We start from the raw sequence: 144179 nt of genomic DNA, 5'->3' as shown, positions 1-144179 counted from the left end.
GCTGATTTGGGTGGCAAGATGTATTGTTAATTATGAATCTGATGTGGTAGGTTTTCTGTGTATTCGGAATATATGTTCGTTGTTGTGATGTGTTATGTTTAGGTCGAGAAAGTTGGTTGCAGACTGAGTTTGATGTTCTACTGTAATTTTTTTTTTGTTTGGGATGAACATTATCAAGTTTATTAGCTAAGGTGTCAATATCAGTTGTTGTCCCATAATATAGCTGTTAAAAGTTATTCCAACACAAGTACTCTTAACTATTATACAAATATCATATTAAGATCTAGTTTCACACACCTTGTAAATTGCATACATTATGTTGTAGGTCAATTTTTACTAATTTATGTTCCCTGTAAGTAAGATACGACTTTCATCAATGTGAGTGTTAACCAACAACGTGTTTGGTTAAAGCCTGTCGTTTAATCACACTCTTTGGTTTGTTTACAATTTATAAAACGAGGAAGTTGGTGTCTGTGGTAAAGTCTGTTCGTTGTGATGTGTGAATGCAATTCGAAAATACGAATAATGATTACCAAAGTACTACACATGTGAAATACACATCTGCAGAATCTATTAACTGAGTTACACCTTTAAGTACATCTTATATTGTAAATATTCCGTAAAACTGTAACACATGTAGTGCTTACTCGCTGTGGTTTTCTATCTTGCCACAGATATGCAACAAGCCTCACGAAGCTACAAAAAAAAAGTTTTGGATGTATGTATGTACCATCTGATGAGCTGATAGGCAGCTCGAAACCGGTCATGGTTTACTGAAATACATGTCAACAATATGGCAATTGTGAGTTGGCCTTGATGCAAAATACTTTTTGTTATTTGTTTACTTACTTATTCCTCAAACTAGTTTCAGTGACAAATATCACTGTCATTGTGGCTGAAACTAGTTGAGGAATAAATAAGTAAACAAATAACAGAAAGCGTTTTGCGTCAAAGCGAACTCACAATTCCCATATTGTTGTTTTTCTATGCAAACACGGACCAAATGGAAGAGTTCAAAGATAAAGTTATTGAAATACATCTATTTACAAAGACGACTGGTTGCGGTAATTTCTGATAACCTTTTCATCTTACAATCACAGTTTTCCACAGCCATAATGGATAAAAGTGTATTTGTAATTGTCAGGGCAAGGTTTCATGGAGGGAAAATCTTCGAAAGTACACTGGAAAAGTCGGCAAATAAAATCATTGTGAAAGATCATCACTTGAGAATAGCTTGGCCGAGTTGGTCTTTTTTTTTTGTAATTGTAGATGGTAATGGAATTTTTATACCAAAAAAATAAGAAAATACGTATTTGCGTTCAGTTTGATATTTCTGCTGTATAAAGGGGAAACATTGACATCGTGAATGTCGAAAAATAGGAAGGGGTCTGCTTTATTTAAAATTCCTCCTTTCTCTCAGGTTAGTTTTATTGATAGTTTGATATTATTTTTGTGTCATTTATGGCTGTGTATCTCGTTTTAGGTAACTGACAGTCGGTTGTTACTGTGATTTGAGTCAACAGTTGTATCACAAGATTAACTTTATTTGGAAGCATTCAATGGATTTGCTAGAGAAGGCTTCATTCTACATACCGAAGTGGTTTCCGGGTGCGATTGGAAGCGGTGACCAGCCACTAACACTATGACTGTTCGCGGGCTGCACTGCTGCTGTAAAACCCAGAGGGGGAGGAGGTGCAGGCAGCTTGCGAGGAATTCTGGACCTTAGGGCGACTGTGGGCAATACCCGACGCACGGACTCGCCAGGGCTAGTGCCCAGCCGACGCGGTAGAGGCCGGCTGATTTGAAACGGACGCTCTCGTCGCGAACCATTTCCTGCGGCCCACTTGCTAAGTAGCAGCGGTTACAGCTGCGGAAGAGGAACGATGGCGCTAGAAGCTTCTGAATTTGACCGGTCCACGACTCTGTGGCACAGCATGCAGGCGCCTAGTCTCGACCGTGTTACATTATTGTGCCAGGTGAGGCTTCGGGCTAGTTTTGGTGGAGTGTATTTTTCGACTGGACGGACGCCTTGTGACGTCAGTGACACTGAGGGTGCTTTCCTGCTGCTGGAGCGGACAGTGTTGTTGGCTCCAGTGTATTAGAGACATGTCGGTAGGAGGGTGCGACTTGAATTCTGTCATTGGTGTCGCCTTAGACTTCCAGTTTTTTTTTTGGTTGTGACGCTAACATAGATGTGTCGGCCGGAGAGAGGCGGACTGCTCTCTGACGGCTGCTCGGGCAACGAACACCGTAGAGAGGAGTCTGATTCGAGGGACACCCGCCGTAGTGAGATGTTCGACTTGGAAGATTCGGTCCGAGTGCCGCCTGGCTGTGCGGCAGCCGGGCATGCCGTTGCAGATCCGCCTCGCGGAGCTCACACAGTACTTCGAAGCAGCCGTGGTGCTGCTTCAGCCTGCCGCCTCTAGGCGACAGTTTTTGGAGAGATAACTTGGCGCTTCTGCTGTTAGTCACTCTGGAGTACTAACTTGCTGCAGGTTTTCCACAGTATTCCGTTTCATTCAGATTGGTCAGCATAGTGCAACGTTTCGTTTGTCTTAGATGGTGTGTAACTTTCTGTGATAGCAGCCATATTTATTTGTACAGCAACCGCGGTATGTCTCTGTTATCCCAGTGGGTAATTCGAGGACAGGAATAGGTAACTGGTACACGTCAGGGGGCAATTGTGACACTGCACTTTTCACGAGAGGAGCTGTTGACCAGCTCGCACCTTACTCTGCAGAAATAATCGCAGGTGTCGCTGTTGAGCCGACTGACTGCTTTGTTTTGTCAGTGAGCTCTGTTTAATTACGCTACTGCTACTACTATCACCACTACTATTACTACAACCTTATGTTTCTGATAAAAAGACGGACCGCTTTCAAAGTTCTCCACCGATGTTCTACAGATTTTTACACGACATTCTAATGAACATTCGGACGGACATAGGCTTTATATTTCTGTAATATATGTGATATACAGGGTGATTCACGAAGATATGAAAATATTCACGAAGATATGAAAATATTTTAATAAGGTATTCTGCAAGTAAAACCAAAGAAACAAGTTCATGTAAACATAAATGTTTAGTTACGGAGTAACGGCTAATAAAAGATTTTGCCTGAAATTTAACTAATATGAAGACATCGCAAAACTGCACGAGGTTAAAGTAAAGCACGATTTCTGTTTATTTTGTTTTATTGATCTCATGAATCTAGTAAAACATGTCCCCGACGTGTATCTGCAGTAGATTTACAGAACATCCAGAGAAGCAAAGAAGTAATTTCGTAAAATTTTTAATTTATTAAGTACTTGGCCCAATTTTTTTTTCATATTCCAGACAATTACACCAAGTTTTTTACAGAAGTTGTAGCGAATTTAATTTTGGAAAACTAAAGGAAACACCTTTAGTGTTAGATAATCTGCTCTTATTAGAAACATAGCACACGTGAATTCGTGTTAAACCGGAAAAAACAAAGCTCAGTGTCAAGGAAGTTGTACAGTGTACATACTATTTCGCAATACATTCACAATAAATGTGTCTGAACAGATTTTGTTGCTCGTTTCAGTTTCACAGGGTTATTCTTAATTTCGTGTTTTGCATTCAAAATGCGAGCATATAATGCCTCACTTGGCCCGCCTGGTTAGCCTTTCGGTTTAACGCACGGCTTTCCAGACTGGGAAGGAGCCCCTGGTCCCCGGCACGAATCCGCCCTGTGGACTTGTGTCGAGGTCCGGTGAGCCGGCCAGTTTGTGGGTGGGTTTTAGGCGGTTTTCCATCTGCCGCGGCGAATGCAGGCTGGTTCCCCTTATTCCGCCTCAGCTACACTATGTCGGAGATTGCTGCGCAAACAAGTTCTCCACGTACGCGTACACCACCATTACTCTACCACGCAAACATAGGGGCTACACTCGTCTGGTATGAGATGTTCCCTGGAGAGGGGGGGGGGGGGGGGGAGGGGGTCCACCGGGGGCTGAACCGTACAATAACGATGAAATAATGGTTCGGTGTGGGGCGGTGGAGGCCTGAAGTGGACTGCGGTGGTCGTCATGGAATTGTGGACCACTACGGCTGCGGTGGGGACAGAGCCTCTCCGTCGTTTCTATGTCCCCGGTTAACGTACAATACAATACAATAAAATGCCTCACTTGTATTGACTTTGTCCTAATAAACTATGTCTTTCATCCATCCTCATACACTAAAATCCATTGTTGTTAAACTGGGCAGTCTGGGCGGCCACAGACATGTAGCACCTCGACAGTCCATTTCTGGGGGAAACATTGATTTAAATGTGTAATAGCGGCGTTGGTGAAATGGGGAGGCGTGCCGTCATGTTGAAAATATATTTACAATCGCGTAGCATGTGGAACATCTCTGAGCACGCGGGGCATTTCTTCTTGAAGGAACTGTAGGTACGTCTCGCCAGTTACACGTCCTGGGAAAGTGGTCCAGTAAAGTGTGTGTTGATTATACAACACCATACATTTACGCTAAATCGCTGCTGGAAATTGCGTTGCACTGTTCCACGTGGGTTTGCTTCAGACGATACGCGGTCGTTATGTTATTTGTTTGTACCATCTCGAGTAAACTGTGCCTCATCAGTAAATAAAATGTATTTGTGAAACTACTGATTAGTATTTAACCAGCTGCAAAACTCCAAGCGAAGGGCAGGATCTCCTGGTTGAAAATGATGCACTTTTTGTATATGGCAAGGATACAGATTACTGTACTTCAGTGTCGCCATACCTTAGATTGTGAAATTCTTAATTGTTGAGAGATACGTCCTGCAATGGTACCCGGGCTACGTTGAACAGCATCCATAATATCCACATCATCGTCTTCACATATCAAGCGGTGGTACTGATTATGAACGCTGGGTAGAGAACCTGTATCCTGCAACATTCGAAATGCTCCAGTAATGGTTCATGCATTCGGAACCCTCCGTGGTGGATAATGTACGCGATATCCGTTAACTGCAGCCGTAGCATTACCATCACATTTGCCTTAAATGAACACCATACCGCCGTATTCCTCTGTCATAAATTTGAAAGGCATTCCTATTTCATAAATAATCTACAAAATAACAACAGTTACTATGGGGTTTCACTTAAATGCGCTGCTGTTACTATGTTCTTTCACTGAGCAATGCAGAAAACTAATTCGTTTCAAGGTTAGGAAACGACTGAATCAACTAACGGTTGCCAACAATGACATAAGCGTTTCCACATTCTTAATGGAAAGTAAACAAATTTACTTGTATAACAATCTTTGCTTCTCTGGATGTTCTGGAAAACTACTGCAGACGCAGGTCTGGGATATGTTTTACTAGATGCACCAGGCCAATAGCAACAAAATAAATGGAAATCGTGCTTTACTTTAACCTTGTACAGTTTTGCGATGGCTTCATATTAGCGAATTTGCTTAGTTTCAGGCAAAATTTTTTATTAGCCATAACTGTATAACTAAACATTAGCGGACCTATCCCTACGTGAACTTTTTCTTTAGTTTTACTTGTAGAATATCATATTAAACCCTGTAGAATATTTTGTCCAGTATGTAAATAGTGAAGATGTAAAGCTCAAATGTATAGTTCTCCAGGAAAATACATGTACAGGACAGCAAACATTTCGACATCGTTGCTTTCTTGATTGAGTGCTGTTGATCTAAACATAAGAACAGTTACCTTATGGTAGAAAAAAGCCTTCTAAAGACATCATAACAGAAAAATTAAAGACTGGCTATTAGTTAATTCTGTGTATTTATTTTAGCTTAAACACTCAGTGGATATCTACTTAAAGCAGTGGTAAAAAAGAAAATCTGTTTGAAGATAGTGTCGCGAGGAAAGTAAAATTACAAATTATAGAAGTTAATGATATATTGATAGTAATTTCCAAAAAAAATGACATGATCAGCCGAGAAAATTACTGTAGTCTTGCATGTGCCTCAAAATGGTTGAGTTTCTGTATTGGACACAAGTGACTTTTTGCTCATATCGCATTCGGAAAGAAGAGTGACAGAAGTCGGAAAATGGAAGTTTTAGTCTATGTCACCGGAAAATACGTGTGAAGTGCCCCAGTGTGTACGAAAAATATTATGGATTTTACCGTCAACAATACTTACCTGAAACTTAAAGGAAGCTTCTACCATTCCAGTTTTATAGAATTAATTCTTTAAGTCGAGTTTTCTGAAGTATTGTTTTGAGTTGAGTCACAGTTCTTTCCTGGGTGCTATATGTTCGCGTGCTATATGTTCCATTTGGCTCCTCTGCGAATGGAGGACCCCAATGAGGCCAGAAATAAGCATACATTCTGACTTTTACCATCCACTGAACACAACTCAGGGAAGGCACAGGATACAAAATATGTACACGGATGAGATGAGTTCATACGATTTCTGTACACAAAGATGTTGACTTCAGGACTCGAATCGCGATTCAGCAGAGAATTTTAAACTTTCAGGAAATATTATTACAGTCCATACCTCATCGGAAACTAAAAGATGTATTCAGAAGTCCCAAAATCTCGGTGCGTTTAACCGCAGCCAAATCAGTGGCGTCACTGATACGGCACAGTCCATTCGGGAATTTGCCAGTGAGCTTCTCACATAATACTGTGTTAGTGTTTAGCGTGAATAAATAAATTCGCGCTAAGCCGCAACAATTAATTTTATCTGCCATAACCATCAATGTGTAGTTCCGTTCAACTAGCTTACTGTTGCTGCAGAAAGAGAGATTACAGTATCATGAAGAACTTCAGTGTTATATAACAACAATATGTCTGCTAGCTTATGTTCTCCACAGTGGTCCCTAGAACCACTTTCAATACGACTAATTCAGTTAATCGCATCTTTCAGCATATAATTTACATAACTAAACCGCTAAAACGGTGCACGATCTCAGTGCAAGTTGCCGATCCGCTAGCTTCCAGGGAAACCAAAAATTTTATTTTAAGTATTTGAACTAATATGTGAATATTTTGCTTGCATGTCAGTCCTTCTGCTTCCTTAGGGTAGGGCGTATATATGTGTGATTGTGCTTTATCTTTTGAACTCCGTGACAAGGGTGTTTTTTTGTCCAATAACACCGTTTGGTGATTCTGAAGGAGGCCGTAAACATCTCTTGCATGGCTAGCCATTTTTAACTTAATTCAGATGAGTTTTTGTATATTTGTAGTTAAATAAATTATGCACTTCTCCACTTCGTGATACTGAGTAAGAGCTTGATACTTCCTGCCCTCACACTGCGACTTTCAACGAATTATTAATTCACTTTTTGTGATACATTGTTTTTACAATTTGGCCATTATGTGTTGCTGCCTATTTGATACCCTTTTATAAGTTCAGTTTGTTTTATACAGTTATATGTATTGTAGTTTCTTCTGTGGGCCCAGTCCCTTTAACTTAATTTATATTACTTCACTTGTTGTATGTTTGTAGTTCCTCAAAGTTATATAGAATTCATTATCATTGTTTTTCTTGTGTATTATTGATCAGTACTTGAGCGCAAAGTGCTTCTCCAATTTTCTCGCATGCACGTTCAATCTCCTTTGTACATTAGCTGCAGTACAGATGTATATGCTTGACACTTCTTTTCCTCACACTGTGATGTTTAATGTGTTATTGTTATTTCATTTTTGTTGCATACACTGTTAATTTTCATTAGTCATTATGATGTTGCCTATTTAACAAACTGTCTGTGAATTCAGTTTCTTTAATATGATTGAATGCATTGCGATTTGCTTTTTGTAGCAATCTTGAGTGAGTTCCTTTTTGTTACCAGTAAGCCATTTCGAGGCCATTTCAACATTCTAATTGTGCAAGACTATGTATAAGGATTTCAAATCTATTGTAATCCGTGTTTAAAGATGTTCATTTGCTCATGTAACTGATATACAGTTGTTATATATGTACTGTGGATTCTTCCCAACTTTCACACCTCAAGCTGATTCACTGTAAAGACGCATTTGTTAAAATTCACTATGATTTTGAGTGCACTTTGAAAAAAGGAGGAATAATATTTTCTGAAATAATACTTGGACCTAACTGACCACTGCAAAGATAGTTCCAGCGTATTATTTATTTATTTTTTTTCAGAATACTGGCGTGATGAGAGCACCTGTCAGAGCCCTTTCACTTTTCTAGTCTGTTCATTTGCACGTTCAATAATTGATAATCTAGGTCTGCACTTGCCACTTTATTCGTAACCCAACTAATATGAAAATCCAGTCTGGCAATAAACGACAAAGCGGTAGATTAATAAAAGGAATATGGAAGATGTTGGTGTATCTACATCTACATCTACGAGATTACTCTGCTATTCACAATAAAGTGCCTGGCAGAGGGTTCAAGGAATCACCTTCAAGCTGTCTCTCTACCGTTCCACTCTCGAACGGCACGCGGGAAAAACGAGCACTTAAATTTTTCTGTGCAAGCCCTGATTTCTCTTATTTTATCGTGATGATCATTTCTCCCTATGTATGTGGGTGCCAACAGAATGTTTTTGCAATCGGAGGAGAAAACTGGTGATTGAAATTTCACGAAAAGATCCCGTCACAATGAAAAACGCCTTTGTTTTAATGATTGCCACTTCAATTGACGTATCGCGTCTGTGACACCATCTCCTCTATTTCGCGTTAATACAAAACGAGCTGCCCTTCTTTGTACTTTTCCGATGTCATACAACAGTCCCTCGTGATGCGGATCCCACACCGCACAGCAACACTCCAGAAAAGGGAGGACAAGCGTGGTGTTAACAGTCTATTTAGTAGACGTGTTGCACCTTCTAAGTGTTCTGCCAATGAGTCGCAGTCTTTGGTTAGCTTTACACACAATATTATCTATGTGATCGTTCCAATTTAGGTTATTTGTAATTTTAATCCGTAAGTATTTAGTTGAATTTACAGCCTTCAGATTTGTGTGACTTATCGCGTAATCGAAATTTAGCTGATTCCTTTTAGTACTCATGTGAATAACTTCACACTTTTCCTTATTCAGGATCGATTGCCACTTTTCGCACCATACAGATATCTTATCTAAATTATTTTACAAGTCGTTTTGATCCTCTGATGACTTTACAAGACGGTAAATGACAGCATCTTCTGCAAACAATCTAAGACGGTTACTCAGATTGTCTCCTATGTCGTTAATACAGATAAGGAACAATAGAGGGCCTATAACACTTCCTTGGGGAACGCCGGATATTACTTCTGTTTTAATCGATGACTTTCCGTCTATTACTACGAACTGTGACCTTTCTGACAGGAAATCACGAAGCCAGTCGCACAACTGTGGCGATATTCCATAGGCACCCATTTTGGTTACAACACGCTTGTGAGGAACGGTGACGAAAGCCTTCTCTAAATCTAAAAATATGGAATCAATTAGACATCCCCTGTCGATAGCGCTTATTACTACACGAGTATAAAGAGCTAGTTGTGTTTCACAAGAACGATATTTTCTGAAGCCGTGCTGACTGTGTGTCAATAAATCGTTTTCTCCGAGGTACTTCATAATGTTCGAATACAGTATATGTTCCAAACCCCTACTGCAAATCGACGTTAGTGATATAGGCCTGTAATTCAGCGAATTACTCCTACTCCCCGTTTTGGGTATTGGTGTAACTTGAGCAATTTTCCAGTCTTTAGGTACGGATATTTCTGTGAGCGAGTGGTTGTATATAATTGTTAAATATGGAGCTATTTTATCAGCGTACTCTGATGTCTCACCACTCTCACTTTGAGCGAGACAGCTTTCTGATGCGAATAAAAGTTCGTTAAAGTCGGTTTCAACCAGTAATTACAGTGTGATCAAGGCACAAAGTCTTACAGTCGTCCTTGTAGTTAGTTCCTTTTAATGGAATATACACTCCTGGAAATTGAAATAAGAACACAGTGAATTCATTGTCCCAGGAAGGGGAATCTTTATTGACACATTCCTGGGGTCAGATACATCACATGATCACACTGACAGAACCACAGGCACATAGACACAGGCAACAGAGCATGCACAATGTCGGCACTAGTACAGTGTATATCTACCTTTCGCAGCAATGCAGGCTGCTATTCTCCCATGGAGACGATCGTAGAGATGCTGGATGTAGTCCTGTGGAACGGCTTGCCATGCCATTTCCACCTGGCGCCTCAGTTGGACCAGCGTTCGTGCTGGACGTGCAGACCGCGTGAAACGACGCTTCATGCAGTCCCAAACATGCTCAATGGGAGACAGATCCGGAGATCTTGCTGGCTAGGGTAGTTGACTTACACCTTCTAGAGCACGTTGGGTGGCACGGGATACATGCGGACGTGCATTGTCCTGTTGGAACAGCAAGTTCCCTTGCCGGTCTAGGAATGGTAGAACGATGGGTTCGATGACGGTTTGGATGTACCGTGCACTATTCAGTGTCCTCTCGACGATCACCAGTGGTGTACGGCCAGTGTAGGAGATCGCTCCCCACACCATGATGCCGGGTGTTGGCCCTGTGTGCCTCGGTCGTATGCAGTCCTGATTGTGGCGCTCACCTGCACGGCGCCAAACACGCATACGACCATCATTGGCACCAAGGCAGAAGCGACTCTCATCGCTGAAGACGACACGTCTCCATTCGTCACTCCATTCACGCCTGTCGCGACACCACTGGAGGCGGGCTGCACGATGTTGGGGCGTGAGCGGAAGACGGCCTAACGGTGTGCGGGACCGTAGCCCAGCTTCATGGAGACGGTTGCGAATGGTCCTCGCCGATACCCCAGGAGCAACAGTGTCCCTAATTTGCTGGGAAGTGGCGGTGCGGTCCCCTACGGCACTGCGTAGGATCCTACGGTCTTGGCGTGCATCCGTGCGTCGCTGCGGTCCGGTCCCAGGTCGACGGGCACGTGCACCTTCCGCCGACCACTGGCGACAACATCGATGTACTGTGGAGACCTCACGCCCCACGTGTTGAGCAATTCGGCGGTACGTCCACCCGGCCTTCCGCATGCCCACTATACGCCCTCGCTCAAAGTCCGTCAACTGCACATACGGTTCACGTCCACGCTGTCGCGGCATGCTACCAGTGTTAAAGACTGCGATGGAGCTCCGTATGCCACGGCAAACTGGCTGACACTGACGGCGGCGGTGCACAAATGCTGCGCAGGTAGCGCCATTCGACGGCCAACACCGCGGATCCTGGTGTGTCCGCTGTGCCGTGCGTGTGATCATTGCTTGTACAGCCCTCTCGCAGTGTCCGGAGCAAGTATGGTGGGTCTGACACACCGGTGTCAATGTGTTCTTTTTTCCATTTCCAGGAGTGTAGATTACTGCTCTTAACAGGCGAAGAAACAAGTAAGTCGGCTCTTATTGAAGTAATTGTTTTTAATTCGTAAGAGTCAATGTTCGGATGGCCTAGTTCCACACGCAAGTCGCGCGCACCCCTGCTGCCAAGCGGGTCCTTTCTGCCCAGTGGACAATCGGGAGCTCAATCAATGTTTACAGTGGAGCTGCGCCCAGGGTGGTAGCTTGCCAAGGACGGTAGGTGTTCGTCATGGTCTGTTCTCGGTGGTGTGCGACTATTAACAGTTGAGACACGTCTCTTGCAGACGTGATGGATCCTGTCCAGAAAATACAGCTCAGAAATTCACGATCGCTGGCGCCCTCAGGTGACATACTGGCGCTAGTAGAAAATTGACAGCCTGATGATTAGCAGGGACGTACACCCCAGGTAGACGTACAGACGCCAAAGGTGTTTACCAAAACTGTGGGAAGATTTAAGACGCATTCGAAAAGTATTCAGGATGGTTGGTGGGAGAGACAAGCATTTGCTCACGGCGTGTAGGCTGACAACACGAGTAGATCTCTCATTAACCACTAATATGTAGCCTAGATATTTCTTAGGCTTATAAGACGAAAGGAAGAGAGTCATGTGGAAAATCTTCTCTGTTTCGATAATTGAAACAAATAAGCAGGAGCCCTATTTGGTTGAAGCGAGTTTCTAGTGAAATTATTATTGTTGAGACTCTAAGAGTTAGCGAAACGAAAAACAGACAGAAGATTCGGTTTCAGAGAACGGCACAGGGAACATTCTGTTCCGTAGAAACGTAGAGGGAAGATTCTGTACCGGAGATCAGTGGAGGACAGCCGCTTCCTGGTTTCGAAGTCGATGGAGAGCTGCTGGTGATTATTCGAAATCCAAGGTCGCAGCCTGAATGGTGAGTATTCGCGCTGCAGTGTTATGATTTAACTGAGGACGGGATCGTGTGAAGTAACGTCTGACCAAATTAGGGTCGTTTCACAGCTCTAGCCATGATTCGTAATTGTTTTATTTCAGTACCTTAGCGACTCTGGATGCATAGTTTGTTATAGTGAATGTTGAGTTACCATGAGTTGCTTGTTAAATTGCCTGTTGCATATATTAACCTTGGTTCGTGTCTGTCCTTTGCTTAACATCGTGGGAACACAATAATTTTTCCCACATCATGTAAAGTCGATTCAGTCACGATCTCTAGTAGCAACACCTCTTTTAACTGTTTCTCCCAGTATCTTCCGAACCTGGCATAAGTACATAACTTGTGGCTGAGACAGTTTAATTCTTCTAGTACTTCCAGTTATTTTAAACGACAGCGTTATCTGTATTTAGCTTTTCCCATACGTATGATAGACCTTTACAAAATAAATGCAGCAGTAATCGAATTCTTCTCGATAACATTTTCGTAGATTATTAATGCTATGTTACTTTCATATAAGTTATCCATGGCCGTCGCCATACAGATATGTGAGGTATATTGTTTCCTATGACAGTCCCGTGGTGCAACTCGTCTTTTAAATAACAGATAGATTCCGATCAGCCCACATGCCATTCGATATCTTCCTTTCTTCTATATTAATCATTGATGGTCAGACACTTGGTGACTTTTGTATTGCCTCATTAGTACAAATAAACAGCAACAACCTACTTAGTTCTTACAGGCATATTCTTCAGTAACAGATTTCTTTTATTTAGCTCACCCTGTCAGGATGTTATTCCTTACCCACATAACAATAGACCTCTTTCGTTTAGCACGCCCTGCAAAGGCTATAAGAGATCTCTTTCATCTATATTTACTCAGTGATTATATAGCGTAGAAACAATTAAAATCACCCTAGCCTTCCTGCAGTAAAAAGTAAGTTTAAAAATTATCGCATCGTCTTATATACTGTACCATCAATTTCCTTATATATTGTGCCGGCAGATTTTAAAACAGAATTGACACGTTTTGACAACTGAATTTATATAATAATTGATATAACAGTAGTACTGCTATATGTGTTGCCTGCTGTAACCTAAGCTAGAAATAGCGGTACACTCATGCTTTTCCTAACTTGATACGTCACTCACTCATAGGCTACAGCCACTATAGGTTGCATCGTTTATGGCGCTAGCGGTTTAGTACAATAGAGCAGCTGAGAAATAGCTTTGCAAAAACAATGACAGCAATATTAGTCAGATAAGCATTGCTCAGCTGTTACGAGAGTAATTTGGAAGGGCTGAGTCTCAAAAAATGCTGTCACTGACCTTTCTAAAACTGCAATCTCGCCTTTGCATATGCACAGTTTTTGAGATTCTGAGTCTGTGGCGATGAAATCCAATCTGAAGTCAGAAACCTGAAACTGGAGACAAGAAAAGAGTGAACAGACAGGTTAAGAACGCCGAACAAAATCAAGACAAACTAATGGAAACTATGCACTCCAGAATCCTTCGACTTCCACAAAACAAACCTGTAGTAGGAGAGGGTCAGTAGACCCACAAGATATTTTCCCTATACGAACTATACAACAAGGAGCAAGAAGCAGAGCAGCAGCATCTGCTGTTGACATCGCCAGTAGACCTTACAAGAGGCTTCTCCTTGACAGACCACAAGAGAAAAAAACTGACCTAAACAGACTTACAACTGGCAAAACCAAACATGGCAATGCGATATCTAGGTGGTCCTGCGGAATCTGAAAAATCGACCAGCAGGAATAAATGATTAAGTAAGGTTCTGTCTCCTGTGTGTGAAAGTAATTGGGAATAAAACTTATTTCTTCGTGGTAGTGCACTCCCAATGAGTAGCTAATGTTGAAAATGTTGAGTGTAAATCGAAAAGTAGCCTAATAGTTTATATAACGAATATGCTTTTGTTATGACATCCTTTGCATGCGATGTGGTTCTTTAGTGGACACAGGAACAAGGAACAGATGCCGTTCATGAAAAGAGATTTCATATATTAATTTATTCAATATCTAATATCGAATAATGAAAATAATATATAACTATGTTGCTGAAGTTGCAGCGTCAGTTGCTACTAGTAGATCTGGTTGTAGAATTATATACGGATACAAAAGATTTACAAATCTGTCACTTTTCAGTACAATATCTATTCAGAAGGTGTCAGCCCTGTCCACTACGAAATCCTGTAAATGTTATTCAACTGGCAAATACACAAAATAGGCTGTATGCATGAATGTTCGAAATGGAGAGGATATGCTTGCATCTCGTTGGCAGCGACGTAATCGTTCATGGCTGCTGTGGAGGCTGTAGGAAACGGGGCGGCGTAACTGGCGGTGCGCGTAGTTTAAAATACAGCCGACCGGATAGCGACCGATACCGCAGTTTTCAGTGTTCAGATTGGTTTACTAATGTCTTAAAAATAAAAAAATTATTAATCATACTCATCAGTTTCCTGTTTACTTATTAATTTAGTGGTACAGTATCATATTAACAGTGATACAATTTACAAGACCTCCTTATGTATTGTACCGCTTGGCATTTCTCCAGCAGCTGTTACATATCTTTTCAATCGTCGAAAATTTATTTTAGAAACTTTCCTGATATGTATCTGAGAGAATTGGAAACACATTATTAGTACTGCATTTAGATAGCATACATTAGATTTCAATAAGATCATGGACTGGCTCAAAGTGGAACAATTTATGAGACTTTGTCCCACCATTGCAAGTGATCTTCGGCTGGGCTTGCTGCCCAGATATACACGTCCGGATAGCTTTATTATGACAGGAAAGCCCCACCTAACAAGAGATGCCCCAGGTGTTGTATGAGGAGCGTAATGGTCCGTCGCAACGCAGCCTACAGACTGCAGGACACTCAGGTAGCAGCGCTCCAGTGCCTAACAATTACTTTCGTCGCTGGCCGCCCACATGTCACCCGCTCGAATCGATGCTCCAACGGTTTTGTACTTTAAATGTGGAGAATTTAGTTGCATGTGTTAGAAAGTAACTAGTCAATAATCCTCTTACTCATATCCTTCACAGTTCCCTCTTCAGCGATGTGTCTGTTGAGATACTTCAGTCACAAGTAGAAGAACAATTTTGCTTTAAATGGCAGGTCATTTTCGTAAATGAGGAAGACAATGGACCTCGTCTGTAAAATAAGTGATTGTATCTCGTGATCCCTCTCAATGTGATGAACTAATATAAACATCTTGGTTTTCCAGGCCATTGATTTCGTCGAAATAGAGCAACGTTTCGATCATTGTGTAGTACCGTCCGGTCCCTGCCCCCCTCCACCCCCGCGGTCATCTTCTTGGTGAAATTACATGATTGGGAAGCAACATGAAGGACATCTGGCCATCTTCTACCACTAACATTGCCAAATCCAGATAAACAAAGCGACCTTGTGAGGACGCGGAGGCCAAGAAAAAGAGGTCTTTTAGCGAAAAAAGTATTGATTCTGTATCTGTAGCTAAAATGACAAGTTACTTAATTTCAGTTTTTTAATATGAAGATATGAAGTACAATATACAATGTGAGAAGTAAAATCTTTGGCAAATTCACCAAAAACTGATTCAAAACAAAGCTCGACTATGCATAAAATTGTGTCTTCTTCAGAGGCATGAATAAACAACTCCTTCAGTGAATCTATGCTTTGTAAATAACATGAACTGCTTTCTTAAAAGCTGGCGCAGTGATAAGGCATGTGACTCGATTATGTAAGAATGGCAGATTCAGGCTCCGTCCTTTCATCCGTAGCGAATGGTCGACTTGGGTGTATTGGGAGAATTTTGGGAAAGTATGGTCCTTCTGCAAAGAAGACCGAATATAGTGATGCGACTTATTCTTTACTGTTGTTGGAATGTTTGGGATCCGCACCAGACTGGATAAAAGAAAGACATCGAAGCAACTAGATTTGTTACCGGTAAGTTCTAACAACTCGGAAGTGTTGTGAAGATCCAATGGGACCTCAAATGCGGATCCCTGCAGGAAAGGTGACGTTCTTTTTGAGAAAAATTACTGACAAAGTGCCCCTTGAGTGCAAGATCGGAAGTTCAATCTTTAGTAAGGCTCATTCTAAAGTGTTGTGTTAACAATTATGGCAGGAAAAATATTAACTGCTAAAGATCCAACATGTGCATCTGTAGGGCGACAGAAAATGAGTGTCTGGCAATGCAGACATTGGGATGTACGTACTACAATTCACAAAATGGACATCGTTTACATTCAAGAAATGTTTAAAATAAACCATTAACTTGCACCATTAACATCAAATGAAAAATGGCGTGCCACAGTGATCACAAAAGTTCGCACCATCAACATTGAGGGTGAACTCTTTGGTAGTTACAAACAGCGCGGGACGTTGCGCTAGATATCTATCCACTCTTAAAGAATGCATATAGCATCATGTTGATGTAACGGGGTGACGAGAACTGATGGAATGTGATGGAATGCAACCGAATGCGAAACAGTTTGTCGTCGAGCGTATAGTGAAACTAGCTTTCCTTTAAGGCGTATCTGATGATAGTGTAATAGTGTGTTTGATAGGCACAGACTTGCAGGTGGTATGAACTGCAATGTCACACAGTTTTGAGAAGGGATAGGTTGGCCTAATGGAGGATGATTTTTATATGCAGACCAGGAATCAACAAATACAAGTTGTTTTGAACTTCTATACTGCCCTTGCAATATGAGGAATAAGAGATAGGTTGGCCTAATGGAGGATGATTTTTATATGCAGACCAGGAATCAACAAATACAAGTTGTTTTGAACTTCTATACTGCCCTTGCAATATGAGGAATAAGAGAAACGATCATAGGTTGCAAAGCACCTCCAACTTCTCGCTGCACAATAAATATCTTCCAGCCAACTTACCATCCAGATTAACAGTTGGTATAAATCGTTATTATATAAGCATTCGTTAAGGCGCTGATGGCAGCTGATCTTGATACAACACCTTTGGTACCATTTTCTCCACCTGGGGACTGGGTGTTTCTGTCGTCCTCACCATTTCATCATCATTCGGAAAATGGCGAGAACGGACAGTGCGAGGATTGGGGGTTTGTTCGGGGGCTGATAACCATGCCGTTGTGTGTCCCAATAACCAAAACTATCATCATCATCATCATCTCTCGATACCTCTAATTTCCTGGGTTACTTTCATATGCTTTTCCTCTTCAAATCGCGGTTGGTCGGCGTTGAAAACATTTTCCTTACTGAACACTGTGGGACTTAACTGCTGAGGTCATCAGTCCCCTAGAATTTAGGATTACCTAAACCTAACTAACTTAAGGACATCACACACATCCATGCCCGAGGCAGGATTCGAACCTGCTACCGTAGCGGTCGCGCGGTTCCAGACTGTAGCGCCTAGAACCGCTCGGCCACCCCGTCCGGCACTGAACGTTGGCATAAGTTTGTTTATCTCGTCCACAGGTTTTCTGGTCGATTTCGCAGTTTGCTGTACATCGTAAAATTGACACGTTATTTGAAATTTCGTTATCTTGATTCTTCCAAATCTACTGCACTGTTTGAATTATGTAACCATGCAGTGCTTCCCTTGTAATCACTGTAATCTACGTCGCGCGCAGTTTGATGTGCATGGCGTAGTAGGTCGCTATCATGTACAGCCTGTAAACTGTATCGGGCATTCTTGAAAAGCGCAAAAAACAGTTTTTGTAAGAAGTGCACCTTGTCCTCTCCTGAATATCCGTAGTTCTTCTTATGCGCTACACGGTAGGAAATTTGTGGTAAGTTCCTATGGGAGCAAACAGCTGATGTCATCGGTCCCTAGGCTTACACACTACTTAATATAACTTACACTAACTTGCACTAAGGACAACACACACACACCCATGTCCGTGGGAGGACTCGAACTCCTGCCGGGGTGAGCCGCGCCAGTCATGGCAAGGATCCTGAGACCGCGGGCCTAACCCGCGCGGCTACTACACGGTTCTCTTTTTTTTTTTTTACGATGCTGTGGATGATCTTCCATGTACGTAATTATGTCCGACACCCGCTCGTTGGACAACGACTGGCCTTTAGTACGTTCCACTGGCGACTGCAATCGTGCCTCTCCGGCAGGGATGATGAACTACATGTCTCGACACCTGTTTCAGTATCACTTTAGCTTGTTAAGCACGTATCGTCATCATTGTACCCCTTGTGGTATCAACGTTCGATACCACACTTGTTAGGGGTTGCAGTTACCGACCGCGGTCCGTATTAGTATCGTTGGACCCGCAAGTCGCGACCAGCGCCACTAGCGCCGCTCCGCGGCTTGTATCAAGTTTCTAGCGAGCTCTCGTCCACTCTCGCTCGGGACGTCAGGTAGTAAAGTAGCATAGCCTTCAGGTAACAGGAAGCAACATCTAATAGGGTGCTTATGAACAAATAGCCTAAGTGAGGCCTCAATATCTATCTGTTTATAATTATATGTGTGCAGCCAGGAAGAATCCTGTACAGCTATTTGAGTGCAATTTATATTTTTTACCAACGGCTTCTAATTATTTTGTCGTTGCAGATCCAGACCACGCACCCAGCACCTTATCGACGTTACTGAGAAACCTGCTGTGATTTACATGTTTCTATTTAGCGTTGACCACCAATCAATATTGGCGACGACTCGTTCGTCGTCATCATAACACCCCTCATGTACTTTTCCACACAGTTGAGCGTAAACGACATCACACATTCCACTACTCATATTGAAGAAATGTTATTTCTTCTGCCACTCCTTTCTCACTTTGCGAAATTCCTTGGGTCCCTTTCTGATGAAATGTCAGCTTCGGCATCTGGTGTTGTAAATATAATGCAATGTTTGCATTGTTTATCTTTGCCATTGCGTCAACACCACTAGCGCGGAAGCACTCTTGCGAGTTACTCGTCGATTGAGCAGTTCACCTACGCTTCGTCGCCTCAAGCTGAGCTCACTATTGGGTACCTCCAGTCCCGCCCCCTGTTGCTATTAGCAACCAGTATTGTGGTTGCGTGGTAGACAATATGTGGGGCGTCGAATGCCGTAGACATCACTGACCTTTTGCAACCTCGCACTCAAGGCGTTCCTTGTGAGAAAATTTAGAGAATCAGAATTTTAAGCTGATTGCAAAATCGTTGTGCTGCCGCCAATGTACTTTTCGCGTAAGGATCACGAAGATACGAGAAATTAGAGCTCGCACGCAGGCGTATAGACGATCATTTCTCCCTCTCTCTGTTTGCGAGTAGAACAGGAAAAAAAAAGTAGTAGTGGTACATCCAACTTGAACCGTACGGCCCCCTCCGGAGTATGTATGTAGAAGTAGAAAAAATCTGGCAGTCTCAAACCTACTGCGTAGAGCTTAGTACGACGCTGTTTTTACTTGTCGATCGTGATCGACAAAGCAAACTGAGCGAGGTAGCCTGGTGATAAGACAGGGGCTCGTTTACAAGAGGAGTGAGGTTTAAAACTTTGTTCTTTCACCCGTATTTAGGTTATCCGTGACCTTCGTAAACTATTCAGTTCGAATGCCGTAACGTTTGATTTGAATGTGCACAGCCTCTTTCCTTCTCCGTATTTCTTCATTTCGATACTGTACTTCGTTTCTAATGACCTCGTCGTTGACAAAACATTAAACCACATTCCTTCTTTTCTTCGCGAACGCAGATCTTCAGTGAATGTTGCAGCCTCTTAAAGTTGAAAGCGAGATCCAGCAGAAAAAGCGATATCGACGAAATTTCTTAATTTTACAAGTGACGACCGAATTTTAATTTGAAATTTATACCGCAGTTGCTTAGAAACTAACCGCCACGAATATAATCATAGATACAGGCCTAAACAGTTTAATCCTCCTAATTTCCTATTAAAAATAGTCATTTCAGTTACATTGCCATGCTTGCTGTTAGAGGTATCCTTATTTTGTTGCAAAATCCTGGCTGGCCAGGCTCCATACTAAAAAGTCAGAGGTGACACGATAAGCAAAAGAGGGTGTGATTGCATTTTAGTCGGACCGTGCACATTTAATTCCTTCCAGAAGTCTCTACACAGTTCTGTTCCATTAAACTAGGACTTAAATGCGAGCGGTATTATAACCAGTTAGCACATCTAAATCCGAAACCTATGAATTCGATACGAATATTGGTCTGTTTCGATTATTTTACACGTTACCTTTTTTCTACTACGATCTCCACCACTAATGGTGCTAGGGATGTTCTGCTCCAGTCCTTCAAGAGCTACGCAGCGGTACACACACTAATTTATTTTTTCATTATGTATATCGATTGAATATATGGAATCAGTTTTAAACTGGTGATTTGAAATTCTAGATTTCCATGCTCGATTATAGCATTATTTTTGTTGGCCTTTCCCGAAGTATTTTTAAGAGTTTACCTAGAAAAAGCATAGTTACATGTAACATGAAATATCTACTTAAAATTCGAGACTCGCGCTATTTTTAGATTAGACGAATTTGTGAATTTCCTTTGTAATATTACTAGAAAGTGCTGAAAAGTGATGCCTCCGAACTTTTTATGTGAAAATTCTTAAAGCTTTTTAAACAAAATATGCGGTATTAACATTCTACGTCTTTATGCTTCATGTCTCGAAATTTATTTCTCAACATTGGTATCCTGACGAGGAACACATTTCTCCCAACGAGAGAGCACTTTTGTTGATACCGTCACTGCAGAATGTTTGACCTCTTTGACGGAGCCACAATCTCATCTCTCCTTCCACCGCTTCTTCACCGTCAAAGAGAAGTACTCGGAGGTGTTCTTAAAGTTTAGGAAACACAGAAAATCGGATGGGGCCAAGTCAGGGCTGTATGGACGATGACCGATGAGACTGAAACCAAGCCGTCGGATTGTTGCAGATGTCGCAGAACTCGTGTGCGTTCTGGCATTGTCATGCCGAAGGAAACGGTCATTCATGAGTGGACGAACTTTTCAAATTTGAAACTCGATTACAGCACACACGCCGACATAGTTACATTACACCCTGCTATCTTAAACGCTACAATTTGGAGTCTTCTAGCGCCAGAAGGTTGCAAATTGGGAGCGTACAAGCTGTGGCGGTAGCTTAAAGTGGAGTTTCCCGCCGCAGGGTAAGTGGCTGGTGGTTGCTAGGGGGCCGTTGGTGAGCGGCTAGCGTTACGTGGCATTGGAAAAACCCAAGCAGACGCTAGGCAGGGCGCATATGGCCATATTTGTCCGCATGGAGAAATTTATATTGCAGAGAAAAACTGATAAAAACAAAACGAATTGTTACACAAAGATTTGAGATGGCAATCATGGACAGAAAAATGTGTAAAGCTAAATTACCTAGACAAGCCACAAAAATATATAATGGTTTAAAAGTTACTGTCGTCTTAAAAATTGTAAATTTATGTACGTTGAGAAGCTAATATCTCGGCAATGCTTTGGCCGATTAATATAAATGAAGTGTCTACGGATGTGGCTAGTAGAGCTGCATCGATCAGTCATAGCCGATTTTGCACAGTGTGTACCATTTTTGAATGAGAGGTCGGAATACGGGATTCGACTGAGAGAAGCTGTGTTTTTGGTAACAAATAAATTTTAAGAGACGAAATTAGCGGCGGAATTATAAAGTTTAAAGAGGTAAATGAGTAATTAAGTTTGTATTTTATTTGTTTATTTATGTTTAGTATCAAAAAATCTGGGAAAAGCTAAATCACACCACAAGAACGTTATTTGTGATTAGAAAATGGTGGCAAATACAGACTTTAAATTGTTACTGACCGGAAATTTTTCATATTTTTCAGTGTATCATAAATGTTTTTGTGTTTAGTTTTAGAATATTCGTTATGTTTGTCAAACATTGTTTTCAGTTAGGCAGTCGTTTCGAGGGTTGGATAGGCGGCCATCTTTGAACACAGTTGGTTTTGAGAGAGGATAAGAGCCGGACGTGCCGCGCATCTGGGGGTAGTAGTGGGTTGGTAGCCACGTTCGGGGACAAGTATGTATGTAGCGAGGTTCGAAAGCGAGCAAGTGGAGCGTAATATAGTCTTATAGGATAGCAGACAAGAGTGTATTATGTGAATTGTGAACAGAATGTCAAGTGTCGAGACCGCGACGTATGAATTTTATAGTGAAGTGTTGTAGCATCAGTTATTAACGGCCACCCTTACGTAACAGCCCCTCAGACTGCATTTTATGTATTTAGTGAATATATTGAAGAAAAGTAAATTACTTGTTAAAAATATAAATCAACGTTGAGTGACTCAATATTTTAAATTTCGCCGTAATACCTGCCTGCGTTGTTTTGTTGTATTTTATTTCAGCTTAAAAATTGGGTTTACCACAGGTGTGAGCTGGCACCCTATGAAGAAAAACGTAGCCAGACATTGAGACCAGCCACATCTCTGGGCCTCTCAATTAAGCTGAGTGTAACAAATATATATTTTTTCGTGCCATAGCCCATGGGGGCTCGAGCCAAACTGTTCAAACTGCTTGGTGTAATGCCCAGTACCGTCGTAAAATACATAAGTATAAAGAACAATGATGTAGAATGTTAATATCAATTGTTTTCATGGAGGCATTGAAACACTAAATAACACCAAACGGTAATTTAATCTGACGAAATTTGTGCTACAGAAGTTGCCGCGCGGGATCAGCCGAGCGGTCTGGAGCGCTGCAATAATGGACTGTGCGGCTGGTCCCGGCGGAGGTTCGAGTCCTCTCCCGGGCATGGGTGCGTGTGTTTGTCCTTAGGATAATTTAGGTTAAGTAGTGTGTAAGCTTAGGGACTGATGTCCTTAGCAGTTAAGTCCCATAAAATTTCACACACATTTGAACACTTTTTCGGTACAAAAGTTGTTTTAGGAAACAAGAGAAAAACATGACAAAATATAAAATAGTAACATTAGAAATTATTACATAATACATTTTTATTTTTATAAAAACGTGTATTACAGGCCACTGAAGAAGCGAAACGCTTATGGCAAAAAAAAAAAAAGAAAAAAAAACTACCTTTCGTTTAGTTCCGTAGATTGCATGGACGGAACATACCTCCTTGAAATTTGAAGCAACTCTTGGAGAAAGTTAAACAGAAAAAATTTATTGTTTTATTTAAATGGCTTGGTTTTCAAATGAAGAAATTCGAGGTTTTAACTTTCAGCACATCATAGTATTTCTAAATCGACTGTTTTTTACTGAAGCACTAACAACTGTTGTGACAGCTATTATTAGTTATAGTCATTTTTTCATCTACTTCTGCATGGATACGCTACAAATCACATTTAAGTGCGTGGCAGAGCATTCATCGAAACACCTTCATAATAACTCTCTATTATTTTTGTTTTTATAATCATTACGAATTCACTTTAGCTTTCAATAGGTGATGGATTATACTGTATGTGATTTTCTGTACTCAAATCAGGTCATCCTACATTAATCAGAATAACTAATGACAGAATGTCATACGAACGTATGTGATCGCTCAGAGCTCTGGCATCATAATTTGATACGCTCACAAAACGTGACATCTGTTTGCTCTTTTACCTCATCAAACAATCTGCGCGCGTTTCTCTGACTGTACATGCAAAGGGGGAATTTTGTAACGGAGAGTTGATTGATGTCGAGTGAATGTTAATTCTCACGTTTTCGCTCACCATTATAAATTGAATTACTTTCTGAGTGGTCATCAAAGCAGAGTCACCCGACGCTATATTTTAATTAACAAATTTCATCATATAATATTCTGCTGGCACCAAAGGCCATGCCCCTTCAGCAAGCTGCCCACATATTACGCCGCAGTAGTATCCTACATTATGATGTTCCCTGTCATTGGCATATAGTATGGCAATACAAACACGGTCTTATATATTGTGACATTTACCAACTTCACTTGTCAAAAAATTTATAGTTGAGTTGTCATTAAGATCGATAGTCATCCTTACAAAGTGATTATTTGTTAGAAGTTAAAACTGTGTGTATGAGTGGAACTCAAATTCAGACAATTATCCCTCACAGCTAATTTAATTTTATAAACACAACGCACAGGTCGACTTACACTTGCAGTTTCATACACGAAAACCATAACTTATGCTTAGCAAAGAAATAGAATAGTGCTATCTTACTAACAAGCCTGTGGGTTTGAAGAAGCGAAAATTCCCTATTACCTGCTTCTCCATGTAAATTCATTGTAAGAAGACTTCGGTCAAGAGTAGAAAGTAAGTGGAGAGGCATACAGCAAAATGAAATTGTCATTCGACTCTTATCGTGTTATCGCAATATCCGCTAAAAGGAGAGGCCAGGAGCTAGTTAAACCCTAATCGTCCTTTCTTTTCCAAAGTTACAAGACAGGCAGTTTAACTTACTATAAACACTGGACACAGCTTACATATACAAATAAGGGCAAAGGTCCTATTTCATGCAGTCACCACTCTTTTGGTTGTCTTAGTTAAAACGTAATCAAAGTTCACTTGACTGCAGCACTTGGCTGTTAAGTGACTAATGGGCACATACATCCTTCAGAGCCCATATGTTTATTGTCCAATTTGCACACGAGGTGCCGTATAATCTTACGAAGTCTTATTTGCTCATTCATTTCTTCTTATACTTTGAGCTTTTGGCTGCAAAGGGAACACCTAATAATGATCCATGTGAATCAGATTTTGGATTAAACGAACGATGCAAGACCTTTTGTAAGGAAGTATTTGATCATGATTGTTGTTCCTAGAGGCACTTAGAAAGTAGCCTCGATGCAGTAGCAGGTTTCAAATGTTCAAATGTGTGTGAAATCTTATGGGACTTAACTGCTAAGGTCATCAGTCCGCCGACCGCGGTGGGCGTGCGGTTCTAGGCGCTACAGTCCGGAACCGCAGGACTGCTACGGTCGCAGGTTCCAATCCTGCCTCGGGCATGGATGTGTGTGATGTCCTTAGGTTGGTTATGTTCAAGTAGTTCTAAGTTCTATGGGACTGATGACCTAAGATGTTAAGTCTCATAGTGCTCAGAGCCTTTTTTCATCAGTCCCTAAACTTACACCCTACTTAACCTAAATTATCCTAAGGACAAACACACACATCCATGCCCGAGGGAGGACTCGAACCTCCGCCGGGACCAGCAGGTTTACTGCCAAAAATTTACAACAAAAAGAACATCCATATACATCTTCATTCAATTAGCTTCTCTGTAAAATTGACCAGGTTGACTGATAAAGCGGCAGCTTCCCAGCTGTTATGGTTCTGGTGTTCCAGTCCGATGCCAAGGTGACAGAGACATTCGGCATCCACCAAGTGCTAGATAAGCACTGACGAGGACAGTCGTATCGATTATATACGGTGCCGTAAACTTCGTCAAGACTGTTTCAACCGTGAAAGTGTATTGCCATCTATAGGCGTACGTATGGTTTCTATAGGAATTTGCAAATTGTAGTCGGCTATGAGTACTACAACATCAGTTTACAGAGGTTTGTATACTAACGCAAATCATCTGTTCGACATTTGGAGATGTTCATCAGTTAAGGGCTATTAAATGATTTAAAAGTTCATTACATTCGGTACTGAAATTCAATGTCTGCATCAGTGTCACACGTGACATCTATAAAGGCGAGTACACTCTTGTATTCGTGACGGCATGGAAGCAAACAACCTCCACATGTCATCTGAATGCGTTGGATAAAACACGTGTTACATAAGTGCAAGAAATCTGTTGATGGAGGACGATATGATAGCATACGTATTGCATGCACGTCCCAGACACTATAGTGGTCATGGCCATGCAGGTCTACACGTGGCGTTTATGCTTGCTCGAACCGCTCGGTGCTTGTAGCTCCCAGAAAGTCCGACAGATGTCAGCAGAGGCGCTTTGGATGTGGGGACCAGCCGCACTCTACTGCCTCGAGGCTCGTTCGAGCATCTCGTTCTCGAATAATCAAACTCTCTACTCTAGTTGCCCGACCGCCTCAGTCGCCCGCTCCTGGACTATGGTGTGTGAACGTGAAGCGAAGGATATAGCAAAAGCGGAACTTGGTTCAAAAGAATATGTAATCCGAGTGCGATAGACGGTGGTTGTAGCAGTGTTTCGGAGAGATTTTCATTACAAACTTGAAGCAAGAGACGGAGGTTAGGTGGAACAGATTGCTTACAGTGCTACAGTCTGTCGTTAGACTTTACGGTAAACTCGTGGATGTTCTTGCAGAGAAGGATGTCTCTGAAAAATTTATTGGTTACGATAATAATATTGCAGAAGCACCCGTGACACTTCCAGAGCTATTTAAAACTGCAACAGGAGTGTTCGAAAGCGGGACGTATCCTACAATTCAGTTGTTTTGTTATGGATACATATACTGAAAATTCAAACTAGCAAAGTGCCTGAAGATTCAGAGGCACGATTAAATTACTGTACATCTAGTTTTCTTGTTTAATACACGCTGCGTGTGTGGCAAATGAAAATTGTTCGTAATTACAGAACACGAGATTCCGTGTCACTGGCATTTTAGCAGTACACTGCAGCCGACGTATTGGCGTCTATTAATTAGGTACTACGAGCGCTGAAGATGTGTTGTCTCCGTCTGATGTAGGAGGCAGTCAAAATTCTGACGTCTGCACAGAATAGTAATACTTCCGTGGCCGCCCTTCATATTATTGCAGACAATGTCCGTCTCTGACAGAAACTGTATGCTAAATACTATGCGTCAAATTTGTGACATCAATTCCTGGTAAGACAGAACGAAATTGTAGCGTGATAGCAGAAACTGTATGCTAAATACTATGCGTCAAATTTGTGACATCAATTCCTGGTAAGACAGAACGAAATTGTAGCGTGATAGCAGAAACTGTATGCTAAATACTATGCGTCAAATTTGTGACATCAATTCCTGGTAAGACAGAACGAAATTGTAGCGTGATAACAGAATCTTACTCTGGTTTTGTGATATCTGTAAATATTTATTTAGCGCCACTGAGAGAACGTCAGCCGCACTCACCAGCTAAAACACTGTAGTGTCTGTTTTCAGCGTTACTTCACTGTGGACAACGTCATACTCAAATGTACCGATGTACTTGTATCAGCTCAAATGGATGGTGATACACACACACTCGAACTCATGTGGGAATCAGCGAATGCTTCGATTATAGAGGCTTAATAGGTGGGGACAATCCGCCAGTAGTGTGAGGATACGTAGGAAATTTACGTCGGTCAGGGACTGTGTCCAGATGGCCAAAGTTCTTAAGGTAATCACTCGTAAGAAACAGTAAATCTGAATTCGAGTCCCTGCCGGGCATAAATTTTCAACTTTCCCCACCGATTTATTTTACTGCTCACTAGCGGACGTCGTCTGTGTTTCCTACATGAAATGAACTGAAGAAGATAAAAAAAGTATATGTTGATGACCTGTAAAGTAGCATATGATTCTTGTTATTTTTTATTAAACAATACTGATAAAAATGGAGAGCACAGAGCAAAAGTTAATGAAGTTTGGAGTGATGTATTCATCGTTGGCAATGGTATTAAAACATTTTAGTGGGTATACATCAAACATATATCTGTTAAATCAATATTCTGTTTTCCAGAATGTACCTTGTATGACAGAGGTTCGATGACATATTTTGAATCACTATTTATCATGTCATCATTTTACCGATTTTTCTGATTTTTATAACGATACTCTAACGCATTTTTGATGTCAAGTGCTTACAGTGGTTTTCATATATGCACCTTAATCTATTTGCTTTACATGTTTCTTGTGTTTCGTAAATTTGCCTTAGATCGGTCTTGCACACCACCCGAAAACCTTTTGCCGTACTATATATGGTGTTAGCATCCTGGCCTGTCATAATAATATTTGTGTGTGCGCCGAATGGGCATTGTGCTGCTCCGGGCTCACACCGCGTTTATTATGTGAGCGTGGGCCTCTTGTGTGCTACATGGCGGTGTCTGCTACTGCGCTCAAGGTAGCATGCGACAGTTTTTGAAATTTTTTCTACACCTTCTTGTAACTTCTTGATGATATACTGAGGGTTCTCTATTCTTCTAACTATCTATTTTATATGTTTTTGTGACGGATAGGTTACATATACAGTCATTTTTGCGTAATTTTCCATCACTTTCAATTTATTTTACTTGCATAGTTGTACAAGACATTATCATGCACCTTCCTCTACTTGTTTGTAATTGAGTGTTTACTTGTTTGGCAGACAATCCGATGAAGCCCCAAAAAAGTGAAATGTGTGGTGTCACAGCCAGACACCACACTTGCTAGGTGGTAGCTTAAATCGGCCGCGGTCCATTTAGTACATGTCGGACCCGCGTGTCGCCACTGTGTGATCGCAGACAGAGCGCCACCACAAGGCAGGTCTCGAGATACGGACTAGCTCTCGCCCCAGTTGTACGACGACTTTGCTAGCGACTACACTGACGAAGCCTTTCTCTCATTTGCCGAGAGACCGTTAGAATAGCCTTCAGCTAAGTCCATGGCTACGACCTAGCAAGGCGCCATTAGCCTTACGGAGTTTGATAGTTATCATATGAAATGTCTCAACAAGAAGAACGATGTGCAAAAGAATAAAAGATAAGTATTCGAGGAGCTGCATACTTTTCTTATTAGCATTCAATACTTATCCTGTTCCAGAATTCACGCCCGTCTGCGTTAGATTTCGGCCTCCTCTATCTACAAGGTGTTGGCACATTTGCCAACACATCATTGGCGACGAGACAACGGAAAGGGTCTTGTTCTTTCTAATTGCTTACATTTATTTGTGTCATGGCTTCGCCACAATCTCCACATGTACTGTCCGAATTTTATCGCTTGCAGACTCGGCAGACGCAGGCGTTATTGGATGCCCTTGGACAGCTCGTCCAGGGTCAACGTGCCATTCAAACCGATGCGGCAGCCGCAGCTTCGCCGCTACCGCAGCCACAACATGCAGTTGCACCGCCTTTTAGGCACTACGATCCAGCGCACGAATCATGGACTGAGTGGTCACGCCAGTTTGGATTTCATCTCGCCGCCTACAGAATTCAAGGTAATGACCGGCAGCCGTTTTTGCTTTCATGTGTAGGTGTGTCCACCTACCGTGCGATAGTGAAATTGTTTCCCCGACGCGACATAGCAACTCTGTCCTACGATGAAATTTTGTCGGCATTGGACGCCTATTTCAAAGAAACAGTTAATGTAGTTGCAAAAAGGTATACGTTCTTTCGTACAAAACGTACGGCTGGTCAAACTAATAGGGAGGGGGTTGCAACTTTGCAAGGCCTTAAAAGGGACTGTGCTTTTGAATGTGACTGTGGCCTTCCTTATTCTGATACTATGGTGCTTGACGCAATTGCACAGAGCGTTTCTGATGTTCGCATACGGGAACAGATTTTGAAACTCGTCAATCCCTCCCTTCAACAAGTGATAGACATATTGGATCGACAAGACACACTTGACTTTGCTTAGGAATCATTTGAAACTTCACCAGCCGTATGTACCATTAACCGGCCTGCCGGGCGCGCTGTGCGGCCCGGTCAACTGCCCTCGCGCACATCAACGCAGCTGCCACCACACTCTACACAAGGTGTGCCGCGCCAGCACACAAATGCAGTGAAATCATGCCCGCGGTGTGCTGCTAGACATTCGCGTGAACATTGCCCGTCACGCCAAGCTATTTGCTTTTTCTGTAATAAGAAAGGACATGTTCAAAGTGTTTGCCAGAAAAAGCTCAGATCAGACAATCACAATCATTCCAGGCCCTTTGCTTCGCGCCAGAATCGAACCAAGGACACTCAGGCTCGTGAACCTTCGCCCATGGACATTCATGTAGTTAATTCCACTCCGCCCAGTGCCACTTTCTCTAACAGTGACTGTGTTCGTCCTACAAAAAGTGTGCGCCGACGTCGCCGGAAATCACGTCAATTAGCAAGTGATTCTGTACCAGTGTCTGTTCAAATTGCACAAAACAGTCGCTCTTGTCGTCAGCAGGACAATAAACTTTTAGTAGATATGGACTTTAATGGCAAGGTCATACCATTCCAGCTCAATACCGGAGCTGCAGTTTCATTGCTCAATCACGACACGTACAAACAACTGGGCAAACCTCCGTTGCGTGCCACAAATGTTCAGTTAAAAAGTTATTCAGGACAGCAGATCCCTGTGTTAGGACAGTGCACTCTTCTTGCAACATACAAGGGACAAACAAAACTTGTGTCATTTTACGTACTTCGTTCTTCTACAGCAGTGAACTTGTTTGGTTTAGATTTATTTCAATGGTTTAACATGTCTATAGTAAATCAGGTCCTATCAGTGAATCAGACTGTGCCTTCAGACAGTGTTTCTCGTCTGTGTGAAGATTTTGCCGATATTTTTGCACCGGGCCTTGGTTGCACTAAGAACTATGAAGCACATTTGGAACTGAAAGTAAACGCGCAACCAAAATTATTCCGAGCGTGCAATGTCCCCCACGCATTGCGTGATCAGGTCGCTAGAACATTAAACGATTTCGAATCACAAGGTGTGAGTGAATGTGCGCAATGCCTCTTCCCTTTCAGCTCCGCTTCATCGCTTACGCCGTATAGGTGTTCCGTTTCTCTGGACGACGGTATGCGAACGCGCCTTTCGCCAGTTGAAATCGGCGTTGCTTTCTAATACTTGCCTTACGCCATCCGATCCCCAGAAACCCCTTTTGTTGATGGTAGATGCATCGGGTTTCGGGATCGGTGCTGTGCTTGCGCACCAAGTTGGCTCGCATGATCGCCCTATTGCCTGTGCGTCAAAATTGCTCTCGTCTGCGCAAAGAAATTACTCACAGATCGAGAAAGAAGCTTTGGCTCTCGTGTTTGGTGTTACTAAGTTCCATGATTTCTTGTATGGTCGTCACTTTATCATCATCACAGACCACAAACCTTTGACGTTGCTTTTCCATCCGAACAAGCCTGTACCTCCGCGTACAGCGCAGAAATTCATTCTCTGGTCTATTTTCCTCTCGCAGTACCGCTACGATATCTTGTATCGGTCCACTGCTAAGCACGGAAACGCCGATGCGTTGTCCCGTTTGCCTGTTGCTGAGGATAGAGCATTCGATTCTTCCAAACTTGCTTGCATGTTCATTGATTCGGAAACCGATGAAGTGGTCGAATCGTTTCCGATTGATTTTCGTCGTGTAGCTACAGCCACAGCTGCTGACCCTGTCCTTGCTACCGTTTTGCGTTTTGTTGCTACGCAATGGCCTTTGTCGGATCGAGGATCCGTTGGTTCGCCGATTTTTTGCTCACAAGGAGAGACTTTTTGTTCGACGTGGTGTTTTGTTGTTGCGTTCTGATAATGATCAGTCCAGAGTCGTGGTCCCACGTTCGTTACAGTCCTCTGTTTTACGGCTTCTTCACCAAGGACATTGGGGTATAGTGCGAACGAAGCAACTTGCTCGTCAGCACTGTGCTTGGTTCGGACTCGATGCTGCAATTACGAATATGTGTTCTTCTTGCATGGCGTGTGCCGAACAACAATCCGCACCGCTGCAGAAAGTCTTTGCATGGCCAAAAGCCACTTCCCCTTGGCAACGCTTGCACATCGATTTTGCTGGTCCATTCTGGAATGCTCGATGGTTGGTTCTGGTCGATGCCTTCAGTAATTTTCCTTTTGTTGTCCGGATGTCTTCCACGACGTCATCTGCCACCATCCAAGCGTTGTCTGCTATCTTTTGCATTGAAGGTCTTCCGCAGACTATTGTTTCCGACAATGGCCCACAATTCATGTCCGCAGAATTTCAGTCATTCTGCCAGGCCAATGGTATTCAACATCTGACATCCGCGCCGTTTTCGCCTCAGTCAAACGGTGCTGCTGAACGATTGGTCCGGACTTTCAAGTCACAGATGTTGAAGTTGAAAGCGTCGCATTCTCGGGAGGACGCCTTGTTGCTCTTTTTGTCTTCGTATCGCTCTCAGCCCCGAGATGGTCGCTCGCCGGCTGAGTTGCTCCACGGTCGTCCTCATCGAACCTTGATGTCTTTGCTTCACCCGCCGCATCAGGTTCCTGTGCAGCGGCAGACTTCTGCTTTTGCTCCAGGCGACGTTGTATTCTATCGCAACTATCGCGGTTCACGGCGTTGGCTCGCAGGGCGCATTCTTCGCTGCCTCGGCCGCGCGATGTATTTGGTTTTGGGGGCCTCTGGTGAGGTGCGTCGGCATCTCAATCAGCTGCGCCTCTGTCGTCGCACGGGTTCTGCCGCTCCCCGTCTGCTTTCAGCGACGGTGCCGTCCGGTCAGCGCCCTGGGGACCCATCTACTGGCTCGCCTCATCCCCAGGTGTTACCGACGATGCCTTCCATTTTGCCCCATGGCGACGCGCCGCCGCAGCCGCCGCAGCCGCCGCCGCCGCCGCCGCCTGTTCTCCCGCCGGCGCCGCCCACATTCGACGCTTCGCTGCAGCCGCCAAGCGCCTCCCTGGGTCACGCGCCGCCGATCGCTTCCCGTGCCCAGCTGTCCTCCGCCATGGAACTCTTGCCCGCTCCGGACCACATGATGTCATCGCGCGTCGGGTACCCCGACGCAATGGAGGTCGACCCTTCGGCCCCTCCTGTTTCATTACGGGCGCAGATACCGCATGTTGACGTGCACCCTGGACTAGGTTTTCAGGCGTTTCCTAGCTCCCCTCGGACCGAATGGCCGGGTGCGGGTGGCACAGCCTCGCCTGTTGTTAGGCTCCCCACCTCATCGCATACGTCAACATGGGGTCCTCCCCACGGCGGGCGGAAGCCTTATAACACGACCGTTCGCCGATTTGCGGGGGAGGAATGTGGTGTCACAGCCAGACACACTTGCTAGGTGGTAGCTTAAATCGGCCGCGGTCCATTTAGTACATGTCGGACCCGCGTGTCGCCACTGTGTGATCGCAGACCGAGTGCCACCACAAGGCAGGTCTCGAGATACGGACTAGCTCTCGCCCCAGTTGTACGACGACTTTGTTAGCGACTACACTGACGAAGCCTTTCTCTCATTTGCCGAGAGACCGTTAGAATAGCCTTCAGCTAAGTCCATGGCTACGACCTAGCAAGGCGCCATTAGCCTTACGGAGTTTGATAGTTATCGTATGAAATGTCTCAACAAGAAGAACGATGTACAAAAGAATAAAAGATAAGTATTCGAGGAGCTGCATACTTTTCTTATTAGCATTCAATACTTATCCTGTTCCAGAATTCACGCCCGTCTGCGTTAGATAGCGTGCCTATCGGCCCCCTCAAAATAACACTGTGTCGGCACTTCTGTCGACACATCAAAATGTATTATTAATATTAAATAACTTTGCAAAAAAGACTGTTTTTATTGTGAAATCGTTTGGCATACATTATAAAATTATTTAGTTCAGTGGTTGTATAAGTGTTTTGCATTGGAGATCCACTTATTGATATTATGTATGACGTTTATGCGGTAATATAATATTCACGTGTAGTAGGCCAGATGCATCGCATTCATAAAGATTACGTAATTATACACACAGGTGCATTAAACACAGACACCTCATACGCAGTACAAGTAATAATTATATACAGCTAGTAAGGAGCATGCTGTTACGCTGCGTAGACAGTCACACAGACAAGAAAAGTAATAAGAGTTGAAAAGTTACACCACAGAGATAAGCAAAGTAATAAGGGTTTAAAAATTGCACGTGCATTTGCGTTGTTCGTATTTAGCGTAGGTAAGTGTTCGTGAACATTGTCAGATGTTGACTGATCACTCTGAAGAACACTAAGGTGCTGTGAGACAGCGTTTTCAGCAACTGACCTTGAAAAAAGCCTCATTCAGAAACTCCATATGGCTGGCTGGTCGAATAGTGCAGTATTCAAATTTGTGGGGTATTTATATGTGACAGTGACCTGCTGTTCGACTGCATGGGAATGTGACGTCATGCATACTCGGCATCAAGGGAGTATAGCCTGTTCTGAACCAATCACTAGGTGACACCTTTACATCTGCACCTGCCATCCGGGAACAAGTAGTGACGTTCCTGCAACGTTCATTGTCACCCCACACCAATGGCCGGCGACTAGTAGCAGCAGACGTCCCTTCTGTAGGCTTCCGTTACCACCATGGTACAAAGGGCTGTGTTTCGATTGGTGTGGTAAATGGATAGCATGGACTACTGATTAATGGCGTCGGATTGTGATTAGTGATGCGTCTTGGTTCTGCACTACCCCAGAAAACGATCATTGGCGGATATGGCAGCGACCTGGGGAGACGTCCCATTCTTTCTGTTGCACAGCAAAATAACTTTATTGATCAGCCTTAAAACTTTTATTAAAGTTCCATTTCGTAAGTTCGGAATGGAGCAGGTTGAGCTGAACTGATGTGCCAATTGCTGTGTCAACACAGCATACCGCCAATGCAACAGACCTCAGGATTACGGCAGACATTGTTGTAAACACCACTGTATTACTGAGGAAGGCGCTATGAGGGAAACTCTACGTAACTCTGCGGCCGAGCACACCTTCAAAGTTGAACGACGACAGAAAAGTCGAGTTCGACGGCATAGAATAAAATTACCGAAAATCAGCACAGTGTGTCAGGGAGCCCTGACAGGCCCGATGACAAATATGATAATGTACTCAGAGCCACTGTATAACAGGCGGTGGTGCTCAGTTCCCTACCTGCCTGCTGACTTCAATCCACGTTATCCAAATCTGAAGCATATCACATATGTGGTCTGTTGCTAATGAAAGCTGGGGCATCTCAGTCGAGGTAAATCTGAGCAGCCTCCTGCGTGACTCGAATGGACGAGAAAAAACTGTAAAGTCATAGTCACACGGGACGAGGCAGCTACACTTGACGTGCACGCAGACGAGGTATCCAACATGCTGAGACACAGCGCCGTGGGTCAACGTGGTTTTGTGCTCTAAACGCTCACCAGCGGCTGTTGTCAGCTTTAGTTAATTCTCAAACAGTAGTTTGAGCACGAAAGCTGACGCACGTAAAATTCCTATGTTACCTTTATTAAAACGCTCATTTCCTCCCTTGTTTATGTACTAGTCATGTTGTTCTATCTGTGGTGTACATAATTAAAATATGAATATCCGGGGACATGTAATGAGATAAAAGGAAAAGATGCACGTCCATTCTTTAAGGACATTAGCTTAAAATTCAGTAAATAAAAAAACGGCCCTCACTCCTCACTGAGGGCATACTTACATTTACGTAACGTGAAATACTACAGAAACAACCATCTATAAAACGGGAATGTGAAATTAAAAATCTGTAAACACAACAGTGTGTCTAATCTACCGTCTGTTCCATAACATGAAGCCTCTACTACCTACGCCATCCTGAATGTCTTTAACGATCGACCGTGCATTTTATGTTATGGTCTTCTAAAGGATCTAATTCCCGAAATGTTATTAACTGACATTTAATTACAACAAATCCTAAAAAGAATGACACGCTTTTGACGAATCTTCAACGTGCCGTGGCCTTAATACGACTCACTTTCGTTACACGCCAGTTATAATACGAAAATTCTATAACCACTAACATGACGTGCCAGTTACTTTACTGCAACAAATCGTACCAATAACAATTCATTCGGTATAACATGAAACCCACCGAATATGGGCTTTTACTCAACGCAAAAAGTACAGCACGGTGTCTCGTTTCCCGCTTGTGACATAGCGAGCGTTCTTGTTGGCTCTACTTCATCTAGCTCATTATTTTGTTTCACGTGACGAAATGGCTCCCCAACGCGAAACAGCAGGAATTGATCTCACAAAACTCGCAGCGAGGCACGTCAGCGTTAGGAAACTCGTCCTATGTGACGACGGCGTAACACTTGATTCAATGGGAAGTGGTTTCTGCCCTGAATTCACAGTGGTTTGCTGAGTGTGGGTGTAGATGTTGTCTGTAAACAAGTATTTTAATGAAACTTCCTGGCAGATTAAAACTGTGTGCCGGACCGAGACTCGAACTCGGGACCTTTGCCTTTTGCGGGCAAGTGCTCTACCAACTGAGCTACTCAACCACGACTCACGCCCCGTCCTCACAGCGGTACTTCTGCCAGTACCTCGGCAAAGGTCCCGAGTTCGAGCCTCGGTCCGGCACACAGTTTTAATCTGCCAGGAAGTTTCATATCAGCGCACACTCCGCTGCAGAGTGACAATCTCATTCTGCCAAGTATTTTAATACCTTGATAAAATGGGTCACTCACATACAGAATAGCATATCCTCCCAGCTACAGATCGTAGGGGAACATAATTTTGTGAATATATAGGGTGATTCACGCTGGTGCCCGTCAGATCACAGAAGTTAAGCGCTGTCGGGCTGGGCTAGCACTTGGATGGGTGACCATCCTGTCTGCCGAGCGCTGTTGGCAAGCGGGGTGCACTCAACCCTTGTGAGGCAAACTTGATTGAGAAGTAGCGGATCCGGTCTCGGAAACTGACATAGGCCGAGAGAGCGGTGTGCTGACAACATGCCCCTCCATATCCGCATCCCGTTACGCCTATGGAATGAGGATGACACGGCGGCCGGTCGGTTCCACTGGGCCTCCATGGCCTATTCGAGAAGAGTATAGAGTGATTCAAGAATATACGAAAATATTTTAATATGTTATTCTACAAGTAAAACTAAAGAAAAAAGTTCATATAAACTTAGGTCCGCAAATGTTTAGTTACGGAGTTACGGCTAATAAAAGACGTTGCCTGAAATTTAGCAACATCGCTAATACGAAGCCATCGCAAAACTGGACGAGATTAAAGTAAAGCACGATATCTACTTATTTTGTTGCTATTGATCTGGTGAATCTAATAAAACATGTCCCAGACGTGTATCTGCAGCAGTTTTCCAGAATGTTCAGAGAAGCAATGATTATAATAAAAGTAAATTTGTTTACTTTCCATTAAGAATGTAGAAACGTTTATGTCATTGTTGGCAACCATTGGTGATTTGTTTCAGTCGTTTCCTAACCTTGAAACGAGTTAGTTTTCTGTATTGTTCAGTGAAAGAACATAACAACAAAACTATATTTAATCATATTTTCCCCAGAAATGGATTGGTCGTGGTGCTACACGTCCGCGGGCACTCTGATCGCCCGACTTAGCACCAATGGATTTTTGTGTATGGGGATGGATGAAATACATGGTTTATGAGGATAAAGTCAATACACGTGAAGCATTACTTGCTCGAATTATGAATGCAACAGACAAATTAAGAACAACCTTGTGAAATCTAAAACGAGCAACAAAATCTGTTCATACACTTGCAGCTAAATGCATTGAAATCGGTGGAGACCTATTTGAACATTTATTGTGAGTGTATTGTGAAACTGAATGCACACTGTACAACTTCCTTAACACTGAGCTTTGACTTTTCCGGTTTAACATGAATTCACGTGTGGTATGGTGTTAATAAAAGCAGGTTATCTGACACATTCATACGGTTTTAATTAACGTTGTCATGACTTTTCCTAAATTAAATTCTCTACAAATTCTGTAAAAAACTTTTTGCAGTTGTCTGTAATTTAAAAAACAAATTGGGCCAAGTAGTTAATAATTCAAAAATTTTACGACATTACGTCTCTTCTTCTCTGGATGTTCTGAAGAACTACTGCAGATACACATCTCGTACAGTTTTGCGATGGCTTCATATTAGCGAAGTTGCTAATTTCTAACAAAATCATTTATTAGCCATAACTCTGTAACTAAACATTTGCGGACCTATGTCTATATGAACTTTTTTCTTTAGTTTTACTTGTAGAATAACATATTAAAGTATCTGCAAATCTTCGTGAATCACCCTGTATTTACTTAAGTGTATAAAATCATATCATAACGTTTTATTACATTCTACTATATGAACAACACCTGTGGTTTGAATGAGCTCTATGATTACTGCGTGAAAATTATACGTAAAATATGTAACTCAAGGGCTTGCCATAGGCATCATCTTCGACATGCACTTGTCCGCATTGTTTGGTGTAGTGGGGTCAACAGCCGGACTGCAGCTGACAGACGAATCAGACGGGCTTACCGTTATCCAGTCGCCACTGAAGTCAGTGGCTGAATATGCAATGGGACGGGGGAATTCAGATTCCAAACACCAGGGTCCGCCCGTTAATCAGTCATCACCGGGACTGCGTAAACTGATGTGCACGCATGGAGAGCAAACGAAAACTGGACATCTTTCGATACAGAGGACAAATCTATGGTATCTCTGCAGATACAAAAACACTGGTCGCACTGTACGACGCGCTAAAGTGCAGCCGACCTGACACACTGCTTCAGCTTTCGTACTTTTGAAGAGAGAGTGGAAGAAACCCAAAATTTCTAATCTTATACCTCCACAAAGTGTAATGAACGCCAAAGTATTCGTGAGCAGATAGACTCAGCGTGAAGTCCAGACTAATAGCAAGGCCATCTATAGCTAACAAATGTTTGGTTGGAAACGACAAGAGACATAAATTGCTGCAAAATGACATGATTTGACCCAGCAAATCTTCACTGGGTCACATTTTCCCAGAGAGTGGTGGTGAGTAAACCTTTCGGTTTCTAATCTAATCTCTCTTTTCCTCTCATCGTTGGGTCGTCCTTTATTTCACTTTACACACATCTGTCACTTTGGCTGTATTTGTAGTAACAAACTTGGTTACATCTCTTTTCCTTTTTTCTTTACTGTTATTTCAATTCACCACGAAGTATCCGGTTGGTTGCAGATAAAACCACTCTTCACCAAAAGCTGAAAATATCTAATAGAAGTTTAAAATATACTAAAAACAAAGAACACTAAATGATGTTCTTTAAAATACTAATCATTGAATAATGTTTATAATTTTTAAAATTTTCTCGGTGATTGTATATTAGGGTTAAATTATTATCTTTAACGTTAATGTAGCTATGGTATTAGCGAAAGCAATGAATCAAGAAAGAGAAGGGGTCAAGTATTTAAAGGAAATTTCAGCATCTCAGTGACGCTAAAATCGATATCTGATAGCAGATTGGAGAATTGTTTAAAGATAGAGCACTTAAGAAGGTCATCGAAGGAAAAGGAAAGCAGTTTGAGAAGTCTTCAAAAATGTTGTTCACATTTTTTTTGGGAATCAAAGAGCTGAAAATTAATGAACTTCTGAGGACATCTCAAAAACTAGGTTGTAATATGTCTCTCAGGATCCACTTTTTGAACTCAGATCTCGACTTGTTTCCAAGCAATTGTGGCGTTGTGAGTGGCGAGCACGGAGAGCGATCCTGTCAAGACGTTTCGGCAAAGGAAAGAAGTTGTCACGGCAAGTAGACTTCATCGATGCTTTCAGACAATTGGTGGAATTTCATGGGAGATAAAACACCAAAAAAAGGACATGCTCAAGTGATTAATTAAATGGGTAAGAGAGATGAGAGAGAGGTTTCGTAATATATGGATATGTACATCTGTGAACTAACGGCTAACAAAGAATTTTTGGTCTCATATTGTTGGTCTTCGGCCTTAATTTAGTTGTAATTCACTTTTTTCTTAAAGGATGGAGACAAAATTATTTTTTGTAGAGCCGTTTAGTCAGTTATGAAGGTTACTGTAGCAATGCCACATTGCAGCAGTGGTGTATCGGTTGTGCTGTTTTGTTTTTCTTTTGTTTTTTTTTCATACCCTTATGCTGCAAAGTTAGAGCTCTGGTGACCTACAGAGAAAGGAAGCACCCCACATAATCACGCAAGTTAGTTAAAGGAAATAATAATATTGCTTAACGCATACAACCTACTGAATGGAAATTAACAGCGGTGGCAAAGTCAAACATGACAATAAGAGTATCACACCACGCACATAGTCATACAATGAAGGATCAGAAGGTAACGCACAGTATTTTTTTTTTCTCCCGTGGCATTGTAGCTGAAATTTCACGACGATATAGTTTGAAGTTTGGGATACAGACGGTATTTTGTTTCCACGTGAAGCTATAGCGAGAGAAACCTGAACTACGAAACAAAAATGGCGCCCATGTTACTGTCGTGAACTTGTGAAGAGCAGTGAAGTGAAGTTCGATATCTGTGGGCCAAAGGGCATAAACCGAATGATATTCAGGGGTACATTCTTAGCATGTATGGGGACGATTTTATGGACTGTAGCAACGTCTCCAGGCGGTGCGCATTCTTCCAAGAAGGCCATGTGAATCTTAAGGCCAGATGTAGGACAAAAAAAAAATCGAACTTTCTATTGCGTAATTCATTAGATCGATTCTTTAAGAATAACATAGCAAAGGTTCATTATCGATTTCTGGCTAGAAATATGTTTTGAAAGAGTTTGTTTAGGTGTCTGTGCCTGCCACACTTCCTCTTTCTATGCTCTGATCAACACCTTCTCTACGCTAGAAATTTTTTGGGCTTAAATTTTTCGTTCACAAGCTGCAGATGAGTCTATAAGGTTGTGAGAAAGATTATCTTTGCTTGTTCCTTTGTTTACAGTGTGGTTAGAAGATGGAAAGCCAGTGGGAGGGGTTAACAGGCTGACAGACGAGGAAATTCGCACTTTAAAAACGTATTATGGAAAAGTTATCAGGGATAGCTTACGTAGTGTGAAAACAATGCAGCAAGCCGTGTGGGCAATATTCTTTCATAAAATTTCCACAAATGATAATCCTCAACATCCCCTTTGTGACATATCATGGTGCAAATATCTTCATGCCGAAGCCAGTGGAAAGCCATACACCCACAAACACGGTTTGCCACTTGCTGTTTTGCGATGCAATAAAACCAACTTTCAGGTACCTAGCCAAGGTACAATCATCTTATATGGATGTGTTGTCCAAAAACAGTATGTGTGTCCTCATTTGTTAGGAAGACAGCTGCATATGATGCCTATCTAGTGTTCAACAGCGTTCAACATGTAAATAATATTAAGTGCCTGCAGAAACTGGCCTTCCATCCAGGTGCATTCACACTGAATGTGCTCAGAAGCAGTGACGAAGCATGACTGACCAAAGCTCAGGCAGCAGAAGAACAATGCAAAAGGTGGTTGGGCAAAGGAGGCAGGGAAAGGGATTGCTCCAGGAAGCCGAAGAAGAAAATAAAGATTGTAGATATTGGCACCATTCGTCACTAGAGGTTTAGCAATACTGCCAAAAATGTAAATTAAAACTTTAAATGCGAATTGCCATAACCTCACTTTTTTGAGCTATAACGTAACTCTTCTCAGGAACTATGATAGCTAATACCCTGAAATTCTGCATAGTTCTTAAGAATTAATTACTGAATGATCCTATGCAGCACTTTTCCGTTATGTTCTCTCTGAGAAAGTCCTGTAAAATTGGAGAAAAATAGAGCTGTCCTGGGTAATACTGTAAGTAGGCTGTTTAGGTTTTTATGTTGGTAACGCCACGTAGCGCTCTGTATGAAAATCACTGACTGTGCTTGTGAAGTCTGTGGCTGGTTGACATTGTTGGAATATTCGCTATTGTAGTGTTGGGCAGTTGGATGTGAACAGCGCGTACCGTTGCGCAGTTGGAGGTGAACCGCCAGCATTGGTGGATGTGGGGAGAGAGATGCCAGAGTTTTGAGAGATTACCGTGTGAGCACGATCTGGACGTGTGTCACACAGAAAAAGCAAATTTGTGAAGATGGATTTCATGAATTGATAGATATATATATGATGACTTTTGAACATTGTTAAGCTTACAGTATTGGCGCTCGCTGTATTGCAGTAGTTTGAGTGACGAGGATTTTTGTGAGGTAAGTGATTCATGAAAAGTATAGGTTAGTCAGGGCCATTCTTTTATAGGGATTTTTGAAAGTCAGATTGCGTTGCGCTAAAAATATTGTTTGTCAGTTTAGTGTTGATCAGAATAAGTAAAGAGAGAAATGTCTGAGTACGTTCAGTTTTGCTCAGCTGTTTGAAAATCAAATAATGTAAGAGGTTTATTAGCACAGTAATTCACTAATTTTTCTAAGGGGACGTTTCAATAAAAAACTGAAAAAGTAATTTCAAATCAACTACGGCCTTAAACAAAAATCTGTTCCAAACCTTTTATTAGCCTCTTATTCAGATCTAAACTGTGAAATTTCTGCTTCATTGCTTGATTAGTTTACAAAAAAGGTTCATTATAGAAACAAGGGTAATTAAAAATTTAAACCCTTATAAAATGTATATTGATCCGCATTTTCGAACAAAAGTTGCACAGAATTTCAAGCATTATACGTAAAAGTCTCAAGTTTTACTATTTTATCTGTAATATTTTTGGAGATATATATGTTTAAGCCCAGTACCAACTGCAACTACGCAGAATGTTGGATTCATTGGGGTAGCGATTTCGAATGACCGGCGCGTACAAATGCGAATCTTTTCGCTGCAGTTCAATATTTCTTACGGTGCGCTGTACGATATTGTTCATGTCACATTGAAATTTCGATAAGTTACCGCTCGCTAGATGTCTAAGAACCTGACAGACAACCACAAGGACGAGCGAGTGATGATAAGCGTGGACTGCTTAGCACGTTACGCCGCAGAAGGGCGCGACTTTCTGAAAGAAAAGTGCTCGTACCACTACACGCCAGAAATCAAGCAGGCCTCTATGGAGTGGAAAAATGTTGGTTCCCTGCACGAAAAAATTCGAAATGACTCAATCTGCTAGGAAAGTGGTGCGTTATTGGTGGACTTTGCCGAACGTTGCTGCAGCCTATATTAAAACTTGGTCAAGTTTAGTGGTGTGCTTCGTGACAGACACCACAACACTGATGCTGACGGTGTCAAATTTCATGACAATGGTCGCCCCCATGTTGCAGGTTACTAGCTGTTAAACCTTTTGGTAATAAAATTATTGTGCGTCACTTTCCGATAATCCTTGATATTAATGAGAGGAGGGATCATATAATCCATAACAGAAACAAGTGGTCATATAACAATCAGATTTATTATCGTAAAGTAAAACATATGGGTTCCTCATCGGTTTACGCAACTGAACATTAAATACTTCGAAAAGTAGCTTTGGTACACACGGGTGGGCACAATAAATGAAAAGCTGAGCAAATATTACACGAATACTACCAATTACTATCAGCATAGTTACAAATTACGGGAAGGACACGGAAAGATAGGATCGAACATCAGTGAGATGGCTAAATGTATATTTAAAGCAATCTAGCTGGCTGCAAAGTATTCCTAGAGGGAGTGCGCTAATATCGCGAACCTAACGAAGTGCCGACTGCAATAATGGCGCTCCTCGGCATATTCGCAACGTAGTATGGAAGGTAGCGACAGCAGCGGCATGAGATCAGGTCTCTTTCTGCCTTCAGTACTCGACTGGAAACACCCTTCTGTGTAACCGCAAGGTCACCCAAATGCCTCTGTCATTATTCTTCCGTAACCTAGTGTGAAGTCATCAGTCTCCAAAATCCTAACGACAGTTGTTCTCTTTTAGAATGCTCTGTAGCTTGGCTGCTTTTTCGCCAGAGCAGGAAATCATCGGCCAATAACGGCAAATACTGGGAGTTCCGTCGAATAACATTTTTATATGAAGGTAGCTACTACTCTTGCGGATGTTTCAAATGGCTCTGAACACTATGGGACTTAACAACTGAGGTCATCAGTCCCCTAGAACTTAGAACTACTTAAACCTTGCTAACGTAAAGACATCACAAACATCCATGCCCAAAGCACGATTCGAACCTGCGACCGTAGCGGTCGCGCGGTTCCAGATTGAAGTGCCTAGAACTGCTCGGCCACACCGGCCGGCACTCTTGCGGAGTTTTACTATTTTCTCTAAGATGGGGAGAAAGGAGGAGACACTCTCTCCAACTATATGGCACAATATTCTAAACGACCTATAAGAAGCATGACGCGTAGGCACAGCCGAGAACCTGCATGGTTTAGAGTGCGTCTAAGAGAATTATCCGATTTTTAAAAAAATCGCAAAACAATGTTACTTAAAAAGCGGAAAGCGGATAAATTGTCACTAGAAGCCTTCCTAAGAGACAATCTCCATTCCTTCCGAACTGACTATGCAAATGTAGACGAGATGTGGCTCAAATTCAAAGATGTAGTAGCAACAGCAATTGAGAGATTCATACCTCATAAATTGGTAAGAGATGGAACTGATCCCCCATGGTACACAAAACAGGTCCGAACGCTGTTGCAGAGGCAACGGAAAAAGCATGCGAAGTTCAGAAGAACGCAAAATCCCGAAGATTGGCTAAAATTTACAGACGCGCGAAATTTGGCACGGACTTCAATGCGAGATGCCTTTAATAGATTCCACAACGAAACATTGTCTCGAAATTTGGTACAAAATCCGAAGAAATTCTGGTCGTATGTAAAGTACACAAGCGGCAAGACGCAGTCAATACCTTCGCTGCGCAGTGCCGATGGTACTGTTACCGACGACTGTGCCGCTAAAGCGGAGTTATTGAACGCAGTTTTCCGAAATTCCTTCACCAGGGAAGACGAATGGAATATTCCAGAATTTGAAACACAAACAGCTACTAGCATGAGTTTCTTAGAAGTAGATACCTTAGGGGTTGCGAAGCAACTCAAATCGCTTGATACGGGCAAGTCTTCAGGTCCAGATTGTACACCGATCAGATTCCTTTCAGATTACGCTGATACAATAGCTCCATACTTAGCAATCGTATACAACCGCTCGCTCACCGATACACCTGTACCTACAGATTGGAAAATTGCGCAGGTCGCACCAGTGTTTAAGAAGGGTAGTAGGAGTAATCCATCGAACTACAGACTTATATCATTGACGTCTGTTTGCAGTAGGGTTTTGGAGCATATATTGTATTCAAACATCATGAATCACCTCGAAGGGAGCGATCTATTGATACGTAATCAGCATGGTTTCAGAAAACATCGTTCTTGTGCAACGCAGCTAGCTCTTTATTCGCGCGAAGTAATGGCCGCTATCGACAGGGGATCTCAAGTTGATTCCGTATTTCTAGATTTCCGGAAAGCATTTGACACCGTTCATCACAAGCGACTTCTAATCAAGCTGCGGGCCTATGGGGTATCGTCTCAGTTGTGCGACTGGATTCGAGATTTCCTGTCAGGAAGGTCGCAGTTCGTAGTAATAGACGGCAAATCATCGAGTAAAATTGAAGTGATATCAGGTGTTCCCAAGGGAAGCGTACTGGGACCTCTGCTGTTCCTGATCTATATAAATGACCTGGGTGACAATCTTAGCAGTTCTCTTAGGTTGTTCGCAGATGATGCTGTAATTTACCGTCTAGTAAGGTCATCCGAAGACCAGTATCAGTTGCAAAGCGATTTAGAAAAGATGGCTGTATGGTGTGGCACGTGGCAGTTGACGCTAAATAACGAAGAGTGTGAGGTGATCCACATGAGTTCCAAAAGAAATCCGTTGCAATTCGATTACTCGATAAATAGTACAATTCTCAAGGCTGTCAATTCAACTAATTACCTGGGTGTCAAAATTACGAACAACTTCAGTTGGAAAGACCACATAGATAATATTGTGGGGAAGGCGAGCCAAAGGTTGCGTTTCATTGGCAGGACACTTAGAAGATGCAACAAGTCCACTAAAAAGACAGCTTACACTACACTCGTTCGTCCTTTGTTAGAATATTGCTGCGCGGTGTGGGATCCTTACCAGGTGGGATTGACGGAGGACATCAAAAGGGTGCAAAAAAGGGCAGCTCGTTTTGTATTATCACGCAATAGGGGAGAGAGTGTGGCAGATATGATACGCAAGTTGGGATGGAAGTCATTAAAGCAAAGACGTTTTTCGTCGCGGCGAGATCTATTTACGAAATTTCAGTCATCAACTTTCTCTTCCGAATGTGAAAATATTTTGTTGAGCCCAACCTACATAGGTAGGAATGATCATCAAAATAAAATAAGAGAAATCAGAGCTCGAACAGAAAGGTTTAGATGTTCGTTTTTCCCGCGCGCTGTTCGGGAGTGGAATGGTAGAGAGATAGTACGATTGTGGTTCGATGAACCCTCTGCCAAGTACTTAAATGTGAATTGCAGAGTAATCATGTAGATGTAGATGTAGATGTAGATTACCTTATTTGAGATATGTGCGTGAACAATGTACTGTTGTAAAAAGCAAACTCTCGAGTTTTACATGGTACCCGAAAGGCAGCAGCAGTGCAGGAATTTTTAAATCAAAAGATTACTGAATCATGGATCGGCCGCAATGGAACAGATGATTCATCCATATATTACTGGCCTCCAAGGTCACCGGATCTGACCGTATGTGATTATTTCTAGTGGGGGTTAATAAAAGACTGTTTATGTGCCTTCGTTACCAACAACAAGGAGGAAGCTGTAAATCAAGACATGCTCGCTGCGATGTGGGAACAATCTGAATACAACATTGACATATGATGTGCATCTCAAGGGGGCCGCATTGAACACCTATGAGAAGGTGTGAAAAAAACTTTTTTAGTTTCACTTTCATCAGAAAGCAAAATTCGTTATGTATGTTTATTAGTTTCAATCAGATGATTCTTTTTGATAAACCCTGTTCTTTAAGAACCAGCCAGAATGCTGGATTCTGCAAGTTTTTCATTTCCAGGCGTCTTAACGAACACGGTCCTTCGGAAAGCCACGCTTGGCTAGAGATCTCTTATCTTGCTAAAAGACTTCTGCGGAGAATTCTATGTTTTATCGACAGAGGACAACCATCCCGAATCCTGCCAGGAGAGTTTGGAGTGAGGGAACAGAATGCTTAATCCTCTACGTAGGACTGTCACTTCGCCTCGGCTTTGGAACATTTTTATGGTGGCCAACTCGTCTTAAAAGTATTCTTATCTAATGCTAGCCAGCCCGTAGGCTCCCAGCTGAGCAATCCATCCATCGTTCTAAAAAAGAGAAGTGAGCAAAAGCAATGAAAGGAAGAGTCACAGACGATACTTAATCTTAACAGCAATTATTATATGCATCATCAGTAATCGACTATTTGATCAATCAAAATCTTCTAAAATATGTGAGGGACAATTTAAGAGAAGACTGACCCCGTAACAAAGTGTTCAGTTGCTTTTCATCAATAACTATTTTAAATATTGTATTTTCTTGTTGAGTAATATTGTTTTGTGAAAGTGCCATTACGGAAGTATATGCGAAGTAATTTAATATCGATATTTTTACACCTTGTTCCTGATTTTCTTTGCTGTAGACACGTCCACGAGAGCTGTGTTTAAGTCTATGTTATGGTGTACCAACGAATATTTTTAAGAAAGTTATTCTTATAAAACTGTAATTGGAGAAAGTCAGATATCTTCTGCGTTGTTTTGGGGACTGACTGGCATGAAATCTAGATGAATGTGGGCAAAAATGAACATTTCCACGTCTTTTAAAAGACATCATCTTGCTGTTGCCACTACCAGAGCACCAGTACACATTGGTATAGTCCCATAACTACATTTGTGACTGTGTTGGCGAATTACAAGCCATACGGTGAGAACCATTTCTCGCAGATTAAAAACTGCGGCATAAAGTTCATCATAGATGGGTTTACACATGACAATCAATAGAGTTGACCAGAGCCCAATATCATACAATATCCGTTGCGTCCTAATACCAAGCCTCAACAGCATCAAGTGTAGTCCAATAGTCACTATGAATATTCGTTGTGCGCATACTAATAACCGTAAGTTTACGAGAGATATATCTGTACATTCATTGTGTAATACGTTTTTCCATACCTGCTGTTCCATCATGTACATTAATAGACTAGAGTATTCAAAAGTAAACTTGGTTTCAGTTCGCAGTATAATGTAAACATCAAAATTATTTTCCAGGAAATGAAACTAAAGTTTTCTTCACTACGATTCACTATCCGGTCTAGACATACCTGGAACTAGTTGATATTTCGCTTCTTATATGACCATTCAATTTGTAGCAGGCAGAAGCAATTCACACCAACGCTGGGAATTACGATATCTGGAAAAAGCTAGCTAATTTAATATCAATGCACATTGTTAACGACTGTTTTATTTTTCCTCGGATTCTGGTGCGAATATCAGAAGGGCGATTGAAAGAAAACGGAGAACAAGAGACTTGTGAAAGTGTATAAATTGCTGACTTCATAACTGCCGTTGTGCATTCGCTTTTGAGTTCTGCGGTTGGTTGTTCAGAATGTCGAAAGAGCGGTATAACAGAGTTTAATCAAAATTTAACACGTTTCCTGAACTGTGCTTGGTATACGTACAGTAGATAAAACGTACATTCTGTTAAAAATTCAGAAAAACATTCGAAGTGATCAATAGGAAAATAAAACTGTGTTTCTACGATCTAACAGTGCAGCTGTGTGTGAAGGAGCCAATGGTACATTCACTTTTCACAAAATCTTCTACAGCAGTGGTCGTCAAAACCTGAATCAAGTATTATTGCAGCCCTTAGTTCCCAGCCGTATTTTGTAATAATATGCATCTATTAAACTAACCTCCCAATTCAAAGACACAATTTAACGTTCATGTTTTCTTAGGAGTGTAGTTTTCCTGCTCCGTGACAAGCAAAAATACAGATAGAGTAGTATTTTAGCAAGAGTTAAATTTTAAATGACATTAATGAAATCGACTGGGAGCTAAGTAAAGTGGATCTCGTAATTTAGGCGCAGTGGGGTAACGAGCGCAGCCACTGTGGAGTTAAGGATGTGCGAGGTGGAATGTTTTACTTCATGTCTTCTGCTGTTGACATCTCTTGGGTGTGCACGACTCACACCGATCAGCTGCTTTGGTTCAAACTTCCACCGGAAGGAATGCGGATTCGCGCATGCGCATTGGAGAGACGGCCAACTTCAAATGCAGTAGATATTTGTAGCAAGATATAAGAAATTAAATTAAGGTCGTTGTAATACAATGCAATGTGTAGAAAAAAATGGCATTTAAAACATTTAGTAAATGTTTGGGATTGTGTGTCATACTGCATAAGCCATTTAAATGAAAGTACAGTTATGGTTAGTTCAAAGAATGGTTCAAATGACTCTGAGCACTATGGGACTGTTTTGTACATAGTTCCGCGTAGTCAGCGCGTACACAACTTTCCCACTAGAGCGCGCCGGGCTAAGCACAACAGCGCAGGCGCAGCGCTCGTCCGTCTCCGCACTACGAGATGGCGCTGTCTTAGAGACAGACCAAATTCTGCTTCCGCCTATCCGCGTATTAATATGTAACGCAGCCAATGAGATTGCTGCTAACCTATAACCTTTTCTCCTCGCGGATCACACTCGTGCAGTGATACCTGAACGCGCGAGGTAATATAACGAGTGTACAGACCTCCGATTAGTCAGTCTGCATTTGCCTGCATTAGTCTGTACCAGTCTGCATTAGTCTGTACCAGTCTATAGTCAAGTTTCAGTCTGCGCCTAATAAGATTATCATATTCCTGTACATAGCTATGAAGATAAATGACTAGACATTTTGTCAAGTATTGGAGATATGTGAGAATAAGATTAACGTACCAAGACCAAAGAAACTTCAGATTGTCCATTGTAAACAGCATCCAGAATCAAGTTACGTAATATCTATGCCTTTTTATTATTTTAATAAATGTGTGTGTGAAAATTAATCAAGTTCTGTTTAAAGGGGGTCACCGTCAATCTGATACCCTAAGCGTGCAAGTGGCATTTCTATCATCTGACCTAACGGCAGAAGATAAACACGCCACAATAGGACCACGAGACATATTGCTGACACTCGCCTATTTCGTTAGAGCGACAAGTCAAATAATCTGAGGGTGTGTGTACCGATGGTTTTACAGTACGCACACCACAGGGACTTAACATTTGAGGTCATCAGTCCCCTAGAACATAGAACTACTTAAACCTAACTAACCTAAGGACATCACATACATCCATACCCGAGGCAGGATTCGAACCTGTGACTGTAGTAACAGCGCGGTTCCGGACTGAAGCGCCTAGAACCGCTTGGCCACCGCGGCCGGCTATGGTTAGTAATCAATTACCCATCCCGTCACACAGACAAAACAACACAGCGTCATGTAATTACAGAGTTACAGCTTTGGGGTCGGTGAGGGTGACAGAAATCTGAAACTCGGAATGTACCGAACAGTGCCGACTTTTTAAGACCAGTACTTCGCGGATTGCGACCAATTAATCTCACCCTTAGTATAGCTAGTCTTCTGGGGGCCCGTAACATACTAATTTATGTGAGTTACCAATTAATGTCTCCCGTACGCATACGGCCCGATGTGCTGTCCCACAACGTCAGTACAAGCTCTTGATCAAAAAAGGTTTCACGACCATTATTCTACGATCTAATAACTGAAGCGAACGTGTAATACATTATCTATTAATTCATTCTTCCACAGAGAAGCGTATGAAATTAAAAGAAAGCTGTTATTTTCACAGTCTAATAACTTCAGTTGAATAACTGGGGCGAACGTGTAATACATTTGCTTTTAATAAACTCTTCCATGCAGAAAGGTATTAAATAAAAATAAAGCTGTTGTTTCACAATGTAATAACTTCAGTTGAGCCTGGAGCAGTTTAAAATATATTCGCTATTAACACATTACTCTACAGGAAAGCATAAGAATTGAAAGGAGATAGAAATTTTGGTGTACGATCTAATGATTAAAAATGGCAAACAAACATAAAATTAAATTTGCTGTTAACACATCATTTCACAAACATGTCTCGGAAAAGGAAGTATCTTTCATTATAAAATAGCTAAAACGTAAGTCGTTATGTTGTGGGATACTGCATAATAAACGTGCCCAATACCTTTAATATATATGTAGAGGCTGAACCTCCAGTTCTTCTGCACACAATTCTGTCGAATCTGACTCGGTAGAATTGTTGCTAATGTCCGAAGCACCTGTCTCTGTCGAGTCTAAGTCTGCCTCGTTAGACACATCTTCAGAATTACGCAAGGAAATTTCACTGTCACTTTTTGATTTAAGTTGAATAATTACTCTCCTAATAGGTTCGTACATTAGTACGTCTCTATACCAGTATTCGTCCATAATAGTTTTAACTTTTATCATACGTCTTGTTCAAGTCGTCTTTCGTAATGCTCTGACTGGAGCCGTAGTAATTTGTTTAATTTGGGAAAGGGTAACTCTTCTAACATTGTGCAAAGGAATTTTCTGTTAGACTAAATTCTAGATAAGTTCCACGAGGTTCAGATTGCAGTTGTTGGGTGGAAGCCATAACACTGTAAGACCATTCCAGAACTCATTCAGCACCCTATCTATAGTATATACAGGCTCGGCCTCCTAAGGTATCACAAAATCCAAGAGCTTGTTCACTGTTGTATCGGCATCGAACGGAATTTTATGCTTAGTCAGCCATGATTGTATATGTGCGAGGCACTTCACTTTCGGTTAGACGATGGTGGGGTACACTGCCTTGTAGCACAACCCTTAGAGCTGGAACATTTCGTATTAGGCGCTCTTGCAACCATTTTATTTAATTTATCTGTTCATTTCGTTGTAGTAATCTTTCGATGCAGATATCGAATCACAGATGAGCTCTGCACCCCCAATGAACCCCTTTTCCCCTCCCGCATGAATCGCTACTGTCGATTGTTCAGAACTTCATCTTACCGCACATCCGATACGTCAGGCCGCACAGGATTAGCCGAGCGGTCTGGGGCGCTGCAGTCATGGACTGTGCGGCTGGTCTCGGCGGAGGTTCGAGTCCTCCCTCGGGCATGGATGTGTGTGTTTGTCCTTAGGATAATTTAGGTTAAGTAGTAGGGACTGATGACCTTAGCAGTTAAGTCCCATAAGATTTCACACACATTTGAACCATTTGAACCGATACGTCACTATGCTGCCAACAATAACTAACAAAACACCGTGCTACAATGTCCTCCTTCTCAACCAGAAATATTCTTCTACACTGGTGGAAACATCATTGCACCAACAAGAAGGAGTTGTGCGAGATAAACGAGAGTTGGTAGGCGTGTTTCCACATCAGAAGGATAAAGACCATTGAGCTTTCGCACCAGTCGCGCAAGAGTAGTACCAGTACCGCCACTATGAGGAGGCAAATCAGGTTTATTTTAAATACAAGGTGTAACGATCCTGAGCGTCTGCTACCTTGAGACAGGGAGTGGTGAGCTGATGTTATTGAAGAAAGCATTTAAAGCGACAACACCTTACTGAACTTGAACGGGGTAGTGTAACAGTACTATGAAAAGCTGAATGTTCCTTCTGCGATGTAGCAGAAAAGCTTGGCAGGAATATGGCCACTGCACATAAATGCTGGCATCGGTGGTCACGAGAATGTAAGGTCACAAGAAGTCAGGGCTCTGGGGGACCATGTAGGACTATTGAGAGGAAAGACCATCGTGTTCGGCGTACGGCTCTGGGGCTTTGGACAGCATCTACAATAGCAATTTGTGCAGAAATTGCCACCACAGTGACACAATGAACAGTTACTAATAAGTTACTTCAAGGATAGCTCCGAGCCAGACGCCCAGTAGCGTGCCTTCCGCTGACCCCAGAAGACCACCATTTGTGACTTCAGTGGCGTCAAGTGAAAGCCCGTTAGAGGCCGGGATGGAGGTTGTGTCATGTTTTCTGATGAAAGCTGGTTCTGCCTCGGTGCCGGTAGTGACCATGTATTGGTTAGAAAGAGGCCATTGGACGGCCTCCAAATAACATGTCTGAGTGCTAGACATACTGGATCATCAGCTGGTGCCATGGTCTGGGGTGCGATTTGGTATTGCAGTAGGAACATTCTCGTGGTTATCCACGTATGCTGACTGCTAATCTGTATGTCAGTGATGTGGTACGTTTTGTTGTGCTGCCATTCATAAACAGCATTCCAGGGGGTGTATTCTAGCTGGATAACGCTCGCTCACATATCGCTGTTGTGGCATAACAAGCTCTACAGAGTAGTGATATGTTGTATTGGCCTGCTTGATCACCAGATCAATCTCCAATCGAGCACGTGTGGGACGCCATCAGACGATAACTCCAACATCAACCATAAACAGAATTACCCCTCCCTGTATTGACTGACCATGTGCACGGTTGTATGCATGCATTCATCATTCTGCTGGTTACACCGTTTTATAATGTACAAGCTTTGCACATTTTCAATGGCCACTTCCCGCCACCTCCCTATCGCTCCCGTCTCTCATGTCACCACCCACCCTTCTGTCCCCGTTAAACTCCCTAGTGGCACCATCACCTCCTCTGCTCCCAAAAAGGCCCCACCCCATCCTCCTCCCCCCCCCCCAGGATGCCATGGATGTCTCCCCGCCTGGCCCTGCTCCCACCGCCTCCTCCTCCTCCTCCTCCCCCCCTCTTTATACAAATACCTCCTCTCCCATCCCGATCCTTCCCTTCTCGAGGGCCGGAACCTCTCCCTCCTCCTCCTCCTCCAACACTTCCCTGGTGCCCCCATCTCAATCCTCACTCACAGACGGAATTCAGTTCTCATTCATCTCCTCCTCCAGCCCCACCATCCATACTGACATACTCTCTCGCCTCCCCATCACCCGGTTTGGCCCCAACACCTCCCTCACCCCTGCTCCTTCTCCATCTCCTACTCGCCAACCCCAAACCCACATCGCCTGCCGACCCTCACCGCTGTGATCACTCAGCTTAGTCCGACGATCACGGAGGAGGAGGTGTTGGCGGAGCTCAAGGCGCATCCCTTGCTGGAGGTGCGGGCGGTCCGCTGCATTTTTAACTCGGCCGGCCCCACCCACCTTATGCGGGTTTTCTCTGAGGACGCCCCCTCCATTGACCGTCTCCTGAAGGAGGGTGCCCTCCTCTTCAACCAGCACTATAAGGTCGACCCCTCCCATTCCCCTCCTCAATCCCTGCACTGCCAGACGTGTCTGTACTATAACGCGCACCCAACAGCCGAGTGCCGCGAGGCCCCCACCTACCCGCATTGTAGGCAAGCGCACTTCCTCCGGCAGTGACCTAGCCTTCAATCCCCTCCCTCCTGTAATACCTGCAATCTCGACCATCCCACCTACTCCCAAAAGTGTAAGGCCCGACCCCCTCTGACCACTCCTGAACTCACCGTCCCTGTCCGTACTCTGGACGCCCCCACCCCTCCTGGCAATTCCCTTCTTCGTCCCCCCCTCACTGCTGAGGACATCTTCAGGTTCCTCACCATTGTCCTGCAAAACGTCCACCCTTTCCAGCGCCCTCACACCCTCCAACAGGTCTCACTCAATGCCCGTTCCATCTTCCACCTAAAAATGTATGCCACCTACTCCCACAACCAGGCCCATTTCACCTTCTCCCGTCTCGACACCCTCGTTTAAATCCCTGTCATGGCGCGACAGCACCGTATCCTGTTCAACAACATCTGTTCCCTTCACGCCAACAAGAACCTCTTCATGCACAACCTTGCCACCCACAACGTGGATGCCTTCCTCCTCAATGATACCTTCCTCCAACCCCACCACACTGTCCACACTTCGTCCTAACTTCTCCACCACTCCAATAATCCCCTCCCGATTGCGCGTGGCTGAGTTACCATTGGCCACCACCGCCAGATCCTGGTTCGGCTCCAACCTCTGCTTCCCGACCCCACCAAACACCTGATCCTTAGTCTCTTCTTCCCCAGCCTTACCGTCACCTGCGCCACCATCTATGTCCACCCTAACGCCCCATTCCTTTTGACTTCCTCTCCCACATTGATTGTACCTTCTCCTCCTATGTGATCGCCGCCGACCTCAACATCGATAGTGGCTCCGCCACCCAGTTACGGCGGTGGCATCGGTTCCTCTCTACCCTTCCAAGGTGACCTCGTCCCCATTCCCCAGCACACCTGCCCTGAATCCAACTCCACTCCCGATGTCATCCTCGCCTCCCCCAACCTCCTTGGCCGCATAGCGGTGGATGTCCTGGACCCCATTGGTAGCGACCATCTCCCTGTCCTCCTCACCGTTTCAGACGGTCGTCGCCCCCGCCCCGACCCTCGTAATGACCCTCCCCCAAAGTACGTCCATGACTATTCCTGTGCTGACTGGAATGCCTACCGGGGTGACCTCTCGACCCGGGTCGAAGGCCACCCCTTCACCTAACACCACCCTGACGATGTTACCCACGCCGCCTCCTTTCTCCAGCAGACCTTGTCTGAGGCCGTGGAGGTCCACGTCCCTACTGTCGCCATCCACCCCCACCGCCCTACCTTACCCCCACAGGCCGTCCTCCTCCACCATGAATCCCACCATCTCTACTGTGCCTTCATCCACATGCGTGACCCGGACACACTACGAGGCCACCAGCAACTCCAGCGACACATCTGAAACTTGCTTGTGGCTAAGAAACGCCGGGACTGGCGACAGACATGCACCCATTTAAATGCTACCCTACCTATAAACTCATCCACATACTGGTCAGCCTTCCGTCGCCTTAACGGAACTAAAAACTCCCCCTACTATCCTCTTCTCCATGATTATCACCCATTTCCTGACACCCTTAGTAAGGCCAATCACTTTGCCTCCTACCTTTCCAATGTCTTCTCCATTCCTGATGATCCCCAGTTCGATTACTCCCTCTTCCCGGACGTCTGCGATCGAACTGATACCTCTGTCCCTCCCCTCGTACCTGATTTCCAGTACTTGGACAACATTGCACACATGGAACTCAATGCCCCTATAACTACACAGGATCTCATTGCTAAACCACTCCTGGTCATGATTGTGTCACCTACCGCCACCTTCGTGAAGCTCCTGCCTCTTTCCTCTCCACCCTGGCCAGGCTCTACAATGTAGTCCTGTCCACTGACTACTACCCCAACCTGTGGAAAACCTCCCATATCGTGATGTTCCTTAAACCCGGTAAACTGCCGTCCGCCGTCTCCTCCTATCATCCCATCAGCCTTACCTCGGTCTTCAGCAAGGTCCTGGAATCCATCCTCACCTGACGCATCCACCAGCATCTCCGCCAGCACCGCCTCCTTCCATTTACCAGTGTGGCTTTCGACCATCCTGCTCTTCCGATGACCTTCTCCTCCACCTCACACATCTCCTTTCTGAACAGCTAAATTCCCATCGCTCTGCAATCTTCCTCTCCCTAGACCTCGAACGAGCCTATGACCGCGTATGGCATTCCGGTCTCCTCTTCAAGCTCCAAACCTTCGCCCTTCCCATTAACTACATCCGTCTGATTGGCTCCTTTCTCTCCCACCGTCCTTCCTACGTCACCATCCATAACACGGATTCCTACACCTTTTTTCCCTCCACCGGTGTGCCCCAAGGCTCCGTCCTCTCCCCTCTTCTGTACCTTTTGTATACGGCGGACATGCCGCCACCGTCACCCCCTGTCCACCTTCTTCAGTTTGCCGATGACACCACCTTCCTTGCCCTCGCCCCCACCCTGCAGCATTCCCAACACCTTCTCCAATCCCATCTTGACCGGTTCAACCAGTGGTTGCTCAAGGTCAATCCCTCCAAAACCCAGGTGATCATTGTAGGCAAAACCACCCCTTCCTTCCACCTCCTTGATTTCTATCGCACCATCTATGGCTGTCCTATCGCCCTCACCCCCACCCTTAAGTACCTTGGCGTCACCCTCGACCGTCGCCTCTCCTGGACCCCCCATCTCCAGACAGTCCAAGCCAAGGCATGCTCCCGACTCCGTCTCCTCAAGCTCCTTTCCAGCTGTACATGGGGTCTGGACCCCTCCACCATACTCCACACCTATAAATCCCTCATCTGCCCTATCCTCTGTTACGTCCATCCTGCCTGGATCTCCGCCCCCCCCCCCCTACCTTTTACAAATCCCTTCAGATCCTTGAATGCCATGCTCTCCACCTTGCCTATCGCATCCGTCTCAACTCCCCCATGTGGATCCTGTACGACCTCATTCCGTTCCCCCACCTCCTCTTTTTCCTTGAATGGATACGGATCCTGTACACCTCCCGAAAACTCGATCCTCCTCACCCGCTTGTCTCCCCCATCCTCTCCCACCTCCGCCCGCTGCCGCACCTGTATACCCACGTCCCACCCGGTCTCCGTCTCTCCACCCTCCTTACCCTCTCCCAAGATGGCTTCCGCCAGCTCCCTCTCCCTGATGATGCCCTCCTCCCCTCCATCTACCCCTCCTACCAACTTTGATCCTCCCTCCCTCTTCCTGTGTTTGCTCCTTTGCACACCCTCCCTCCCTTCTCTCCCTCTTCCCTCCCTCCTCCATTTCTCCCCACTCCTCCCCCGGGCATCCCCTCCCCTGTCCCTCTACTCCTCCCCCCATCTCCTCAGCCATTGGCATCTTTGTTCTCCCCTCTTCCCCCCCTCACCCTTGTTCCCCTCTTGGCAGGTCCCCGGACCCGCGCACGCTACGTGGACATTCGCGCGCCGGAGATCATCGCCATCAGTGTCTCGTGTGTGCCGTCCTGTATAGTGTTCAGTGTTCACCGTCGCACTCCATCGTTCACCTGTGCCATCGTCATCTTCAGTGTTTGTGTGTCGCGTCAACAGTTTGTAGTGTGGATTATCGTCGAGTGTGAACGGCTCTGTGTTTGTCTTTCTGTGTCTACTGTTTTATTACCCACCGTCATGTCACTTATGTGTATTCCTTCTGTTGTTTATTTATCTGTTCTACGGCTGAAGAGCGGCGTAACATGCTGCTGACAGCCTGCCTGTTTGTACGGGTTTGAAAATAACAAGAAAGAAAGAAAAAAAAGGACAATTTACCGGAAAGATGGCTAACGTGCGCGACGTGGCTATTTGTACCTATCTCCAGCCAATTTAAACGCTGAAAAAATGTGCAATATTTATCAAAAATGCCTTCTAAGGTCCGTTAAGAAGCTGTTTGTTTCAAATGCGGCAAACTGGGTAGTTCAAGAGGATAATGATCCGAAACATCGCAGGCGTTTCTGTACAGCGTGGAAACAAGACAATGGGGTGTCGTGATAGCTTGGCCTGCAATGTATCCCGAAGCACATCCGACGGCCAATGTTTGGTTATATATTAAGATGAAGCTTAAAGGAAAGCCAATATATACTTTAAAGCGACTGTCATATAAAATCAGGGCGATATGGAGATCGTTACCTAGAGAACATGCAGAAATTCTCGTGAAAAACATGCAAAAAGGTGGCAAGCTAAAATCGATAATGGTGGTGATTGAATTAACTATTAGGTAATTGTGCAATTATTAATAACACGTATTTTCATGTAAACATTTATTTATAATGATGTCTTTTGTTTTATACAGATAAAGGCATACACTTTCTTGTGGAACTGACTGTAAATGATTAGTCGCAGATCATTACTTCCTCTCTTCTAAGCTTCTCGTAATTCTCGCAGTTTTCCAATGCTTCCAACACTTTCTTTCCTCAATTTTCTTGTATTTATTTTATTGTGACTGCCTATGTACTCCATATATTCCGTTGTTACAACTGTTAGCCGTGCCTTTTACACTTTTTCTGTATCAGCCTATACATGTAATACCTCTTCAAGTAATTGTTCAGTGCTCTTATCAAGTACTGATTTTATTTTGTGGTTGTTAATTTAAATTAAATTGTAATGTAAGCACTGTTTTCAGGTTTACTGTTAATGTTGCTTTGCTGGTTTCCTTGCTTCATATTTATGTATTGCCGGCCGGTGTGGCCGTGCGGTTCTAAGCGCGTCAGTTTGGAACCGCGCGACCGCTACGGTCGCAGGTTCGAATCCTGCCTCGGGCATGGATGTGTGTGATGTCCTTAGGTTAGTTAGGTTTAAGCAGTTCTAAGTTCTAGGGGACTGATGACCTCAGTAGTTAAGTCCCATAGTGCTCAGAGCCATTTGAACCATTTATGTATTGTTCAGTATTTTTTTTTCTTTAATTGCATTGCCACTTCACTGTCACATGACGTTTATTGCGTCTTCGTGTATCAGTCTAGATTGGAAACATCTTTTACAGTGTTGTTTACGAATATTGTAATTTCTTTGATGACAATAATCAGAGTCTGATAATGGCCTTGTAAACTAAGAACTGGTTAACTAAATAAATTAATCCGGTAGAGCATACACCATACTCTGTTTTTCATTTATATTTTTGTTGTTCTCACAAGAAGCACGGAAGAATCAGTTGATATGATGTAAGATTTCTTACTATAGGCAGTAAATTATTAAGGGGTCGGCATAAAGTGAGCATTCGATAATGGAGAAACGACATGCAGTTGTAAAGCGTTACGGATATAGATATCAAACAAGAAATCTGAGGTTGAATCAGAGCGATTCTGTCTGCTAGTGGTACACGGTGATAGGAATTAAAGGCTGCCTCAGAGGCGGCATGGAGTCCACTTTGGACCTGATTCATCCGTAATATCAAGTTTTCGTTGTAATTCCGATGTACCTAGCTGTCGCTACTAGCCAGCAGCAACATTGTGAACTATCTTGCTCGTCAAAGCCAGCAGCCTTTGCCGAACTTCTGAGGTATTAGGCACTTGGGTAAACTATTGCAACTTGGCGATAAAGCTTTAGGTCCATGTGCTCTGGATGCTAACCGTGCTAACGCGAAAGACACGTGTTGCACAATGAGACTGACCGCTAGCATTCAGTGCCATTTAAATTCTGAAAGAAACCAGTCGAATTTGTCACAACCAAATAAATTTGGGAAAAATGCTAGGACAAATTACGTAATGAGGCACTGTTGTCTCCTGACAGCCAAACGGTGTTTCTTGTGTACCAGCTGAAATGAGGGTGTCTTATATTAAAAAAATAGAGACTTCCTTAATATCCTCGTCCGTTACATGTATAATGTCGAGTGAAACCTTCTACAATTTCTTTTAATCAGCTCAAACAAAATTAATACCCTCTTTTAAATCGCACAACAGATAACGCTACGAGTTTGGCTGCGACCATGTAGTGAACCTTCATATGCCAGGGAAATAAGCTTTAACAGCTATAGTCATGTTCCCCTTTTAGCTGCTACATTCAGAAATAGTTTTGAGACCTGCATATTCTTTGTTCGAAGGTGACCTAAATGGAACCATAAAGATAGGCGGCACTTACATAGGGAGGACGACGGTTCAATCCCGCGTCCGGTCATCCTGATTTAGGTTTTCCGTGATTTCCCTAAATCATTCCAGGCAAATGCCGGGATGGTTCCTCTGAAAGGGCACGGCCGACTTCCTTGCCTAATCCGATGAGACCGATGACCACGCTGTCTGGTCTCCTTCCCCAAACAACCAACCAACCAACTTACATAGGGCGAAATAAAACATACATGAATAGAGTGGTTATTTATTACCAGCATCACTTATTGGCCACTACAAGGAAGAGTTCAAATATTTCACAAGGAAATATTGATTAAAATCGTCTCTTTGTCATACATGGGATTATTAAACATTGTTATTTCTTCTGTGCATCAGCAGAAACATCTCACAAAAGAACTAGGGCAGAGACACCGCCAGTCTCCAAGAACTGAATAATTCTGCATCGTAATTCATTCAGTCATTCACAACGAGAAAGCTACAGGAATTTCTACTCACATAGACCTTGTAAGACATCTATGAGGCCAGAGGAAGAATTGGGGTGGTGGAGTGGAGGTGGTGGTGGAGAAGAACGTTGAAAATTAAGTAAACTGGTAAAGTAAGGAATGAGGAGGTTCTCCGCAGAATCGGCGAGGAAAGGAGGATATGAAAATACCGACAAGAAGAAGGGGCAGAAAAATAGAATATATTATTAGGACATCAGGGAATAAGTTCCATGGTATTAGTAGGATCTCTAGAAGGTAAAAACTGTAATGGAAGACGTAGATTGGAATACAGCCAGCAAATAACTAAGGATGTAATTGGCAATTGCTACTCTGAGATGAAGAGGTTGTCACAGAAGAGGAATTCATGACAGGCAGTATCAAATCAATCAGAAGATTGAGGCCTAGCTATTTGTATAATTTAATCCATGTTCATGATATGACCATCCCTTTATGTGAGTGTGAAACCATGTGTAGCGAAATGAAGGGTCCCTCAATGGGAAGAGCTGCCTCCAACAGTACAAGTAATTTCGAGTAAACCGAACCCCTATATGCATGCACAAAATTGTCATGAGTGAGAATTTATCGTATTTAACGCAAGCTATCTGGCAGAGTTCAAAATTGACTGTCACGCTGTGAGAGTGTAAGTGGCTCGTCCTGCGATGGTGCCGAAGAAGGTCATAAGAAGAAGAAGAAATGGGCGCTCCTACCTGATAATACATAAGCGATAATTGTGGCTCCATCGAACTGTGGCAAGAAAAATATTCTCGTGTCTTGTTATCACAACAGATTGGAGTCTGCTTTGGGCATGTATGTGTATTTTCAAAACGCTGTTTCAGCTCGAGTACCAGTTCCCGCAAAAGATACTGCAGGGTGTTGATGGCATAACATACAAAACATTCAGTCGAAGCAGTTAAATCCCTCCACCAGGAAAAGTATAGCCAAACATATTTGACGATGTTGCTGTGGAAAACCAGGATGAAATTCTACGCTATTTCTGTTTTGGTCGTCATATGGGTGTTGACATATTTGCGAGGGGAAGTCTCCCTCCATCCCATGGACACCTGCATAAAACAGCGCAGCTGGTCTAGGACTTTACAGCTGGACTGCAAGTATGATAAAACTTAGAATGCATGCCTGCATAATTACTTGACCGGAAGTGCCATAATCTTGGATCTTCAGAGTATAAAAGAAGGATTGAGCGCCACATCTGATAAGTCTTCGGTGACAGCTGAAAGTGTACGTAACAAAACTCAGCTTTTACGGAGGAACACAACAAACGCTTTTGTTTATGGTTATTACTGAGGAACCTGGACAATCTTGTTCTGATACTGGCAACGTAAATTACACCGAAAATGGTACACTCCTTAGCAAGAAGAATGTAAACGTGCTTTTTCCTGTTACACAACCGTTTTGTGACAACATTATGGTAGTTAAAATCTGTGATCAGGTGGACTGTCCGAGTCACTTAGAGAAAAGACTGCCTGTAATGTTAAAAAAAGAGCTCATTTAACTATCATTTAACTATTATTATTGTTATTGTTATTATGATTGTTATTATTTAATTATGATCTACATAGAAAATTCTCCAAGTTCCTCAATGCAAGACATAATGCTAAGCTCCCACACAGAGACGACATAGTGACAGCAAGAGGAATATTGGGTAAAATCGGCAAAGAAGCACTGGGAACCATTTCGAAGAAATATAAAATTCCTGTGCCTCTGCCATATAACGTGAAATTAGCTGATGCTAAATTGGACGTTCTAACGGAAGAGCTGTCTGGAATATTTGCAGCAGCTACTTGTAGGCGGTTGCTACCCTTTGGAGTTAGACGTAACGCAAGACCGACTACCTAATATCTACCCACGACTTACGCATAGGAGGCGACCACAAAGGAAGCAGTAATGTGATTGTGGAAAACGATAAGACATCTGCATACAGTTGCGTGGATGAGCTCCAATTGTAAAGAAATGTAACAAATTTATATGTCAAATCACAAGTCTGGGAGCAAACAAAGTTATAGGTAACAAAGTTATAGGTAACCACCTCATAAATTTTATGAATCGTCCAGAAACGCGACTACGAGAAACTTTTACGTCTTCTTTTGCTGAGCAGCATGACATTACCAAGCTGGAGGCTACAATATACAACTACTGAATGGATTGTGTGTACGACCGTTTGCAATACTGTTTAAGGTTATGAGACTCTAACAAACTCTATTTACAATGAGCTACACTGTACTATGTGCCAATAACATCTATATTGCGTCAGCTAACCAACAACTTGCAGAACAACTGATGTGTGGTGTTTAACAACGTTCTGCAGTTTACCTACCGGAGTAAGAAGAATATTCTTGAACTGAATGGTGTACAAGCAAGTCTACCAGACTCTCAAGACCAAGAAAAGCTTGTAAGTTGTGTTCTTACTGCATACAGTTTTAATTGGCTATCTGTAAACTATGTGGAGACTCTTAACACTGACTCCAAGAAATATGACATAAGCGCTATACAGAAGTGTTACATTAAGGCAAGAGACACATATTTTTCACTTTCTAGAACATTGATTTGCACAATATTCGTTAACCTAGCAAAATCCTAAGATATTTCCTATTTACAACGGTTCCCATTCACGTATTTTGGATGAGGATGGGAGAAATGTATAGTTGGATGACTTAGAAAAATAGACGGAAATACTTAGCTGAAAGCTTAGCGACCACTTTTCTTACCTATATGAATAATTTACAGTTTTGTAGGATTTAGGAAAATGAGGTTCATTAGACCAGTTGTTCTGTGAAATTCCCTTTCAGCTGTATGGTTTTTTTTTTCTTTTAAACTTATAGGTTACATGCAAAACACGTACGGTTTTTCACCACTGACGCCCAATATTTTGTCTAGCCCATCAGCGATGTGATGCTTAAAATAATCAGCAATGCCGTCATCATTGTGTAATTTCGCTGAGTGTTCATCTAGAGATTAGGTAACTGGTTTAAAGGATTCTCTCAGTGTCTGCTCTCGTTCCAGCTGCCCTAACCTTAAAAGTTGAAACCTCTCTAAAACAGTCTTTCGTGACACGATGGCCTTAAGCTTAATTGAAATATTTTTATACACAAAGCAGACCCCTACGCACAGTGTGCCTTACCTACATCCCTCGTAATTCTACCAAAGTTTACAGTTAAGCCGTGTACATTCATTTCAATTTCATCAACCTTTACATTCTTTTTTGTAAGAATCATCTGTTTGTACTTTTCTAGTTCCTTAACACTAGCATCCGAGTCGTTGATCAGTCTCAGAAGGGTCTAGGCATAAGTCTCTAGGTGCTTAGGTTTACATTAGAGACTGTACACATGCAGCTTTGTTCGTCGTATTATGTAAATTAATGCACTCATCAGTTTTTTCTCATACATGTACACATTGTCTCTCTTAACTCTGCCACGTCAAATATCTCTGGAACGACAATAGATATTCAAAAACGGTTTTCACCAGCATGAACGTACGGCAGGGGCTCAGGAAACCAAATACTATTCGAATTTTTAAAACGAATAAAAAACTATTTTAACACAAACTTGTGTATTTTTAAATGGACTCCCTCTATTATTTCGTATGCAATCAATAGCATGAAAAATTACAAAAATAATGGCGTTGGTTGCATCGCAATACGTCAATTACATCACGAGAAATTGCGAAGCGAAGTTGACGCTTGAAAGAAATGGAGCGCACAGCTAGGGCACGTCCAGAGACTCAAGCGTGCACCTCACGCTGCCTGTGTCAGGGGCTCACTCACACAATGGGAAGGTATGCACAATCCACAAAAATAAACACGTAACACGTCCAACGCAAAGTTACGTATTCCAAATCGTATATGTATGTTTATTCTAGTGAAACGACAACTAGAGCTACAATTAGAGATAACACACTTGAATTCACTTTGCTAAACACATTGACTAGTGCCCTGTCGCCCACAGAAACTGTATTGTTGTACATTACATCCAGCATAGAAAATACACCCACATCTTGATCAATGAAACTGTGTCACGTCAACATATGTTCGAAGTGCCCTCCGTTTGCATCAATACACGTTTGCAGACGGGTAACGAGAGAGTGTTGGACTGATTGTAAAGTTTATACAGATATTGCCGCACACGGCGCAGTAATACGATGTTGCATGCCCTCTACTGTCGTTGAGGGTTCTCTCACTGCGCCCCAGAGAAAGACGTCTAATGGCGTCAAGTCGGGGGGCCGTGCTGGCCATCGCACAGTACACCCCCCGCCCCATCCACCTATTTGGAAACGTCGCATCTAGAACGTCACTGTGCAACTTTTGCATTATGTGCGGGACATCCATCATGTTGGAACCACATTGATAGACGAGTTTCCAATCCTAGGTGCTCCATGAGGAGCGCTAGTGTGTGTTGAAGAAATGATACATATCGCTGTCCATTCAATGTTCCACTAGGGACTTACAATACAGTTAGCAATGATACCGCACCAGACATTGACACTGCACTGTCGCTGATGAGCAACTTGGCGAATTCAGTAGGGATTTTGCACGGACCAGTAGTGCATGTTCCGCAGATGCACATTACCGTGATTTGTAAATGAAAACTCGTCCGTAAACAACGTACTGCTTAGGAATACTGGGTTACCTTACAACTGCTGAAGTACAAAACGATAAAATGCAATGCGGGATTCAAAGTCATTCCCGTACAGTTCTTGGTGCAGTGAGGTATGGAACAGATGAAGCCGATGCCGATGTAAGATTCTGCACACACTACTGTGGCTTATTCCTACACCTCGTGCAATTTCTCGTACTCCCACCTGAGGATTGTGCGCTACAGCAGCCAGAGCAGTAATTTCGTTTCCATTGCCGGTCGCTGGTGTTGTACGTCGACGTTTTGTGGGAGCCCGGCTTCCTTGAGTATCTTGCAGATGTTGTCAATGGTTCGTCGTGACGGACACCACGGATCTGGGTAGCGTTCGGCATACAGTGTCACAGCTGCGGTTGCATTTCTGTGACATTCGCTATAAATTAAAATAATATCTAGCTTTTCTTCATTACTGAAGGCCGGCATATCGACTAGATGACGTCAATTGTAACAAGCCACAAGAAAACAGGTTTTAATGTGGCAATGTATATGAATTACGTTATAGAATAAGAGCAGTTCAGCAGACCAGGTTAGGAGATACTTGTACACTGAAGGTAGAGCGCCGCGCGGGATTAGCCGAGCGGTCTTGGGGCGCTGCAGTCATGGACTGTGCGGCTGGTCCCGGCGGAGGTTCGAGTCCTCCCTCGGGCATAGGTGTGTGTGTTTGTCCTTAGGATAATCTAGGTTAAGTAGTGTGTAAGTTTAGGGACTGATGACCTTAGCAGTTAAGTCCCATAAGATTTCACACACATTTGAACGTTTATGAAGATAGAGCGTGCCGTGATGATATTGGTATGTTTACGGCAGGATACAGGCACCAGTGCAGGCAACCCCTGCTCTGAGCACAGTACTACTTGCGATGCATTACGTCAGAAACTGTGACGCAGTTTCTATCCTTTACAAGCCACATATTTCAGAACTTACGAGATTTTGAAACGGAATCCAAGTGTGTTACCACTAATTGTACCTCTCGTCGTCATTTCGCAACAATAAACATTATGTGCAGGACTTCCATCATTCTGATACCGCATTATTTGACACATTATAAGAGGTGGACCGGTTCAAGTAAGGTACAGCTTAAGAATGAGCTAGACTGTCCCCCTTTAGGAGTGCCATCAATGAAATATGGGCCAATGATGTGTTGTCATACAATACCACACCATATATTAACACTCCACTGACGCAGTATGTGAATCACATCACAATTACCGGCAGTATGAGGTGCACGCTTGAGTCTCAGGAAGTACGCTTCCAAATTTCTTGTTATGTAATTGACGTATTGCGATTTTTCTAATTTTTGATGCTATTGAATGCATACTAAATAATAGGGTGTCTATTTAAAAATACACAAGTTTGTGTTAAAAATTGTGTTTCTTCATGTTTTAAAAATTCGCAAAATATTTGGTTTCCTAAGCCCCTGCCGTACGTTCATGCTGGTGAAAACCGTTTTTGAATACCTACTGAGATATCTGAGGTGGCAGATTCTTTCTATACCTACCGTCATTCAGCTGTCTTGATTTAACAATAATGGCAAACTCGTATTGTGTGTGATTCCAGCAGTCTGTGCATATCTTTACAAAGTCACTGAACGATATGTTGGTTTGTACATGCAACTGCTAAATGTGTTTCAAATTCAAGTTATCCTGTTTGAAAGCTATAATGAGATTTGCGTTATCCATCACCAAGTGTTTCAGGATTATGGGATATGTTTGAGCGAGGTAAAATACGACAGTAAACATATGATGACAAAAATAGAAATATCGTAAAATTTTACCCTGGTTTTCCACAGCAACCTCGTCAGATACAAACGCACTGCTTTGTTTTACTTTTTCTGGCACATTTGACTTAATGTAGTGTCGGAAGTTCCATGCGGCTTTTCGCGGATGATGCTGTAGTATACAGAGAAGATGCAGCATTAGAAAATTGTAGCGAAATGCAGGAAGATCTGCAGCGGATAGGCACTTGGTGCAAGGAGTGGCAACTGACCCTTAACATAGACAAATGTAATGTATTGCGAATACATAGAAAGGAGGATCCTTTATTGTATGATTATATGATAGCGGAACAAACACTGGTAGCAGTTACTTCTGTAAAATATCTGGGAGTATGCGTGCGGAACGATTTGAAGTGGAATGATCATATAAAATTAGTTGTTGGTAAGGCGGGTACCAGGTTGAGATTCATTGGGAGAGTGCTTAGAAAATGTAGTCCATCAACAAAGGAGGTGGCTTACAAAACACTCGTTCGACCTATACTTGAGTATTGCTCATCAGTGTGGGATCCGTACCAGATCGGGTTGACGGAGGAGATAGAGAAGATCCAAAGAAGAGCGGCGCGTTTCGTCACAGGGTTATTTGGTAACCGTGATAGCGTTACGGAGATGTTTAATAAACTCAAGTGGCAGACTCTGCAAGAGAGGCGCTCTGCATCGCGGTGTAGCTTGCTCGCCAGGTTTCGAGAGGGTGCGTTTCTGGATGAGGTATCGAATATATTGCTTCCCCCTACTTATACCTCCCGAGGAGATCACGAATGTAAAATTAGAGAGATTAGAGCGCGCACGGAGGCTTTCAGACAGTCGTTCTTCCCGCGAACCATACGCGACTGGAACAGGAAAGGGAGGTAATGAGAGTGGCACGTAAAGTGCCCTCCGCCACACACCGTTGGGTGGCTTGCTGAGTATAAATGTAGATGTAGATGTATGTGACACCATCTACAAACTGCAGTACTTGCACTACAATCTCAAAGCATTCTATCCAGGTGTGTTAGCAGTGACATGAGGACATATGTCTTGCTGCAGTTGGATGGACCTACATTATTGCTCTTGTATTATTGGGTAGGAGTATGTCATTGTTCTTCTTCTTCTTCCTCTTCTTCTTCTCGTCTTCTTCTACACCATCACTGGACCAGTCACTTAAAACAAAGTCCTAATGTTTCACTCACCCCACCATGTTGCCGATTACATCATGTTTTGGTGTGCAATGGGCTCTTATAGAAAAATGCATACTATATTGAAAATGATAATAATATGTGTAGCCACTAGATTAGATTAGATTTACTTCCATTCCAACTGGTCCATAGAGAGGAGGTCCTCCAGGATGCAGAACATGTCAGAAAAACAATAATACATGGCAGATACTTACAACTCAAATAAGCTAATGTACCATTCCACAGGTCCCAAGGGGAATGATCGTCATTTTTTTAATGAACGCTATATGAAAGAATCATTTTACAAACACTAATGCACTGAATTTAAAATAAAAAAGTTTTTTGTAAGGTAATAAACTTGTAATAGAACTACTATAATACTTATTTAAAATGAACACATTAATGCACTGAAAAGGTGCAGAAGTTAGATTATACTTGCACACAAACACACACACACACACACACACACACACATTTACAATGAACACATTACTGCAGTTGGTTCTACTGAGAAATTCATCAATGGACTAAAAGGAGTTGGCCACAATAAATCCTTTAGGCTTCTCTTAAACTGAATGTCACTGGTTGTTAAGCTTTTTATGGCTGCTGACAAGTTACTGAAAATGTGTGTTTCTGAAAAATGCACACCTTTTCGTACAAAAGTATGTGACTTTAAATCCTTGTGAAGATTATTCTTATTTCTAGTATTGATTCCATGCATTGAGCTGTTGGTTTGAAAAAGTGATATATTTTTAATGACCAATTTCATTAAGGAATAAATATATTTGGAAGCAGTAGATAGTATCCCTAGTTCCCTAAACAGGGTTCTGCAGGATGTTCTTGAGTTCTCACCACATATAACTCTTACTGCACGTTTTTATGCCTGGAAAATTTTAGCTTGGCTTGATGAATTACCCCAAAAAAATAATCCCATATAACATTATGGAATGAAAGTAAGCACAGTATACCAGCTTTTTCATTTTTATATCCCCTATGTCTGACCCAATTCGCATTCCAAGTAGAGATTTGTTAAGATGCTTCAGCAGTTCTGTGGTGTGCTCCTCCCAGTTGAATTTATTATCAAGCTGTAGTCCCAAGAATTTAACACTGTCCACTTCTTCTATCTGCTTGTCACCGTATGTTAGGCATATACTCGTGGGACATCCCTTACAAGTTCTGAACTGCATGTAGAGTGTTTTTTCAAAGTTTAGTGACAAAGAATTGGCTAGGAACTAGTGATTAATGTCTAAAAATATTTTAATAGCCAATCTTTCTAAGACTACACTTGATTTGCTATTTATTGCAATGTTTGTATCATCGGCAAACAAAACGAACTTGGCAACTGGTAATGGAATATCATTGATATACATAAGAAAAACTAAGGGCCCTAAAATGGGGGACCCCACATGTAATTAGTTTCCAGTTGGATGATGTCTGATAGCTTAATACGTGTATCTTTCCTAATAACACATTATTGCATACCCATAATACCGACTGAGCTACAATGGCTACAGCAAACATTATGTAATGATGGGGTAGTTAAATAAGAAAATCAACAAAGATCTGCCATAATATTTTTATTTACACATCAGCAATGGTATACATCAGCAAAAATTTAATTGTTAAATCCTCGCAACAGCACAATATTTATCAAGTCAACTTTCTTGTATGCACCCAGTTCAGCATGTATTCTCCTTAAACTGATGGGTGTTCCTTTAGCTTCTTGTTTTTACACAGTGCTCTAAATCGATGGCTTTCATATTATACACATGGAAATAGTTCACAATGTCTTTGTACAAGGTTTTAACATACAGTAACGAACAGTTTAGTCTTTCCAACACAAGGAATAGAACCGTCTGTACTCCAAACAAGTTTGTAAAAATGGTGTGTTGCATATAAGTGGATCTATCTCCAGATCTCACCATGTCCGTCACACCACGGAAAAACGGACCCTTGTCTCGAAACCTGGCAGAAAATTTAGAGAGATTCTGGGCATACAGATAGTATGCTAACGGCAAGATACAATCAATGTCTTCTCTGCAGGATAGCAACAGATATGTTATTGATGACAGTGCTGCTAAATCAGAGGTGTTAAACACAGCCTTCCGAAATTCCTTCAACAAATAAGATGAACTAAATATTCTATAATTCGAGTCAACAACAGTTGTCAACATGAGTAACTTACAAGTAGATATCCTGGGAGTAGAGCAGCAACTGAAATTACTTAATAAAAGCAAATCATCTCGTCCAGACGATATAACAGTTATTTGCCTTTCAGAGTATGCTGATGCAATAGTTCCATACTTAAGAATCATATGTAGCTGCTCGCTTGGCAAAAGATCCATACCCAAAGCCCGGAGAGTTGTAGAGGCCACACCAATATTCAAGAAAAGTAGTGGGGATAGTCCACTACATTATATGGCCATGTCATGAACGTTGATATGCAGCTGAAGTTTGGAACATATATTTAAAAATTATGGATTAGTTCGAAGAAAACGGTCTATTGACACACAATGGACACAAATTTAGAAAACATCGTTCTTGTGGAATACTATTAGCTCTTCAATCACACGAAATGTTTGAGTGCTATCGACAACAGATGTCAAATTTATTCCGTATTTCTAGACTACCAGAAGGCTTTTGACACTGTACCTCATAAGCGACTTGCAGTCAAACTGCGTGTTATGGAATATCGTATCAGTTATGTGACTGTATTCCTGATTTCCTGTCAGGGAGGTCACAGTTCGTAGTAACTTGCGGAAAGTTATAGAGTAAACCAGAAATGATTTCTGGCGTTCCCCAAGGCCCTCTTCTGTTTCTTACTCACATAATGATTTAGAGACAACCTGAGCGGCCGTCTTACATTGTTTGCAGATGTTGTATTGTGGAGAGATTCCGGAGAGAGTGTCACAGATTTCGGGTGGACATAATTAAAACGAAGACTTTTTTCGTTGATACGGAGTATTCTCACGATTTTTCATTCACCAACTTTCTCCTCCGAATGCGAAAATGTTTTGTTGACGCCAACTTACGTGTGGAGAAATGATCATCATAATAAAGGAAGGGGAATCAGAGTCTGCATGGAAACATATGTGTGTTTGTTCTTGCCACATTCTGTTCGAGATTGTAATGAGAGAATTATTGTGAAGGTGGTTCGATGAACCCTTTGGCAGGCACTTAAATGTGATTTGCAGAGTAGTGCTCTAGACGTAGATGTGGACTATAGGCAGCATCATGCCAGCAGAGCAAATGACCAGGCTTAGACGAGAGGGAGAATACTCGGAGGTCATTTGTTGATTGATGTAGGGTTCTACATGACACAGTTCATCCCATTACAACTACACAAACTGCAGTTTAACACATCTGGATTCATTTTCAATCTCTAACACAACACACTAGTCACTGCCCACTGATGATTCCATACCAATGTTTAAGCACCGTGAACCACCAGCTGTTAAATCATAACGTGAGGTGAAAAGCAGTAGAGCTTCTCATCCTTCACATCAACACTCTGTCCTTGCAGTAATACCAGAATGTTCAGGGGCATTGCATATGTCACTGAACAGTACTGTCGTGCACTGAATGGTGTATGGGCCCCAGCACAGTTGATCTGAGAGTCAGGGACTGGTTACAGGTCTTTATTACACAAATCGACGAGTGAGATGGATAATATCAGCTTGTTGTCCTACTCCAATATGCTGGTCAGGTGCACAGCAGGATACCACTTGCCACAACAGGCCAGAGGTCTTTTGCAGGTCATGAAAAGTCAGTTGTGGCTGCTGCTGTCCCAGACTCGCTGGAGTTCGTTCAGGTCTGGATGTGCTGGAGACTGCTGCAGGTGTCAAAAAGCTGGAGGTCGCTGGGAAACGAAGAACAAAGAACAAAGATAGAACTAAACTGGATGTACTTTCTTTTGTGCTTCCTCTGTGAGAATGATGCAGAACAGGATCTTGGCTGATGTTGACATTTCATGATTCTTCCCCTGATTGACTGTGACTGATAGAGCATCCACCTTATATCCCCCCTGATGTCATGGTGATATGAGCAGTTGTAGCGTTCATGCACTGCTATCCGCTCCCGCCAATTTTCAGGTGGGGATGCTGCATTCTTGTTGGTTCCCGAGGCAACTAGTGGAGGAAAAAACCCGTTTCAAGCGCCCTCTGTTGCTTCGTGAAATAGCTCAGTCGAAGCCCATACATCATGGTGAACATCTCTGGTTCATTCTCTTCAGAGTATTGGGATAGGACGAAGTTGTCTGCTGCATTGTGGACTGACTCATCATTTAATAAAACGCGAACTGTTCCAGCACAGGCAGCAGTCTCTATGAGTTTCAAAATGTATCTTCAGCTTATCCTGCTGCATTACCATTATTTTCTGAAAAATGTTCACATGACGCTAATCCATTATAGCCTCCTTGCATTCCCTGTGTTGGATGCTATGAAGACAGTCCTCAGCTATGTGCTTACTGTTAATTCCTTTACAAAACTCCTCTCTGTCCAACACTGACATCTCCTCAACTGAACACATTACAACGGCAGCTTTTCAGGACATTGCTGCATACTGAGACACTGCACAACATAGTTCCGAATTAAACACATATCAAAATGCATACTGTACCATGACATCTCTCTTTTTTTTTATCATCATCGCATGAGTGCCCAGTAGTGAGAAGTGAGCTCCTTCCTGTCCGGCCGCTCAACAGTCTGAGCGATTTATGGGTGGGAGCAAAGTGGAATGCTGCTACATCGTGGCAGCAGTGTTTGGACCTAGAGGCTCTGTAGGTTCTTGACCTCTGTGGCATGCAGATATGGGACCTGGATATCAGACACATGCGTGGGTCACCCAAAGCACTGGCTAATATCCCGCAGTTCATTCCATTCCTCAGTGCTTACAGTTATTATGCCATGGGAAGTGGGAGCAGGGGCATACAGATGTGAGCTCTACCCATGTGTGGGAGCACTGTCTCCCACAAACTGATTAAATAAAAAATATGCAGCAATGTATTATTGACACTGGTTTGAATTTCTTATTGTAAAGCTCTTCCTCTCCAGTGCAGACTGAGTCTTTTTCCTACTAATTTCCAGATGGATGCAGGTAGGGAGCAGATGGGGCAGGTTTGGGGAGAGCTGAGGGAAGGGGGAAATGTGGCTCTGAACTGAACTGGGGAGGAGTGAAGGAAAAGTGATTCTTTTCTGAGATGGGTGGGGGGAGGAGGAGGAGGAATTGAAGGGGTGTGGGGTTTCTCAGAAGGAGGGGTTATCCCAAAGGGGTCACAAATCAACTTCCAAAGGGTCGTAATTCAGTTAGCTTAACAATCAGTTCAGGGGAGAGGGAGAGCTATAATTTTCCACTGAATGTATGCTTGGCCCTGAATGTTTGCAAACAGCACAAATGAAATGCACCAGAATTGGCTTTCTACCACTATTTCGGTCCTGGCGTTGACGGAATCATGGACAACTTTAGTTTTTTTTTTTTTTTTTTTTTTTTTTTAATAGAGGTGGAGCCCCTCCACGCCCACACCGGCATGATGGCCAACACAAAAGGTCTACTGCCATCTCTGCATAAGGGTTAGTATTCACTAAAGTGAGGTGTCGCAGGATGTGGGTACTGCGATGTTTGCGTACGTCTGGTTAGGATTAACCATTAATACGCGCTCATCTGGAGATAGGTTGGTCGAAATCTGACGAAGTGTAGCGATTTGAAGGGCAGAGGAAAAAAAGTGCCAAGGCAAGAGCCAAGGGAAAAAAACCTCTGCGAAAGTTAGGTCGGGCGGCAAGAGCAGTAGCGGTTGTCTTGCTGCCAGCGATAGGTTGTGCAAGGATAGGCTTTGTCAGTAGTGGGTATCATGCATGTCGATACCTTGACGTTGTGCGTTTGTGCTGCTCGGCGGCTGGCGCTGGGTGCTGGTACAGAGTCCTCGTTCAGCGTCCTGCAACCTGCAACAGTTATGTTTGTTATCGGTCTTGTGTCCGATAGGTCATATACCGGAGGCACAGTGTGAGGGAGTGTTGGGAGATTGTTCGTGCGTCTGTGGGCGAGCTCGTCGGTGCCCCTGCTGTGGCCTGTTGGTCGGCTCTAATAGCAGCTGGTAGTTGCCAGTCAGTATTGCTGATATGCAGGGGCTTACCGACGTTTGTCGCTGTTTGCGTATGTTAGTTTACCATAGGTGGTTATGCCCTAGCTAGCAGTGTCTTTGGTCGCTTGTGTTTCCACCTGTGGTTGTGATCGTAGTTTCCCAGAGTGAGGATGAAAGGATTGTTCAAGTGTCTCGAGTTCCTGTATAGTCGTGTGGCGTGTTTCTTGAATACTTCCTTGAGGCTATCAAGGCGGTATTCATGGTGAAGATCCACGGTGCGTGTGTAGCGTGGAGCATTGCTAATGATTCGTAGCACTTAGTTCTGTATGATCTGCAGGCGGCGCAGTCGTGTGGGAGCTGCATATCCCCAGACGGGAGCTGCGTACGTCATCATAGGTCTAATCAGTGTCGTGTATAAGGACCTCGACACCCTCCTATTCAGTGTGCTTTCCCTGTTGAGCATTGGGTAGAGCTGTTTGAGCCTCGCGTGCGCTCGGTTGGCAACGTATTCGGTGTGGTCCCCCCGTGTAAGTTTCCGGTCCAGCCAGACACCAAGGTATCTGACTTTCTCTCGGAAACGTATTGGGCGTGTATGTAGTGTTATCGGTCTACAGTGTTGGTGTTTGCGCAGTAGTTTCGGTCTGCGTGTGAACAGAACTGCTTCGCACTTGTCGACGTTTACTTTAATACGCCATCGCTCCAGCCAAGGCTCAGCTGTTCTGAGTGCTGTCTGTATTCGTGAGTTGATGTTCGACGGTTTCCAGTCTTGCGCGAGGATGGCTGTGTCATCCGCGTAGACGGCTAACGCCGTGTTTCGGGTCGCTGGGTAGTCATTAATGTACAGGTTAAACAAGATGGGCCCCAGAATGCATCCTTGGGGTACTCCAGCTTGGATACCGTGTTGTGTTGATTGTTTATCCTGCACGTTAGTGTTGAAACATCTGTTCGTGAGATATGAGTGTATGAGACGTACGAGTCCGTCTGGGAAACCACCTTCGCTTAGTTTGCGTATGAGTACGTTGTGCCAGAGACGATCGAAAGCCTTTTCGTTGTCTAGGAACACGGCCCCTGTGGCTTTGTTCATGTTGTAGCCGTGTGTTATATGTTCGACTACGCGGAGGAGTTGTTGTGTTGTCGAGTGGTGATTCCTAAAGCCGAATTGCTCCGGTCTTAGGGTGTCGTTGGCGATGCAATGCCTAGTGATACGTTTTAGTATTACCTTCTCAACAATCTTGCTGAGCGAGCACAGCAGACTGATGGGTCGGTAATTTTGTGGGAGGGAGTGGTCTTTCCCTGGCTTCCTGAACATCAGGACCTTGGCCGCCTTCCAAAAGTCAGGGAAGTGTTGGTGTGTCAGGATGGCATTCGTTAGGTGTGTGAGGTATTCTACGGCTTTATCCGTGAACTCCTGGAGGACACGGTTTTGAATGCCATCAGGCCCAGGGGCTTTTCTAGCGTTGGTGTGCTTGATAGCCCATGTGACTTCATTTGTGCTAGCACGTCTGATTTCGTCGCGCGAGGGCTGGGCTACAAGTCGTGTAACCTCCTGGTCCGTTTCAAGTGTGAATGCTGGGTCTGAAGGAACCAGATTCGGCATGAAGGACGCTGCAAGTGTTGTGGCCAAAAGCTCTGCCTTCTCCGTCGCGGAGTAGGCTGGGCCGTCTGGTCCTTGTAACGTGGGAATGTAATGTTTCTCCCTGGTGAAGTGTCTGGCCAGCTGCCACACGCCAGGACGTGTGGTATCCAGCCGAGCGAGTCTCTGTCCCCATTGTTCGTTTCTGAATGTTTGGATTTTATTCCGTATTATGCCCTGGAGTCTGTTGACGTGCAGTTTATAGAACGGGCGCCTGGTACGCTGCCAGTATCTCCTGAGGCGGTTCCTCATTGAGATAAGGCCCAGGATTTCCTGGGGCAGGGCCGTCGAGTGTTGTCTTGGTGTTGTAAATGGAATGGCGTCAGTCATTGCATCTTGGACGGCAGTTGTGAGAGCCTCCACAGCCTCATCGATTTGCTGTATGTTGTTAATTTCGTGGTTGTCAGGAATGCGACTATCAAGCGTTTCCTTGAACAGTGTCCAGTTCGCACGCTTGTAGTTAAGCATCCTGCGTGGTTCGATGTCCTGCAGTGTGTCTTCCATGTGCAGTATTACAGGCATGTGGTCTGAGTCCAGATCGTTTTCAACCGTTAGGTTGAGTGTGCATGTGATGCCCTTTATGAGGGCTATGTCTAACACGTCTGGCCTATGTCGGGCCTGTGTAGGCACGAACGTGGGAACGTCCGGCCCAAGTATAATGTAGTTTCGGCCTAGTGCGTGTTCGTACAGTTTCTTGCCGTTGGAGGTTCGTATTCGTGAGTTCCAATCGGGGTGTTTTGCGTTGAGGTCTCCAGCGGCTATTACCCGCGGTGCCATGTTGAGTACTGTGCTGATATCGCGTGTTACTATGTTTTTAGGAGAATTGTATAGCGATACCAGTGTAGTGTTGGCTCCGTTGAACTTGACCCTAGCGGCCGTAGCCTCTAGTCTTTCAAGTGCTGGGAGCTCGATGTTCGTGTGGTCTATGTCTCTGTGTATAATGATTGCCGTGCCGCCTCCCCTCCTGCCATCCCCTCGGTCGGTACGATAGACGCAATAACCTGGGAGGTTTAGTTGTTTGCGAGGCGTAAGCAGTGTTTCGTTCACAAGAGCGATTCGGATACCCTTTCGCTCCATGAACGCGGCCATCTCGGCATTTTTGCTTGCGATCCCGTTGGCATTCCAAAACAGGATCTGTGAGATTGTGTTTAAGTCTGCGTTTCGGGGCTGGTGTGGTGTATTATCCATGTAGTAGTGTAAAAAGCGGTGTGGTAGTGGCTTGGAAGCTAGTCCAGTTGAGCGTACCCGACATGAACTGCATGAAGAGTTGTGAGACACACCCCATAATCTTCGTGACTATTTCGGTGGTCGTGCGTCCGGGGAATAATGTTTCCATTATTCTCTGGAATGTTGTCGTAATGTTGGTCATGTCGGCCTGCGACTTATTGGTCGTGTTAGCGGCCGCTTGTTCCAGTGTTGGCGTTTGGTGAGGGCTGGCCTGCGAGTCGGTTGTTCGTGTGGCAGTTGTGGGCGCCTGTGTATTTTCTGAGGTGAGTGGGTGTGTTATGTGGGTTGTTGAGTTGGTGTCCGGGATGTGTTCGTGGGTGTTGGTGTTCTGTTGACTGTGTACTTGTTGTGGTGCGGTCGTGTTCCTCGTGCTGCGGCTGTTTCTCCTTCTCCTCCTCCTCTGGCGCTGTGGTTGTCCCTGTGTGGGTGCGTTTTCTGTAGCTTGTGGTGGGCTGCAGTTCGCGATCTCAGGGGGTAGAGTGGTGTTGTTGCTTGTTTCGTGTGGTGTGCCCGGTGCGGGAGTGGTGTCATTTGTTGTGCTTGTCTGTTGTGTGTCTGGTGTCTGTTGCTGGGGGTGTTTGCTGAGCGTGTTCTGAGCTCTGGGGCTCCTCTGACCGTCCCGCGCTGCTGGGGCTGCCAGCGACCGCTCCAGCGAAGGATATTCCACTTCTTACAGGGCGCGGGGGCGGTTTTGGAACTGTGATGGCGGTTGGCTTCGCATGTTTCGCGATTTTGCGCCTCAGAGCTGCTTTGTATGCAATGCACCCTCTGTAGATTGCCGGACGGGCAGCACCACAGTTGGCGCACTTGCGAGGTGCTGTATTGGGGAGTTTGCAGCGTTGGGTTGTGTGACCGCCAGCGCAAATGCGGCAGCGGGGTGCGAGACCGCATCTGATACCCGCGTGCGCATAGCGCTGGCAGTTGTGGCATTGTTGGGGGGTGCGCGGCGTGTTGTACACCTCTACATTAACGACCATGTGAAGAAATAATTTTAGCTTCAGCAGGTCGCGGGATTTGGCCGTGTCGGCCAGCTCCGCCATGTAGTTATGTGACGGTCTCGCTGTGCCGAACTCTGACATCCGGTTTACCCGAATGCACTCCCACCCGGGAGCAGAGAGTTCGTTGTGTACCGTGTCGGTTAGTGGAAACAACAGCACTATTACGGTGAATATTTTATCTAATCCTCGCTTTATTTGTTTTTCTACATCAACGTTATTCTCTTCAAAATATTCCCTATAACATGCCAGCTTTTTCTCCAAAATCTGAAACACTTCTGAAACCCTAGCTTTGTGAGAGATTTTAGTCCTCTCAGCGACAAGTTTTTATCATCATTTACGCTTGTAAATGACTGACCTTTGAACTGGGAACAAACAAAGGTCACAAGGAGCGACTATGGGGGCTACGGCATAATTACAATATTCTTTTCGAGCAAAAATTCACGAATACGCAATGAAACATGAGCAGGTGCACTATCATGGTACAAAAACCATGATTCCTCCGCCACAAATCCAGACATTTTTTTCGGATTGCTTCAGGCAAACGATGTTGAACTTGTAAGTAGTACTCCTGATTGTTCTTATTACCTGCTGGCAATAACACTTGGTACAATACAGCGTTAAAGTCGAAGAACGCTATGGGCATAGCCGCATAACCTTCACATGTGACCGCACTTTTCGATGTCTTTTCGGTTTTGGCGATACAGGATACTTCCACTGACACGGTTGAGCCTTATCTTCAACATCATATCCGTCAACTCATGTTTCATCACCTATTATGCCGCTTCAGTAGTTCTATATCGCTGTTAATTTCATGCACTAACTCTAGAGCAACTTCCATTTCGCTGTTTTTGTGAACAATTCCACAATTTCGTAATAAATTTATCTGAAACATCTGAAAGAATTACATGACATGAGCCAATTGATATGTCAGTATCACTATTGACGTCTCTAATTCGCTTTTGACAATCTCTCAAAGTCATTTCTGTCACTTTCTCAACGACTTCATCGCTTGATGAGTAGTAGCTATGGAAGTACTTGTGTAATTTAAAAAGAAAAATGTGTGATGGTTGCAATAGATAATAATAAGGAGGGGATCTATTCAAGTAGTGGGGCAACCTATGTACGAAGACATGCTGCTTTGTTGCCAAATTTATTCAAGATGGCGGCGACGACGTCATCCAAGATGGCGGCATGTGGACTTGGCAACAGCGCATGACGTCATCCAAGACAGCGGCTTTTGGCGGGAAAAGAGGCAAATTGTGCTACGTTCACTAACCTAACCTCCAGAAAAAATGGTGGGAAGTTTGAATTTGGCGGGAAAATAGACTAATTGTGCTATATCCCCTAACCTAAGTCTCCAGAAGAAAAAATGGCGGGAAGTTTGAAATCCAACAGGATAATGCACCCAAAACCATACTTGTCTATATTATTATTCATTATTTTTGATTATCATTTATTAACATCCACTATCATTTATTATTATTTCAATAGACCAATTGGGCTACGTCCACTAACCTAAACCTCCAAAAACAATAGGCGCCAAATTCAAATTCCAACAGGATAATGCATGCAAAACCGTACTTCTATTTTATTATTCATTATTATTATTATTATTCGCCTGCCTCCACTAACACAGAATCAAGATGTCCAATTTCCGCAGTCAGAAAACCATTTCCTTTACACCCACAACAGTAATCTGTCCCAACTTCAAATTCCAACACCATAATCTATCACACGTACGAAATAGCGCACATTCCCACTCACTTATTTATTTTTTTTCACTGCTAACCTATCAAAATCGCGTCAAATAATAATAAATTGCACTTGTACTAACGTAAGTCACCTCCTGTGAATTGGCAGGAAAAGAGGATGGAAGTCTTTATTTCAGGAAGTACGGTCATCAGTTGTTCTCCATCTCACTTAGTACACACATCTTGGAGATGGCAGCTGCACCCAGTGTGCTCACCACGACGTTCACACGAGAACTGGTTTAGTTGAAATCGTCGCCAGCAGAGCGACCTGTAATGGAGCGACCGCATACCCCCACGTCGCAGCCGGTCCAGCGTTCTCATCAAGAACAGCAACATATTTTCCCGGACAGGGTAGTCTACCCCCTCCCAGAAGCAGCAAGCTGAAACCTGCACATCTCTACGAAAGAAAGAAAGCCATGCCGCACGTTTCCCGCCAATTTTCTTCCTGTAGGACTCGTTGCGCCCTGTCCATACCTACCTCACGACCGCCCTTGTAAAAACTTGTTTTGCTCACAGATGCTGTCTACACATTTCCCGGCAAAATTCTTTTTCCCTAACAAGTTAGTACCTGCCAAGACCATCCGTTAACCATCTACCACGTGTGTTTCTCGGACAAAGAACGTACTGCCACGCTTTTCGCGCCAAAAGCTATTTCCTTAAGACTGGAAACTTCAACAACAGCACGTGTGTTCGGCCCCAACTTAACTGATCACCCTATTCTCATTATCCAAACAATATCCTTCCATTACTAGCACATTCCTGTATACATGAGCGATCGCACGTCCCTAGTCGAGTGCGCAATCAATTTAATTTAACACAAATTGCCCTTCACTTCTTAATTAAATCGACCAATTAATTAACCTCTCTCGTCCGAAAATGCAAAGTCCACATCGACCTCGAATCAATTTTCGTCCACCTGGACTTCGAATGAAATAGTTAAACTCTCGACCGACCACTACATCCCCTTACCGATCCATGTTTATTCGCTAACACGTACTAATGTGTACTCCACTTCTAGCAAACAAAGACGCAAACCTAAGTCACCTTTGCCTCTCTCTCTCGTGCCACGAGCTCGAGGCCGGCCACGTCACAGTCTCCACCTTTATACTCTCGTCCCACATCCTCCTCTGTAAATATTCTAATTATGAACCGAATACGGTTAACCGCGACTACTGCAATCCATCGCGCGCTCGTATCTACTCCCCTCAGCAAGTCGATCTAACGCAAAGTTCGCAACTCAAATCCCCATCTGCACAAAATAAGAACTCAACCAAATTCCATATATCTGCTCACAAATACTTAACCTTCTCTTTACCAAGAAAAAAAAACAGCTAACAATATTCATCTCCAAAAACATTTCCTTCAGCGCCATTCTTAATACCGTCAACATCCAATTACACCTATTTAACATACTTTTAATAACCAATCACCTATCCTAACACACTTTACTATCTCAAATCTCAATTCACTCTCCATTCTAAATACGATCAATTATTTTTTGATAATTTTATAAAATGCTCAGCTTTCCCCCATGTCCTGGAAGCATCTGCGTAATCCAGCTTTCAGCCACCAGAGTTGCTAGTGAACTCATTCACCACACCCACAGAATCCTCATCCCCCATTCGTTCATCCTAATATCAGGTGATACTACATCATCACACTTACATAAGGAGTCACCCCACGCTCATCTTTCTCACTCGTCCGTTGTCCGCCACGTCGTTTGTTTGTACAAGGTTTTAACACACAGTAACGCACAGTTTAGTCTTTCCAACACAAGGAATAGAACCATCTGTACTCCAAACAAGTTTGTAAAAATGGTGTGTTGCATATAAGTGGATCTATCTCCAGATCTCACCATGTGCGTCACACCACGGAAAAACGGACCGTTGTCTCGAAACCTGGTAGAAAATTTAGAGAGATTCTGGGCATACAGAAAGTATGCTAACGGCAAGGTACAATCAATGTCTTATCTGCAGGATAGCAACAGATGTGCTATTGATGACAGTGCTGCTAAATCAGAGGTATTAAACACAGCCTTCCGAAATTCCTTCAACAAATAAGACGAACTAAATATTCTATAATTCGAGTCAACAACAGCTGTCAACATGAGTAACTTACAAGTAGATATCCTGGGAGTAGAGCAGCAACTGAAATTACTTAATAAAAGCAAATCATCTCGTCCAGACGATATAACAGTTATTTGCCTTTCAGAGTATGCTGATGCAATAGTTCCATACTTAAGAATCATATGTAGCTGCTCGCTTGGCAAAAGATCCATACCCAAAGCCCGGAGAGTTGTAGAGGCCACACCAATATTCAGGAAAAGTAGTGGGGGTTGTGGGGGTAGTCCATGTCATGAACGTTGCTATACAGCTGAAGTTTGGAACATATATTTAAAAATTATGGATTAGTTCGAAGAAAACGGTCTATTGACACACAATGGACACAAATTTAGAAAACATCGTTCTTGTGGAATACTATTAGCTCTTCAATCACACAAAATGTTTGAGTGCTATCGACAACAGATGTCAAACTTATTCCGTATTTCTGGACTACCAGAAGGCTTTTGACACTGTACCTCATAAGCGACTTGTAGTCAAACTGCGTGTTATGGAATATCGTTTCAGTTATGTGACTGTATTCCTGATTTCCTGTCAGGGAGGTCACAGTTCATAGTAACTTGCGGAAAGTTATAGAGTAAAACAGAAATGATTTCTGGCGTTCCCCAAGGCCCTCTGCTGTTTCTTACTCACATAATGATTTAGAGACAACCTGAGCGGCCGTCTTACGTTGTTTGCAGATGTTGCTGTCATTTATCGTCTAGTAAATTCATCAGAAGAGCAAAATAAATTGCAAAACGATTTAGAAAATATGTCTGTATGGTGGCGAAAATTGGCAATTGATCCTAAGTAATGAAAAGTGTGAGGTCATCAACATGAGTGCTAAAAGGAATCTATTAAGCTTCGGTTACGCGATAAATTAGCCACATCTAAAGGCTGTAAATTCAACTAAACGCATAGGAATTACAATTACAAACAACTTAAATTGGAAAGAACAAATAGAAAATTTTGAGGGGATGTCCTACCAAAGACTACGTTTTATTAGTAGAACACTTAGAAGATGCACCAGATCTACTAACAAGACTGCCTACATTATGCTTGTCCATTCTCTTCTGGGACAATGCTCTGCAAATTGTAATACTTAACAGGTAGTACTAATGGAGTACGTAGAGATAGTTCAAAGAAGAGACCAGCAGGTTTTGTATTGTGGAGAGACTCCGGAGAGAGTGTCACAGATTTCGGGTGGATATAATTAAAACGAAGACATTTGTCGTTGATACGGAGTATTCTCACGATTTTTCGATCTCCAACTTTCTCCTCCGAATGCGAAAATGTTTTGTTGACGCCAACTTACATATGGAGAAATGATCATCATAATAAAGGAAGGGGCATCAGAGTCTGCATGGAATCATATGTGTGTTTGTTCTTGCCGCATTCAGTTCGAGATTGGAATGAGAGAATTATTGTGAAGGTGGTTCGATGAACCCTTTGGCAGGCACTTAAATGTGATTTGCAGAGTAGTGCTCTAGACGTAGATGTGGACTATAGGCAGCATCATGCCAGCAGAGCAAATGACCAGGCTTAGACGAGAGGGAGAATACTCGGAGGTCATTTGTTGATTGATGTAGGGTTCTACATGACACAGTTCATCCCATTACAACTACACAAACTGCAGTTTAACACATCTGGATTCATTTTCAATCTCTAACACAACACACTAGTCACTGCCCACTGATGATTCCATACCAATGTTTAAGCACCGTGAACCACCAGCTGTTAAATCATAACGTGAGGTGAAAAGCAGTAGAGCTTCTCATCCTTCACATCAACACTCTGTTCTTGCAGTAATACCAGAATGATCAGGGGCATTGCATATGTCACTGAACAGTATTGTCGTGCACTGAATGGTGTATGGGCCCCAGCACAGTTGATCTGACAGTCAGGGACTGGTTACAGGTCTTTATTACACAAATCGACGAGTGAGATGGATAATATCAGCTTGTTGTCCTACTCCAATATGCTGGTCAGGTGCACAGCAGGATACCACTTGCCACAACAGGCCAGAGGTCTTTTGCAGGTCATGAAAAGTCAGTTGTGGCTGCTGCTGTCCCAGACTCGCTGGAGTTCGTTCAGGTCTGGATGTGCTGGAGACTGCTGCAGGTGTCAAAAAGCTGGAGGTCGCTGGGAAACGAAGAACAAAAACAAAGATATGGAGTTGAACAAAGACAGAACTAAACTGGTTGTACTTTCTTTTGTGCTTCCTCTGTGAGAATGATGCAGAACAGGATCTTGGCTGATGTTGACATTTCATGATTCTTCCCCTGATTGACTGTGACTGATAGAGCATCCACCTTATATCCCCCCTGATGTCATGGTGATATGAGCAGTTGTAGCGTTCATGCACTGCTATCCGCTCCCGCCAATTTTCGGGTGGGATGCTGCATTCTTGTTGGTTCCCGAAGCAACTAGTGGAGGAAAAAACCCGTTTCAAGCGCCCTCTGTTGCTTCGTGAAACAGCTCAGTCGAAGCCCATACATCATGGTGAACATCTCTGGTTCATTCTCTTCAGAGTATTGGGATAGGACGAAGTTGTCTGCTGCATTGTGGACTGACTCATCATTTAATAAAACGCGAACTGTTCCAGCACAGGCAGCAGTCTCTATGAGTTTCAAAATGTATCTTCAGCTTATCCTGCTGCATTACCATTATTTTCTGAAAAATGTTCACATGACGCTAATCCATTATAGCCTCCTTGCATTCCCTGTGTTGGATGCTATGAAGACAGTCCTCAGCTATATGCTTACAGTTAATTCCTTTACAAAACTCCTCTCTGTCCAACATTGACATCTCCTCAACTGAACACATGACAACGGCAGCTTTTCAGGACATTGCTGCATACTGAGACACTGCACAACATAGTTCCGAATCAAAACACATATCAAAATGCATACTGTACCATGACATCTCTCATTTTTTATTATCATCACATGAGTGCCCAGTAGTGAGAAGGGAGCTCCTTCCTGTCCGGCCGCTCAACAGTCTGAGCGATTTATGGGTGGGTGCAAAGTGGAATGCTGCTACATCGTGGCAGCAGTGTTTGGACCTAGAGGCTCTGTAGGTTCTTGATCTCTGTGGCATGCAGATATGGGATCTGGATATCAGACACATGTGTGGGTCACCCAAAGCACTGGCTAATATCCTGCAGTTCATTCCATTCCTCAGTGCTTACAGTTATTATGCCATGGGAAGTGGGAGCAGGGGCATACAGATGTGAGCTCTACCCATGTGTGGGAGCACTGTCTCCCACAAACTGATTAAATAAAAAATATGCAGCAATGTATTATTGACACTGGTTTGAATTTCGTATTGTAAAGCTCTTCCTCTCCAGTGCAGACTGAGTCTTTTTCCTACTAATTTCGAGATGGATGCGGGTAGGGAGCAGATGGGGCAGGTTTGGGGAGAGCTGAGGGAAGGGGGAAATGTGGCTCTGAACTGAACTGGGGAGGAGTGAAGGAAAAGTGATTCTTTTCTGAGATGGGTGGGGGGAGGAGGAGGAGGAATTGAAGGGGTGTGGGGTTTCTCAGAAGGAGGGGTTATCCCAAAGGGGTCACAAATCAACTTCCAAAGGGTCGTAATTCGGTTAGCTTAACAATCAGTTCAAGGGAGAGGGAGAGCTATAATTTTCCACTGAATGTATGCTTGGCCCTGAATGGTTGCAAACAGCACAAATGAAATGCACCAGAATTGGCTTTCTACTACTATTTCGGTCCTGGCGTTGACGGAATCACGGACAACTTTAGTGGAAACAACAGCACTATTACGGTGAATATTTTATCTAATCCTCGCTTTATTTGTTTGTCTACATCAACGTTATTCTCTTCAAAATATTCCCTATAACACGCCAGCTTTTTCTCCAAAATCTGAAACACTTCTGAAACCCTAGCATTGTGAGAGATTTTACTCCTCTCAGCGACAAGTTTTTATCATCATTTACGCTTGTAAATGACTGACCTTTGAACTGGTAACAAACAAAGGTCACAAGGAGCGACTATGGGGGCTACGGCATAATTACAATATTCTTTTCGAGCAAAAATTCACGAATACGCAATGAAACATGAGCAGGTGTACTATCATGGTACAAAAACCATGATTCCTCCGCCACAAATCCAGACATTTTTTTCGGATTGCTTCAGGCAAACGATGTTGAACTTGTAAGTAGTGCTCCTGATTGTTCTTATTACCTGCTGGCAATAACACTTGGTACAATACAGCGTTAAAGTCGAAGAACACTATCGGCATAGCCGCGTAACCTTCACATGTGACCGCACTTTCGATGTCTTTTTGGTTTTGGCGATACAGGATACTTCCACTGACATGGTTGAGCTGTATCTTCAACATCATATCCGTCAACTCATGTTTCATCACCTATTATGCCGCTTCAGTAGTTCTATATCGCTGTTAATTTCATGCACTAACTCTAGAGCAACTTCCATTTCGCTGTTTTTGTGAACAATTCCACAATTTCGTAATAAATTTATCTGAAACATCTGAAACAATTACATGACATGAGCCAATTGATATGTCAATATCACTATTGACTTCTCTAATTCGATTTGACAATCTCTCAAAGTCATTTCTGTCACTTTCTCAACGACTTCATCGCTTGATGAGTAGTAGCTATGGAAGTACTTGTGTAATTTAAAAAGAAAAATGTGTGACGGTTGCAATAGATAATAATAAGGAGGGGATCTATTCAAGTAGTGGGGCAACCTATGTATGAAGACATGCTGCATTGTTGCCAAATTTTTCAAGATGGCGGCGACGACGTCATCCAAGATGGCGGCATGTGGACTTGGCAACAGCGAATGACGTCATCCAAGACGGCGACTTTTGGCGGGAAAATAGGCAAATTGTGCTACGTTCACCAACCTAACCTCCAGAAAAAATGGTGGGAAGTTTGAATTTGGCGGGTAAATAGACTAATTGTGCTATGTCCCCAAACCTAAGCCTCCAGAAGAAAAAATGGCGGGAAGTTTGAATTCCAACAGGATAATGCATCCAAAACCATACTTGTCTATATTATTATTCATTATTTTTGATTATCATTTATTAACATCCACTATCATTTATTATTATTTCAATAGACCAATTGGGCTACGTCCACTAACCTAAACCTCCAAAAACAATAGGCGCCAAATTCAAATTCCAACAGGATAATGCATGCAAAACCGTACTTCTATTTTATTATTCATTATTATTATTATTATTCGCCTGCCTCCACTAACACAGAATCAAGATGTCCAATTTCCGCAGTCAGAAAACCATTTCCTTTACACCCACAACAGTAATCTGTCCCAACTTCAAATTCCAACACCATAATCTATCACACGTACGAAATAGCCCACATTCCCACTCACTTATTTTTTTTTCACTGCTAACCTATCAAAATCGCGTCAAATAATAATAAATTGCACTTGTACTAACGTAAGTCACCTCCTGTGAATTGGCAGGAAAAGTGGATGGAAGTCTTCATTTCAGGAAGTTCGGTCATCAATTGTTCTCCATCTCACTTAGTACACACATCTTGGAGATGGCAGCTGCACCCAGTGTGCTCACCACGACGTTCACACGAGAACTGGTTTAGTTGAAATCGTCGCCAGCAGAGCGACCTGTAATGGAGCGACCGCATACCCCCACGTCGCAGCCGGTCCAGCGTTCTCATCAAGAACAGCAACATATTTTCCCGGACAGGGGAGTCTACCCCCTCCCAGAAGCAGCAAGCTGAAACCTGCACATCTCTACGAAAGAAAGAAAGCCATGCCGCACGTTTCCCGCCAATTTTCTTCCTGTAGGACTCGTTGCGCCCTGTCCATACCTACCTCACGACCGCCCTTGTAAAAACTTGTTTTGCTCACAGATGCTGTCTACACATTTCCCGCCAAAATTCTTTTTCCCTAACAAGTTAGTACCTGCCAAGACCATCCGTTCACCATCTACCCCGTGTGTTTCTCGGACAAAGAAAGTACTGCCACCCTTTTCGCGCCAAAAGCTATTTCCTTAAGACTGGAAACTTCAACAACAGCACGTGTGTTCGGCCCCAACTTAACTGATCACCCTATTCTCATTATCCAAACAATATCCTTCCATTACTAGCACATTCCTGTATACATGAGCGATCGCACGTCCCTAGTCGAGTGCGCAATCAATTTAATTTAACACAAATTGACCTTCACTTCTTAATTAAATCGACCAATTAATTAACCTCTCTCGTCCGAAAATGCAAAGTCCACATCGACCTCGAATCAATTTTCGTCCACCTGGACTTCGAATGAAATAGTTAAACTCTCTACCGACCACTACATCCCCTTACCGATCCATGTTTATTCGCTAACACGTACTGATGTGTACTCCACTTCTAGCAAACAAAGACGCTAGCCTAAGTCACCTTTGCCTCTCTCTCTCGTGCCACGTCACAGTCTCCACCTTTATACTCTCGCCCCACATCCTCCTCTGTAAATATTCTAATTATGAACCGAATACGGTTAACCGCGACTACTGCAATCCATCGCGCGCTCGTATCTACTCCCCTCTGCAAGTCGATCCAACGCAAAGTTCGCAACTCAAATCCCCATCTGCACAAAATAAGAACTCAACCAAATTCCATATATCTGCTCACAAATACTTAACCTTCTCTTTACCAAGAAAAAAAAACAGCTAACAATATTCATCTCCAAAAACATTTCCTTCAGCGCCATTCTTAATACCGTCAACATCCAATTACACCTATATAACATACTTTTAATAATAAATCACCTATCCTAACACACTTTACTATCTCAAATCCTCAATTCACTCTCCATTCTAAATACGATCAATTATTTTTCGATAATTTTATAAAATGCTCAGCTCTCCCCCATGTCCTGGAAGCATCTGCGTAATCCAGCTTTCAGCCACCAGAGTTGCTAGTGAACTCATTCACCACACCCACAGAATCCTCAACCCCCATTCGTTCATCCTAATATCAGGTGATACTACATCATCACACTTACATAAGGAGTCACCCCCCGCTCATATTTCTCACTCGTCCGTTGTCCGCCACGTCGTTTGTTTGTTTTTCACTGCTGAATAAGATGAAGAGAGCTACCTCTACCAGCATGACCTCATGAGCCTAGAGGTCCAGGGTCCACGATATGCCATTATCGAGTAAGTAAATAATTTATATTTTTTGATTATCCATTTTCCTGTATATCTTATCCTTATTAATTATATATCTCGTTCTTATAATGGACCTCGCACATTTTATCCTTGATTGCGAGGAATGGTCTGGAGCGCAACAGGCTCCACAGCCCAAGCCTCCTGTGCTCGACGAACAGCCTGACTTGCCTTGTGAGTGTAATTTTAATTCTAGCTTGTCCATCGTTTATATTAACCATTTAAAAATTTGTTTTCCTATTTCGTACTTCTTATTTTTTTTCTTTGTTTCTAGATCACTTAAGGCAATTCCAGCTCGAGTTAGAAGCAGAGCTCGGGGCTGTCCCACATAGAACCCTACATAATTGGGTTCAGCCCCTAGCTCCAGAACACCGCCACTCACGTGAGTATACTGAAAAATAAATCTTCTTTGACTCTATCTATCCTTTTTTTCAAAATAGCTAAAATTTTTATTTCGTTCTGTTACAGGAAACCCGACTGATGATCTCATAGCCGTTGATTGTGAGATCGAGACTATTCAACGGCAAATAGAACGACAAGAACAACAGCTCGCTCGTAAATTTTATTTAAAAAAATACCTATCTTTAATAATAATAATAATAATAATAATATACTTATTTCTTTTTCTCTAACAATTCTATTTATAAAATATCTTGTTTCTTTGTTCTAGATGATTATACACAATTGATGGACGATGGATTCGATGAGTTTTTTGAGGGAGCAGTAGACTGCCCCGATCAATTGTTCACACCTTAGAGTCAGTGCCAAAAAGGTAATTAGTCCCTCTCCTTATAACCATGAGTGTGATCATTACAATTCATGTCTGTATACAATGTACTTATTTACTTTATCTCTACAGAGATCGACTCTCAGTACGCTAATGCGCGCGTGCCTGTCACGGCGGCTAAACAGGCAAGTCAGCAGCGCCCCTGGAGACGTGCATCGCCGGTCAAAGCGCCCATGGTCGCCGCACGCGAAGCTGCCGCCTCTGTCAAGGCCACCGAAGCCGTGCCTAACCGCTCCCACGCTGGGACTGCCCCCAGGCCACCACGTGCGACAGCCGCCGTCACGGACACTGCCCCCGGCTGCTCACAGCGGCCAGCACGTGCATCACCTCCATCGTGCAAGGTACAGCGCGCCTCACCTACTTATAGCTCTAGTATTAGTGATCCTGTGGCTAGTGGCAGCTCTCTCTCCCACCCTTTTAGTGAAGTAGATCAGGTCGGTAACACCATAATGTAGTTACAGTTCAAAAATGGTTCAAATGGCTCTCAGCACTATGTGACTTAACTTCTGAGGTCATCAGTTGCCTAGAACTTAGAACTAATTAAACCTAACTAACCTAAGGACATCACACACATCCATGCCCAAGGCAGGTTTCGAACCCGCGACCGTAGCGGTCGCTTGGTTCCAGACTGTAGCGCCTAGAACCGCAAGACGACTCTGGCCGGCCGTAGTTACAGTACTCGGCGATTGCCGACGCCTCCAAGGAGCGTATCTCGGTACTAGGATCGAAAACCCGGCAGGGGGGTACCGCAATCCTGTTGGATTTTTAAACACGTGCCTCTCTATCCTAGAAACCGAGCTCCTCAATTTTGTCCAAAATCAGCGTTATCCCGCCTTTAAGCGCAGTGCAGTGCTCTGCATTGAATTATCGCACCCCCCCCCCCCCCCCAATGATCAGTCTGGTGATGGAGAGACCAGCATTCATTATCTTTGGGGGAATAATGGCGTGATAACGCGGAGCACATCGATCGCTGAGTGGTTTCGTAAATACACCTTGAGTGTCATATTCTGAGATGGAAGTCAACAGCTCAGCTAAGGCACTCAGCAGAATTCTACACCTGGACATCCATATACATGTCCACAATCCGTTAAATGGAGGGTCTAGCTATATCAAGCTCCCTAAAGATATAGCTAATAAGCAAGCATGCATTAATGTCCAAAATAGAAAAGATCAGGCTTGTTTTGCATGATTAGTGTTTTATTTTTTAAAAAAAAATTTTCACGGGATGGATAAGGATGGTTCTCTTTATTAAGCATGATAATATATAGTAATATCCCCTTGAATTTTAATATATTTGATTAATGTTCCTTCAATCTCGCACCAGATATTAAGTCTCTCATTTGAATTGATTCTTCTCCTGTTCCTAGTCTGAAGAAAGAATGGCTTGTCTGTAGTAACCACACATGTTCCATAATTGCGGTCTGCTACAAATCCAATAGCAAAGGTTCTGTAGGCGATAATATTTCGGTCATAATAAGATTCAAGTCCAGCAAGTGGCTCATCAGCTCCTCTAACTAGAGCCAAGGTCATCCAAGAATTACCAGTAACAACCTCGTTAGTTGTACATGAAAAATTAATTTTACAACCAACAAATGAAATTGGTCCTGATAAAACTTCTTGTTGAGCAACTTGGTTAGGAGTAAATCCAAATGTATCAACTGTCTTCTACACAGTAACACGTGAACGACGATATACTCTCCTCCTCGTGTAAGGCATTGCTGTGTACTGCGTGCGGCTGCCTAAACAGGAATGAGCATGCTGGCTTCCGAATGAAAGTATAATTATAGAGATTGCCCTCGTCGTCCAGGTACATACAAAGTCAGTGATATTAACACATATTATAATTTTGATGGTATTAAGTTCCCCGTCAAGATCCAGGACATACCTATATTCGAGGCACAAAATACTGGAATATCGGTACACGTTTATGGCCTGGAGAAGAAGAAAAGCAAGTCAGACGAGCAAGACAAGCATGTCGTAGTCGGCCGCCTCCATTTCTCAAAATCTGCTGGTGAGCGTGATCTGCATGTAAATATGCTTCTCTTTTCTGAAGGTGACAATTATTACTATGTCTGGATCAAGGACATGACCCGACCCCTTTCCTCCCAAAAATGGTTCAAATGGCTCTGAGCACTATGGGACTCAACTGCTGTGGTCATAAGTCCCCTAGAACTTAGAACTACTTAAACCTAACTAACCTAAGGACATCACACACATCCATGCCCGAGGCAGGATTCGAACCTGCGACCGTCGCGGTCGTGCGGTTCCAGACTGTAGCGCCTTTAACCGCTCGTCCACTCCGGCCGGCCTTTCCTCCCAACTATCAACTTATTGTCGAGTAAAACATTTGTTTAAGGTGCCTCAATTATTTCTCCTCTGAACAGTTATTAGCTACGCATCTAGTAGACTTTACCTCCAAGGATTCGGTACGTGTTATTATGCCTACCCAGGAAAACAAATTCATAAAGTTTAGGAATGCTCACCACCAGGAGCGATGTCTGTTTGTAGTGTGTGCCGACATTGAATGCCTCCTCGCTCCTGTGACCCACTGTGAGGGTGACCCTACGACCTCCCACACCACCTTTACAGAAAGACACGTACCTTATGCAGCAGCGTACCAAATTGTATCGTCATGTGACACCAACCTTAACCGATACAATTCTTACTTCGGCGATAATCCATCGATTTGGTTGCTCTCTAAGCTTGAAAAATTTTCACTGGAAGTTGATAAGCAGTACAGCGGCAACGTTCCAATGACCAAATCGAAGGAGAATGAAGATTTGTATAATAAAGCCACCGAGTGTCATATTTGCGGGCTGCTGTTGGACAGAAAAGCGGAAACTCCTCATAGGGACCACCGTCATCTTACAGGGAAATTCCGTGGCGCAGCTCACAATGCGTGCAATTTGAAGTACCAATTGCCTAGGCACATACCAGTCTTCTTTCATAATTTAAGTGGGTATGACGCTCCTTTTCTAGTTGAGCACTTGGCAGATTTCGGTTTGGAGAAAGATCAGGTGAGTGTCCTACCTGAGAGCGTCGAGAAGTATATATCATTCTCCAAACGAATGACGCCAAGAATTACGCTGCGCTTCCTCGATACACTGTTTTATGCAGGCACCACTACAGAAACTGGTTGAAACTCTACCTCCGGCGGATATGCATATCACTCGAGCTGCATTTTCCGATGAGGAAAAGTTTCAACTTGTGACTAGGAAAGGGGTTTTTCCATACGAGTATGTGAATAGTACGGCCAAACTCGACGAAACCAGGCTAACCGACGTAACTGCATTCTCCAGCAACCTCACAGGCGACATGATAACGAATGCAGAGTATGAGCATGCCGTGAATGTCTGGTGGGAATTCAATATTTCTAATTTAGGAGAGTACGCACGTCTTTACATGGACACAGACGTGTGCTTGCTTGCGGACGTTTTCGATAAGTTCCGTACTCTGTGTATGACCACATATACTCTGGACTTTTATTACACGGCACCCGGGTTGTCTTGGGACGTGATGCTCAAGAAAACGAAGTGCGGTATCGAATTATTGACCGATCCTGACATGCTTCTTTTCTTTGAGTGAGGGATCCATGGGGGGGCTCTGCCAATGTATTCATAGACATGCGAAAGCAAATAACCCATGGACAGTTGACAGGTTTAACGCATCCCTTGATTCAAGTTATATATTGTATCTCGATGTGGATAACTTATACGGGCACGCTACGAAGCAATGGCTGCCCATTGGTGAGTTTACGTGGCTGTCCGAAGATGAATGCAAGGGATTAGGTGTAAAAATCGGACGGGGGGGGGGAGTATGGCCGCCGATTCTGATGTAGGGTATGTTGTAGAAGCAGAACTCAAATACCCTATTAGTTTGCATGTCGTGCATGCTGATTTGCCGCTGTGTCCAGAGCAACTAGTTCCGCGAGGAGGTTCCACACTGAAACTGATGACAACGCTGGGGGACAAGCAGAGGTACATCATTCACTATCTTAACCTCCAGTAATGCCTCAGCTTGGGTATAGGGCTGGTTAAAATCACCTGGGCCATCTCCTTCAAGCAGTCCCCCTGGTTGAAGGAGTATATTGATCTGAATGCAAGACAGAGAACTTCTGCATCATGTAACTTTGAGAAAGATTTTTATAAATTAATGAATAATTCAGTTTTCGGTAAAGCTATGGAGAATTTGAGGGAATGAAGTGAAATTTTTATTATAACAAAATGGGATGGGCGTTATGGCGTACGAAAATGGATTGCCAGGCCAAATTTTAAACGGGTCACCATTTTCAATAAGAATTTTGTTGCTGTGGAGATGGCTAAGAGTGCAGTAGAGTTTACTAAACCTATCTATGAGGGGATGTGCATACTAGACCTATCCAAACTCCACATGTACCCAAACTCCACATGTATCGCTTTCATTGTGAGTTCGCGAAAACTCATTTCGCAGATCCTAAATTACTTCATATGGATTTTAACGAAATTGTCGAAATTAATGGAATTGATTTGAAATTTCGTTAAAGAAGAATAATAAATTTTATCTTTTGCTTTTAAGTTAATTTTCTTTCGTGCGAACTTTGTTGTAGAACCACTCTCTTATTTTCGTGTGGTAATAAAAATTTTTACTTACTTAATTATTACGTACATTTAAAGAATAAATAATATTTACGTGAACTCATATGAACTGGTTAAGAATATTAGGTTGAGAATTGAGTCCTTTAAATCTTTCGGCCGTGGCATACACTTTCCAGATGCAGTGGGTTTTTTTGTTAAATATTTTTACTGAATTTTATCCCGGCACTAGCCATAGAACACAAGATTACCTCTATTAGCAGAAAATGTTTTAATTATTGCCAAGCCGACATTTATCACTGATCAAACCTACTTCATTACACATTTAAGATATTTTGAAAGAACCAAACTGTTTAAATTTCAATGTTAACTAACATTAGCTATCCGCCTACGAATGCACAAACGTATAATTAATTCAAATTTTATCAGCCACAGGATCACTGAAAAAGAAGAACAATTTCTTAATTCACCATTGATTTTTATGCATCTGTTCCCGATTTACGGGTTTGCTATTGTTGGTCGCGGCACAGCCCAGCAACACCGCTAAAAAATGCTGAAAAATTCTTAAAGAAATTTTATAGATGACGTGGGCAAGCTAATTTACATAAATAATTCACACTTTTGATAAACTCTAATATATTTAGATCAAACAACAATACAACTCACATTAATTCGTAACGCATCGTCTAATGGCGGCTAAGTCCAGACAGAGACAAAAGAAGTCTACCCATTCGTAAAAACCTCTTTCACAGTGTCCTACCGCAATGACTTCTGAACAGAGAAGACCAAAGAATACATAATGCATTGTGCTTAAATAGTATTGCTGACTGTTAACATTTCTTTGCAAATTGACGATATTATTCTCTTCTGGCAACATATCTTTGCTATCGCAAATACTGACACATTTTACAATCACATAATAAATACAGAAAAATTCCTATCCTAAATACAGAGAAATATTACAACAAAAAATATAAGGAGAATAACAAATGTCTTTTACACCACATTCAGTAATATTTTTGTTCAATAATTACGATATATACAACTTGCCCAGAGCGGCGTATATGGTACAAATAAACTCTTGTTCTTTAATAACGAGAATTTGCCAGGGAACGTTACATTGCCCCCTGGCAGCATTTGGCAAAGAGTTTTTACACTTTGACACAATGGTGCCAGTAACGTTCTTTACACTTGTATATTTTACGGAATGGCTCTTTTATTTAGTCCCAGGGTTATATAAGTTCATGGCTCCCCCATTTGGGCGTAGGCAAACAGGAAACCTGGGCAAAACTGTGCCGGAGCCCAGCCATCCCAGTTGGTTCATGGTCATTTGAATTAAATGCAGTTATTCATTTGAATTAAATTCAGTTCGTCACAAACGGTTACACAATTACACAATATCACAGTCACATACAGTTCGACTGAAGTTTTTTTGTGTGTGATACTATTATTCGTGTGATACACTACAAGGTCACTTGTCCTACGTAGTAAATGTTCAATGTTTATCGAAATGAAGTCATTGACATGTTATTCAGTTTATGTGAACATAAAAAAAGATCAATAATGCTGTATTTGGTGAGCGGTGCGGAGTGATTGTTGAGCGGCTCTCGGCGCGGCGCGCTGACTCCGTGTAGGTCACCGCCCCCGGCGTTGACAGCTACGGCGCGGAGGGGCGTGGCTGTCTGTCTGGTCTGCTACGGGCTGCTGCGGCCGCTGCATAGCTGATGTAGCCGGATGCGCGTTGGATATCCGCTCGCCCGTGCGACGTTTTCTTGCAGTGCTCCAGGAAACATGCAACAAGTTCAGAAACAGTGTACTATCCTTATAGGCATTTTTCCTGCTGTGGGAAAGAACGCACACAGTTAGTGGCAGTTATTACTCAGTAGGCCTTCACTAGTCTGGTTTGCACAATGTTTCGTTGTCACAGTAACACGTTTTATGGGCATACAATATTTTTCACCATGTCATGACTTGTCATTAGTCACACGCAAGTTTTCACCTTAGGACAAAATGTATCTTCGTAGTCAATGCGCTTTCCTAGCGTCCCTTGACACACAAAGAGTTAAAGTTTGACACTAGCTTGATCCACCGTCCGTTATCGGTTCACTGTTCGTGTCGTGTTAGTTCCTTGTCCATTTGCACACACGGCGATGATACAGTTTTTTATCACTTATACACAACTATTCCGTGACGTATTGCTGCAGGTTTAACAGTCACTGTCTGTCTCTGCCGCACAATACTGCACTTTTGTTTAAGTTCCTTTATTTTTATTTACAATGTCCGCTGTGCAATTTTTTTTTTTTTTTTTTTTGTAACAGCACATTCGTAACTCTTTACCAAGGTGTGATATTTGCGTACATGGTAACAAAATATTAAAATTTGGTATTAGTTTGCCCAAAAGTCATCTATATTCGTGTTCGAGTAGATTTTATTTGTGCATTCCAGCCGGATTCAGGCATATTGTTCAATAACTCCTTTGAACTCATGTCACACTTTACTATCAACGTCCTACGTAACTACAGTGTAGTCTCTGTAGGCAAAAATTGACTTGGACTGTATCTGGCTAGCTCTTTTTTACTGTTTGAATCTGCACATGCTTCAATTGAAGCTTCTTCGTGCGTAACTTTGCATTACATAAATTTGCAACAAGTTTGCCTCCCGTGGTGCCCTCGGGTCACTACTGGGTGCATTATTTTCTCTAATAACGTTGGTGAGATAATAAAGTTCTCAGGGCCTCATATTATTGATATTATTCTGGGTTCGAATCTGTCAATCTGACAGCTACACATATATACATACATACACATAGTAGAGAAGATTGTGCCAAGAAATATTTCAAATTTGGGCACATAGAAAATTATGTAGTACACTAACTAATCATTACTAAAATGTTCTTTTTGATTGAACTCTGTCACAGCTTAACACTACAAATAATTGCACTAATCAGATTATCTGTGCAAACATTTAGAGCATGTTCTAGATAACACAAATTAAAAGAGTACATAACACAAATATCCATACACATGAGAAAGTCAATCATATTCTTATAACTAAACACTTCTACACTAGTACATTATCTCTAAAGATCACACATCATTAATGTTCATTATTTACAAAAGAATGGTGTCCACATAGGACTATTAGTCTTTTACTGTAGGAATGCTTTTACATCCTTACGCGGATACAGTCCCCGTACTCTCCCTGAGTGGGGATCTGCTAAGAGATAGCTACACTCATGTGGCACACTTACTACTCTAAAAGGTCCATTGTACACCAATTGCCACTTGCTATTCTGTTTCAAGGATGCCGAGGACTTAGGATGATTGCGTAAGAGTACCAAGTCCCCAACACTAAATTTTTGGTTATTCGTCACATGTCGATTATATTTTTCTTTCCGTTTCTGAGCGCACCTGGTAAGGTTGCACCCTGCTTTTCTTATCTTCTCTTCCTTAGGCTCAGGAATGACTGGGACCTTAGGCAAAGGTGCCAGCCACTCATTCAAAACTCTATTATTATTCATTATAATCTCGTTTGGTGGATACCCCGTAGAAGCATGCGGGGTTGCGTTGTGAACTTCTACAAACTTAGGTATCAGATCTGGCCATCTTGTGTGTTTATATGCAATGTATAACCTGAAAAATTTATTTAACTCTCCAAATGTTCTCTCTACTAAACTTGCTTGTGGGTGAAAACGGGAAATTAGTATATGCTTTATATCTTGTTCATGTAAATAGTTTTTCCAGGTATGGCCTGTAAAATAGGAAGCATTATCCGATATTATCGCTTCAGGCTTACCCACTTGTGTAAAATATTCCTTCCCTAACCATTTAACTATTCCACGAGCAGTGGCTGATTTAAGGCAGTATATTTTTAAATATTTAGAGAAAAGGTCATACACCGCTAAAATGTACTTCAATCCACCCCTGGCTCGTGGGTAGGGTCCTGCTATGTCTATAGATACTAATTGAAGTGGTCGATGAGGCACTATAGGATGCAGTTCAAACCTTGTGGACTTATTTTGAAACTTAGCTTTTTGGCACAGAGGACAAGTCCTGATAATGGTGCGAGTCTGCTGGCTTATCCCCTTAAAATAACAGAATTTGGACAAAATCCTTATTGTCTTGCCTATCCCAGCGTGACCCCATGCTAAATGCGTGTGCCATACTACAGCTGGGATAGCCTGTTGTGGTATACACACGACTCCATGGTCATTTGACACACCTGTTTTATAATACAGAATATTATCTACTATTTTGAAATTCTGAACACTTTTAAGATTGGTTCCTTCTTTAATTTTACTAATGATATCTCGCCAAATCGGATCAGTTTCCTGCAATATGGACATATTTTTACACATATGTAAAAAGTCCCTCCTATGTACCTTATCTTGTACTAATAGTATTCGATATTCCTCCGATTGTCCCAAAATATTTGACATTGAGGATTGCCCTAGTGGAAGCCTCGACAAGGCGTCTGCTACAACATTATCTTGTCCTTTAAGGTACATGATTTTAATTTTATATTCCTGTAATGCTAACCTCCATCTTAGCAAGCGGGTATGGTATAATTTGCAAGTCATTAAATAGCTCAAAGCCTGGTGGTCACTGAATACTTTGACTTCTTTACCATAGATGTAATAGTTAAATTTCTTTACCGCCCAAACCACTGCAAGAGCCTCTAATTCGGTAGCGGAATATGCTCTCTCGCAGCTGTTTAGTGTGCGGCTGGCAAATCCGATTACATTGATTGTTGTGGGGTCGTTGCTCCTGTCCCACTGAAATAAACACGCGCCCAGACCGTATGAACACGAATCTGTCGCTATACAAAAATCTTTTGTCATGTCTGGGTGTCGCAGTATGTTGGCGTTCACCAAGGCATTTTTGACAGCGTCAAATGCGCGTTGACATTCTTCTGTCCACACCCAGTGCGCATTTTTACGCAACAGGCTCAATAAAGATTCGTTGTTCATTAATTGGTTTGGAACAAACCGTCTAAAAAAAGATGCTAGACCTATAAATGCTTTGAGCTGTTTCTTAGTTCTCGGACTAGGAAACCCACGAATTACATCAAGTTTTTTGCTGTCAGGCTTGATGCCTTGTGGTGTTATTATGTGACCTAGAAATTTAATCTGATTACGTCCAAATTTGGATTTATCAAGATTCGCTGTTACTCCCGCTTGCTTAAACCTTTCTAAGACTTTACTCAGTAGTTCTACGTGCTCCTCCCAGGTGGCAGTGGCAATCACTAGATCGTCTACATACACTGTTACCCTTTGCAGCAAATCCGGACCTAAAACCGCGTCGAGGGCTGTTATGAAAACTCCTGCACTTACATTTAGGCCGAAAGGTAGTACCCTAAATTGGTAGCTCCTTCCCCCAAATATAAATGCAGTGTATTTCCTCGACTCGGGTGTGAGCAGGATTTGCCAGAAAGAACTTCTCATATCAATAGATGTCAAATATTGCACTCCATGAAATTTTTGAATTTGCTCATCAAGATTTTCCGGATGAGTCCTAACGGGTACAATAATTTCATTTATGTCTCTCGCATCTAGTACTAACCGTACCTGTCCGTCTGCTTTTGCTACCGCCACCAAAGGACTACTATAAGGGGACAAAGACGGTTCTATTATTCCCCACTCGATCAGTTTTCTTATTTCTTTAGCTACTATTTCCTTCTTGGACCAAGGAATGGAGTATGAAGCTCGACAGTAAGTTTTGTGAGGCTTCACCTCGATATTGTACTAATATCCCTTAACAATTCCTGGTCGTTCAGAAAATACATCTGCATAATTAGATAATAACTGTACCAAATCCTGCTGTTGCATAGAGTTCAAATTTTCGGACTGTGATACTTTGTTCACAAGTGCGTCCACATTTGCTTTTAATTGATCACCTTGTACGTCAGGATAATAGAGATTCTGTCCTAGACAATAATTGTCTAAATGTAGTATCGACTGATTCCTACACTTTATGTTAATAGCATTACAATTAGGTACAGGTACCTCTTCAGATCTGAGCATGGACAATTCTATTCTCCTACCAGCATTCATCAAACTTAATTTTCCCCGAGAAAGGTCGATTATTGCGTCCCTTTCTCTTAAAAAATCTACCCCCAAAATGCAGGCTACCTTTAAACCCTTTACTACCAGGAATGAGCACGCTATGGCTTCATCCCCTAAATACATCTCTACCCGCACTTGGAGTTTAATTATTTGTCGCTGTGCACTTGTGGCTCCAGTGACTTTACAATTATTCACGGGAAAAGTCAGCACACGCCTTTCCTTCCCCAGTACTTTGAATAAGTCCATACTCATAACACTGACAGTAGCACCTGTATCTACGACCGCTTGCACATCAATATTGTTAATTTTGATCTCTATTATCGCTTGTACTTTGTCTTTGTGCTCCTTTATGCACGTGGATGGTTCAGTTATTAATTCATCTCCCATCTGTACCCCGTCATTATACCTAAGGATACAGATTTTGTTCGGTGTTTTGTTCTGTGTCGGGCTGCTATCACTCCAAACCTCAGCCGACGATGGAGAGCGTATCTCGGCTGCATCTAGTTTGTTGAATTATTGCTAGTGGATGGGCGTGGCTGCTCTGTGTCACTGACCTCCACTATGTGCACGTTGTGTTGCGTCGGCCGCCACGGTTGCGCAATTGGCGCATTTTGTGGTGGCGGTCGGTTATTGTCATATCTATCACTGTTTTGCCGGTCCGGACTGGGCCTCTGGTTCTGCGGCCAAGTTCGGTTTGCATCATTATAAGTATTAGTGTTGCTCGGCCCCCTGGCATTTTTCCATCTATTATTGCTTGGTGGGCCTGTCTCATACCGGTCATCGAACCTCCTTTTCCGGTCATTATTCACCGGCGGACTATTGCCGTTCCGGTCTCTACCTCTATTTCCGTTTTGTGCATACTCTTGTCTCCTATTATTACCTCCGCCGTTTCCATTACTTGGTGGAGGCGTGTTATTTCTACCATTTCTATAACCATTTCCGTTACTTCTAGCCTGTTCAGAAGCTGCCTTAACATCCTCCTGAATCAGGTCAATTGAGTCCAGAACAGACAAGAAATGTTCCATATCATTTTCAGGCACGTGTATAAGCTTTTCCTTTACATGTATCGGCAAGTGTGATTTCAAAAGCCTGATCAAATCCCGGGATGAAATCTGTTCGTCCCAGTAACGGGTCTTATTAATGTACTTCTCGAAATATTTTCGCAAATTGCCTAGTCGTGGAGAATACGGCTCTGGATTATATACCTCCTTCCGTAATCTCTCCTGGATACATGTTGACCAATATTTGGCCAAGAATGCTTTTTCAAATTGCTCATATGTATCGCAACTATCAGCTGCTTCGGTTGCCCATAATGCAGCATCTCCTTGTATGTAAGACATAACGAACTGTATTTTCTGGGTATGACTCCAAACGCTAGGCAAAATGTTTCTAAATCCCTTGATAAACACTACAGGGTGAACAGATTTCTTCTCCGTTGTAAAGATCTGAAACTGTCGGTTCCTAATCAAGCTTTCTTCAATCACTACTTTGGAATGACATTTATTTGTTTCGCTTACATTGGTTGCCTGTTCTGTCTCGCAGTCGCAATTTTTTACTGCAGTATTTATATGCCTATCATTGTTGGACCTGGCTGGCGTGACATACGCCTGCGCCTCGTCATGCCGCAAGCTAAGCTCCATTTCGGCAAGACGACGGTCCACACTCCGCTGCCACAGCGGAATGTCTTTGTGCACTATCTTTTTTAGATCCTGCACATCCGCACTTGAGCCCACATCTCTGGCCTCAATTGCGGCGTGCACTTTCTGATCTATTTCTTTTATGACTTCATTTTCTACTTTGTGCACTTGTTCGATCACTTTGTTCTCAATTACTTGAGTTGTGTCAATTTCTAGTTGTTCGACCCTATTAGTCAGGACACTGATTTCCTCTACTATATTGGCGTTAGCCACTTGAACACTATCTACTCTTTCGCTTAATTCTTGCACCGTTTTGGGTATGGTTTCATATTTTTGTTTCAAACTAACAATCTCACTTTGCATAACTTCTAAAGTTTGCATCAACTGCAAGTCCCTCTCATGCAGGCGTCGGTCACGCTCTGCTTGTTTAGCATCACGTTCTCTATCGCGCTCTGCTTGTTTGGCAAATTCAGCTACCAATCTCTGGTCACGCTCTGCTTGTTCAGCATCACGTTCTCTATCGCGTTCTGCTTGTTTAGCATCACGTTCTCTATCACGCTCTGCTTGCACACGTACAAATTCAGCTTGGAAATTGAGCATGCGCTCGAACATAACTCTTAATGATTGCACTTCTGACACCTCACCACTCTCTGGTCCGTGTCCAGTGCTTGCGGATGGCACAGTATTTCCGCTATCAACTGAATCACTGGGTGGCAATGGCAACATTTCTTGTCCTTCTGCCCCCAGATTCTCACATTGTACTTCCTGAACTACGTCACTAACATTACTTTGTGTCCCACTTTCCAACTCGGTATCACTACTTACTGACTGTTGCTCATTATCCATGTTGATATCTTTCTGACTACGCAATCTAACCATAGTAAACAAAAGAAATAAAATCTGAACTAAATATCCTAACACTCAGGTTTCACTGACATAATCACACAAGAAATGGACATTAACTAATACACACTTACTATATACTACAATGACTAACTACCTAAATGTCCTGTTATTTTAAAACAAAGTACTAACAACAAGCACACCACTAATGATCCGAGAACACTGCACTGAGGCTACTTTACTACCCACAGGACAACTACACTGTAGCTTTACCTTTTGGTGATCTATCTTGGGTGCAGCTGCCCCCTGATATTGTGGTAGGTAATTAATTTTTCGAAATATTGAGCTCTCTTCTTCAGCTTGCCTCTGGGTACATAGTGTTCTCATGCAAAAAATCATACACAGGTATTACCACACAATATTGGTTATGCAATACATACAATACATAGAAAAATTATTAAATGTTCTGCGACAAAGTTCGACTATATTAATTCCCTAGTTATCTCACGGGTATTTAGTGGCCACTGCATATTCGTGCCCCACGTTGGGCGCCAATTTAACGAAATTGTCGAAATTAATGGAATTGATTTGAAATTTCGTTAAAGAAGAATAATAAATTTTATCTTTTGCTTTTAAGTTAATTTTCTTTCGTGCGAACTTTGTTGTAGAACCACTCTCTTATTTTCGTGTGGTAATAAAAATTTTTACTTACTTAATTATTACGTACATTTAAAGAATAAATAATATTTACGTGAACTCATATGAACTGGTTAAGAATATTAGGTTGAGAATTGAGTCCTTTAAATCTTTCGGCCGTGGCATACACTTTCCAGATGCAGTGGGTTTTTTTGTTAAATATTTTTACTGAATTTTATCCCGGCACTAGCCATAGAACACAAGATTACCTCTATTAGCAGAAAATGTTTTAATTATTGCCAAGCCGACATTTATCACTGATCAAACCTACTTCATTACACATTTAAGATATTTTGAAAGAACCAAACTGTTTAAATTTCAATGTTAACTAACATTAGCTATCCGCCTACGAATGCACAAACGTATAATTAATTCAAATTTTATCAGCCACAGGATCACTGAAAAAGAAGAACAATTTCTTAATTCACCATTGATTTTTATGCATCTGTTCCCGATTTACGGGTTTGCTATTGTTGGTCGCGGCACAGCCCAGCAACACCGCTAAAAAATGCTGAAAAATTCTTAAAGAAATTTTATAGATGACGTGGGCAAGCTAATTTACATAAATAATTCACACTTTTGATAAACTCTAATATATTTAGATCAAACAACAATACAACTCACATTAATTCGTAACGCATCGTCTAATGGCGGCTAAGTCCAGACAGAGACAAAAGAAGTCTACCCATTCGTAAAAACCTCTTTCACAGTGTCCTACCGCAATGACTTCTGAACAGAGAAGACCAAAGAATACATAATGCATTGTGCTTAAATAGTATTGCTGACTGTTAACATTTCTTTGCAAATTGACGATATTATTCTCTTCTGGCAACATATCTTTGCTATCGCAAATACTGACACATTTTACAATCACATAATAAATACAGAAAAATTCCTATCCTAAATACAGAGAAATATTACAACAAAAAATATAAGGAGAATAACAAATGTCTTTTACACCACATTCAGTAATATTTTTGTTCAATAATTACGATATATACAACTTGCCCAGAGCGGCGTATATGGTACAAATAAACTCTTGTTCTTTAATAACGAGAATTTGCCAGGGAACGTTACAGGATACAGATAGTTTCATCTGTTGGGTGAAGAACTGCGATCCATATGAAGTAATTAAGTACCATGCCAATGAATTCGACACGTCTTCTTACGCAGCCAATAATTCTTATGGTACTGGATGAGAGTGTTTTGTAGTGTGTGTATCAGCTTGCGTACTTCCGTGTATGTCTGAGTGTGTGTGAATGTGTGCGAGCCTGTGTTAAGTGTGCATGTGTGTAAATATTATTTATTCTATCAAAGAAAACAAAAAATCATAAAAAGCAAAAAAAATTAAAATAAACCCATTTATAAAAAAGTCTTTATATATATTTTTTTACATTTTTTTCGCCACTATTACTAGCCAATGGCTATATGACTGAAAACAGACAAAAATTTTACACCTCTTATAATCAATTAGAAGAAGACGAAAATACAATTTTCGCCGTTCGTATCTGCTTTGATCTTAGTAGTTGTAAGTTTCACCTGCCGCTAGCCATACATTCAGAACTAGTTTCTTAAGAATGTGAGTTCCACCAATTAAATTCTTTATATATATATATATATATATATATATATATATATATATATATATATATATATTCACTTGAGTGTGGAAAAAATCTTTATACCGAGAAATATGTGTTCACCTGCTTGTTGTAGTGGAAAATATCTAGAGCCACTTACTTCAATGAAATATAAATTGCTAGTGGAAAATGTTTTAGAGCCACTATCTTGAACTAAAAATACGTTTGCCTTTAGTTAAAAAAATGTTTGTGGTGGAGCTTCACTAGTGATATTATTTACCTTGTAAGATACTAGAACTACGTTCTAGTACCTCTGCTTTAGTTTTATATATATATATATATATATATATATATATATATATATATATATATATATAGAGAGAGAGAGAGAGAGAGAGAGAGAGAGAGAGAGAGTTATCTCCGCACAATCCTTATATATTTATGAATAACTTAAAAAAACATGTTTCATTTTTTTACTTGAAGACAAATAATGTATCTGTAAACTCATATAATGTGAAAAAAAGAGTGAATCATTTTACTGTAAACTGATATGTCGCAAACAATGTCAAAAAAATCTGAATTGAATAATAAATTCAATTACTTTATTGTAAAAAAATTGCCCGAGTTTGTTATTATTTCACCCTCAGTCATGATCCATATATGTTGCACTGGCACAGAGAGAGAGCTATAAAGTTTTTACTGATTTAAAGACAGAGATGAAATCTGAATGACGCGTGCTGGACTTCGTCCGCCGGTCACAAACAGATCCCGCCACTCTCTTTGTGGTCCTTTCACTTTAAACGGCGGTCATCTGGCGAAGCAGACCCTAGCAATATCTCTTTCAGTTCCTGTCACCTTCAACAGTTGGCTCATCGCCGCGCCGGCGAGGTGGAAGCAGGTAAACTGGCTCAGACAGCTCCAGTGGAATGCGCTTCACGCACAGTATCACCAATAAACTTATTTCTATGGAAGTAGGTGTCACAGAAAGAAAACAACAAGAATTCTTATGGAGAAAAAAATTATTTATTTATTTGTGAGCCATTTTAAAAGTAATTTTACATTTTCAGATGAAGACACAAAACTATTTTTTTTTCTTCACACGTTCGCTGTCTAAGTTGATGGATAGATGGACAATCATAGTATTCCAGGTTCTGGATAGCCGCATATTTGAAGATTCGACGCAGCCAGCTACTCTTCTCATCGCCTTTAACGTAGATCATTGTCTCCTTGTGATCAAATACTCTCAGCAATTGCAGCAAATGTTTATAAGAGATGCCAGGGTCATCCCACTTAAGCCGATGATGGAATTTTGTTAGCCACGACGCGCTTCTGACTGTCTTATTGCACTGGACGTCTTTAAATGGTTTCGACGATTCAACTCGTGATACAAATGGTCCTATTACTCCATCACTTTGCGTGAATGCTATTAATGCACAGTATTTAGCTATGAAACGCCTGCACTCATCATAGTAAAGTCCTTGAACGTTAGCTACGATCCTCACACCTTCAGGTAACATCGTGATCTACGCTAGAGCTAGCAGAGTGCATATTAATTTATACAACTCGTTGCACTACACCAGTGAGCGGACAGTAGTTAACGAGACGATCATACAGAACGAGAGCATATGCCGAAGGCTGATCAGGGAAGTTTTCTGAAGAATCACATTCAATCCGTACATCTATAGGTCCTGATTTAATTATCTCATTCTGTTTTGAACAGTCAGTCACGATTATTGGCGCTAGCTTCTTGAAACTCTGTGGGCTGAGTAGGTATCCTTCATTTTCAACATCTTCGTAGTAAGATGCTAGGAATCTCGCATACATGTCAAATGCCAGACTGTATACATTGCTGTCCCACTGTAGATGTAGATTCTCATATGGGTAGTATTCTGAATTCAAGTAGACTCTGGCGTTAGTTAACTTGCTGTGGTCAAATTCAGTTGAGTCCTCTGATACATTAGCACGTCTTTGAGTTTGTAATGCGAGTATGATGAATCGAGGTGCTTCCAACTGCACTGATGTTTTAATAGCCCATGTATGGGTGGACGCTGTAGGTAGGACTGGGTATTCAAAAAGCTCCCATGGTCGGAAAGTTAGTGTTAGGTAGGTGCCAGCATTCACAACTTTTAATAGCTTCTAGCGCTCCTCGTCGGCAACGGTGATGTGATGCATTTTCCATGACATGCTATTAATCTTGATTTGAACATTCTCTGCAGCTGTTTGAGAGAAAGAATTCGCGTCACTTGCACTTCTCACCAAAATAAGTTCCTGTTTAGCGTTGATAATTATTCGCTGCATATCCTCAAAATAACCCATAAGCATTTTTAGTGGCACGCACGCAGTGAATCGGCTTTGTCCAGCCCCCCCCCCCCCTGCCCCCCCTCCCCCCCCCCCCCATCCGCTGCATCTATGAACCACCCAACATTTTCCAAACTGTTTAAATCAGAGGGTGAGGCTCAAACGTACGTCTTAAGGGCTGATGTAATACCAACATTGCGTGTGCGGTCTATTTCATTTCCAGTGAGTTCATAGCGTATCTCTTGAAACAGGAATGCTATGGCATTTCGAGTGAGCTTCGAGAGCGCTACGGGAGCCCCGTCAGCTTTCTTAAATGTGTAGTCCAGAGGAAGCTCTTGCTAGGCAGTGTTACCACGTCCTGATGCTGGATAACAATCCTAATTTCATCATTTTTGTTAAATGTGCTTGAAGCGTAGGGTTTGTCTGAGTGGTATTCATGATGAACAATTCGGTCATCATACTCTACTGACTGAGTTACGTTGAGCGACGTCATTCTGCGGTTTTAAACCTGCTGAAATGAGGAATTCGTAATTAAGGTGTGTTATCACCTTGCCCTTCCACATTGCACTGACGGGTTGTGAGCCTGGTGTGCTAGCTTTATACCTTATTCCCATCTCGCCTTAGATGCAGGCATACAATGATCTCTTCTCCTCTAAAGTTAACAAGCTGAATATTCTGGTCCACAATAAGCAGTTCAAGGCAGTCCAGTATCTGAACAGTCACCGGGAGATATATAGCGTTTGTGGGGGCTTGAACTATTTTATACCCTGTGCCGACTGCAGGAAAGATTACGTAAATTGAGTGAATCAATTTATCGTTCAGGTATGGGTTTTTGGCAATATTAAACTCAACGTGGATTGTACTCACTGGGAGTATATCTACAACCTGATCTGATGCGTAAAATTTACTTCCGTACTTCACCAAAGCACGATCCTTCGCGAAACTTAGCAGTGGACCAATTGACTGTGTCTGTGTAAAGTCGATCGTAGCACTCTCTGTCCGTATTTCAGATTTACGGGTATTAATGTTTGCCCATAGTTCAATACCTTTTCCTGACTGTTTTAAGAGTTCGTTTAAATCATCAATATTGTAGGTACCAGGTTGTATTTGTAGAATCTCCTTCCGGCCATCAATTTCAAGATGTAGTTTATTGTTGCTCTGTGTGATATTTGGAATGCTCTTATACGTCTCTAGACCAATCAGTGCAATACTCCAGTCCCCTGCACTTAAAGAAATGGGCGGAAAGTAATTTGCGTGTAGTACTGATCCTCGCTCTTTTGAAATCAGAGTGTACGACATTGCATCTGAACATCAAATGATGGTCATGTGTTCAATGACAGCTCTTTTATATATCTCGCACATAATCTGACCATGACGCATTCTAGGGGGGGTTCGCCGTCGCTGTGATGAGGAACATACGCAGAGATGACCACACAGATATGTGTTAAAGTCCTGATAACACTGGAAATGGTAGAAGACGCGTCTTTTGCTGGTGAAGTAGCGTTGTAATTCTTCAGGCGGCTGTAAATCGCCGAATGAATCGAAATACTGAACTTTATTTGGACTTTTCTTAACATATGCAACCCAATGGGTCCCTGGACCACCAGCAACATCTAAATTTACAATTCTGCGCTCATTAGTCCGCCACATGGTCTTCGGTAATGTATCCAGCATAAAGATGCCACGGAATCCAGGAATGTGAAGTTTTTCTTTAAGAATTTTAACTAGATCTTTATTCGTGAGTGCTCAGTCGGGTAGGATAACTAATGGACTTTTTTTTATTTAGGGAGAGACCTAGTCCTTTCCTGCATGTAGAGGCTTTTTCCGATAGCTGCTGCCTCCATAGCGCGATTATGTCTTCTGGCTTCCTCTAGTTGCGCTTGTGCATTTTGTGCGTTTTTGAGCGTTTTGGCGACAGTTGCGGCACCGCCTGTGAGTGAACCTACAGCGGACAGGGCTGCAAGGGCTGGAACAAGGAATGGGATAATTCCGCCCAAAGTATTTGGTAGTGGTAGGACCCTAGGTGGTTTAATTGAAGCCGTGTTTTTCTTCTTGTTCTTCACCATTCAACACACGTTTAGCTGCAGACATCGACGTGAGAATACAGTTTTTCAAACAACCAGGTTTGTTGTTCTTCTTCCTGTTCTCCTTCGCTCTGTAAGCTGTTCGCGCTGCTTTCATAATTCGTTTGAAATTCATCACACCCAAGCCCAACTTAATTTTTTCCATGCATGGTTTTATCAACCACGAATGCAGCAACGTTGGCCTATTCCGAGATCTTTTCTTCGCCTTATTTGCTTGGCTTTATCTGCTAATATCCGGTCGGCGCCGTGGCGTGCTGGGAGATCCTTATTTGCTGCGTATGCGAGGTCGCGCTCAAGACAGGCTTCGTCTAGAAGGTAAATACCTTTATCACCTCGTGCCAGGCGCTTCTGAAGCTTTGTTCCAGGCCCACAGAAGTTATATCCGGGAATGTGCTATTCAACAGGCAACTTGTCGAGAACACTACCTCCACCTCTTATTATGATGTGAATCCTATCGTGCACGGTACGCTACTGAGAAGATAGAGGTCTACTCTCCCTGTCATATACTAACTTGTCAGCTTCGAGGAGGAGGAGGAGATTAGTGTTTAACGTCCCGTCGACAACGAGGTCATTAGAGAAGGAGCGCAAGCTCGGGTGAGGGAAGGATGGGGAAGGAAATCGGCCGTGCCCTTTCAAAGGAACCATCCCGGCATTTGCCTGAAGCGATTTAGGGAAATCACGGAAAACCTAAATCAGGATGGCCGGAGACGGGATTGAACCGTCGTCCTCCTGAATGCGAGTCCAGTGTGCTAACCACTGCGCCACCTCGCTCGGTTTGTCAGCTTCGATCCATCTGTTTTCTGATGATGGAAATCCTAGCCATTTAACCAGTGCTCTATTCCCACGACGTCTTATCACGCACTCGATGAGAAATACATCTGGTTCAGAACTCTTCTGCAATTCCTCCGTGTAAAAGCATCCTGCAATTTCTTCGCCCTTTCCGTCCTTTAAGATATATGTCCTAGGGCTGGTTCGCTGCAGTTTGGATACTGTGAATATCTCAGCCGACCAATTTGGTAAGTACAATTTCTCGCACGCTGTCTTGTGTTTTGAAATACGTACTAAGTCGCCTATTTTGAACCTCTGTTTGCGAGGGTCGAGCATTTTAATCCGGAAATATACTGTGTCCATGAGTGAATTATCACGAACATCGATAGGTCTCATTTTTATTGTACTATGTTTGGTTCGATTATACTTTGCAATTATCTGTTGGAGGATATCTACCCACTTGTGCGAATCGCGGAGATTAAACTGCATCCACATATGAGCTATGACTATTCTGTTCAACCGCTCGACGATACTAGCTTTAAGGTGGGTAAACGTGGAGTAGTGGTGAATGCCATACCGCTCCATCACAGTCTTTAAATGTTCATTGTAAAACTCTCCACCGTGATCGGTTTGAAGCTTGACCTTTCATCGATTCGTTCCTGTCTGCAGCAGACGCTCAAACGCCACAGCAACATCTCTACTGGTTTTCGTTTTCACAGGTAATGCCCATGCGAATTTAGAGTATGTATCAATAACCATTGAAATGTATTTGAATCCATTATTATGAGGTGAATATCGATTCATATCTACAAGATCAGCTTGCCACAGATCATTCAGCCCTTTAATCATGACATGTCTACGAGGGTATATGGCTTGTGCAGTTCTCGAACCACGGCCTCCATACTTATAGGATGATACCTCTCTCTCGAAGCTCGGAGATTATGGATACAACCTCATTCGAATGAGCTGTATTGTCCGCAGCAGCCGAAGCCAACAACAGTCGAAGTTTATCTATTAGTTCATCTGGGTCATCGTAATATATATACTGCGGGACTTGATTGCTCACTCCTTTATGCTGAAAGTCGACACCCTCACCGACGCTTTTAGCTTGCTCATTGAGTAAAGGTTGTATAATGCTAGTGTATTTAGAGTTTTCAGGCTTTTTCAGTGTTCCGTCGGGATTTTTATACAGATCAGTCAAGTTAAGTATTTCCCGATAGACTTTGCGATCATCGGCAGAGTATTTTAAGTTTTTGATGGCGTTAGGGAGATTAGGTGCATTAAGCCAGTAAGCCAGGTGTTCTTTTACACTCTGTATTCCCGATGCGTATTGTGCTATCGGATAAAGTTATAGTTTGAGAGTCTAGCATCTACGGTCTCGCCCTGCTGTCACCAAATGTTCTATCTATCTTAACGGTCGGATACTGGTTGGTGAATTCTGCGATTGGGTCGTTATTATGCAAAGCTATCTTGGCGATAGATTCTGTAACATGTTTAAAAGTTTCGTTTAGTGTCTGCTCGCGATCTATATGCCCCAACTTCAGCAAACGTAATTTCTCTCTAACTGCTTTGCGCGCCTGAATGACTTTATGCCTTGTCGACATCTCGAAGGATACTAATCAGAGCTCTGAATATCACGTGGTTTTATATATGCTTTGTTGTACTTTTTCTTCTCCTTTTTTCCTACACCACCTTCTTCAATAACAACGGCCTCGGCTTCTATCTTGCCCTCAATTGCGCTAATTCTGTTCTCTATCCAGTTTCGGTTAATGGCAAGAAGTTTCTGGGTGTCCTTTAATTCCCTTGCAACTTTAACTAGTCTGGACTCAAGATTTTTAAATTTGATATCTGTGTACATTAGGGCATTCTGTCTTTGCACACCTAATCTCTCAGACTGAGCGTCCACCATGCGTGCGAATTTGTCCGTGGTGAAGTGTTAACAGATGGGATAAGGTATTTTCGTACGTTTATATATGGAGAAAGTCTTGGAAGTTCCGGCTATACCTACCGTCATTCAGTTTACGGGTTTTATCAATAACAAAAAAATGGTTCTGAGCACTATAGGACTTAACATCGGTGGTCATCAGTCCCCTAGAACTTAGAACTACCTAAACCTAACTAACCTAAGGACATCACACACATCCATGCCCGAGGCAGGATTCGAACCTGCGTCCTTAGCAGTCGCGCGGTTCCGGACTGCGCGCCTAGAACCGCTAGACCACCGCGGCCGGCTTTATCAATAACAAGAAAGCCGTACAAGTATTGTGAGTGGTTCCAGCAATCAGCACATATCTTTACAAATTCATTGCATGACATGTCGGTTCCTACGTGAGCATGGTAAATGTGCTTTAAATTGAGGTTGTCTTGTTTGAATGCTATAATGAGATTTGCGTTGTCTGTCACCAGCTGTTTTGGGATCCTGGAATACGTTTGACTCAGATAAAATACATCAACACCCATATGACGGCCAAAGCAGAAATATTTACGGATTTGATCTTGCTTTTCAACAGCGACATCATCAAATATGAAGGCAGTGTAAGGCTTTACCTCTTCAGGTGGGGGGACATCGTCGCTTTCACTAAAGGCTCTGTACACCGTCTACTCCAGCTAATATTTTCTTCAGTAACTGGTACTTGGGCTGAAAGAGTGTTTTGGAGAAGACGAGAAGGTGCTCGAAGCGGACTCCATCTACGTGCATTAACAGAGCCATGAGGACATTTGTTTTACCACAGCTGGATGGACCTACAATTATAGCTCGTATGCTGTCAGGAAGGAGTGGTCCATTCTTGTTGGTCTTCTGGTCTTGGTCATCATCACAGGACCAGTCACCTACAACAAAGCCCTTGAGGCGAGGGTGTTTCACCCAGCCCGCCATGATACCTACTGTGGTAGGTCAAGGTGTGGAATAGGATTTTGTATGATTAAAAATATGTGTTTGTGTGTAGTCACTATAGCGCAGTCACCTTACCAACTGAGTTACAACGGCTACACAATAAAATGAACTCCAGGTGGTATATTTAAAAGGAAGGCTGTCATATAGATTAACGTAGGTGAGATTTTGTCTTGACAAATAAAAAACATGCAATCACAAAATTTAATATGATAAAATAATATATTTATTAATTGAAATATTTACAGATATGATCAGCATGAGAAAAAAAATCTGTACATTCTTTTTTAAGCGGTGCAAGAGAAGTACAGTAGTTGGAAAATAGCTGCTTCTTGTAAGCTTGAAATTCAGCACGTATATCTCGTAATGTTATGGGTGAGTTACAATAGTCCGGTATTCCGTCAGTAAATTTGAGTTCGACATTTTCAACACTTATTCGAGGAATAGCACAAGACTTGGGCACTGGTTAATACACATACTAAAACAATGTTCTATATTATCTATGTGGATGCTACACGTGTGAAGCCAGTTAATGATGTCGGTGTATACTGCCTGAACATATGGGTACCATCTATTTAGTCTCTCTGTAGTACTAGTTAGAGCCATGTCTAAATTGAACTAGTTATCAACAGTGGGGTGATACATGAAAATACTATAACCATTAGCACTTTTAATTTTTAGTGTAGCATCATCATACATTGATAGAATACTCACAGTTAGACTGCCACAGTACATGTCCTGGTAGGAGTGGGATGGATAGTCATATGATTATTAATGTGTGTTTTTAAACGACACAGTTCATCCCACTCGTAGTCAGAAAATTTCACTTTAATATTTTTGAGCACATATGAGAGCACTAACACAGTTGAGAGGCTGCCATATTGTGAAACTTCAAATCCTACATGGATACGTTTTGAACCACTAACTGTTAACACATAGCTTGAGGCGAATAGTAAAGGTGGAGGTGAAGCGGCGGTCGGTATCTTCTCATCCACGACATCCGCACCAGCGCGGTTAGCCTGCTGTTCTTGCACTGATGGTGGGATGTCCCTTGTGAGATTATGATCAGTGGATGGTGCGTATGAAGGAGCCCAGTACTGTGAAGCCCCGTCAAGTGCAGCCTGTGGCACCGACATTAACACCTGGCTATCCTGCTCCAGCATGCTGAGAAGCTGAGCTACAGGATCCTGCGTGGACGAGTCCGAGGCCTTCACGTGCGTGGACTGGGACATGCTGGGACCTGCTGATGCAGGCGTCACGGGCAGAGCTGCTGGAGGACCAAGACGAATATTCATAAGTAATGATGTGTTGTTGGTAGAGAAACAATAATAATACCAATAATAATAAGAATAGGCCTCCAGTATGTTCTGCCAGTCGTAAAAGGCGACGAAAAGAACAAACCACTAATAGGCCTAACCCCCCTTTTAGTGTGATTAGTTGGTTCAGGACGGAACTAATCAAGCCTCGGACAAGCGCTATCATGGTCGGGGACGACGCTAGAACCCTATGCCCGTCCACAATGGTAACAACACTGCTAGCCACCCAGAAAATGATTTAAATCCAAATAGAGGTGCTTTGGAGGATATTCTTCCTGCAACCATTCTAGAAGGAAAATAAAGACAGAGGATGAAATGGTTAGATGAAGTTAACTGACACCTAATGTTCTGTTATTACCAAGCAACAAACTTAGGAACCAACACAACTGGATACAGATCACAAGTATACACAACAATTATTACCAAATACCCAGAATTAAAATTTTTAACAGAACAACGACTAGCTGATCATATCCATGTAATAATAAAAAAAATAACAGGATACCCCAGTCAGAATTAGAAAACATCAAACAACAAGTACAACAAATACTGGAACAAAATAATGTGCAATCAGAAAAGAAGAAAATACAGTAAACGACACAAACATCCCAGAGCAAACAAACAAAAAACAACACGCATCAATTAAACAATCAGAAGAAAACGAAGTCTTAAGACAGCCACCAGAACAAGCACAAATAGAACATGAAGTGACACATATCTTAGATGTAGAAGATAAATTTCAGCTGACATATATAGAATACAAAGACACAAATACAGACATTAGACCATTCTTGTATAGGCCACCAAATAACCCACAAGTCGAAACAACAATAAAAACTATCAACACAATCATACACAACAAAATAAATGAAAATACAACTATGGAAGAGTTACAACTGCTGGTTTATATAGGAGCACTCACTACACTAAATATACACACTAGGCAGAGATCAGAACCAACCAACACACAGAAGAAACCCACAAAACCAGCATGGCAACACAGGCTACAAATCAGAATAGAAAAATTGAGAAAAGACATCGGACAGCTAACACAATTTATAAGAAATGAAATACCAGACAAAAAACGAAAAAGCTTAGGTAAAATCTCACAACAGGAAGCGATAGAGAATTTAGATGAAAAGAAGCAGAAATAACAAGCAATGGCCAAACGACTTAGAAGATACAAAAAAAGTGAAAATAGAAGGAAAAAAACCAAACATTCAACACAAACCAAAAAAATTTTACCAGGCAATAGATAACACACACATTAAAATAGACAATCCACCAAACATAACAGACATGGAAAACTTCTGGAGCAACATATGGTCAAACCCGGTACAACATAACAGGCATGCACAATGGATACAAGCAGAAACAGACACATACAAGATGATACCACAAATGCCTGAAGTGATAATTTTGCAACATGAAGTCACCCAAGCAATTAATTCTACTCACAATTGGAAAGCCCCTGGAAAAGATAAAATAGCAAATTTCTGGCTAAAGAAATTCACCTCAACACATTCACATCTAACTAAATTATTTAACAGTTACATTGCAGACCCATACACATTCCCTGATACACTTACACATGGAATAACTTATCTGAAACCTAAAGATCAAGTAGACACAGCAAACCCAGCTAAATATCGCCCAATGACATGCCTACCAACAATATACAAAATATTAACTTCAGTCATTACACAGGCATTAATGATACATACAACACAGAACAAAATTATAAATGAAGAACAAAAACGCTGTTGCAAAGGAACACTAGGATGTAAAGAGCAACTGATAATAGATGCAGATGTGACATTTAAGCTAAAACTAAACAAAGCTCGCTCCACTACACGTACATTGATTACCAAAAAGCTTTTGATAGTGTATCCCACTCATGGTTACTACAAATATTGGAAATATACAAAGTTGATCCTAAATTGATACAGTTCCTAAACATAGTAATGAAAAATTGGAAAACCACACTTAATACCCAAATAAATTCAAATAATATCACATCACAGCCAATACAGATTTAGCGTGGAATATACCAAGGACACTCATTAAGTCCTTTCTGGTTCTGCCTTGCTCTGAACCCACTATCCAACATGCTAAATAATACAAATTATGGATACAATATTACTGGAACATACCAACACTAAATCACACATTTGCTATACATGGATGATCTAAAACTACTGGCAGCAACAAATCAGCAACTAAACCAATTACTAAAGATAACAGAAGTATTCAGCAATGATATAAATATGGCTTTTGGAACAGACAAATGTAAGAAAAATAGCGTAGTCAAGGGAAAACACACTAAACAAGAAGATTACATATGGGATAACCACAGTGACTGCATAGAAGCGATGGAAAAATAGATACCTATAAATATCTAGGATACAGACAAAAAATAGGAATAGATAATACAAATATTAAAGAAGAACTAAATGAAAAATATAGACAAAGACTAACAAAAATAGTGAAAACAGAATTGACAGCAAGAAACAAGACAAAAGCTATAAATACTTATGCTATACCAATATTGACCTACACCAGACATTACAGCAAGCATATTATTAAAGATCCCAATACCACAACAGATAAATGCAGACTTTGCAAACAACAAATGGAAACGGTAGGTCACATCACAAGCAGATGTACAATACTAGCAAATACAGAATACCCCAGAAGACACGACAATGTAGCAAAAATAATACATCAACAACTTGCCATACAACATAAACTAATAAAATAACACGTTCCCACATACAAGTATGCACCTCAAAATGTACTGGAGAATGACGAATACAAATTATATTGGAATAGAACCAATATAACAGATAAAACAACACCACATAACAAACCTGACATCATACTCACCAATAAAAAGAAGAAATTAACACAACTAATCGAAATATCCATGCCCAATACAACAAATATAAGAAGAAAACAGGAGAAAAAATTGAAAAATACATCCAACTGACTGAGGAAGTCAAGGACATCTGGCATCAGGATAAATTTGACATTTTACCAATTATATTATCAACTACAGGAGTCATACCACACAATATCCACCAGTACATCAACGCAATACAGCTACATCCGAACGTATACATACAACTACAGAAATCTGTAATTATTGATACATGTTCAGTCACCCAAAAGTTCCTAAATGCAATGTAACATATACCACACAGTTAAAAGGAAGTCACACTTGATCAAGGTCCGCCTCACTTTCCATTTTTAACCAGACATAACGTCTGAGAAAGGAATATAGTAATAATAATAATAATAATTTGTGGACTTATTTTTCTGGTGCTGCTTGCTCCTCCTTCTATTCTGCTGTGGTGGTGACTGACGCTTCATCTTGACCGACTGGAACAGAGATGGAGGAGCTGCTAAGTGCTTGTTATATAGAAGCCAACTACGTCATCATGATGCTGTGCTGCTATTGGTTGAATAAGGTGAACACATGACCTATCGAAGTGCCCTCTAGCGGAGAACTCGTGAAACAGATCAGTTCGTTGCCCTGCTGGATCAGAGACAGTCGTTGCTTGTGGGCTGGGAGCTTATATGTGGGCTTTAGAAAAGGTAGACAGTTCCAACAGTAGCAGATGTTTCCATGAGATGGGTAATGCATTTTTAAAGCATTTCGTTGGAGGGAATTTATTTGGAGGACTGTGTTCTTGTTGTTATTCATATGTTCCAGGATTAATGCACATTTCCATTCAGCACATAGGAGGCTATGGGACAGTCCTTGGGTGTATGCTTGCAAACTACACTGCTGTTAAACTCATCGCAGTCAAACACCAATAACTCATCGATTGAACACATTTTGCAGGATGGTCTTCAATGGTGTATACGTTGTATACGAATATGCTTACACCGAAGCGAATTGGTGTCAACTGAACGTCTCTTGCGTTTAGGAAGAGTAAATGTTTGATGGTAAATGAGCCTGCAGTTTGCGCATGCACATGAGCATATGCTGGTTACAGGATGCATCCTGGCTCCATCCCTCTGCATTGCCGAAATCTGCTGAATAGAATTCTTGTCTTAATGCTCCGACACTCCTCCATTATCATACGCTTCCACACCTCATGTAGTGAACCGTGGCTACAGTCCTCCCTCGAATGTCTACATGAAATGCAGTTATTGAAGGCAGCTCTATCACCCACATCCATCTCTATGATCGAACACATGGTGATGGTTTGACAATGACAGTTCAGCAAAGACTAAATGTGTAGGAGAACAGTAACGGTAGTTCAGTGGAGGTAGCACAATTGGCTTTCTTCCCACCAAAATCAACCATCTTTAATGCCGTCAAGGTGGCGCTCTCTGGTGGCAGGGGTATAAACTAACACAGTTGGACTGAATACACACACGTGCATGACATAAATAATAATAAATGATAATGAATGTTAATAAATGATAATGAATAATAATAAAGTATGGTTTTCCATGCATTATCCTGTTGGAATTCAAACTTCCTGACATTTTTTCTTCTGGAGGCTTAGGTTAGTGGACATAGCACAATTGTTCTATTTTCCCACCAAAATTTAAATTTCCTGCCATTTTCTCTGGAGGTTAGGTTAGTTGATGTAGCAGAATTGGCCTCTTTTCCCGCCAAAAGCCGCCATCTTGGATGACGTCATACGCTGTTGCCAAGTCTACATGCCACCATCTTGGGTGACGTCATCGCCGCCATCTTGAATAAAGTTGGCAACAATGCAGCGTGCCTTCGTACATAGGTTGCCCCACTACTTATTCATGTGCCCAGCATTTCTCGTTTTAAATCGTACAAGTATTATCGTAGCCATTAAAAACTGACAAGCATGAATTCTCAGGGCTATCAGTATAGAGCTAAAACTCTTTATGGGCCTAGGAGAAGTTATTTTATACTTTTAGTCCTTTTTGAAAAGTGTCATATTAAAAAAATTTTATTTAAATAATTATTTTCTACTTTTTAGTCTTGGGTATGCCAAATTTTTTGAATCTACTTCAAACATTTTGATGAGATTACAACACAAACACGAGGAAAATTTCAGGACTTTTCAGTTTCTTTTTACCTGAATCAACCAGTATAATGCTTCCCCCCACGATTACGTCACGAAAAGACCTCGAAGGTAAGAATTAGAGAGACTCAAGTTCACAAGGGGACTCACCGGCAACCGTTCTTAGCACGAAATACTCGCAAGCGGGACAGGAAGAGGGGGATTAACAGTGGTACACTAAGCACTTTCGTCACACGCCAGACCCGAAAGCGGCTTATTATTTTATTGTCATCGAATTCTGAGCTGCAAAGACGGAAAAAAATTTCAACACAAAACAGGAGTTATGGGATATAAACGATAGTTGATAGACATGTTCCTACATCTCAAAGACAATGTCTATTCAAATTTCACGCCAGGCACACAAGTACGGCGCTAGTAGCGCCACTATCAGCATGAAAATCAAGTTTTATTTGGTTCAAATGTTTCTGAGCACTACGCGACTTAACATATTAGGTCATCAGTCCCCTAGAACTTAGAACTACTTAAACCTAACTAACTTAAGGACATCACACACATGCTTGCCCGAGGGAGGATACGAACCTGCGACCGCAGCAGTCGCGCAGTTCCAGACTGAAGCGTCTAGAACAGCTCGGCCACACCGGCCGGCAAGTTTGATTTAAATACACGCTGTAACGTCGCGAGCGTTAATCTTCTTTGAGATAGGACGTGGTAGGTTGATGTTAGTCAAGAATGCATTTAAGGTGCCAAAAACGCCATTAGCAACACCTCACTGAGTTTGTACGAGGTCGTATAATGCATCCACGAAAAGGTGGCTGTTCTGTGATGTTGCAGAAAGACTTGGCAAAAATGAATCCAGTGACTGCTGGCTGCGGTGGTCATGAGAATGTACGCTCACAGGAAGACCGGGGCCCGAATGGCCACATGACACAACCTAGAGGGAAGACCATCGTGTTCGTCGCATGGCACTGGTGCATCGTACTGCATCTGCAGCACCAGTCTGAGCAGCATTTGGCACCACAGTGACACAACGAACTGTAACAAATGGGTTACTTCCAGGACAACTCCGAACCAGACATCCTGCAGCGTGCATTCTGATAGCCATTTGCGACTTCAGTGGTGTCAAGCAGCAGCTCATTGGGGGGCAGGATGAGAGTCCGTTGTGTTTTCTGATGCGAGCTGGCTTGATGCAGCTCTCCATGCTACTCTATCCAGTGCAAGCTTCTTCATCTCCCAGTACCCACTGCAGCCTACATCCTTCTGAATCTGCTTAGTGTATTCATCTCTTGATCTCCCTCTACAATTTTTACCCTCCACGCTGCCCTCCAATACCAAATTGGTGATCACTCGATGTCTCAGAACATGTCCTACCAACCGATCCCTTCTTCTAGTCAAGTACACCAAACATATGGTAAATATATGGTAAATATATGGTAAATATAAATGCGCCTAACAGGTGGTTTGCGAAAATGGGCGAAGCTCGAAACTATGCAACCAGTAAATAAATAGCAGCTTCGATGATAAACATTTAAAAATGTAATTTTTTCAGTGATTGTTGGTGTTGCAAACTTCCACCCTCAGCTACATTTTCTCGAAACATTATGGTGGTTTGTCGGCAGACTGAGCGCCTCGATAATTTCCCGTTATTAGGTTTGCAGCGCCTCTGGCAGCGGCGTTAGCACCTCGAGTTGCGACTGTAGAGCTCTCGACGCAGTCCCGGAGCCGTTAATAGAATTGCGCAGGCGACGCCTGTGCACTTACCTTAGCGCTCAGATGCTTCCATTTCGTGCGCCGTCCCTCTACCCGACGGGTGCGGGCAGATCCAAAAGTGTGCACCGTAAAACCTATCAGCGTGAGTTTGCATGTTTCGGAAGGTACTGTCCGCCACCAAAATGAATGGCAGTTCAAGTGGACCCAAGCTTGGCCACAAACATAATAATGGATTATATTATAGAAATGGAAGAGAATGTGGATGAAGATGAAATGGGAGATACGATATTGCGTGAAGAGTTTGACAGAGCACCGAAAGACCTGAGCCGAAACAAGGCCCCGGGAGTAGACAACATTCCATTAGAACCACTGACGGCCTTGGGAGAGCCAGTCCTGACAAAAATCTACCATCTGGTGAGGAAGATGTATGAGACAGGTGAAGTATCCTCAGACTTCAAGAAGAATATAATAATTCCAATCCCAAAGAAAGCAGGTATTGACAGATGTGAAAATTACCGAACTATCAGTTTAATAAGTCACAGCTGCAAAATACTAACGCGATTTCTTTATAGACGAATGGAAAAACTGGTAGAAGCCGACATCGGGGAAGATGAGTTTGGATTCCGTAGAAATATTGGAACACGTGAGGCAATACTGACCTTACGACCTATCTTAGAAGAATGATTATGGAAAGGCAAACCTACGTTTCTAGCATTTGTAGACTTAGAGAAAGCTTTTGACAATGTTGACTGGAATACTCTCTTCCAAATTATAAAGATGGCAGGGGTAAAATATAGGGAGCGAAAGGCTATTTACAATTTGTACAGAAACCAGATGGCAGTTATAAGAGTCGAGGGGCATGAAAGGGAAGCAGTGGTTGGGAAGGGAGTGAGACAGGGTTGTAGCCTATCCCCGATGGTATTCAATCTGTATATTGAGCATGCAGTAAAGGAAACAAAAGAAAAATTCGGAGTAGGTATTAAAATCCATGGAGAAGAAATAAAAACTTTGACGCTCGCCGATGACATTGTAATTCTGTCAGAGACAGCAAAGGACTTGGAAGAGCAGTTGAGCAGAATGGACAGTGTCTTGAAAGGAGGATATAAGATGAACACCAACAAAAGCAAAACGAGGATAATGGAATGTAGTCGAATTAAATCGGGTGATGCTGAGGAAATTAGATTAGGAAATGAGACACTTAAAGTAGTAAAGGAGTTTTGCTATTTGGGGAGCAAAATAACTGATGATGGTCGCAGTAGAGAGGATAAAAAATGTAGACTGGCAATGGCAAGGAAAGCGTTTCTGAAGAAGAGAAATTTGTTAACATCGAGTATAGATTTAAGTGTCAGGAAGACGTTTCTGAGAGTATTTGTATGGAGTGTAGGCATGTATGGAAGTGAAACATGGACGATAAATAGTTCGGACAGCAGGAGAATAGAAGCTTTCGAAATGTGGTGCTACAGAAGAATGCTGAAGATTAGATGGGTAGATCACATAACTAATGAGGAGGTATTGAATGGAATTGGGGAGAAGAGTAGTTTGTGGCACAACTTGACGAGAAGAAGGGACCGGTTGGTAGGACATGTTCTGAAGCATCAAGGGATCACAAATTTAGCATTGTAGGGCAGCGTGGAGGGTAAAAATCGTAGAGGGAGACCAAGAGATGAATACACTAAGCAGATTCAGAAGGATGTAGGTTGCAGTAGGTACTGGGAGATGAAGAAACTTGCACAGGATAGGGTAGCATGGAGAGCTGCATCAAACCAGTCTCAGGACTGAAGACCACAACAACAACAATCTCCCCCTGGTGACGTCTACGTCTCTGCTACGTTCAATGGAGTTAAGTAGTGGTTGTTGTAGTAGTGAGTAGTGTTCAGTCCGAATTAGGTTTGATGTTGCTCTGCCTGCTACTCTGCATGCCCCACTCCCGTCGAAGAATCAGATCATGCCATCCTAGCTACCTTGCCTAGCAAGTGCCGCATCATCATCTATCTATTGTATTTCATGTTTTGTATTTGCCCTACCAGCATCCCAAATAAGTGTAGTAACGGGTAGCAAGCAAGATACAATCTCGCTCATCGGCGGGAGTGGGGAGGGGCGTGGATTCTGGATGTAGGGAGATTCGGGTATGCACAATGTTGTTGGTTGTAATACTACTTGGGACACTCAAAACTGGATTTTCGGGCTTCCCTATGTACTGAAACTTCCTGGCAGATTAAACCTGTATGCCGGACCGAGACTCGAACACGGAACCTTTGCCTTTCTCGGGCAAGTGCTCTACCAACTGAGCTGCCAAAGCACGACTCACGCCCCGTCCTCACAGCTTCACTTCCGCCAGTACCTCGTCTCCTACTTTCTAAACTTCACAGAAGCTCTAATACGAACGTTGCAGAACTAGCACTCCTGGAAGAAAGGAGAGGAAAGTAGGAGACGAGGTACTGATGGAAGTAAAGCTGTGAAGAGGGTGCGCGAGTCGTGCGTGGGTCGTTCAGTTGGTAGAGCACTTACCCGCGAAAGGCAAAGGTCCCGAGATTGAGTCTCGGTCTAGAACACAGTTTTAATCTGCCAGGATGTTTCGTATCAGCGCGCACACTCCGTTGCAGAGTGAAAATCTCCCTCCTGGAACCTTCCCTATGTACTTTAATACTTTTCCATTATAGCAATGTATTTTTTATATAGTTCAGTTTTTAATTTTTATTCACCCTAATTATTCTGTTGGTTAACGTCAGCATTTCATCAGCAATTTTAGGACACCAGTCATATATAATTATTGTCACGGTTCGTTATTATGACAAGATTTAGCAACTGAATACACTAACGTAGCTCTCAGCCTGCAGGAGCCATCTGTCGATAGCTGCGTGTACTAGCCTCTTATGTTTTCATATCCAGTGTGATGTGTGCATCCAGAATAAGCACTACATCTGCATCATACTGTATTTATGATGTAAAAATCAACTGTAGGCCTGATCTGGTTTGGTTTGCTTAGACTGCGCCACGTGCCATAATAAGGTATTCTGTCGCTTCCTTCTTATTTCTAGTGTGGGTTGTCAGTTAAAAATACGTTTCGGTCATACTCTGTTTTATTCTATTTTGTAGGACATCGCGCAGCGTTTTTAAAACGTTGACAAAGGACATTTATGTGTTGTGATATTTCATGCGCAGTATCCAATGCAACCATCGATACCAGTAAGTTCTTTTATATTTTCTTGGTAATCCAATCTGTCTAAATAGGACTCTTCATTATTACGAAATTTGATATTTCTTCCGTAGGCCAATACATAGGCCAGTCTGAAGATGCCTAAATAAAGGTGAAGCGCGTCATTAGGAAATAGTAAAAAAAAATTGAACACGGCAACTAAGACTGCTTGTTTCTTCATATTTAAATTTATATTCGAAGTTAGCAAATTTCTGTTTTTCAAACGTAATTTTCTCGTTACATCCACATCTACACCTATACTCTGCAAAACACAGCGAGGTGCATGGCAAGAGTACGTCCCATTGTACCAGTTATTAGGGTTTCTTCCTGTTCGGTATTGCCAGTCCGTATTTTGCATCATCTGTAATTCGGCTGTCATCATTTAATTTGCTGTCCGAATAATGTAACTCGTCTACTACATTAAGGGTCTGATTTCCTAATCTAACTCACTCAGCATCGCCTGATTTATTTCGCTTACGTATCATTACAATTTTTATTGTCCTTGTAATACGCTTCTTAAAATCTCTTCTCAACACACAATCCACTCCGTTCGATTGCTCTTTCAAGTCTTTTGCCGTCTGTGACAGAATTACTATGTCACCCCCAAACCTCAGTGTTTTTATATCTTCTCCCTGAACTTCAGCTGCCTTTCCATATTTCTCCTTGATCTGCTTCACGCTTGCTAAATGTATACTGGGGTGAGACTACAGTCCTGCCTCAGTCATTTCTAAACTACTACTTTCCTTTCACTCCTTTCGGTTCTTATATCTGCACACTGGTTTTGTAAATAGCCTTTCATTTCTTGTATTTTTTACCTTTTCCCTCAAAAATTTAAAGAAGTCTGCCCCAGTCAATGTTTTTAAAAGCTTTATCTAAATCTACAACTCTCTAATCGTAGGCTTGCCTTTCCTCAACTAATTTTCTAAGAAAAAAACTATAGGACCACTGTCGCCTTGCGTGTTCATACATTTCCTCCTCGAAGTTGTCTTTTACCAATTTTGCCGTTCTTTTGTAAGAATTCACGTAAGTGTTTTGTAACCATGGCTCATTAAACTAGTCGTGCAGTACTATTCACAAATATCAGCACCTGCATTCTTTGAAACTAGAATTACTTTCTTCTTAAGATCTGAGTGTATTTTGCCGGACTGATGTGCTACAGGTGAAACAATTTCTTTATGGCTGGCTCTCCCAAAGCTTTCAGCAATTTTTAGGGAATAACGTCTATTTCAAGAGCTTTGTTTCCATTTAGGTCTTTCAGTGTTCTATGAAATTCTCCTCACAGTATCCTCTTCTTCTTCTTCTTCTTCTTCTGACAAGAGTTTGTTCTGCTTGTTGGCCTTATTCCGCGTATGTCCTGGACCAGTTGCCGTCCCATCTCTTGGGTAGTCAACTGGTCAATCATTTTCCTTGCGGTCGACCGTGTTCACAAATTTTAGCGACTCTTTTGGGGTTCAGTCTTTCCATTTGATCCTTCCGATTTCTTTGCCTTGTTTTCATCCATTTATTTACATCATATATCTCACACTATTCCCTTATCGATAAGTTTATTCTGTTGTCCCAGATGGTTAATCCTTGGATTTATCTGAGTACCTTCATTGCCTTAAAATATTGTTTTATTTTTGTCGTTTCAGCCCTAGTTTCTGCTGCATATGTCTTAATAGGAGGCTGAATTTTTTCGTATAGTTACGTTTTCCCCTCAGTTGTTCACCTAATGCACTATCTCCTTAACATTGGTGGGTAGGTTTATGCGTCTCAAAGATCCAGTGAACCATGCTGGCGGGAGTAATGCTGCTGGTAGAGTCATTCATGCCAGATTGGTCAGTTAGTGAGATTCCAGAGAAAGTGCAGTTCCCTTAGGGGGCTGGTTCCTTGGGAGAATGTGAGTGACAGCCACACGGGCCTTCAGCTAACTCTGACACTACTTTCACTACCTCGTGCCAGGCTTCTTCTGTTTTCTCTCCTATTTGCCTCCCCTGGTCAATTCTTCTTTCTTAGACATCAGCTGTATGGGGTTTCGAGTCGAGACCCGAGGGCAACTTTTATTGTCCTCTTCACTATCTACCTTTAGGGAAGGCGAGAGGAGGCCACCACAGGGGACAAAACCCTGGTTCCTGGATGAGTTTAGCATCTTACCTGAGGGGAAATAAGTCTAAGACTGTAGACAGAAATAATGTAAGCCACGGAACAGAAGAAATACGATCTTAAAATATCATCTCTCCTAACTCATCTAGAGGTACTTCCTCTTTCTTCTCTACACTTTCCTTTAAGTAGAAGAGAGCAAGATTTTGAGAGGGTGTTTTACCTCATACAATGTATAATCGAAGAATAAATCTCAGAATCGTTGTTAGTAAATCATTAAGCCTCGCAGACTTTAGAAGCAGTTCAAACTAAGAAACAAAAATGTCATGAAATTCTGGTTTATGAGTGAGCAGTCTTCAGGGAAACCTTCGCTCTAATACAAGACTGAAACACTGCAAAACGGCGAACTCAATCAATCATCAAATAGGCGAACTGTACAGCTGACAGTGTAGACATGTAATGTCGTTGGGATGGACATCTACCTGCCAGAATACAAGGATGCGGGGAGCATCGTTTTGTCTGTGGTGAAGCAGTAACAGCATAATGGGTTGGACAGCAGAGCTCAGTGACTCCGAACATGGACTAGTCATTGGAAGTCACCTGAGTGACAAATCTATCAGGGACGCTACAACCTTTGTAAAGCTACTCAAGTCGACTGTTGGAGACGTGAATGTAAAGTGGGAACGCGAGGGAACGACAAAACTTAAGCCAAGACCAGACACATCTCATGTGCTGACGGACTGGGACCGTCGAACATTACGGAATGTGACTAAAAAAATAGCATGAAATCAGCGGAAGGAAATCGAAAGTGTTAAAATCGATCCAGTTAGCTCCATAACTGGGCATAGGGAGTTAAAAAAATGACGTACGATGATAGAGCAATTCCTGATAAGGCACACATTTCAGGAGTCAACGCTAAAAAAACGCTTGAGGTGGTGCAAGGAGGGACGTCATTGGACAGTGGATGACTGGATCTGAGTGATATGGAATGATGTTTCGCACTATACCATGCGGCAATCCGTCAGAAGGGTTTGGGTTTGGCGAATTCCTGGTGACTGGTACCTATTACTGATTGTACTGCCAACAACGAAGTACTAAGGAGGTGTTGTTATGGTACTGGAGTGTTCTTTATGGATACTGTGAGGTCCACTTACTCTGCTGAAGAGAGCGCTAAATGACTATGGAAATAAATACATTTTACTACACTGTGCACTGTTCGGAGTAGAGGACCAGTTCGGAGACGATGACTGTTGTTATCAGCATGAGAATGCACTGTAATGAAGCAGCATCTTTGAGGCAGTGGTTTGTGGGCAGTAACATTTCTGAAGTGGACCGGTTTGCCCAGAGTCCGACGGGAACCCAATGAAATGCCTTTGGGATAATTTAGAAAGTCGACTTCATTCCACACCCCAGGGTCCAACATCACTAACTTATCTGGTTTCAGCTCTTGAGGAAGAATGCGCTGTCATTCCTCCACATACATTTAGATACCTTGATGAAATTATCCGCAGCAAACGTCAAAGCGTCATATAGGCGAAGGGTGCACAAATCCCACATTAACGTTCCATAATATGCGGACTTGCACATGTGGTCTAGGGGTAGTGTCTTTGATTACCAACCAAAAGCTCCTCTGTACCGCGTTCGAAACTCGCCACCGCTTAAACTTTGATTAATAATCAGCAAAGGCTGCCGAACACTTCATGCATAAGAAGTCAACATCATTCTGCCAACGGCCTTGTCAAAGACGGTGGAGGAGCGGACAGAGGTTCAGGGCACCCTCTTGTCCTTGGGGTGGGAAACTGCGCCTAAAGGCGGAAGAATCAGCAATGATCAACGGCATGAGGATGCAGAAGGCAATGGAAATCACTTCATTAAAGACACAAAATGTGTATCCAGAGGGCATGTGGTCTGTAATTGAAAATGTGTCATGATGATCTCTCCATTGGCAAAAGATTCCGGAATAGTCCTCCATTCGGATCTCCGGGAGTGGACTGCCAACGGGGGAGTGACCACGAGAAAAAGATTGAACAATCAACGAAAGGATAACGTTCTACAAATCGAGGTGTGGAGTTTCATTAGCTTGAATGTGGTAGGGAAGCTAGAAAATCTGAAAAGGTAAATGCAAAGGCTCATCCTATATACAGTAGGGGTCAGTGAAGTCAAATGGAAAGAACACAAGGATTTCTGGTCATATGAATATAGTGTAATACCAACAGCAGCAGAAAATGGTATAATGGGAGTAGGATTCGTTATGAATAGAAGGGTGGGACAGAGAGTGTGTTACTGCCAACAGATCAGTGATACGGTTGTCCTTATCAGAACCGACAGCAAACCAGCACCAACAACTATAGTTCAGGTATACATGTCGACGTCGCAAGCTTAAGATGAAGAGATACAGAAAGTATATGAGGATACTGAAAGGGAAATACAGTACACAAAGAGAGATAAAAATATAATAGTCATTGGGGACTGGAATGCAGTTGTAGAGGAAGGAGTAGAAGAAAAGGTTACAGGAAAATATAGGCTTGGAACAAGGAATGTGAGAGGGGAAAGACTAATTGACTTCTGTAATAAATTTCAGCTAGTAATAGCGAGCCCTCTGTTTACGAATCAGAACAGGAGGCGGTATGTTTGGAAAATACCAGGTGATACGGGAAGATTTCAGCTAGATTACATCATGGTCAGACAGAAATTCCGAAATCAGATACTGGATTGTAAGGCGTACCCAGGAGCAGATGTAGACTCAGCTTACAATATAGTAGAGATGAAGAGTAGGCTGAAATTCAAGAGACTACTAAGGAAAAAGCAATACTCAAAGAAGTGGGATATGGAAGTACTAAGGGATGAGGAGACACGCTTGAAATTCGCTAAGGCTATAGATACGGCAACAAGGAATAGCTCAGTAGGAAGTACAGATGAAGAGGAATGGACATCTCTAAAAAGGGCAGTCACAGAAGCTGGAAAAAAAGATAGGTACAAATAAGGTAACTGCGAAGAAACCATTGGCAACAGAAGAAATACTTCAGTTGTTCGATATAAGAAGGAAGTACAAAAATGTTCAGGGAAATTCAGGAATACAGAAATGTAAGTCGCTGAGGAATGAAATAAATAGGAAGTGCAGGGAAGCTAAGACTAAATGGCTGCATGAAAAATGTGAAGAAATCGGAAAAAAATGATTACTGGAAGGACTGACTCAGCATATGGGGAAGTCAGAACAACCTTCGGTGACATTGAAAGCAAGGGTGGTAGCATAAAGAGTGCAACGGGAATTCGACTGTTAAATACAGGCATCTTTGAGGAGGAAGATTTGTCTGATGTGATAGAAGAAAAAACAGGAGTCGAGTTAGAAGATCTAGGGGATCCAGTATTAGAATTAGAAATTAAGAGAGTTTTGGAGGACTTAAGATCAAGTAAGGCAGAAAGAGTAAATAACATTCCATCAGAATTTCTAAATCATTGGGGGAAGTGGCAACAAAACCACATTTCACGTTGCTGTGTAGAATGTATGAGTCTGGCTACATACCATCTGATTTTCGGAAAAATATCATTCACACAATTCCGAAAACTGCAAGAACCGACAAGTGCGACAGTTGTTGCAAAATCGGTTTAACAGCTCATGCATCAAAGTTGCTAACAAGGATAATAAACAGGAGAATGAAAAGAAAATTGAGGATGAATTGGATGACGATCAGTTTGGCCTTCGAAAAGGTAAAGGCACCCGAGAGGCAATTCTGGCGTTGCGGTTGATAATGGAAGCAAGATTAAAGAAAAATAAAGACATGGTCATAGGATTTGTCGACCTGGAAAAAGCGTTCGACAGTGTAAAATGGTGCATGATGTTCGAAATTCTGAGAAAAATTGGGGTAAGCTATAGGGAGAGACGGGTAATACACAATATGTACAAGAGCCAAGAGGGAATAGTAAGAGTGGACGAACAAGAACGAAGCGCTCGGATTAAAAGACATGGATATAGACTTTCTCCCCTACTGTTCAATCTGTACATCGAACAAGCATTGATAGGAATAAAAGGAAGGTTGAGGAACTGAATTAAAATTCAAGGTGAAAGGATATCAATTATACGATTCGCTGATGACATTGCTATCCCGAGTTTAAAGTGAAGAAGAATTATATGATATGCTTAATGGAATCAACACTGTAATGAGTACATAATATGGATTCAAAGTAAATCGAAGAAAGACGAAAGTAATGAGAACATCGAGAAACGTAACATGATTGATGGTCACGAAGTAGATGAAGTTAAGGAATTCTGCTACCTAGGCAGCAAAATAACCAGTGACGGACGGAGCAAGGAGGACAGGAAAAGCAGACTACCATTGGCCAAAAGGACATTCCTGGCCAAGAGAAGTCCACTAGTATCAATCATAGGCCTCAATTTGAGGTAGAAATTTTGAAGAACGTGCGTCTTGAACACAGCATTGGTAATGAAAAACGGACTGTGGGAAAACTGGAACAGAAGAGAATCGTAGCATTTCAGGTGTGGTGCTACAAACGAATGTTGAAAATTAAGTGGACTGATAAGGTAATGAATGAGGAGGTTCTGCGCAGAATCGGAGAGGAAAGGAATATGTGGGAAATACTGACAAGTAGAAGGGACAGGATGATAGGAAATCTATAAAGACATAGGGGAAAGACGTCGATGTTACTAGAGGGAGCTGTAGAGGGCAAAAACTGTAGAGGAAGAGAGAGATTGGAATACACCCAGCAAACAATTGAAGACGGAGGTTGCAAGTCCTACTCTGAGATGAAGAGGTTGGCACAGGAGAGGAATTCGTAGCGGGCCACATCGAACCCGTCAGCAGACTGATGACCTGCAAAAAAAAGTTTGCAGATACTTCTAATCAGATAGTGTGCTGGGAGGATATTCTTTGATTCCTCTGTTCGTTGTACGTAATATTATGACTTATATTTTTCCGTAGATTTTATGCGTTAGTGTTCTCTGATATTATCCAATTCTGTTTAATCTTTAATTTCCTGCGTAGTTATTATTTACAGTGTAGCTCAATTTTACTTTCATTGACAGTAACTGAATCAAGAGTTTATAATTCTAGTGTCTCCATTTAGTCAGAGATGGCATTTCAGCTATAATGCAAATAATGATACTATTTTTGTCTATATGAGTCTCATATGGCAAAGTGACTGAAGTTATATTCGAGTTGTACTGGATGTTTTAAGCATTTTACACGTCTAACTGACCTGAGGACTCACATGTTCTCTAACACCACCAGATAAAACCATGTTTACCTATTAACAGCGACACTGTATGACAATAAATAAGCATTTTTGAAATTATGAGGTCATAGAGTGTGTGAATGCAATAATTCAAATGTAGTTTTACGGAGTCGCTCAAGTTTTAACGCCATTTTTAAGACGCATTGCTAGTACTAAACTGGCATACCCACAACAAAAGAACGCACTTGAGAAGATTGTCACTGGGAACAGCGTTTGCGAAAATGTATGCAAAGGGGTGGACGTTCAGAAACGCCCTGAAAGAAAAGCACATGTGCAGGTGCAAAAAGTTTGGTTTACTGCTCCTCCGAAAGGTACTAGTTCAGCTGCATTATATCTTTGAAGAACTTTTGTGTATTTCTTTCAGTACGAACCGTAGAACCAGGCACTGAGTCGTATATCTGGACTGTTTGCTGCAATTGGGGCGTAAAATGCGAATTCAGCGCAGCACGAGAACTGTCTGCCCGTAAATGTCACAGCCCCGAGCGCCCACTTGAGTCTCGATGTTGCAGTTTTATAGGCCGGCGGAAGAACTCTCCAGAAACCCATACCTCCATGCGAGAAATACGACCGGGCCAACAAAAGCCTTTAAAAAGGCAGGGATCGGAGAGTTTTCCCTCCGTGGACAGTCTGAGCTTCACCTGTGTTGTAGGGCCGGAGATTAAACAAGGAGGTCCCCATTTCTTTTGCATGCAACACACAGACAGGCCCACATTTTCGAGGGTAACTTGCCTGTTGCCAAACGAATAATTTGGTCTCAAAATTTTATCCAACGGAAATAGTATATTGTTGTTGTATTGTATTTTGCTTTTGTTTCGCCTAAAGGCTATGTCAGGGTCAACAAGTTAACGGCTACCCGATCACAAAACTCATTTAACCAGGTAGTGTTTCGTATGCACAATCTGTTAGCAACTTTTACCCTACGCAAAAAGTTACCCATGTATTTAAATGCGCAAAAATGCAAAAAAAAAAATGAAATAAAACTTCTACACACGACTAGTAACTACAGAAAAACTGTCTTGAAATTTTCCGGTAACGGTAGGATAGTAGTGAAAGATAGTATAAGGCAGTGATTACAAACTGGCTACAGGCGGTGAATTAAGTTACAAGCTGTGACGTCTCAGCTTTCTCCCTCGTGATTCATAACGGTTTACTTCCGAGTACACAGGTGAGTTCTGATTTTCATTTCACACACAATAATTCGACGAGCAACGCAACAGTGTCCCTCAGTTGCTGCGCGTTTTGATGTAATCTGCACTCGCTGTCTAGACCCTAAGTATACTGTGAACTACTGTTGGTCCAATGCCGATATTCACAGGTCTGTTTGTCTCCCGACGGTAGCTCTCATCTCATAAGACTTCGTGCAAACTTGACGTCATTTTGACGCCACATCCTGTACCGAAGACGGAAAGACCTGTCTTTTGACCTCCGTAACAGTACAGCTCACAACAAGTGAGGCGAATATGACGTTCAAAACAATAACATTCGCCCAATTACAAAGAACTGAAAGTTACATTTTTTTTTCTTTGCTGCAGGGCACGTTTACGTAGAAGTTACGTTGTATATAAATGTGTGAAGTTCTGCATACATGTGTACTGCACTGTTGATAAGGGAGAAATTAAGATGTTTGAAGCAATTACTCAAAAAGTTGTACTAACTATTTTCCCTAATACGTTTTCATCAACCACGAATGTCAGGCCACTTGCGGATTTACAAGAAAAAAAAAAACAGACTGAAGCCAGCCAGCGCTGAATCCATTTAACGTACATATTCAACTTTGTTCATTTAGGTGTCTCAACAACGTAAGCTTATTTTTAGAAGCTCTGAAAACTAATTTCAGAAGTTGGTCTGTAATTAAAAGGGTGGACAGCCATTCTAGCGGATGACTTAAAGCGGAAGCTCATTTAACTTATGTTCTATGAATAAACGCTGTTCCAAAGCACCAGGACACTGAGGATCTCTCAAAAACGCGTCGTTATCGGTACGCTTCGGTGTAATAAAATGAAGAAGAACGTCATATAGGTGGTTAAAAATGAACTTAAATTGAAGACATTCACCTCAGGGAAAGAAGTGTCCAAAAATAATTAACTTGTAAATTTTCTTTTCTACTTTATAGAAGGCTGAGTCTAAGTTACCTTTTAATTCTTTTGAAAATGTGTTAGTCTTTTCTATGCTTTTTATTCTGAGTGGTTGTTTGTTTTACCAGATGACCAACGTGTCTTGAATATTTACTTACATCCTCATGTTTCATGCTCAACTCGTAAATTATTGACAATGGCAGCTCACTCCTGAAAGAACATTTTTGTATGTACCTAACATCGAGCCTTACAGAACATACTTCTGTTAAATTATTAAAGAACTCACAGAATGTCTTAGAGAGGGGAAAAAATCGGAGTTGGCAAGATGCAAACGTGTGACCAGCAATCGTCGACTACGCAGTTCCCCACTCATAACCAGGCTTTAACCATTTATACGTCATTACGTGTCATTTAATTATAATAATCATTGTAATAAATTGTACCAAGGACGACACTTTTTTCATAAATCTTCAATACTACGTGTGACGTCAAAATGATATCGTGTGTGCATGAAGTCTTGTGAGCGGTTACCCACGCGAGGGAGGTCCGCATCGAACGCTAACGAAAGTTGCTAGCAGTTACCGTCGTTTTCGATATTACATGTAGCATCAAAATGACGTCACGTCTGCAGACAGTCTTGTCACACGAGTGTTGCTCTACGTCCACGACGCCCTTTGACGCTGTTTTGTTTCTCAGAACCCTCGCTGTATTCCGTGAAATGCGCATTACGCCAGCGTTTCCAGGCCCCGGCGGATATGGTGGTCGGCGAGAGCTTAATAAATTGAGGAACGGACGCCAAGCCTTGTTTAAATTGAAACCTCCGTTCTGCTTATTAAGTCTTCGGAGAATTTTATTTCGATAGACTGCTTAATTACGTTGTCCCAGAAACCTGGCGTTTGCATCACTTTATGAATATTTTCTGATGCCGTGCTCGGCGACAAGTGAGTTGATTGTTTGCTTCAGTCGGGCGTGTCGCTCATGTTCCTAGCATCCCTTGCTACCATAGATGCCTGCACCACAAAACACATGACACATTACCGTGGAATGCGGTACACACTTGGTTTTCGGAGACCTAACATAACAACGCGCAACCATTTTGGCCTGCTGTCTGTAGCTTGAAAGACCAGGTTGTCCAATATTTAGTTCCAAACCGATTAATTACTTGAATTAGTGTGAAGTGTGTTGCGAAACTTTGCTTTGAGTGTGCGTTCAGTTATTCTGACACTACACCTTACGTCCTACATTAAATGTCTACAGTTTCATTTAACGAGTAACGCTCAGTCGTGACGAGCAGTCCTGAACGGTGGCCTTCACTGGGGCAAACAACAGAAAATCGCTTCGTTTAAAGACATCACTGAAATGTCTTGTGGTTAGGGCCTCCAGTATGGTAGCTCAATCACCTGGTGCAAGTCCTCTTAGTTGACGCCACTTCGGTGACTTGCATGGCGATGATGACAAAGACAACACAACAGTCAGTCTCCGAGCGGAGAAAATCTCCAACCCAGTCGGAAGTCGAGCCCATGCCCCTTCCATGGCACTCTGGCGTGCTGACCACTCGGCTATTGAAGCGGACAGGACAGCAATGACGATGCTCATTCAAGTTCTCGTATGCCTACAATATATACTCATTTCCAACTCAGATTAGGATCCTCTATTATCTGTACGAAGGGTACTCACACAGTATTAATTATCACATCGCAAAAATGCGTTACGTGAACAAGTTTTGATGTTCAAACGTTCATCTCCGCAGAGCTGATACACACCATACCACTGCTCAGGATTACTGTAGCACCTCGCAAGAGAACTCAAAACAAATGACGCAGCCTACTCATAAGGTGGAGCACGCACGAGAGGTAGTCAAAAAGCTTCAACACCTCGAAAAAGTAAACTTAATGTGTGTCCTGATCTTAACAGCCTTTTGCCCGCAATAATAATCTGATCCGGCTGGATTTACCGAGAGACACATGGCTAGCCATGAACTCAGATGCGGAAATGTTGTGCAACGGATCCATAATGAGAAAAACAGGCCCTCGTAAATCTGTCCTAGATATCGGTTTTCTCACAAAATCATTAAGCATTAATCATTTGAGGGCGTCAGCTACCCACTGAAATGGATCACTTGTTCCAGATTAACACCAATTTATTTACTCTTCACAAGTAAAAAAAAAGGTAAGACACATATTATGAATATTAAGAATACAAAAATGTAAAAAAAATAGTGAAAATAGAAGCGATTTAATTGAGTATCAGATCGATGTCACAAGGTCAGCAAGAAATGTGTAAGATGTGAGTAACCAACATCTCATCATGTCGTTGTCTAAAAAAACTCATGAACACGTCTGGGCGTGCAATGATTACTCCGGCTGTACCAGGAAACAAGCTATACTATGCCAAATGCAACTGTCTAAACCCACTCGGTCATGGATGAACCTTCGATTACTAGACAAGGAATTAAGTCGCATTGTCTAACCACGTTCAAAAACAAAGAATCGAAACACCTAGTCATAATCCTTCCGCGATGACACACGCGCCACTCTATTCTCATTAGAATCGACGACTCAGGGTGATAAGACTTGTATCTGCAGTGGTCCACTAACGGGTAGAACTTGTCAGAGGCTGTGTGATTAGCTGATTCTGGAGAAAGAAACATTGAATCGAATCGAGGAGGAAAGAAATTTGTAATACAACTTGACTAAAGGAAGCGGTCGGTTGATATTAGGCATCAAGGAACCGCCAGTTTTGTTGTGGAGAGGGACTGGGATACACTAGCAAGAGAACAAGGTCTGACATTAGTAAGCAGGTTAGTCAGTTAGCTCCATGTTCCATGCATCATTTGTACGACTAATCGTAATGATATGGAATGAATCAGTTTACATTCACATTATAAATTCATACATAAATACTCCTACATTCGGTTACGAAGTCTTTTGTGGCGGAGTCTTTGCATAAAAATTTCTCCATCAACTTGCCACATCAAATTCGGATAAGATTCCAAGCTTTGGATGATATCCCCATCATCTTCGCCAGGGACTAAAGCTGACTGTTGTGAACATTTGAAGTTGCAGTGCAGTGTCACCACTGTAGAGCGGTGTAACTATCGTGGTAATGTTTTTCTATCTTACAATGACGACATCACAGTAACATCATTCTATTGCACATGGGCTTGAAGTCCCGTACCAACCTCCGGCGGTGGAAGTTCATGGTTTCCGGTAAAATGGGACACAACTGTAGAGCTAATTGGAGCGGTGGTCACACCAAGGATTCCACAGATTAAGTGGCTGTATTAAAATACAGATTATTAGTGGTGGCTGTAACAGGGCTATCATTATCCATGGACCGAATCCGAGTTCTCAAGGATGGTAAGAGGAACAGGTTAGCAGGGGCAGTGCCAGGAAGTCGTGGTGCCAATGTGTTACAATCCATTGACCGTGTCATGCAGGGCGTACACATTGTCATAGAGGTGGCTAGCCTTCTCTCGAATAGACGTCTTTAGAGGGACCATTTTGGTCTTCTTGTGTAGGGCAACAATCCTTGTAAGTGGAGGGGCAAGCAGGCTCTACCGAAACACCTTGTTCGGCGGGCGCTGGAGTGACTGCAGCCAGGAGGGACTAATCGTAGCCCACGTGGAAGAGCCATAGGTGAGGGCAATGTGGGCAACCATCCATTACAATCGGAGCTTGGTGTCTAAGGTAAATTCCCTGCTGTTGAAGAGTGGGTACAATGTTTTTGTCAGCTTCTGCTTCTTTTGGTGTCGTATTCCGCATGTCGATGGAACAGCAGTTTTTTACTCATCTGGACACCTATATATTTGGTATCTCGAGACCATGGGGTCTGGGCGCTTGCAACAGTGATGTTATGGTGGAGGATAAGGAGCCGATTGGGGAAGTAGACCGCCGTAGTTTTGGCAGCATTGAGGCCAATCTTGTTTGAACGAGACCAAGTGACTGTTGTGTTCACCACACTCTGGAGACGAGCAATGAGCTTGGTGGTGTTGCGGCCAGTCGCTAGACAGCCGCATCGTCGGCGTAATTTGCCAGGTGGCACTGTGGGATGACTGGAATATCACTAAAATAAACCTTAAAGAGGAGAGGAGACAATGCAGATCCTTGAGGGGTGCATATCGACACGTGACGCATGCTCGAGCGTTTTCCTTACTGAGTAACCAAGAACCTTCCTATCACGAAGGGAATCATCCACGATTGTGTTATCGATGTCTGGGATGGTCGTCTCTGTCAACACTTTGTAGACGAGATTGTCCTGCTAAATCGTGTAATGAGCATTTGGCAGGTCCAGGAAAACCGCTGGAATAGACATGGTGGAGTTAAAGTCCTTACTGAAGTTTTCTGTGATTCTAAGAACTTTTAGCTCAGTCGACACATGGGAAGCGAAACCTTACTCTTCAAGATGGTAGACATGGTGGAGTTAAAGTCCTTACTGAAGTTTTCTGTGATTCTAAGAACTTTTAGCTCAGTCGACACATGGGAAGCGAAACCTTACTCTTCAAGATGGATTGTCTCAGGCGCCGCCAAAGGCTGGCAAATGCGGTGCAGGATCAAAGATTCTAAGGCCTTATGGTATTTATAAGGCTAATCTGCCTGTTGTTGGTAGGGAGTGCTGGATCCTTTGAGGGCTTGGGAATAGCGATCAGTTTTACCTGCTTCGGCTGTGGCGAGAAAGGCTAGTTGTGAGACGGCAGTTCAGAGTAGGTGAGTAATACCAGTGGCTTGCCCAGGAGCTGACTGGGAACACTTCCGCTAGAGAATCTGTTGGACTTCTGCTGGAGATATAAGGTGAATGACAGTAAGAGGTGGTCTTTGTCTGAAAGCGGTAATGACCACCAGAATACCATGTTCATCCTGGAGTTCATCAGGCATAGTGTCTTGGAACAGTTGACTCTTGGCCTCAAATTCGTTGGCCAGATTTTTCACCACATGGTGGGCATCATACGTTAAGCCCTAGGATGGCTGGTTCTCACTGCAGAGCGCCGAAGGGCTTGGAGAACATCCTATTCTGACCATTATTGGAGGAGAAAGGCGGATAATGTCTCCTCCCATTGTTCTGTTTCCCAATAAGCGAGCCATTGGCAGAATTCATGTTGGAGATGTCTCATGTGATACTTATTCTGAGGCTCATGAAACTGCTTCCATCACCTGTGGTAGAAGTTCTTGTGCTCGCACAGTAGGAGAGACAAGTCATGCAATGGGGTTACAGCCCTAGATTCAGTGGAAGTTGACGCCTTCATTGCCTTCTGGATTTTCGTGATTAGATAATCAACAGCGCTAACCAGATTGGCAGGCTGAGGTTTTGCCATGTGGTGGTGTTGAGTACACTTGTAAATTTGTCCCAATCCATGATGCTCAAGGAAGAAGAGGCGTCTAAAGAGGGAGCTACATCAGTAAGGTGCAGGAACACCGTGTCGAGGTCAAACATCAGTTCGTGGAGTGTTTTCAACAAAAACTGCACCACAATGGTCTTTAAAATAGCAACTCCCTGAATTTCTGGCAAGCAGTCAGAGTGGACTAATATATGTCTCGGAACCGTAGACTGACAGCGCCAGAATATCTTAAAGTTCAACGTGGAGTCTGCCCTCAGGATTAGCGATCTGAAAATGTCAAGCCAAATGTTTGGCATTGAGATCTGTCCCTACGATGAATGTGTCAAATGATGTCAACGTGTGTAGGTCTACTTCAAGAAGTAGCAGTTAAGGGCTGAAATACGCTGCAGCAAATGTGATAGCTCCAAGGTGGAGAGAGACAGTGACTGCCACAGTGCTTGGAGAGCCTCGTGATTGTGAACAGTTGCCTTATGGAGGATCACTGCCGTGTCCTCTGCTTGGAGATGGAGCTGATCTGTGCAATAGCAAACCATGTTGTGTAGATGCAAACCATCCACTAGTTTGAGGGGGCTTCTGAGACAAGTAAAATGTCCACATGGTGGTGAGAGAGGAAGGTGTTCAGCTTAGTTTTCATTAAAATTAAAAATACAAACGACTAGATCCCAAGAGGTTGGTGGTTGTGTGGTGGGCGATTCGCCATTATAACAAAATCTGTCTGAGCCCTTCAACCTGGGTGACGATCTTTTTGAGCCTATCCTCCGACCAACAGATCTGAGATGTGCCACAAATGACAGCCCTTATGTGGGGCTGTATGAACAGAGAGATGACTTGACGATCTCTTGCATGTCATCCCAAAACAAAGCATCTGTCTCCACCACTGGCGGTATATCCCAGGTGGGGTGATTGACCCTGCAGCAGGCAGGAGTTATCTTTATAACTAGTTGAAAAGGTGCTATAATGGAGGGTCAGCGCACTTCAACAAGTGGGGCTGAGGAGGCAGCAGATGGCATTGCCGTTTGGTGGGCATTGGTATTTGTCATAGGGGACAGATTTGCAGGAGACGACTGAACTGTAGTGTCAAAGGTAGTTGTAGGAGATGGAGCAAGGGGGTGCCGTATGTCGTAGATGTGTCAAGTGCCTGAGCATCTGTGGTTCCATGGTCGTCATGTTTACGCTTTAAGATGGAGAAACTGATGCACTCCTGCAGAGTGTGGGTGGCCGATTCGTCCTTGGCTTCCTTTTTGGAGGGTGGGAAGACATCGTCACCTTCTGATATATAGGACAACACTTCCAGAAGGTCAGATGGTGGGGTTCATGAAAGGTGCCCAAATAGGTTTTTCTGAAGTCAGGGGTTTGCAGTCCAATGGATGTGAGCCAGCATACTTGACACACAAAAGGCCATCAGCAGTAATTACTGGCTGGTATGTCACAAATATTTACACCTATGGAAGATGAATGGGCCATTGCAGCCTTCATATGATTCAATACACACTTTTGAACACAGGCGATACCTTATTTGGTAAATAAGCTTGATGCCATCTCTCATAATAAAAGAGACAACATGGTTTGGCATAGGGATTAATCTCCAGGTCTCAGGGTCGCTGTTGTTGCACTGGTGGACCAAAGAGTCCAGAAAATTGAGACAGAGTAATTCATTCCTGACGTCTGTTTCTGTAATTTCGGAGTGAACATCTGTGATGATTTTAGTTCTTCCGTCACCTAAAGCCTAATGGGTGTAGTAATTCGTTGCTCCCGACTTCACAAAGTTGAGGACTGTGAGGGAGACGTCCTTTGTGTGAAGCTGTTACTTGACATGGTCTGTCTGGTAAACCGCCTGCCAATGGTCTGCAATAAGTCACCACAGTTCAGTCTATGGCTTAATGTAATTCATGGGATTGTAAACCATGATAGGAGGGATCTACTTCTTCTTTGGTGGAAGTGGTGGATTTTGTGAAGTGGAGTCTGGAGGGGGACCCATTTCGTGGTCTCTGGCACCAATATGTGTGGTTTCCCCTGGTAGGGACGCATCCAAATCCAAATCACGGCCACTGCGAAGGGCATAAGCAGATGACCATTTAGGTTTCCAGCCACAGGGAGCCGACAGGGGCAGAGTTCACTGAAGGCCAGCTGGTCCAAAAATATGGTGTACATGAAACAGCACCCTATGGTACATCCACGCGGTGGTCAGTTGGATTAGTGTTTGGTGCCGACATGAAGTGACCATCTGTGGGTGGAAAGATCTTTCGCCAGGCCGCCATGTGAGTCGTCGGATGACAAGGTGGAAGATCTGTCCCTCTCGTGGAGCTGTGGATAGGGATCTCGTAAATCGGTATCACTGTCAGTGGTAGCTGGTGACTTGTGGTGGGAGGCACAACGCACTCTGTCCTTAGCCCGTTGGGTGATGTCAGTATCGGCGCCTCCACCAGCCTACAGGATGGACGTCAATTGGTTAGTGTCACATTGCTGGGAGGAGGTGTGGCGGAAGATTTGCCTAGCCGTAGACTCCTGTCCTTGGTCCTATTCATGTTTTACCTCAGCCCGACAGACATAGCCAGGGCCCTGGCTGACAAATAGCTTAACTCCTGTAGAACGAGACACGTACGAAAAATAACAGTGCCTTAGAAGGCAAACGTCGAATCAATGGCGACTCAGACACTATGGCCAGGTCGTGAGCAGAACTCGTGACCTTTATGAACGACGTACATGTACTCGCAAGTAAACACTGTCAGGGCTCCAACCTGACCGAACTGCCGTGTCGTGAACTTCCAAGGTTTCCTCTTCTATACCCAGAAAACGGCATCCGATTGCCTAGATTACGACATGCTGTACGTCCATAGATTTTGCTTGCGACCTCTGTCTAGCGTTGATTGCAGGGACATCCATCGTATCAGGCGGCGAACTGCGAGAAGTATTTCTCGGTGTTTTTTCTCATCAAGGGCACGCTTTCGTGCACTTGTATGTGCATAGCCTATATCTCTATTGAAGTTACTTTCGCAGAGTCTAATTTCAATAGCTTCTTTAATCGCAGAGTCCCAGTAGTTCGAAGTGTGATTAACAGGGTATGTTCTGCCACCCCTGATTAATCCAAATGCTTGTGTTTAATGTAAAGTTTGTGCTCGACTCAACGATCGGCAATCTTCCGTATAGACTGGCCCACATAACTCTTGCCACACTCGTGAGGAATGTTATAAATCCTCGGCATTCTCAGGCAACATCTTTAAAATTTATCTGGATGACATGAAGACTGATCGGATTTCTTCCCTCTTTAGGACTCTACCTATCTTGCTACTTGCATCACAGAATGGAAGTTGCGCAATGTATTGGTCCTCTTGGCCTCCTTCAACGGCGTCGCGTCTTGGTTTTCTCAACAGCGTTGATCTCATGTCACCGACAGAATAACTGTTCCTTCTGAACACTGTCTTCAGACTCTTAATCTCGGAATCAACTAGGTCCATGTTCGAAAGACTTCTGACTCTGTGTGTTAAGGTGTTCAGTATAACTTTCTTCTGAGGTGAATGGTCAACGCCCAGATACAGATCTGTATGCGTTGGTTTCCTCCATCTGATTTCCTTTCGACCATCAAGTCTAACAAAGGTAACTTTCCCTTCTTCTCCACTTCAACTGTAAATTTTATGTTGAGATGTATACCGTTCAAATGATCAAAGAACTGCTGCAGCTTCTCACTGCCACCATTTTAGTTCTCAATAAAGGGCTGAACTTTTGCTTCAGCTCCACAAAATCCACCAGTGGCCGAGATTATCAGTGGAGTACAATAAGCGGTTTTACATATTTCTGAGGAAGCGGCAGACGAGGTAAGGCTTACTATTAACCAAATTTTAGCAATAGCCAAGTCCCCCAAGTCCAGTCTTAGCAGAGTGTAAAAACAAGGATTGAAGTCGGGGGAGAAGAATGAAGGGGTTGTCTTAGCAGCTGGCAAGGGGAACGCTGCGTTTATCCTCAATGCTGTGGATTATCGTAAGAAAGTTGGTTTATTATTGGAAGATAGTATATATGAAATTCTCAAACGGGAGCCTTCATTAGCACTTTGACGGAGGATATGAGAGCTACTTGAGAATTCTGGTTTCTCCGACAGACGGACTTGTGAAGAATATAAGGACAGGCTGTATGGTCTGCTTAAAATACACAAAGACGGCAGCTATTTAAGACCAATTATTAATGCTATCGGCTCTCCTACATACAGGCTAGAGAAGTATCCATGCAAACTGTTGGCACCTATGGTCGGTCGCTATAGACACCACATTAAAAAATCTCAAATGTTGGTTGATATCATAAAGCAGATGAGGATAGGCTCAAATGAAATCGTGGTGAGCCTTGACGTAGTCTTCCTGTTTACGAAGGTACCAATTGGAAACACAATAAAACTGCTGACTCCTCATTTCTCGCTGGAAATTTTGAAATTATTTCAGCACGCTTTGACTACCGTGTACTTCTTGTACGGTGGAAATTATCATGAAATGACTGATGGAACCGCCATGGGTCCGTCACTGTCACCAGCCATAGCAACTTTTTCATGGAAGGTTTTGAAGAACGAGTGGTGAACAGTACTCCCTTCTGGCCATCTTGCTTCTTCAGATGTTTTGACGATACATTTTTACTCCCACCACCTGGCAGTGAGGTGACATTAGATCAACGCTGTTGAGAAAACCAAGACGCGACGCCGTTGAAGGAAGCCAAGAGAACCAACACGTTGCGCAACTTCCATTCTGTGGTGCAACAACTAGCAAGAGAGGTAGAGTCCTAAAAAGGCAAGGGATCAGACCAGTCTTCAGGCCACCCAGAAAAATTAAAGAAATGTTGAGGCTTGTTAAAAATAAGCTCGGCCTGAAAGTGCCAAGGATTTATAACATCCTTGCGGGGGTGGCAAGAGCTACGTGGACCAGTCTTTACAGACAGTGACCGATAGCTGCGTCGAGCATAAACGTCACATCAAATACATGCACTTGGGTAAATTAGCTGGAGCTTTCTTTATTGAATTTAGATTCCCCCT

The sequence above is a fragment of the Schistocerca americana genome, chromosome 3 (assembly GCF_021461395.2).
Source record: "Schistocerca americana isolate TAMUIC-IGC-003095 chromosome 3, iqSchAmer2.1, whole genome shotgun sequence".
In the NCBI taxonomy this organism is placed as follows: domain Eukaryota; kingdom Metazoa; phylum Arthropoda; class Insecta; order Orthoptera; family Acrididae; genus Schistocerca; species Schistocerca americana.
This window is presented reverse-complemented; position numbering follows the sequence as displayed.